Source organism: Coturnix japonica, chromosome 4 (assembly GCF_001577835.2).
Source record: "Coturnix japonica isolate 7356 chromosome 4, Coturnix japonica 2.1, whole genome shotgun sequence".
Taxonomy (NCBI): domain Eukaryota; kingdom Metazoa; phylum Chordata; class Aves; order Galliformes; family Phasianidae; genus Coturnix; species Coturnix japonica.
The window spans coordinates 33,582,410-33,726,588 of record NC_029519.1 but is presented as its reverse complement, the minus strand read 5'-3'; the positions used below and the strand labels follow the sequence as shown (position 1 = coordinate 33,726,588).

Below are 144,179 nucleotides of genomic sequence, written 5' to 3'. Positions count from 1 at the left end.
TGCCTAAAACACCTCCATTGATGGGGCAGTCACAGCTTCCCCAGGCAGCCTGTGCCAGTGCCTCACCACCCTCTGAGTAAAGATCTTCTTCCTTGCATCTACTTTATATCTACTCTCTTTCAGTTTCAATCTATTATCCTTTGTCTTGTTACTACACTCCCTGATATAACAGTCTCCCTCCAGCTTTCTAGTAAGCTCCCTTTAGGGGGGCCTAAACTGTACTCATTTCAGCAGGCACGAGCAATTTGTGCCAGAACTGAACAGATATAGAGATTTCTATAACTGCTATCACCCTCAACAAATTGATATCACAATAGCACCTCTCGTACCATAAAATTTTACATGTCATCTTCAGATGTCAGATATCAGCTTAAAAGCATGAATAGATAATAATATCCCATACACCCTGGATGGACATCCTAGCTTATAAAATACAAAAATTAGAAACTACAGCCAGTAGTTTCCATTGGGCAGCTTGCTCCCTCTGTGTTAACAGTGATTTCAACAACCAGCTTGTGAGTCTGCACCACTGACCTCTGTGAGTGAATCACTTTTTCCACTGGAAGACATTTTGTATATTACAAGTTGTGATGCAGTAGCTCCATTTAAAAACATCAGTATCAAGAGTATATTGAGAGGAAGCAACATACTACTTGATAGAAAGGATTTTCTTTTCTTTTTTTTTTTTTTTTTTAAGCCACAATGAGGAATAATTTGCAGTTTATGGGTAAGAACTTTCCAAAAATGAGATGTTCCAAACATTTCTCCAGCAACAAAAAAAAAAACACAAAAAAACAAAAAACCAAAAACATAGCATGCCAGCTCTGGTTGCTAAATTTCAGCTGGGTATAATTAGAAAAGCCTCACATGTGGGAACTCAGGAATTAAATTTGCTTAGCAAAAATGCAGCAATTCTGAAAACACTTCTTCTCTAAGAGGTTTTAAAGTTCCTCACTACCACAGTTGTTTATTTCCATCTTTATAAACTACAACAAACCATTTTTTTGTTCTAGGCTTGTCTTAACATCCTGTTACAAGAAAGGCTAATAGTCTCAGAGCCATTAATTGGGTCTTTGCAATCACATCTTTTGTTATGATCAGCTCATGCATAGAGTTTAACTAAAAGCATTTTCCGCCTTCATAAGTTCCTTGCTGAAAAATCAAGGTGTGCCTCTCCTGAGTACCATTCTTTACTCAATAAAGTTCATCTGACATCCACAGCAAACTACTGGCACTCAGCAAAAATTACAAGTGAACCGCTCATACCAGCACCAAATGAAAGCAGAACATTAGGACTACTTTGCATGCATTATGAATTTCTTATTTGCCAGACAAAGGCATAATTGATAATGCCAGTTAATGATATACGTATGTTTAAGTTTTTAATATGCCATTAGCAACAATGGCGGGTAAACTAAAAGCTAAATTTAACAATAGTAAGCAGCGCTGTCTTTTGAAATTAATTAAAAGACTTTAAATAGTTTTGGAGTTTTAATCATGAAACCGGAGTTCTCACTAGAATTGCCTGCCTGCCAAGAGAATCACAGAACCTTAACTACTGCTGTTTATGATTTCCATATTCCAATAATTTTTCTGTAATAAAACCACAAAACCACCAGACATTTATTCCTATTGGCTTTTCTAGAGTTCACAAATCCATCAAGCATCATCTTCAGGAAATACGTTGTTCCTCTTTGACATCATTAGCCCACTTTATGTTCTCTTCAACCTTTTAAGGAAGAAGAATTTGGGTACAGATGAATGCTTCTGCAAGTCACATTTCTTTGTCATTACAGTGTCAGTGCACCATATGTAATCTAGGAACTTCTTCAGGATAAGCCAGAAAGCAGATGTATATATTCTGCAGAGTGTGCCTCCTGTAGACCTAGTCCACACAATGCAAGTCTGCATAGTCCTTCCCTCATGTGTATTTCACATGGATAATCCTATATCATACACATGAAAACAAGACACAGAAACTTACCTAGGTAATTTGTTCCAGTTTGCAACCATGACCACTAAAAAATACAGCTGTATATCTCATCTGAATTCCTTTGACGAGCTTTGAGACACTAACTGCTGCTGTGTCTGTCTCTACATCAAAGACTTCTGCTCATCAACAGCTTAAACTTAACTTGGAAACTTCCTTTCTTTCTTAGAAAATCAAATCACTGATGGAACACTATGCCTTCCTGTAAAATGTTTTCCACTTCTAAGTTTATTATGATATTATTATCTCCTTCTGTGGAAACGTAAGTTTGCATTTGATGTTAATCTTCCCAGTTCTACAGAAGTTCTACAGGACCATTCTCTCCCTCCTCTTTCCTGATGCTGTTCCATACTTTTAAAAATTAGGAAATCCACCAGCCATTGTAGACTCACTGTGTAACACTATAATGTGATAGAAAGTACAACAGCGAAGTAGCAAAGTCTTCAGCTGCAGCAAACAAGGAGAAGCCCAAATGCAGTAACCATAAATGCAGAAATAAAGAGAGGAAAGGAGAGGGGAAAACCACAGGTACACAGGAATCACCAAAGCAAAATACCTTTGCTTCCACTGCCAACCCTTAAATGAGGCCTGGAAAGGGGTGTATCCTGGCTCCACCTCTTCTGGTCACTCAGGTTTATCACGTGCACCTGAGCTTCCCTGGGTTGGCCTTGCCTTCTCACCAGGTGCTCCATCACTGGTTCAAGTTGTGACTTAACATTTCTGCTACGCACTGCAAATTAAGTCTCAATACTTGTCTCACTACAAGGCCATAACACAGTTTAGCTTTCCCACTCTACTGAATTTTCATTTTATATTGGCCTTTTCACTGTTTGAAGCATTGCTTTTACAGAAAATAAATGACCAAATTCTTGTGCCACATGAAAACAAAGCAAAACAAAACAAAACAAAAAAAAGCAAGGCCATAAAGAAGGTATAAAATTTGCTGCTTATCCACTGAGGTTGGTAACTATTAGTTATGAAACACAAAAGCCTATGAAAGTCATTTTCTGAAGCAGTGATCCTATATTTTGTCATTACTCTTAGTAAATGAAGGAAGATCCAATTTAGTTACAGAAAGGTAAAAATGTAACCCAGAGCTGTGAATAAAATTACTAAATCTCATAGTTTTGTTTATTAGATCCACCACAAATGCTCATCTTTAAGTTATAATAAATTTATTTTGAAAGACAAAAGGCACATCCATTTCTCTTTCAAATCTCTCCAAGAGGTTCAATACAATAATATTGGTCAGCACAAAAGGAAACTACAGCAATAGTGTTTATTTTTTTTTAAACCCCAAACCCACCACACCCACCAGCCTTCAGTTCCTTTCCCTATAACTTTTAGCAGCAGGAACAGAATTTCTAACTTCTACTCTGTTCCATATTATGTTGCCTTGAGCAGGACAGGTGACCAGAAGACAAATTATACTTAGATTATCCATATTTTCAGAGGTCACATGTTTTGGAGTTGTTTCTTTCTTCTTCCTTCAAGTAACCTACAAGATTCCTGGCTATAAATTGTTCCTCCCAACAACCACATGCCATGATTTTGCTGGCTATTTTTATTCATTAATACCAGCTGCTTCACAGTGCCTGGAAGTAACAGAAAAAATATGTATATATGTTTTAGCCATATGGTAAAATCTGATGAAGGATGGCCTTTTATGTAGGATAATTCATAAGCCCACAGTAAAATTCAGTCTTATGCAAAACACAGGGCTAAAACTTGAACTTTAAAGGACCTGCATCAGTTTACGTTTCTGAGACAAACTCAGACACGTGAGTTTGCTCCCATGAAGTCAGCAGAGCAATATCTACTTTCCATCATGGTGGACTTTCCGATCAAGTGGTAAACAAGACTTACATTGACCTCTTGTACAGAGTTAGATTTTACCATTGTGCCTGAAGATAGCCAAGTATCATGCTGCAAACCAGAAGGTTCTTCCAACTCCCACTACTCATGATACACTTCAGTTCCAAAAATGCCACCATTGCAAAACAAGTAACGTTTTCTTTCAGATTTCCCATTTGCAGAGATTAACATATAAACAGAAGTTCAAAAGGGGTGAGATAGCTGCAAAAATTATGTATTTAAATGACATGCCCTAGTAGTATAACATAGCAAAACAAAATGAAGGACATTATGATCTAGTACTTAATAATGTACAGAAGTCTACTTCAGCAAATATTTTTTTCGATGCACATAAAAGGTTTCTTACCTCATAACCACAATAATCCTGAACACAGAATCATAGGACACACCAAAACAAAATAAACCAAAATAGAGAGGGAAGTGGGGTTCACAGAAGAGTAACAACAGGAAGTAGAAAAGAGCCACTTATGGATGTTAAGATCAGAATCTAAAGTAATTCCAGGAAACTATTTCTTTTTCCAGAGGTTAACAGACTACTGTAATGTGTTATCTTTCCAGGATGATCTGCCAATTCAGTAAATAGGTTATTTTTAATTTATTACATAGAAGAACAGGGCTTTTTTTCCTCCTCCCTCTGCTGTTTTTGTTCATGTTGTTTGCTTGCTTTAGACTATGTGTATTTGTGAATGTTCTTTCACATCAGTCTCTAGTATTTCCCCTCTCCCCACTTCCTCCAGGTATAAAGTACTTATTCCACTAATATAGCCAGTATATTCTCTATCATAAGAGAAATGGATACTCAAGACCTGCAAAGGACTGAACATTCATTTCTGCTGCAGCTAAATTAAAAAACTGTGAATAGAAAAATATATTTCTATCATCTGAAACACAACACCTTCAAGATTTACCACTGGCTCAAACAGAAAAATAATATGTAAATGTGAAACAAAATTGTATACAATTGGATGTTTAACTGTTGTTGAACTCCTTGGTGTTAAAGAGTAGAATTAATCTCTTAACATGACAACAAATTCAATTTCCCTAAGTGGTTATGGGGAACCATGTGGGTACTTTTCACTATGTTCTCCATGAACATCAAGATCATTCAAACCATGATTATTCTATGTATTACAAGAGAAAGAAATATAAGATCTTTAAAAGATCCTTTGTGAAAACCTGAACAGTAATAAAATCTAATAGCAGGGAGAATCTCATCATCTTTGGCTTAACAATAGTATTAACTACTCTTTCTTTGCTATTGTACATGTACACCATTATATCCAAACCATTGTCGTTGTATGTGCTCTGATAAGTATTGCAAGGCCACACTGAGCATGCTTCTCTGAGTAGGGAAAGTATTATGCTGAATGCTAAAAAACTTCCTTTATCTGCTATATGTTTACTTTGGAAATATTATTCATTGATACAAAACACAGCACACATTAAGAACAAGTTTTCCCAGCTTTAGGTACCCAGAGTTATGTATTTTTAAGGTTACATTAGCCAGCTAATACCTTATCATAGAGTCACTGAGAAAAAAAATCTTCCTCAGGGGGCAATTACAGGAAGGGTTCACACTCTGAATCACCACATGGAGAAACCAGAGCATGTCCTCTTGCTCTCTACTGATGGTATTAAGGTTTGGAAGGGTAACTTTTACAAGTAACACTGAGTGACCTGAAAGTGCTTAAAACAATATCCTGTATGCTGCGTTAATCTCAAAAAAGTCCTACATTCTGAGTCTGAAAACAACCCTATTTGTTCTTCATTGCTGATTTTCTTACTACTGGCTTTTGATACGGAAAGCTTGGCTGTGTGGCAGAAATGTCTTCCTAACCAGCAGCAGACAATCACACAAGATCTGAAAAATCATGTATTATATTTTGTGAGAGGCGAAGCACCTGTCCCCTGCACAAAATAACCAGGCAAACTAATAACTTACTAACTAGTATGGCAAACAGCTCATTTTTCCATATCAATACTAGCCTGCAATCCCAACAGGGATAATCATGTGGATTTGTCACTGAAGAAAACAGATGAATATCAGTGGAAACATATGTTGTGGTTAAGATACTTTCTCTGTTTTCACATCTCTTTATGGGTATATGCATGTATTTACAAACAAAAATACTTTAATCTCTCTCGAACGTGAATATTAGAAATACGCTTCCCAACTGTCACCTCATAACCAGATTTATTTTCTTTTGCAGTGTTTTTAAAAAGCTCCTTTGTACTTCACATAATCTGATATTTATTTACATTTAATCCTACAGTTACTTAGGCTTAGTACTAGAAATCTATAGAACTAATTCTGCAGGCCAGAAAGGACCAGTAAAAAAACCTAATCTGATTAGAAGTTAGGAAAAATCTCACCTAGTAACACAATATAATCCTATTGAGTCCACTTTTTGATCACCATCAGGCAACTTGTCCAGTGGACACATGCTAGCATTTCTGGTGCACATGCTCTGTGAATGAAAAAATCACCACAACATGAAAAGCAAATACAAATCTAGTTTGAATTTTTTTTTCATCTAAAAATAGCTGAAAACTTATGTTTGTTCTTGATGCTAATTCAACTATTTAAGCAACAAATAAAACCATTTATGGACAATGAAACAATAATCTTCTACGTATAAATCCAAACAATCCAAAAATAACAAAATGATACAAGTCAGAAGCAATCATTTCTTATGAGGAAGGATGAAAAGCTCAGTCTAACAGTAGAAAGATGAACATAATCTAATGTCCGTCAGCCTCTGGTCAAAAATAACTCCTTAACATGAAACAGTAGTCTATAAAACTCAGTGCCTCAGGAAAAAAGTAAATCAATATGCAAAAAAATATTGCTACAGACCTACATCAGGAGAAAATTAATCATCTAATTACTTATTTTCATTATGACAGAGAGCCTGGTGTTGTTACGCTAAATGTTGGCTTCCATAAGAAAGAAGTGAACTGAAGGACAACAAACCAAAATTCAGTGTCTAGGTATCTCTTTCTTAAAAAGAGAAAATACGCAGCAGAAGGGACCATGTTTCAGAAGTTTTACCCAGATAAATAAACTCCACAACTGTCTGCGTAAAAGAAAACTTAAATAAGCCTGTAATTAAATCCTATTCAGTTCCTGCTTTCTTATTTGGGCAAAAGATCAGAGCAAATGCAAATAAGTGTGTCACATATGAACAGCAGGACTAGCTGGTATTTAATTTTGAGGAAGAATATTACAGTCCTGCTTGTTCAGCAGAACTCTGTAAAGTAAAGACTTCTATTTTTCCACACGCTTTTAAGGGGAACATTCATTCTTACCAAGTAGGACAGAAGGAAAACAAAAAATCCCTCAACAACAACCACTTAATTTTTCAGGTAATATCACAATCAAGTCATTCTAATATGTTCTTACATATTAAGGCCCGTTTCGCGGCATCAGGAAAAGATCAAGGATTGACTCCTGAAGTAAAATTGCAATGTCCTTTTATTAAAATTTTATTTTAAATATATAAAATGACTTTGCCATGGATAGATTGACCTCAGAATTCAAGAGAGTATCTACCAGCACTGACTACTGTAGGAAAAAGGTCCAAGTGACTTCAAAGTCTACCAAAGCAAGAATGCACTAAGCTAGCTGTTCCCATAGCAGCCTGTTCTCACAGAAGCCCACATAGCATTCCGCACTGTACCTGTTAAGTTAATCCCAGAGCGTGGCAATAACAACTGTTATCCTATCGGAAATGACATCTAATTAGTTCATTCAACTGGCCCAACGAGATACTGTGAAGGAGCTCACAAACATATGCACACGTGATGGCTATCAATATGCAGGACTTAGCTTTTTGTTTTCACACCGGATTGGTACCAGACAAGAAAACTCCAAAACAAGAATTTTTCCACCTTCTGATTGCGCTATCCTGTTCTCCTAAAACTTAGAAGTGTATTTAAAACAAATGTAGCAACTCTTGGGTAACTGGAATTCAGTTTTAAGATAAGAAATGGTGATAATTCTTATAATAAACTTGACCTTGCAGTTTTCACATCATCAGTAATTCAGCAAAGGCCCCTGCTTAAGTTCAATAACAGTGAAAACAATTAATTCTGGTACCTTTTCCTGTGTTGAAGTTTTCGTGTTCCACCACCCCCCTACTCATTATATAATTAAAATGTTTTTATTTGAAAAACAGCAGGCTTCCTTTTTGCTCTTTACTTCTAATGAAGCCTGTAAAAAATATGACTTTTTTATTATTTCTCTGTTTGTGCATCAGTACTGTGGATATTGTTATAACAGCTCTGAGGACTTTTTCCAAATGAAGTGCTACCAGCTGCAGCTCTGCCCCACTGCAAACCAAGACTCTTTCCTAACTACCATGATTACTTTAAAATTTTACCTTGACATCCTGAAGAATCATGGCCTTTTTCAGACTAGGTTTAATCTCTTTGGTCCAGATTGCTTGCCATGGAAACAGCAGAGAAAGCAAAACACAGAACTAGGGAGATACCAGGTCAAAAGATGAAGTAAGTAACAAGAAAAGGGTAATTGTGAGCTCCTCACTTCAAGCAGTGGAACATTAGTACTCAACATGGTTTCTTCTTATGTCAAGAAGGTGTAACATTTTGTGTTCATAAAACTACTGTAGATAAACATTCCAGCATATAACACACTGGCATTTGCCTTGGCTCCACATCCATTGCACAAGAAAAGCAGTCCCCAGTTTCAGGGTCTCAGTTCCTCTTTCACTCCATTTCCTTCACTGTGTCTTCTAAGGTTCAATAGGTTTTTGGACTTGTCTTTGCTTTCACTGGGTTCTCCCCTGTGTCTGTAGTAGTATACAAACACCAAGTGCCAACATCTACCAGTTTTCTCCTAGGAGAGGAGCTCATGATTACTCTTTTCTTGTTTGAAACTTGCATTATCACATTTCAATAAGCAGGGTTCTACCATTTCCTATCAAAAAAGAGACAGTTTGTTCCAGCAATCACTCACAGACTTCAAAAGGGAGGAAAATTAGAGTATAAATTCTTAATGCAATTGGATTAATGCTTTCTTGAAAGACAGTGAGATCTTAATTCATTTGTTTTTCGAAAGGATTAAAGTTAAGCTGATATCTTCCAGAATTAGTTCCACAAAATCAATCTGGAAAGATACCTACTTCCTCAGCATTAGTTCCAAGATCCACAGGCACTAGTAGGATAATAATCAACCAAGAATGGTAAAGAGATTGAATTTTCTTTTTAGCAATTACATAGGTATGTGGAAAAACCTGAAATATAGAATCATAGATTTGAATCATAGAGTTGTTTCAAACTAAATACAGTGAAAAAAAGTCAACCAAGTTGATCTAAGATAAAAGGTAAGATTTCTTTCTTTGAAACCATCCAGTGTAGAATTGGACTAGATAGGCCAGTATTTGCAGTTCATTGCCAGTGTTCAACAAAACCTCAAACTGAAAATAACGTAGCTCTTTGAACATCAGAAAACACATTGTTCTTTGTGAAGACACATCTATAAGTATGAAAATGGAAAGATCTGAGTGGGGTTTTTTTAATTTAACACACTAAATGTGTGAAAAGGAATTTACTTTTATCTCTCCAGAAAACAAGTGACCAAAGAACCTTCATCTCCTTCTTTAAATCTTGCAGATGGAGCAGGCTGCTTTGAATTTCCATTTATATCTGAATAATCATTAAAGAAAAAGCAAAATATTATATTGAAAGAATTACATGTTACAATAGATTTTTATTTTTACTTTTCTAATTGTCAGTGTTTGAATAATACTGTCATGGGATCATCAATGATCAATTCATCACCTTTCCCTGAAATTATACTTTCTTATACTCTTCTCCAGCATAGGAAGTGTGTCAAAAGAAGTCATCACAGCAGGACAGACCAGAATGAAAAGCTTTTATAATAAAAGAAGTCAGCTATAGTTATTTAAATATTTCACAAAAATTGTGCACCCAATCTCTACATAAGATTGAGCTGTATAAAACTTTGTTACTTTTTGTTGTTATTGTTGTTTGTTTTCTAAACAGAGAGAAAACTAACGGTACCGTAGGTAAAATAGCCAAGACCACTTACAAAGGAAAACTTTAAACCTGTAACACTCTTAGCAAAGCTGTTTTGTTGTGGAACTCACAAGCATGCCTGTCAAAATACTAACTGAAAACAGTATAAATTGTGAAGTGTCATTCTGAGCGTTTCTAACTACCAAGTAAGGCAAAGAGATTTACAGCTTTCAGAAAGAAGCAGTATTATTCCTTGTAGAAATAAGGAACAAAGGAGCTATAAATAACTATCTCTAATGAAGAAGTGCCAATAGGATAGTTTGCATTTTGCATTGTACTTTTGATGTTGACAGCGATGGTATGTTTATTGTTTTGCTGTCACATAGCGTGACAAGAAATTTTTGCTCACGTAATTACAACACTGTTTTTTTCAGACTGTATCATAGCTTAAATATAAACTATAACTGTGGTAAGCTTTCTCCTAGTGGAAAGTTATGTTTAAACATAAGTGATCTTATCTCAAAATTGTCTGGGAAAACAAAAGCATCTAATGATCAAAAATGCTGCTTTTCACAGGCGGTAGAATACTGTGCACATCAGCTAGAAACAAGGCAGACCTCAATGAAAAATCATCATTCCTTTTCCATGGGCTGACTGCAGACTTCATCCTACAGCAGACAGCTCTTTTGAATCCAATGTACAAAGGTCAAGGAGTCTCTTCTGCTTCTCCTCAAAACTTTGAGAAAACTGTTGATGAAATAAAATTAATAGTACAAAAGCTGAAATGTTTTCTCTTTCTCTGAGTAGCACTCTTGAAATCACAGAAATGTTTTTAAGTTAGAGAAGTAGATTTGTCCTTCTGAGTGAAATGTCATGTTTTTTAATCAGTGCAACAATGCTGTCTAGAGAGTGTTAACACATGAATAATGCTTTCTCTCATCTGTCTCTTCACAGCTACTGTAATAAACTTAAGTATCAATCATTACAGAAATAATTGATTTAGTCCACAGAAATTTGGACAAAGGCCACCCGGGTAGAAAATGCTTATATTCTTCTTAAGAGGTGCAATTTAGAGTGATGAGTGTAGGACTCCACAGACAAAATAACTTTGCAGAGGATAAAAGAGATTCAGGCACTATTTCCATTCCACTGAAGATCAGGCTGAAAAGGATGTTTTTGTTGTTTTTTTTCCTCCTTTTATATACAGACAGGTAGCATTCTGACTGCAGCTATACTTCAAAGTGTTGCACAGTTGGATTTTAACATAAAGGTTGGGTGACAGTCCTTATACTGAATCCAAGGCTCTGTGAGTTTTATGATATATTAAAATCCCCACATTCTCCGTTTTAAGTTGCAGCTATTTATTGTCTAAGAATTCCAGATGTGGCTTTAAAGCACTGTTTCCTTGCTTTCAGGGCAGTTGCCTTCCCCCTTTCAGCTTCAAAATTATATCAAGATGAATTTTCTAGGGCAAAAAAATTCTGGAATTGTTGAAGGTATAACTCTGGTCCATGCACATACACACTCTCCCATAATGAAAAAAAGTGATTTTAATAAAAGACTAAATAATGAAAATGGATACAGGTAAAAAATTTCTAATATCAGAAGAACAGACAGAGATCTTGCAGGAGGCACAAAAAGAAAACTCCTCAATGGACACTTCAAAAGCCTGCTAAAAATCTACCACTATATTCATAGTCAAAAAGCTTTTCATGAAAGGAGAAAGCAAATAAAAATGAGGCCCTGCTACTCCAGCCCTCAGGCTTTCTTCAAGGTAAAAGAGTACAACCTAGCATTGACTTCCTTTAAATCACATGTTTAGCCAACACCTGCTTTGCTGCTGGCAGGAACTCCCATATCCAACAAAATGGACACTGAAAGCTTTAAAGTTACCCCTGGCAACCTGTCTTATATTATTAGAGCTAAATGTGAAGAAAGCCAAACTAACATCACTCTCTTTCATAGCAACTAAAGTAGGAGTTTTGGCACATAAGCTTCCAAGATCAATTAAGTAGAACAAAACATTAATTCTGCGCTCCAGTTGTATTAATTGTAACATTCAATTCAGCCAATTCATTCAGCCTGAATTACTTTGCGGGTGGTGCTGAAGGGTTCTGTGTCAGGTTTCAAGAATAGAACACCATTCCTACACGTTTCTTATTACTGTTCAGGCACCACAGTAAGTCACATTCCTGTAAATGAATAAGCACACATCCCTGCATAGAAACTGAATTTTCATTAACTATCTCATTTTTTCTTGTGAATTCTCCAACTTCAAGAGCAGCAATAGCTTTCCCTTTCCCTGCCTTTGGAGTTGGTGCTGTAAATTCAGTAAACTCATACTCAACTCATAGAAAAACTAATTTATAAACAGAGATCATAGAATCATCAAGGTTGGAGAAGACCTAAAAGATCATCCAGTCCAACCGTTGATGATGATGAGAGCTTCTTTCTGTGTTCCTACAATTCATAGCAGAAAAACTTAAAAGGTTCATAACCAGAGATGACAAGGCATACAGCGTGCGTAAAATGCAGAAAGGGACACACACATAACCATCTTCAAAGCTGTCAGCTTATACTGGGAAAGGGAATACACTGATTATATTATACTGATTAGCACTTTTAATCCAACAGGAAGGGAAAAGCATCTAGACTACTTTTAGAATTTTGCCTGGATTTCTGAAGTAGTTTTTATTCCTTCTGTAGCACACAAAGTTTAAACCTCTGCGTAATCCACATGTGAAACTTTCTGACATTAAGGATACATGAAATACAGAGGAGGTCCAAACTCAAGCTATATATAGTGCTGGCTGCATTGCTCATGTGAGCCCTGTTCCGTTCCCACCACCACTCCAAGCTATCCACTCACTCCTACTCCTGACTTCTACTTAATTATTCCAGATGCAGGAGCTTGGTATCTCCAAACTGTGTCTGGAAAAATATTGTGACCAGATCTGCATTTTCCCTTTTGTATGTCTAATGTATAACTGTGTCACTAGTGTTTAAAAACCCTACTGAATAAAATCAGATAAAATTCAGAACCCTCAGTATATATCCAGTATTTTTCTATCGAGACTGAGGAGTCTTACTTGAAAATTCACCCTGAATCAGTAATTATACGAGTCAAACACAGGCATGAAATGTCTCACATAGGAAAACAGAAGGGAACAGTCATCTTGGAACTATACAAACAGCACTGGATAACAGATAAATTACCCCGTGCAAGAGTAGCAAGTAAATAATCATTTGGGAGGTGGGAGGCAAGGGGAACATTTTTGTTAATCACTTCTAGGGTAGCCCTTTCCTGTGAAGTACTACTTTCACGCACAAGAGAAAAAGAAAAGTGGAAAAAAAATAGAATTCTATGGTGAAAATGTGCATGGTATGGAAAAAAAAGTTGAACAGAGCAAGTCCTACCCACATGGTGATTTGATGTTCTTGTCTTAGGAATGCCATGGCTGTTACCTTCAAGTTAGAATGAACATGAAGGCTTCATTAACACAAAGCACTGTAAGGAATGCTTTCCAGAAGCACTGTAAAAACAGAGCCTCAGCACTGTGCCAGTTGAGTATGAATAGTGGATCTGCTTGTTATCACTGTACTAAGCTGCTTATTCCTGCTTCTAAATTAATGTTAAAGGATGATTCAAATTCATGCTTACCATTCATGTTATTTTCCAGACTTTATATAATTTAAGTAGCACTTGTATCTACTTCTATATTATTTAACCAGTGCTTGCCATTCTGCTGAAATACACTATGATGGAAGTCATTTTTAATAAGAATCATACCTGGCAGCAAAAAGTCCAAACTCTAAATTTCAACAGCAAATCCCATTTTAGCAGCTCATAACTTTTGTTCATCTTTGTAGTTAAGCATGAAGTTTTGCACAAACACCTACCCAGAGAGGAAGCAACTTTTTCTTATGGATTGTGCACAATCTACATGCTGATGCGATCTAAAAAAATAATGAAAAAAAAATTTGAAGGCAAGTTTGAAGAAAACGTGTCTAGTGATTCTAAAACAGTAAGCTTTATGCTACCAAAGTGCAGTCTCAATAATCATCATGGTTTGCTGATAAACATGTCTCTTGTCTTTTCCCAGCTCTGTCTGACTTTCCTGCATCTTACAGAAACATAAATCTCCCTAAAAGTTACTATTTACATATTGTCAAGGAGACAGAAGAAGAAAAGTACTTGACCTAAAACTACTTTGAACAAGTAAATGAAGACTGTAATTAGTATTCATCCCACTCATTACACAGGTCCCTTCACCACAACCTCCCACAATCTCCCCCCAAAATTCTATATGAACATACACTTCATTTGGGTTCAGTAGCAGGCCAATTTCAAAGTTCTAAAAATGATTTTTTACTCCTTCCTGCTACACCCACCTTCTTCAGCTAAAGAACAGAGAGTTTCCATGAGGATATAAGAAGTTCCTGGTCAGTAGCTAAGAACAGTTAGACTGTTCCTCTGATTACCTAAAAACACTGGGAAAGATGCCATCAGATCAGTACTACTGTATACTTACTGTTGAGTATAACAGGAACAAAGACCAGTAAGTGAAATCCAATGGGATCAGACATTCCCCTACTGACATTTATCGCAACAAGTACACATTAAAATAAATATCTTAGTTTATTAAGAGAAAATTAAGTATTTTGTTTTATTCATTACTTCATCATCTTTACAGGTCCACAGTAGAAGAAAACTACTGGACAGAGCTCCAAGAACTCCAAAACTAAACAAAGAAAGCAAAAGAAGTTAATTATGCTGCATAAAGAACTCTGCTTTTTGATTACATGTACTGAAAAGTTAATGTTAAATGCCCTTGGATATGCTAATGAGAACAAGATAGAGTACACTTTAACAGCAGTTTTAAAACTTATTTACTTTTTTCATTTATAGAGCATCTATCCATAGTTAAGAGTCTAACTATTACATTTTCTCCTACAAACTACTAAAACCAGAAAATATCCAGCAGTTTAAATAATATGAAAAAAAGCTGCATCTATTTAACAGCTGCAGAACTCAGAGGAGAGAGGCAGTAAAATAATTAATTAAAAAAAAAAAGAGTTAAAAATCCCACTGTAAGAATATTAACTGTAATAAAAGAAAAGACATTAAAAACAGCAGCTAGTTAGGTGCCAGGACATAATAGAACCCATAAGGACAGGCAAAGAATGATGCTAAGTTAGAGAGAAAGAGTCTGTTTTCAGAGAAGAACTTCCTGACAGACACCACAACAAAGCAACATGAACGGTGACTGTGTGGTCCCCTTCTCGTAAATAAATCAGGCGTCAAAGGTTGATCTGGAGTTAATAAGAGGCCTAAGCCTTCTCCAAGGATTTGTAGTATTCTGTCAGCACAGTCCAAGCCTTAGGAGCCATGAAGCCTTCTGGTGGGTTTTGTCCTTCTCGAGCCAGCTTGCGCATGCGGGTCCCCGATATAAATTCGAAGTCTTCATGGCTGAGAGATGGGAGTGGGATTAAGGGGAGTGAGGGAGAGGAGCAGGTAGGAGGAAAAAAGAAAGTATTTTAAAAAGTAGTATGAGTTGTTCATATTTCTTCTGATTTTATTTTTTTTTATTTTTATTTTTTTTTAAGTCTTTCAATGAAATTTCCTCTTGGAAGTATAGTTATGGAAAGCAACTGCTCTTTCCAAACATTTGCGCATCAGTGACAGTACATCTTTAAAAATACATACCCTCTACAAATATACATTCTCTACAACAATCAGCTTAGCTAACTCCTGAGTTTAGCAGCTTAGTCCAACTGATCTCCTGCAGGTTGAACCAAATCTGTGCCTACATCTAGCTAGCCTGGCTTTCTCCCTGTGAAGAAACAAGGAAACTATATGCTGTTTGTAGGCTGTTATTTCATTGCTGGCAGAGGATCACTTCAATTCCACTAGAGAATGTGGAGGAACAACATGGCAGAAAATTGCTTGATGATAGATAGCTTGCAGACAATAGAGTCTACAGTTTCAAAATAAAATACTGGAGTTTTTGAATTTTTTCCTTATACTAAAGTTAGTGAGGTAGTGGCGTGGACTGCCCGGAGAGGTAGTGGATGCCCCATCCCTGGAAACAGCCAAGGTCAGGCTGGAGGGGCTCTAAGCACCTGATGGAGCTGTAGGTGTCCCTGTTCAGTGCAGGAAGTAGGACGACGGCCTTTAGGGGTCCCTTCCAACTCAAACAATTCTATGATTCTGTTGCAGCTGGGCAACATAGTATGCATGTACACGTATATATATATATATATATATATATATATATATATATATATTTACACATATATGGAAGTACACATGGTACATACAGATCCAAAAAAGAAAAAAAAAGCATAAAATTATGTGGAAGAATAATAAAAATGCCTTTTCCTTAAAAAAATAAATTAAAAAAAAATCAATTGGGCAGATAAAAACATTAACCCAGATGAGTACTGTTGATTATTGCTATTAACACAACAATCTAAATTAAAATCAACATCTCAGGTATGTGGTGATAAGTAGCAAAAGCTCCAGTCAAATTAAACATTACTCCTCATAGAAGTAAAAAAGCATAACTGAGACAACAATGCCAGAATTCTACCAAATGTTCCAAAGAAAAATGATTTATTCTTAAATTAAATATGGCAATTTTACTTACGCCATTTGCTCAATTTGCAACATGTAACCATTACGCACTCTTTACTTGTCTGTTTGAAATAAAAGCCAAGTATTGATCTCAGATGCACAAGCCTTAGACAGAAACAAGAGCCAAGTGTGTGCATCAGAGGGCAGAACTTGGCTTGAAGTGCTGAGCTATGCTCAGCAGGGTATGGAAGTTAGCAAGATGCAGAAAGCATTCCACAGTTCCCTTTCACAAAACCACTAGCCTCATAAATTTTTGATTTGGTTTGTGTGCATCCACACAGCAGCAATGCCATGAATGCTCTTATTACTTTCAGTTCAGGACTATGTGTTCTTGAAGTGCAAAGACAAGATAAAAAACCCTACTGTGTTTCAATTTCACCAAATATAAATGACAGAAAAATAAAAACCTTTCAGCTTATGTAAGCGTACGGAAGAGTTATGTCACTACTATTAAGAACACCTGCAAATGTTGTTCCTTGTTAGGGTGATGCCTAGCATTTACTAACGCTGCTTGAAGGTAACTTGATTGTTTTGAAGACAGCTATTTCTACAAAATACACACAGTGAAATACTAAGTCTGGATATTACTTTAGCAAAAACAAATTATTAAGTCAACTGGAATAGAAAGAGTAAAGCAAGTGCTGTAAGGACTTTCCACGTTTTCCACAATATCAAAGTCTGAGCATGAAAAACACATTAGCCGATTTATTGTAGAATGAGATTCAGCCTCCTCAATGCCCTACAAGTTTAGTAAGAAATAAAGCTGCCAAGAAATTTACATATACCACGTAAGTTTGCTTTAGTAAGACCCCCCTTCCTCCAGCTTCCTCCTTCATAGCTGTGCAAGCAGCAGTTCTAAAAATTAGAGAAAAAAGCATATACATGCAAAAAAAGAGAAAAAATCCAAAAAAAAAAAAGCCTTATAAAAAGGAAAGAAAAATCTGAGTAAGGATTTAAGAAACATAACAGGTTCAGCATAACAAAAAACAAATGATTAAAAAAAAAATATCAAGAAATGTTTCAAAAATGCTGTTCTAAAAAGCACAGAAGCACTAGGTGAGGCCTTATCAATGTCCCACAATTCTGTCACACCATCTTCTTTGAAAGCCTCCTAAATTAGTGATCACTAAACTGACTCATATGAGTCTTTAGTAATACATAACGTATAGTGAAATGGCTCAGTATTTTTTACCTTTTGTAAATTCCTTCATTAGTAATTTTGTTGTTTAAGTTTTCAGCTTAATCTCCACATTCATACCTGAAAGTCCTTCTATAACAGCTAAATACTCAGTGTCTCCCCTAATTGTGAAAACACAATTTCCAGAGTAACAGAAATTAATGTTTCTACTACACAGAAGCATGACTTCTTCACTCTGCTGTGACCTCAGAACAACTGCCATGTTCTACTCAGCTGGGAAACTTTCAGATGCAATTAATTCCTTGAGCAATTTGCAGGCTTCTTTTTCTCAGGTTCAGCCTTTTAACAGCTCTGCTTCTCCAGCTTCATATTCCCTGCTGAACAGGATCTGTCAGGAGGTGAAATCCAACCTTATAACCACTCTCAGATGGATTTCCACTGAACTTAAAGTTGTCTTGGCAGCATGAAACTGTGACTCACACCATAACTCCCGTCAGCATCAGAACACTGTCCTTACAGTGTTAGCCTTTGTTTAGTCAGACTCCAGGTAGGTCTTGGGAACACTCTGTCATGCTGAGTGAACCAGCTAGTATCAGATAGGTTCCAAACCTAGCTGGCTATGAACGAACACTGTGTGAGAGCAAAACATAACCAATGGGCTTAATATCAACATAAGGAAAGCAAATCCTTTACCTGACACACATTAAACTTCTTTTTGACTATAAGCACTTAAACCTTTTGAGCTGCTGTGATATGTATCCTAACATACCCTAAATGATGCACTAATGTCATGGTTTCACATAACTAAACCAAGGAGGACAATCAAAGAAGTCTATTTCAGCCTCTTTACTACCACTTTTAAAATCAGACATCACATCAAACAAGTCTGCAAACAGTACATACTTCATTGAAATAGCTAAGTACGATTTGACAGTATTAAAGCAGCTGTGACAACCACATTCTATAGTGTACTCCCAGGACTTTTAAAGATTAGAAGTCACAATCATCCCTGCTCTTCAGACACCCATGCTTCATTCACACTTCACAAAAAGCATGAACAGACTGCTCCAGTAGCCTTATTTATGGGTTCCTTTTAGCTGAAATGATCTCATTGGTTTTCTTCGGGAAGAAAAAAAGAAAAGCTGATTTTTTTCCAGACATTGTTGAGGATTTTTTTCCCGTTTTATTGATATATTTATTTTTTTGCTTATGCATGTGTGCTGGGTTTTCATTGTTAATTGCTAGACTAATTTCCTTCCTTAATTTTCTTTTTCCTCAGCAGCAAGCTGTGGCCACATTTTTAGGACTGATCTTCTGCAGAGAATTGGGAATCTCTGCTCACCCAAACAACTATTAAGCCACCAATACCAAATTACATCTGCCTGTGGTAACCGAGCAGCCTTTCTGGCCGAAGAAACATACTGACTTTTTTCTGAAAGGATTTCAGCATTTGGTGGTAATTTATGTTTTTTAGTTTAGTTGCTTTGGGGTTTGGGTTTTTTTTTTGTTTTCATTTGGGGTTTTTTTGTGATTTATTTATTTATTTATTTTTGACACTGGTTCTCAGATCAGAAATTCATTTGGAAGTTCCCCATTATAACATATATAACATATATAACAACAATTCCTTTTGTGTACTTCTCCAAATCATGTTTGGGCTGACTCAATTATTGATCCCCTTTCAGTTGTCTCTTCCAGAAGTGTTTGAACTTAGACTACTAAAGTGCAAGGAGTTTCTTCTAACTTCGTTTTTCATTCTTACAGAAGTTTCCATTTCAGAATGCTGTTGGTGGCCTTCTGACATCTGTTCCATTGATTTATTGACACTGTGCATGTCACACAATGTACAGAACAATGGCAAAAACGGCAAAGAAGTGACAGAACTTTAGCCTCTCATTTGCAGTTACCAGAGCACATGCCACATGTCACCCAAAGGAATTTCCTCGGCCACTGCTTAGCTGGAAAGCAGCGTGGCCCCATGGAACTGGTGAAAAGCAGGTACAGACTCTAGGGGAAGGCAGCAGGGCAGCACTTAACATTTCAAGGCATGAGTATAATTGCTCTTTCTTGCAGAACAAGAACTGTGAAATCAGAAAACCAAAGTCTCCCAGATCAGAATCTAGGATTTAAATATCTACAATGTCTTTCCAAAGTTGTATCATGATACATACCTGCTGTTGTAAAATTAGGAAGCCCTAGGGGCAGCAGCTAAGAGAGATACAGCTCAGTCTCAGGGAAACTCATGTAATACGTGCTTGACATAATCTTCCATACCTCTGTTAGTGTTACAAATCCTTGAACTGGCTATTGCCTGTGAAGCTTCCAAGCCTCAAGCAATTGAGTAAGATTCAACAGAAATCAAGTTATCCATTTCTAAAATAAGTCAGAGTAGTGCTTTTATGCAAACAAACTTCTTCCCACATTTTCAAGTTGTGTTCTTCATGAGTTAAGTAGTGTGCTCAGAAAAGACTTTCATGCACATCATTACTTTACTCCTGAGATCGTCCACCAGTGCTGACCCTCTCACACTTCCAGACAACTCTCTATTCCCTACCATCCTCCTTTCAGAGTTGAAACACCACTTGATCCAGGAATCTGACAGGTTTTTGGCATTACATAGACTAGCCTGAAATACAGCCAGCTGCACCCACCCAAGCTCTGTCTGTAGCCTACCACAGTGTTCTGTCTACAGTGAGCAGGAACAACTAGCTTTCTCTTCAGGGAGCCTGCATGCAGCTGCATTGCCATCTAGAGGATTGCTCTTGCTTGGATCAAGTAAGTTATGCTGTGAAACTGCACCCAAATCATCAGTGAAGTCAAGTTGCATTAGTGGTCTAAAAACGTCTCTAAAACTTGGCATATTTTTGCAATATTCATTTAATACTTCTTTTTCCTGGGGGAGTGAGGGCAGGAGAAGACAGCTGTTGTTCAGAATGTCTTAGAACTAAAATACAACTTACTGCTCAGAGTCATAGTAGTCCATGGACTTCTTTTTCTTATTATAAGCTGCAACCCTGAAGGGCACAATTTCCAGTGCTCGGAGGCCTGGGGCCATTGTCAACACTTTGGCACCATGGGTTGGTTCATACAGATCTTTCCCAGTAGCAGGGTGTGGCATCCCTGCAGGATCTCGCCCTACAATGTAGAAGTTAGCACCTGCAACCATCCGTGATCTGCAGTGCCACTGAACCTAGAACACAGACAAGGTGAAAAGTTAAAACTGTTAAAAATACAACCCTTAAAACATGAGCACATTGTGTTACTACCACTTTCCACCTCCCAGCCAAACTAATATTATTTCCACTACAGAGCCACACCCTGTCAATTATATGAATCACCAAACACACAGCTAAGACACACCATTCCCTGTTTCATTTGCACAGCAGGATGCTTTAAAAAAGACCTCACTGCAGAGTTTGGAATAGCATCTTCTGAGGATTTAGGTCCAGCCTAAAGCTGTCTCAACACTAAATTACTAATGGTTTAGTAAGAATTTTAAACTATGAAATGTCTTGTTTCTTACTTGGGAGACCAATGTACAGCTGCTCTTAGGAAAAAAAAAAAAAAACCCTACATCTTCCTACTGCAAATAATTTATATTTAAAAAAACCACGATCTCTCATGTGTTGTTCTAGCTTAGTTTTAGGTAAGGAGCTCTAGAAATGATAGTTCAAAAGAGAAATTATTATTTTAGTCATCTGTAAGTTCTATAGCTAATTGTTAGATAAGCATCAAGGAGGACAGTTTGCAATCAGTTTGAAGATTCCTATAAACCAGCACTCAAATAATGGAAATAAGAAGCAGCCATGAGTAATGAGGTTACTGGTATCAGTTTCCACCTTGACCACATCCAGATGCTACACCTGATGGATTCAACTGCTATTCAGACATCTGGGTGTTATGGATGCTGACAGATGCATTAACTACTTTAATATTTATGTCACAAGCACAGAATGGGCCAACCTCACAAAATGCCAACACACCGCAGCAGTGGGGTTTCCACAACTACCCTACCACAGTTTCAAAATTTAAGTTTCATGCTGTCATTTGGGTAACAGCAAACTCAGAATGGAGTTCTTAAATTATCCTGTTTGACTAACCTTAAGAAAATATACAGCAATGCAAATCATGTGTTTGACATACAAAATTAGCAGCTTGTCCATTCTCCATGCTACCTCTGAATTACTTTCTTACACAGATGAGCTCACTGCAGTCTGATACAGGATTTTTTCACATAACTGTTTATTTCTTTCAAAGTGGATATTAGGAAAGTTAAAAATGGAGGAAAAAAAAAACAAAAACAAAAAACAGAAAAACACCGAATTCACACTCATGAAACATATGCATCAAAATCCCACAAACTGAAAGGTGATATCCATCCTACTGATAACCACACTGACTCAACAGCAGCTTGTAAATAATGTGTGCTACAGAAATAAATCCGGTATGTATGCCTTTTAAGTGACCTAAAGAACATTATTAGAGGAAGAATCTCTTATTTCCTGGCTACAGATGTTGATGTCAGTTTGTATTCTGAAATCATTGGTAATGTATCAGGAAAAATTCTTACTCTCTTCAGAATAAAGTTCAGGGGTTTCATTTCTTCTTGTATGCTTGTGAGTATGAGATTGAAGTATAATGTTTCTGTTAATTATCACAAGAGTTCTATGGAGAATGCTGCAAGATTCCCTACAGTAACTCGATTACATACCTCATCTGGATCTGGATTACAGTTCTTCTGGTTTGGAAAGTAATGCAAGCTCTGTTTGACCAGTCAAACAATCACCAGAAAAATCTAAATGCCAACTATCTAATTTCTTCCCACCAAAGGTATCTCTCCTATCTATCTAAAAGCTATGACAGAGTTAACCAATTGAACATGGTCAGAATATGAACATCCTATGGCTCACAAAAGAAAAAAATAAAATAAAAAAATGTTATGAGGTGGAGAAATAATGTTGCCCAAATGAATTGCCGTCAAGCAAGACCGTTTGTTTTTCCAACTGCTTCCCACAACCTCTGAGCTTTAACCCAATTCCTGGCTTCTAAATAAAGTGTTCCCCAATAATTTTATATGGAAGCCTCAAAACAATTCTAAATTAAGCTTGCAATAAAAAATAAAAAAGCCTTTTCTTCTGAATTTGTCTAACTCTCTAACATACACACTTAATGTGTAATAGTTACAAACCTTAAGATACTTAACATTCAGGACAACTTCTTCATGTGCTAATTAATCTTTTGAAAGAAGTTGTAAAAAAGGAGGAAATATTAATTCACTATTACACCCTTAAAACTATAAGGAAAATGAGCACACAAAAACTATATTGTCTCCTTTCCATAAAAATCCTTCACTGTAGAGGTCTCTTCAAAGAATTTTCAATGATGATGGAGGGATCCTTTACAGTCTTTTTTAACAATGGAAATTAACTTTCTCTGTCCTCTAAAAAAATGCAACCCACAAGTGTCATGAATAACACAGAATATTTCAGTGCACTATTAAAGGGGTTTTGTTCTGTTTTTGTTGCCATTACCGTTGATTTGAACTCTTGACATACTTACCTCTGTTGGTCCTGCATACATCATGGGAGAAGGGAATATAGCCACCACTGTTGTTTCTGGATTCAAGACTCCTTCCTCCAGTACTGCAGCATGCTGTTTCATGCGCCACATGAGAGGAACATCATCCTCCTTTGTCCAGCCTCCAAGTGGGTGTAAGAGCAAAACCGGACGCCTGTATCCACGTTCCAAAAGCTGCTTATGAGTATCCTGCATTAAAAGTGCGTGCCCATTGTGCACTGGGTTGCGTAACTGGAATGCAAAGACAGCATCTATGGAGAGGGGGAAAAAAAGACAAAGGATAAGGAAGGCAACTTATTTAGTCAGGAGTTGTACAACCAGAGAAAAGTCTTCAAATGTTTCCTCTGAATTCCATTAAACAAGTGTAACAGTATCAGTCAATAAGCAAACCTAATAAAAAACATGCTAAAACATTAATCAACTTCCTTCATTTCTGAGATTTCAGTATAACTACTTTAGTTTCTCCAGCAGCAATAACCTCTTCTTCAGATTGTTCATCTGCATGAGCGTATAATATAGACATAAATTAAACTATAAGAGGAAAACAAACTATGCTACCTATCCAGTAACTAGCATTATCCTCAGGAGGTCAAAACTCAGTCCAATCCTGTTTAATATCCTTCATTAATGAGCTGGATAATAAGGCAGAGAGTACAGTCAATAAGCTTGCAGACAACACAAAACTGGGAAGAGCGACTAGTACGGCAGGAGAACTGTGCTGTCACTCAGAGGGACCTCAGCAGGCTGGAAAAATAGGCTTAAAGAAATCTCATGAAGTTAAACAACAAGATATGCAAAGCTCTGCCTCTGAACAACAGCTTGTACCAATCTGGAAAGCCACTCTGCAAAACAGGACCTGGGGGTCCGACTGGACACCAAGTTGAAAGTGAGTCAGCAGTGTGCTCTTATAGTAGCAGCACCCAACTGTACTCTAGGCTACATGAGGCAAAGTAGCAGCATGAGGGGGGTGATCCTTTTCTTCTTACTGCTCAGCAATAATGAGGCCACAGAGAGGTGGGTTCCTTGGCACAAAAGACACACGGACTGAAGAAACTCTCCTGCAAGCACAGGCTGAGAGAGCTAGGACTCTTCAGCTCAGACAAGAGTCAAGGGGGAATCTTATCAACATATATAAAAACCTGAGGGGAGGATGGAGAAAGACTCTTTTCAGTGGCACCCAGTGACAGGACAAAAAGCAGTGGAAGCAAACTGAAACAAAGGAGGATCCACCTGAACAGCAGGAAACACTTTTATTGTGAGGGTGAGAAAACACTGGCACAGGTTGCATGGGGAGACTGCTGATAATCTCTCCATATACTAAAAGCCATCTGGATGTGGTCATAAACAACCAGCTCTAGGTGGCTCTTCTTAAGTGTGGGGATGGATAAGGTGGCCTCCACAAGTCACTTACAACCTCAGCCATTCAGTGAAATCTAAATACTAAGTTTTTTTCAGGTATCAAGTGTATTTATCTGGGGAAGAGTTAAGACCAAGACTGGTATACCTCAAGCCTGAAGATCATGGTAATCCTGACAATACTGAAAAAAGTCAGGATCTCAAGACCAATCTCAGTTTGCAGTCTTCATGCATTTTTGCAGTCTGCATTCTCTTCCTTCACTCTTCAAGTGCTTTGTAGCTGTCTGCTAGTTGCTGGAATTAGCTCACTGTTTGTGATACATTCTACTAAATAACCAGTTACTTACATAGCTATCATAAGCTTTATTCCCCAGAAGCAGCATGTAACAGACTTAAGAACAGAAGAGTATAAAAGCTCAGCATTCAACCATACCTCTATAAATCTAGCCAAATCTGATGATTTTTAAATCATGTTCTACCACATTTTAACATTATCTTTCCTTGCATTAATAACGTGTCAAGCATGCATGGAAAGATGAAATTCAGAACCTTAGGGGTTACCAGCTTCTCCACTCATTTAGACAAGGCAGAGCCTGAACTTATAAAAATTTGTACCAGTAAAAGGCAAAGAACACCATTTTACAGAGCATTCAAAATTTATATCCCTGAAACAAGGCTTGTCCTTGCTGCAGGCATTTGGATAAATCTCTATGAAGAAACAAGAAGTTACTCACCAGCATTCATTTCCTTGAACTTCTGTCTTAGTTCAGCTGGAGTGAGACGGTACTGATCAAGTCCATCATTCCAATAAATACGATCAAGGACCTGTAGATCTCCACCTACAAGCCAGTTCCCTTGCTCCATAACCATCTAGGAGAAATAATGAAAATCAGCTTGTTCTGAGCATTCAGACCATTGCAAAAGGGACAAGATCTTTACAAAGAAGAGAGTTCCAGGTTAACTGTATTTGACAGTCTGAAGCCAAGTACCAATATTAAATAATACTAAAGTAAATTGCAGATTTCACATCTCACCTAGCAGGGAGGGGAAGATGTGAAAAAGATAATGAAAATGAGAAAACTCACCACTATGTAAACTCTGAGGCACCCAAAGATTTCTGACAATTTCAGAAGTTATTTTTTCAATCAAATGAAAATCTCAGATTCATCAGCTCAGAACACACTGAGGACACACCTTTCTCAACACTCTTAACTTGTATCTAGCAGATGGTCTTTCCAGATACATTCCTAACTGTATAGTTGGTGTTGTCTAACTTCATTCAGTAAAATATGTCATTACACATTAATAAGAAAAACGGGTAAGATGTGAAAAAGAAAACAAAAACAAAAAAACCCACCTTTTTCACATAGGTATAACTACTAGTCATACAGATACTTTTAGAACACAAAAAAGACTTTCTCTTTCAACATGGAATCATAATTTGAGTTTCATTTTATTTCTTTTTATCTGATTTTAAGTCACAGAGTAAACAAAAAGACACTATAGAGAGAAATGTGAAGAGTAATACACTGATGGCTCATCAGAACTATAATGTAACATTTACATCAGCTTTCAAAACCAAATGCAGTACTGCACTGAGTACGTCGTGATTAAAATATTTCAGTGTGACTTGCACATAAGGTCAAAATAGTAAAACATATTTAACACAACGGATGGGAAATAAGTCCTCAGAGAGTTAAATCATGACCTCTTCAGGAAGGGTGCCTGTTTCAAAAGAATTTAAACAAGGCAATTCTCATATGCTCCACAGGCAGTCGGAAAAGAACTTTTCTTTCCTTCACACTGCATGTTAAGGAGCTTTGATGATCCATCTGGGTCCACAGGGGAATGGATTTCCTAGGCACATGGTAGGGCAAAGTTCCCCCCTCTGCAGCACAGATTCTATATCCTAAACTCATTTCACGTGTTCATATTTTTATTGGGTTTTCACACCAAGGGCAGACTACTGAAGAGTTAACACTGAACAGAAGAGCACCTTTGTTCCCATTCAAATGTTTTAATTATTTCTCATAGAAGTTTTGTTCTCAAAATACACAAGTCACAGACACCAACTTCAACTAATCTGCATCTCCACAGACAGGACAATTTATCAGACTAGATCTTCAACTTCACACACATACCTTTATGTAAGGATGGTCCTTGCATGTCGTTCCCCACTGCCTCGCACAGCGTTCCTCCTTCCTATGCTCATAGAATTCTGGATTACGGAGAATGGCAACGCGGCGACCCTCATACACTAATGCAATTGCTGTACAACCATCCAGCCTTTCTTTGTCTTCCTGTGTAGCTGTTAGCACTATAGGCACTGAAAGATTAATGACTCCCCCTACAGAGTGAAAAAAGTCATTATCCATATCTGCTATGGTCCAGATATCAAATCTAACAAGTTACAGTCTAGGCTGTTGTATGATAATACAACAGGTAGTCCTAGCTTTTACAATAAGGACAACTTCATGATGTACTTTTGCATTAGAAACCAGTGGAGTACATACTGTAAATATCAAACAGTGGCTTAAAGTCTAGTAAGTACAGGCATTAATAAATAAATAAATAAATGAAAAGCGCAAAACTCTTAGTTGTTCCTCCAAGAGAAAAGTAATGGCCCCCTTGAAGTTAATGGGAGTTTTGCTATTGGTTGTAATTGAGGTGAGATAAAATACAGCTGACTTCCTCATTATTGGAGCAATGCTGTTTGTTTTTTTTTAAACCTTCTCTTAATCATATCAAATGTGTGATGGGAAGTTAAAAATGACAAACGTGACTGAAAAGGGTAACAGAAAAAAAAAGACAGTTAAAGATAAGTGGCAACTTTTTTCTGCCATTGGTTTCCAGAAAGAAAATAGTGACACAGAAGGAAACAGGACTCCTTACTATCCCTTTTATCATATAAACCATGCAAAAACACAAAAAGTTGATGTAAAACAATCATCATAGGAGAACAAATGAAATAACAGCAAATCACTATTTTAAACTTGATGATGTTATCCCTTAACTGTTTCAGCTGATGTTTGCTCTTAGCCTATTAGTAATGCAAAGTAAAATGTATTTGTTAAAGCAAGATAGTTATTAAGGCACAGTCATTCAATTGTATGTGGCAATCATAAATAGTCGAGCCCCCTTCTCAAGTTCTGGTTTTATACCCAAAAGAGCTAGAGGACTCAAGTCACTTTGTTGTCCCTTCCTTCATCAACATCAAAGAAACCTTTTTGCACTTCTAGCACTAAGCTAAGCAGTGACTAAATTTCAATTCTGAGTTTCTTCAACACAAATTAGAGATGTTGATTTCAATTTTAATATCTTCTCAAAACAGAAAGCATTTAAAAAAATTAAACTATAATTTGTACAGGCAAAAAGGTGTTTCAAACATAATGGTAGAAATAAAAGAATAAAAAACATAGTTTTTTACAAGTAGTATTTGTTCAGATTTACTAATGGGAGTATTTTACCATCAAGGAGACAGTCAAAGTGAAGGCACTGCAGGTATTCTCTCTCCCTCATAAAGCCATTCAGGGGTGTTGCCCAGCCTTCTGCCAACACTTGCACCCACTGCATATCCACCTTGTAAAGAAACGGAGAAATTGAGCAGATAAAAGGTGTTGCTCAATAACTGACATTAGGTGTTAATCATAACAGAACATGATTTACGCATAAAATGCAAGGAAGACTTCTCAGTGTTACAGTCTTAATCATAAAGAATTCCAAATCTCTGTAAGTAAAAGAATAACAACCTCAGTGCTTATAACTATTTTCCAGTTCTTACACTAGGACAAGCTTTATAGTATTAAAAACAAATAAGCTTTACTTGTAAACATTTGATGAAGTTTAACTTAGCAGAACTAAAGAGTTTCATTCATATTAATATGAAAGCAAGATAAACAAGAGCTTGAAAAAAAAAGTCAATAACACACGGAATAAACACAAAACAGGATTAGGGAGAGAGAAGACTGGTGGATCTGATCTTAGTGCAGATTAGTAAGGAGATTTTTATTGCAGAAAGTAGTGAGAAAATCCAGAATTAAAATTCAGGTAGGAAAGTATTTATTTTAGCTTCATCTAACAGGGAATTTCCCTCCTTGCCATTTAAACTGTCACACTGTGACTTAGTGTGTGGCCTTTATAATTTTTGTATGTGCACTACTAAGACTTTGTCAAGAGCCTTTGACAAGGGACAAAGTCCACTAACTCCACTTGTGCAAGTCTTAGTTTTATTACATCATTTAGTTTATTTTGAGACAAATAAAACACACGTTTTCTTCCCTAGCTGATGTTATATACTTCCTTGGTATCTAAAAAAACACTGGTTAGGAATGGAGGGGGAGAAGGCTAGCTTTGCTAGATGAGAAGCAGTTTAGAATGGGACCTTACAGAAACGCAATAACGGCACCTCAGCACTAGTGAGGCTGCACCTCAAGTACTGTGTCCAGTTTTGGGCCCCTTACTGCAAGAAAGACATTGAGGCCTTGGAACATGTTCAAAGGAGGACAACAAAGCTGGTGAGGGGTCTGGAGCACAGGACATATTAGGAGAGGCTGAAGGAGCTGGGAATGTTCAGCCTGGAGAAGAGGAGGCTCAGTGGAGACCTTATTGCTCTCTATAACTTCCTGAAGGGAGGTTGTAATGAGCTGGGGGTCAGCTTCTTCTCTCGTGTCATTAGTGATAAGACCAGAGGGAATGGTTTCAAGCTACGGCAGGGGAGACTCAAGCTGGACATTAGGAAGTATTACTTCTCAGAAAGGGTGGTCAGGCACTGGAATGGACTGCCTAGGGAGGTGGTAGAGACATCGACCTTGGGGTATTTAAGGAATAACTGGATGTTGTGTTGAGGGACATGATTTAGTAGGAGCTATTGGTAATATGTGGACAGTTGGACTGGATGATCTTTTAGGTCTTTTCCAACCTTGGTGATTCTGTAATTCTATGACTATAATAATTCATCTAGAAACAACCATGCACAGGATGCATGCAAAGAATGGTTTAGTCTATAGATAAGGGGGGAAAATTACCAAAATTTTAATCTCCAGGCTCAGGATAGCACTATCTGAAATTCCAGCCAATACTTATGAAGTTATTAGTCAATTGCTATCTCCAAAAATGACAAAAGAAAACAAATGCTATTATGTTCCTCAAGAAAAGGAGGACAAAGTGTGTCAAGTTACAATCTGTAACTAGTACAGGTGTTTCAACTAACACAGAGTTCTGCCTAACCACAGACTGTTTAGTCAGCTTCAGTAAGGAGATAAATGAACACACAGTACCTTGTTTATTTCCAAGGTTAAGAGAGACTCAGCATCACTTTTAGCCAACTTCAGTTTGTTTTCTGGCACATAAAGCTCTTTCACCTCATACGAGGCATCTACTGGTACGATGTCCTGTATAAAAGGAATAATCACAATTTCATGTTTGCACAGAATGCCTCTTGGACACTGAACATATAGTCAAGAAGTAAAATTCTACATCGTACTGCTCTCTAGTGAGAATATGTGCAGTAAGGAATTTTTATGAACTTTTTAAGAGCACTGGCTCAATATTTGTATATATTACCAGCAAAGCTGCTGGCATGAGTAGCAACAGTGAAACTTTCTGACAAGAAGTATTTAAAACCCCTATCGCTCTATCACTATAACATTTACTCAGTAAGTATTTAACTACTGAATTAAGTGCAGTTCTCGTGACCTATTAACGCTTATGTTAGCCATAGCAGAAAGAGTTTATATTTTTATTCATGCTAAAGAAGCAGAACATATATACGTAAAAGCTCAGCCTTTGAAATCTTGAGTAATCAAGTATACAACATACATTAACAGTGCTAATATGGAAGTAAAACTAAAATTGATTAATCTCTAAGTATAAACTGAATATTCTACATGACAGCTAGGGAAATAATATCAGTGTTCCAATTATAACCCAAACAACACAGAATATCACTGCTAAAAAAAAAGCATTTTTTCTCTGCAGCTTTTAAACAAGACATTCTCACTTCAAGATTATCTAAATCTTAAATTCCTTGTAAGAATAAGGACACAATTCCAAGGAAAAAAGGGGGAGAGAAAGGAAGGTCATCGTGACATTATAATAAAACTTCAAAGAGCCTCCTGACACAGGGTGGTATACAATGTCAAAACCCAGCCAAATGGCTCCAATGGTACTCAGTTCTGTGAAGTAATTCTATATGAGGTGGAAGGAGAGGCTCACCCATACAGCAAGGTATACACAGACCTGTAAGAGGAATATATTGGAAAAACAAAAATGACTCCTATATTTGCAGTCCTTAGTAAACAGGTGTGTCTGTAGAAACACAAAGTTTGCCCAAGAGTGTTAAAGCACTTAGTCAAACACTTATCTGATGTCAGGTATCGATCCCATGGAAAGTCAAAGGAAGTGGCATGATGAGAGACAAAATGACTGCAGTCATGAATGAAAAGAGCTGGTGAGACTAGCAAGCTGTTACACTATTTGTGTCTCCAAAGACAAATAAACTAGCACTTAGAAACTGTTGTGTTAGGAAAAGCTGAATCCATTACAATCAGACTTTGTTTGAGAAGTGATTTTATTAGATAGTAAATTAGGTAAAACCTGTCTTGTCTACTCTCTGTCTGAACAGAATATTTACAGCCCAAGAGAGTCATAACTGACTCTCCCACATCAGTAAGCTTGGAATCAAATAAAAGTGCTGCCTGCTGGTAAGAACAGCAGATTTTATAAACAAAGAGTAATGTCTGGGTACACATTATATGGCTTCACAGAATATTCTGCTCTGGACCCTGGTTCCTTACCACACTACAATGTTCTTATTTTACAAACCATCAAAAGCTTTAAATAAACACGCCTATTTTTCTCAAATCTTACCCTACTTTTAGTGTCCCACTAGTGGGCAAGACAACTGAAGCAACAAATGTTACAGAGTGTATTTTCTGTGACCAATCTTTCTGCCTCACAATGAGGATACAGGCAGCACGAAGGCAGCTCTAGATCCAGTGACAGTCAATAAATCTAGAATAGGAATTCAACCCTGCTTGTAAAACAGCTCAAGACCCACCACTATTATCTAAAGCATTAAGTAGAAAACTACAGTCATGGCTACACATGCATTTGTATTTCTACCTAAATAGAGAAAATAGTCAAAGACATCCTCACAATATTTTTAATCTAGGGTCATATATGTTTCAACTGGAACAGCAAAAGGGGCTGTATGGTTAGATCTGGGATTTTAATGTTTTGGTGGTTGCGGTTTTGTTTTGTTTTTTAATTTGGGTGTTGTTTTTTTTTGTTTCTGTTTCTTTGTTTTACAGTGAGCAACGCATTCTGGCATGCTAAGACATTAAATAGGAGCTAAGACACCAATATTCTGGCACACTAAGACATTAAATAGGAGCTAAATATCTAGAGGATTTACAGGATTAGTAAATCTAGACTCATCAGCAGACTAAAAATGGCATTTAAAGCAGTTGTTGTTTTTTTACTTAAAACATCAGCAGTCCTTAAACTGAATGAAATTTAGATAAATACTAGGCTAGTAGGCCATCTAGTGACCACTTTAACATGGTCACTGGCATCTTAGACCAAGGCAACAGTTCTTTACCCATACTAAAGCCCTTCTCAGTCTGTAGAAAAAAAAAATAGCCTTTAGGCAAGTTTCCTGAAGTTTCCTCCAGTAGACAGGCATTCACAAATGTCAGATGATTTATAAGACCAGCCATTCAGCAATGTATGTTCGTATTAATTGATGGGTGAGGCCACTAAATGGCTTACATAAAAAGAAAAAGCAGACAATTATTTGCTTAACTGCAATCACTGTTTCACACAATCATTGCTATCTGGAACATGCAAGGAGGTTTATCAGTATATTAAACACAAGAAAGAATGAAATGTGCAGTGACATTTACAATCGTACTACAGGGAACTAAGATTTCCTGTACCAACACCTGTTTTGTTCCCAGCTTACCTACTACATTTTCAGTCCACTTGAGCCACAGAAGGTCCCCTACCTTGCTGTGTTAAAAAGAGAAATTTCTGGCCCCAGTCATTCACTGCTATTTCTGTCCTGGCTATGCCTTTTACACATTTGTTTTGGTCCAAATAACCCATGTTTAGACTATATAGAACATCTTAACTAAGACAAAACATTTAGACTCCAAAACATTGAGGAAATACTCATATAAGCCAATCAGTCAGGAAATCTAACAAGATGATTACCATCCATGTGGAGTCTCTGAAGCTTAAAAAGATTGTGAATCAAAAATTGCCCCTCCCTCTTCCCAGAATATGGAATTTAGAAAATAAAGAAAGCAAAAGTCATTTAGCAGCAACAAAAATGGCACCATCACTGTATCTAATTACACAGTTCAACATAACTGAAGTTCGGGGTTTTTTTAGTAATAACTACAAAATTATACATGCTTTTTTCAAAGCAAAGAAAACATACTTTGAGCTACTGAAATCCATTTCAATAATATCACTCTGTACTATCAGTGGAAAATAGTAATAACCAAAGTACACCTACCCACATAGTAAGAAATCCATAACTTAAAATACAGAAGGTTGCACTTACTTCCCTAAGCATGAGAAGAAATCAATGTTTTATTGATGTGGGAATTACTAACATTGAATACTGAGGTGGGTGGGTATTTTTTAAGATATACTTGAAAGGTTAAGTCATTTTCTGCTCACTGTGGATTATGTATTTATCATTGTATGTAAATCTTCATTACAGCAGTATAAAACTACTAGTACAGCCTTGCATATTGTTTACACTGGGCACGTTTTTTTCCATTGCTTCTCACACTAAATAACTATTAGCCTTAGCACAGAATCATGGAAGGACCTCTGCAGGTCACCTAGTCCAGTTTCCTGCTCAAAACTAAATCAGTTATAAGGCTGCTCCGAAGCCTGGTCAACCAAGTTTTAAATATCTGCAAGGATAAAGTGTCCACAAACTCTTAGGGTAATTTGTTTTAATCACTTCCCTCGATCTGTTGTATTAGCAAGAGCATAGCCAAGTTTGCTCTTGGCCTTCTTTGCTGCAAGGGCAACTGGAAAAAAATTATTTTCACCATTAAAAAACATTTAAAATCCTCATTATTTGTCTTACAAAGACAGTAAACTCCCACTCAGTCATCTATTGCTGTAGGTATTTGGTTTTAACATCATGCTCAAAAAAGTAAGAAAGAAGTAGTGTTCATACAAATTTTCCACTGAAATAGTTTTGAAAGAAAATAAAAAACAAGGCTGCATGTAAAACAATTATTCAATACCCAGCCAGCAGATGACTACAATCAGCTGTGTCAAACACACTTTACTGACTGTATACCTTATAGTCAAATAATTGTGAATTGGGCTGAAGATGTGGAATGTCTGTCCTACTAAAATGTTACAGATACTAAAAATACTAATCTGCCATGTGTGTAGGTTTCTCAACAAATACTGAAAGATGGTTTTTGGCCTGTTGCAACTCAATTTCATAACCAAGATGATCACACGGAATATTCTTCATCACATTTTTGATAAATCAATAAATGAGCAACTAGATAAGACAGAGAACTTTGCTCCAGAAGGAATCACTACATTATAGTGATAGCTGTAATATAACTGGAGAAATGCAGAGAGAGAGAGATTGTACAGAACAGTAGAATCAATTTCTACATGTTTCCCAGGACCTGTTACTCTCCATTTCTACTTTGTTCTGAGCACACTTGCAAAGAACTGTGTGAATATAGTCAGGAAAGCAATGTTCCATATGGAGAACTTCCCTCCTGAAATACAAGTGTAATACCGAGTCTTAGAAAATAAAGTCCTTGAACTTAGATAAGAAGTCAATTCGTAGCTATAATTTGGGGGATGGGTGGTAAAAGGAAGAGCAAAGGCTTATACTCACAATAGATGGATTTAAATAGTATATAATCAGATTCCTAAAATTTGTGCTTTGCTTTTGCAGTATTTGCAGAGCTGCATTAAGTTTATGTCCCCAACAATGGGACTTTTGTACAAAAGTTCATAAAAGACACTTTTTTTCAGTATGTTGAAAGCTACAAACTAGAAATGCAATACTTTTTTTATATGCCTTTGCACTTCCTTAATAATAAAGGTGGCATTCCTGAGAGGTGACTTGTTGAGAAAATACTTCCCTGGTTAAATATTGAGCTGATTTCATTACTGCAAAATCCCAGCTTTGTTTAATGAGCTAGATCAGTTACAATTGTTGACAGGCAAAAACAAATGGAAACAATGAAATCTATACAGCCAAATATCTGCTTGCTTGACTCCACTGGACGGTATCAGCAGACTAGGAGCCAAATTTACCAACCTCAAAGTCACACACGCCTTTCTGACTGAAAAAAATAATAATAAAATAAATAATGGATTGGGCAAGGACTTATTTGTATAGTATTGAAAGCAGTTAGAAAAAAAAGGAAAATTTCACGACTCAGTTGTTTTAAGAGATAATCATTGGTAGTTCACATTCTAACTCTTTGAAAAGAACCTTGAAGTGTTTTACTCATTGCGTTTACATGTAAAGAAACCTATCCAAGTGCTCCTCAAAACTGATTTCTACCACACAGTAACTCTCCGGATTCAACAGCTGCTTATTAGTCCTCTGTGTGGTTACCTCCCTTTACTTCCATAAGGGAAGAATCACATCTCTGGTGAATACTGGATAAACTTGTTAGAGAACATTGCAAGTATTATGAGAAAGTTTTAAGAACTAAGTCATTCCATTTCCTATGAAATAAAAATATTCCAAATTCTCAATATTTATCTGCATATGTCCATCTGTCTAGCTCAGCACACACAGTCCAGCTGTTTCAGCTCTTAAAATTCCAGGATTACCAATACTGAGTGGACTTCTGAACTAAGCTTTTCTCAGCTACAGAAACAAAACAAACATCCCAGATTATATTTAATACTGCTTGTTTACAGGCCCTTTCCTGACTAATCACAGTGAATTGTTTAAAACCATAACCACTGCTTGTCCCAACTTCAAAAAACCCTACATTGTCAGGTTATCACAGGGTTATATGTGGCCTAAGAACAAGATGTGTCTGTTCAGCCATGCCTTGGTTTCAATGTCTTATTGAGGTAAGCAACCACCAAGACATGTTGCTATTCACGGCACCATTCTCTAAAAAGAAAATAAAATACTAAAATGTGCTTTAAGCAAAGGACAGAGCCAAGCCAACTGGGCCAGAAGCCAGCATTCAGCATTGTGTACCAAATGTACAAATGCAAGAGTCTGGGGATCACTATGTTAGCACACTGATTTCTAGAATTACAAAACGTACTCAAACGGTCTTCTGAACAGGAGGCTCAGGGCCTCTCACAGTCAGGAAGTGCCACCTCCTATATGTAGGACTCAGGCAGTTCTTTCCTTATTCCTCCAAAAAGTATTCAGATGTGCTCTAGGGTGCACGTCTAGCACTCTGTTGTGGCTTGTTGTCCTGCCAGATCTCCTGAGCAATCTTGATCAAGCACTGAACTGTTAACAGCGTTTTCTTGAAAATCTGGAAACAGGAACTAAATGTCTCCAAAACTGAACTGGCAACATTAGACTAAAATGAACTTAATGCTGTCTATACAATGAGGTCTTTTTGCCTTAGGGGAGTGTTACTCAAGCTACATATAGGCGATACCTTAAATGTCACAAACACTCACCTCACAAAAAACATGAGGAACAGTCTGCTGGAGCATCTAAATTAAAATCATGGTCTGAAGTATCATCCTTCTACCCACAACAAATAAGGATACAAGGAGACAAAGTAGTTCTACACAAATACTAGCAAACTTCATCCTATCAAGGTGACAGGAAGGCAAAGGGTCTGGCAAATCAAAGCAGACAACTGAATTTGCCATTACCTTAAGTTATTACCCTATTATCCTTCTATGATTCTCCTATGCTCCTATTTAAAAGTTACCATTCACCACTGGTTCCATGTTCTCCCTTACATTTTGCATTTATGGCAATGAATATAATTCTCTACTTCTCCAGAGCTTATTTCACTTGGTGATCACTGTTGTTGCAAGGCTTAGGACAGAAAAAGGGAACACCGCAGGATGATTTTAAAAGTTAGAATTTAAAACTGGAAGTCTACCTCAAAAATTCCATCTGCATTTTCCAGCATGTGCATTCAGACCTCACACTCTGAAAAAGTTACTAAGATACACCTGCATTGCTGCTCACCCTCTCTTGAAGAAGTTCCACAACTTGTTGTACACAATCATTCACATCACAGGAATCAGTTTTCAGCACGAGCTCTGGTGCTTCTGGTTTTTCATACTCGGAGTCGATCCCAGTAAAGCCTACAAAACAGGAGACAGAGATCTTAAATGATTTCTTCAAGAAGATGTCTGCATTTTAACACTATTCATGTAGCAGTGTCCTTGACACAAGCCAGAAAAGAGCACAAAGCTTTAAGTTTATTAAGAAAGGATCTCATAGGGAAATCAAACGCCTTTTTCTTTATTGAGCCATTTACTAATCCCTACCACGACTGCATCTAAATTTAGCTTTCTGCAGCAGGCAAATTGTATGTTTGCTGACATTCAATTTATATTGTGAATAAAAATCATAGCACAAAAGAACCGTGCACTTCAACACATTCATCAACTGTCTGTCATTACTAGTTGTGATTTCTTTTTTTTATTCTTTTTTAGGTTTTAGGGTCTTCTTAAAAAAAAAAAAAGTCTGATTTTCAACAAGTATTTATTTAAATTCACGCAAGCAATACCTTGAAGAATAGGGAATTCAATCATCTATTGTATTAGTTTGCAATTAACATACCCATTTTAAGGTAACTAGTTAGACCCTTATGGTTGTAAGGACTGTTTTCACAGACCATGTAAATGAACTCCATGATCCTCGAGGTCCCTTCCAACCCGGGTCATTCTGTGTGATTCTGTGATTCTGTGTGTGACTTGCAACACCTCTTAAAAATCTGCTTTGAAACAAGAGATTCTAACTAACCATGTATGAACAAGAAGCCAAAAAATAAAACATAAAAAATAAAAAATAAAGATCAGGTCCAGTGGCAAAGCAGTCTTTGAGTCTGAGGGACATAAAATCATATTCATGGGCATTAGTACAAAACCCTAACTGCAAAATAGAAGTTGTTTTCTTCAGATACATTCTCAGTGAAGAGTCTTTACAGAGAGATGGAGACTACACTTTACTTTTTGAAAGGAGAAGACAGTAATCCCTATTACTACCATTTTTTTATAGACTTAAGGAGGCAATCAGGCTCTTTTTTAACTAGTCAATGGACACAGAAAGAAGACAAACTAATCTTTAATTCTGAGAGTCTGTAAATGAAAACTTGGAGCAGATTATATGTTTTCTATGTGAGGATAGACATTTTTGCCCCGTTCTGTTTTTTGCATTTAATGCAGTCAGCTCTCCCAGCTAGAAATTGATCCCAGTTTCCTGCTCAATCCTATCCCCAGATCACCTGATTCTGCTTCACATTCACAGACTTCAGCACAGTCACTTACGTGTAGTCCAATCACAACATGTCACTTACATAAGAAGGATGAAACTATATCTAGGTTCACCTTTAATTTCTCCAGCTCTGGCTTTCTTATACAGTCCCTTAACATCTCTTTGTTCACAGACATGCAATGGAGCATCCACAAATACTTCAAAAAAAGGCAAGCTGGCCCCTTCATGAATTCGTCTAGCATTATTACGATCCTGAAAGAAAATGGGAAAAGAAATACCGAATGATTGCAACCATATAATATCTGTATTGCCTTTCTGCTTTTGAACTTCACTTTATATAACATTTACATAATTTTCTTTACCTGTTCCAGTGCCACAAGTTCCTGAGAGCTGTATCTACCTCACATAGCAAAGACAAAGCACATATTACCTGCAGCTCAAGTTAAGATCACCCTTCTCTCCAGGTCACCAGATTTCTGTACATTCACTTATCGGACAGACTGTACACTCCAAATACTCTATTTGCATGGCTTACTGATCATTGAAACTGGTGAATTTCATACATGGAGAATTCAATAAAATAACAAAACAAAACAACAACAACAACAAAAAAAATCCTTCCAAAAATCTATTAAAACCATATTTCATAATGTGAAAAAAATAGCCATATTAAGTCTTACTGCAGGATCTCAAGTTCCACAACTCATTATCAAAAGAACTGCTTGTTCTTCACTATGACCACAGAAATAACATCTTCTCATGCTATGTAGCTGAGCTACAGCCATTGGGTTGTTCTTCAAGACACTCTGCTTTCATGCATTCCACTTGTCTCTGCCATCCTGTTCTCATAAGTAACAAAAAATCTTCATAAAGCAGTGTGAACAAGGACTTAAGCTAATTTGCAACACTACCTATTGTCCTGTCGAACTCAAGAAGAACTAAGAGTAATCACATGCATTTTAATTAACTTGTTAAAATAGGGTTCACATCATCAATTCACTGAAGGAAGAGATGCTTTTAAAAAAAACAGTTAAACTGAGGATTTAAGTGATCAATAAAATATTGTAATTTTGGTCAATGTCTTGTAATATCTTTTGCTTTTATTCCTAATGCTAAATAATTCTGCCTAGGAAACTGAAGAACTGTTCCAGTTTTAGGAATAATCTAAATTTTTTAATGTTTTAGTTTAGTGCTAATGAATGGAGTCACTGTCTCTAGAAAGTAAAAATGTCATTTTAGAAGAAAAGAGGGAAGCATTTCATCCTGGCTAAGCTAAGTGAGAAGCTCTTAAAGCTCAAATTCTGAGTGACATTTTGCATTTTGCTTTCTTCACAATATCTAGAAGGTTTTCACATTTACCTGAGCATAAGGAGAGATGAAACTAGTGATGCACACCAAACCGGCATCTGCAAACAGTTTAGCAACCTCAGCAATCCGACGGACATTTTCTTCTCTGTCTTCTGGTGTGAAACCCAGATTCTTATTAAGGCCTTGGCGAATATTGTCACCATCCAAAGTATAGCATGGAATGCCATGGCATACTAAATACTCCTCCAGGGCCATGCTAACTGTGGTCTTCCCAGCACCAGATAGACCTAAAATATCAAATATCATTATGTGTCACAAGCACAGAAACAAATAAGGGCAAATTGCAATGCATGTACACTGCTGGTATGAAAAGCCCATTAAAGTGACAGCAACAATGCATGCTTTTGGCCATTGAAGATACTTACCCGCAATAAAAGCTTAATGGCTAATACAGACAACAGAATTTGGGAGAATAAGACACAAAGTTAAGCATGCTGCTTGAAAATAAGCGTTTGGCCTTGACAGCTTGACTATGCTAAAATAGCTCACCATATTCATTGCATCAACATGCAACGTCCATTAATAGGCAAAAGTTTACATTAAAGTGCTATTTCAACCCAGAAAGACAAGAAGAATATAAAGAAATCCTTACAGAAGTGACTGAGCTACATAAACTCTTAAAAAAAATTACATTATATATTTATTTATTTATACATAAATAAATAGGTGAAATGGGAATTAGGATGAGCTAGAATGGATTTTAAAAGTAAATAAATAAATCAGTCCAAGAACTAGAATTAAGCAAAGGACAAGGCTAAGTAAACTTAATGTTCCTAGAGCACCAAAACGATGGATTCTCAAGCTACTGTTCCAAAGCAACTTCTTGACAGTCGGCCTAAAAATAATAATACAATTGCATCAAGGGCTCGGATGCCACATTCAACTTTGGATGAAAGAAGGAGATAGAGCTAAACAGCTTTTCAGGAGAAAAATTAAAGCAAAACACAAAGAGCCTCAGAATTCCATAAATGTACCTGTTAACCAGACTGTGCATCCACGGAAACCACTTCTTGTTCCTACCACTTGGCCTCTCTTATTTCGGCTGACATGATGAGCTTGGTAGGTAACATTGGTTGCCCTCTGCATTCCCTGTAGAAATAATAGTTGATTAGATCTTTAACTTCTACAAAGGTAAGCTGGCACAGCATATTAACTCTTATTCAGAGGCACAAAGAAATGCTTAGAGACCTGCCAGTGGAAATAAAAACAATACTTAATCCATCTGCTGCAGTAATTCAAAGGATGAAAGGAAGTTACAGAAGTCACCCACAGAAAACCATGTACTTTGTGCTCCTTATCTGAAACCCGGGGTTACCAGGCTCATCAATTACTGTTTTCAAATGCGACTGGATTAAGAAAATTAACCAAAAAGGGATGAACTGCTGTATTTGAATCCTACACAAGTCATTTAAATCTAAGAAGAACAAGTGGATTCCTCTCACAGCAATTAAGTAAGGTTCCTGTCATAAACAGACAAACATTAGCTCACTTTTAACTCACAAAAATTCACATTTTCACTGCAAACTATGCATGCAATCCACCTTTCAGTTCAGCAGTCACATCTCTGAACCATGCTGCCTTTACCCAGATCTTAAGTCTCCAAAATTATGAGGGCTGCTCTGAAGGTAAAGCCTCCTATTTTACTATATTGTCCCAGGATGTCAGAGTTGGATGTTGGTGGTATGGCAGCAAAGGTTGAACCTTGCCACCAATGTTCCTTTACATGTTGTTGCTGTGCGACAGATGGCAGCTGAGGGGCAATCTGACAGAATGGTATCTGACATGGAAGTATGTATGAAGCAAAGGTGTGGATCTGAATCGTTCCATAGGGAAAAAATGGCATCCATTGACATTCATCACTTGCTGAATGTTTATGGAGACCAAACACTGGATGTGAGCACAGATAGGTGTTTCAGCAGCGGCAACACTCTTCATTGCTAGTGAAAACATATAGCTAATGGTGGTGACTAAGTTGAAAAATGGCGTTTTTGTAGCTGAGATTTGCTCTATCAATTAGTGCTATTGAGTTCCGTCTGTTGTAGCTTCCATGGAAATAAACAGGAGACCTTACTTTCAGACTGACCTACTGAGACAGTTACTGTATATTCTGAGTCTATATCCAACAATATTTCTGAATGATTTTTTAAAGAACTTATAAAGTTGATTTTCTGACAAAATTCTCTCATAACAAATCTGGCTGAAGACTTTCTTAAAACTACCTAGTTTTGCAATGAGCTGCTGCATCATCTTACACAAGATGACAATGTTGACAATGTTCACCTTTCTTAACGTAAGCCAAGGGAACAGGAAAATCAGCCTCAGCATTCCCTTGAGCTTTGCTGGTACCTGGTTACAAGAACTTTGTTCATATAAGATCGAGACCTTAGATAACCAGACCTGGTACAAACAACCTAATAAAGAGAAACAATAGCTTCAAGAAAGTGCTGAGAGTAGGACTATTTGCTCATGTAACGTTTTGACTTCTCTTGCTTACAAACATATTGCAAAACATTTGTGTTATCTTCTCTTCCATCGTTACATCAATGCTAGATGGAAAAGCTGACATTTAATGGAAATAAAATAAAATGCGGTAGGATATTAATCTATGGAGTACTAGCAGAGAGCTGTTCATAGTTTTAGAGCCATCACAAAACAGGGTTAACAGAAATACCGCACCTACTTATGACTTCAAGAAATACTGTTGCATCATTCTTTAGAACAGCTTTTCAAAATGTAGCTTATTATTAGAACGTAACAGGATTGTATTTATTTGAATGGTTGTATCTGTCCCTGCACAGCTGAGCTCATAGCTGACAAAGACAGAAACTCAGGGTAGGAACAGATGTTCAGATTTTTAAATAAAACATCTCTGTAACTCAGCAGTGACAGTCAGCACCTAAAATTAGAGGAAGACAATCCCTAAGAAACCATCACCTGCACAGGTTATAGCTGTGTAGAACAATATTCTATATGCCAATTGTGTTATCTTCAAACAAATTATCTCCTACCTGCAAAACTGTTTCACAGATAAAGTCAGTGCGATAAAGCCAACTAAAACCAAAAGTCAAAGTCAAAGCCTGACAAATCCTTTCCCTTTCTTCCCTTCCTGCACTATGCCAGTTAGTTTCTCCCATGAGTGCTGTCCCAGGCTCATATTTTCACATTAAAGATGAAAAAAGAATGAAGGAGAGTTAAAATAAAAAGTTCCATCATGCTTCAACAGCCATCTCTCAGCAAACCTGAACTTCTCACAAAGCAAGACCTTTGGGATAAGAAGCAAAGCTTCCAATGGCAAGTATAGATTTTCCAAGCTACAGCACCAACTCCAGACAGTCAGCTTCCAGAAGCTTGGACTAACTCCATTAAGAACACAGTGTGAATACCCTATACTAAAAATTTCCACAAGCTAATAACAGCAAACACATCCACCAACTTCTCCCCAGTCTTATCTTCAATGCCTTCCCCACTTCCCAACCACTCCAGACATTTTCTAGGTCATTTGCTTACTTGTTCACCACCCATCCCCTGTAAGACATTTTCTCCCACTAAGACTTACAGCAAAAAAAACTTACTTTTATCCTGATACCTGCTCGCTGAAACACATTTCACTACAGCAATGCTGCTGTAGTATGTACCTAAGCACCCCAGCACATCGTCACCCAATTAGCCAAACGCACGCGGCCCTGCCACCCACACAGACTAGACTGATACAAGGCTGCCTTTGTCAGGCGTCCTAATGCTGTGGTGGTTTCAAAAATCACTGTGACAGAAAGCAAGCAGAACATTCTAAAGCACTGCGGATATAAGCAACTCTGTGAAAACCAGATAACAAACAAGGAGTTTATCTTTTCTCGTCAGCTGCTGTGACCACCAGCAGCAGCTTATTCACCAGTGTTGAACCAGGTCGTTAGCTGGCAGAAGGAACTGATCAGAATGAAGTTCTAACAGAAGAAATGCCTCAGCCAGAAAGAAATGCTGGAGAAAATACTTGTTGCCTCATTTTGCAGGTAATTCCTAACACCTCCGGGCTTGAAGCTTTACTAAGGAAAGTGTTACACAAGTTTTCCAACCGAGCCAGCTGCAAATACTGACATAGTACTGTGTTGTGTGCAGCTTTCTAACTCTGAGCATGCTGTGCCTGGAGGTAGGCTTGGCAAGCCCATAAACGCACACAGGGGCTTACCCAGATGGAGGGGCATCCTGAAGAGCACCAGACGCCCAGATAAAGCCAGGACCACACAGCTCTGCCTGCTCTCCTAAGGGGTGCCGGTCCCATTGGGACATCAGAGGTTGCCATGACCTCACTCTCCGAGGAACAAACACAGCCAGAGGTGGCAGGAGATTTGAATATTTGCAGAGTGCGTGAATCAGGCTGTTTTTTTTTCGAGCAAATCGTATTGGATTTCAGGGAGTACTTCAGCTGAGGCCTTCTGATGAAAAAGGAAGAGGCGGAAGACTTCCTCTCCTTGCCTGCCACGTATCTTTTTGCCTTCGGTGACATTCAATGAACTCAGCAAACAGCTAATGTTAATTAGCTTCTTTCAATACAACCCCCCACAGGTTTGAGTAAATCCATCACAATTCTGCTCAGGACAAACTAAATGATGTTGTGTAACTTCAGAACATTCTTTGTCGCCTCCACCCAGCAAGGATTCATTTCACTCTTGGTAATACTCAATTTCAACTTTTCCTCACAGAAGCTGAAAGAATGGAATTTAGCCATTACTCTGTTACATAAACAAGTTGGAACCCGCACACAGCAGAGGAGGGCTGGAATGGCACAGCACCTACTGAACCGCTCACAGTACAAAAGCAGCTTCCCCATTTTTGGGGGGGACAGCAATAGTGCTTTTCTTATTCTTTTGGTAAGAAAGCTGAGGCCTGTTTTGTTCATAGCAAGCATCAACAGCAGCTCTGCAATGCTGCTACCATACCAAATAACTTTGGGACATTATCTCTTGTCCGCTTCAGCTCAGCATGCTTTGAAAATAATCATGCATCTATTTCCCCCCCTTTTTTTTTTCTTCTCTTACTTGCCTTGCATCACCAGAAGTATCAAATGTGCCCAGTGAAGGCCTGCAACGTGCCTGCTAAATAGCTTCATTCTGGTGTGCACTGTAAGCCAATATCCCCCCCTCCTTTTGGACAAGAATGAAGGCATTGGTTAAGTTTTTTCTAAGCCCTGTCTCGACAGTTTTCCACAGAACACCCAGCATACAAAGAACCTCAGTGCTGGCCACCCCAGCTGTGTGAATACCCACATTGTGCATCGCCTTCTTAACTCTGCCTTCTGCCACATCGCTGGAAGAGGATTGCTGGCAGAGAAATCGGCAGGGACGAAGCCCCCAGCCCTTCCCCGCAGGCAGCCCAGGCTCCCCGGGGCAGGACGGTGCACTCCGGAGGGGGACCGCGGCGATGCCGCCTAAGGGAGAGGAGCACGGCCGCCCTGGTAACGGTGCCGGCTAGCGAGCGGCTCTCTCCATCCCTCCCGCTGCGGGGCAGGGCAGCCAGCAGCCCGGCCGCCACATCACCTCGGAGCCTTGGCCCCGTCTCCCTTCTCTCCTCCGCACGCCCACCTGCCCGCCCGCTCACCCAGTTCGGCATCCTGTTGCTCAGCTTGGCTTTCTTGCACTGGCTCTCGGGCAGCTCCATGGCCGCGGGAGGACGGATAAAGGGAAGGAAGGAGGGCGAAGACGCGCGGTGCCCGCTGATGCTCGATGCGGACGGAGCTGCCGCCGCCGGGTGCCGTGCACAGGATAGCGCAGGGAGGAGCCTCGGTCCGGCGGGAGGGAGGAGGGAGAGGGAGGCAGGGAGGCGCGGTGGGACACGGCAGCCCGGCGTGCGCAGCGCCGTGACGCGCCCGAGGGGTGGAGGCGGCCGTGGGGCGCCGCCATTTCCGCTGCCGCCGCGTTGCACCGGGCGGAGCGCTCTTGGCTGCCCCCGGCGGTCGGCGGGGCACGCCCGGAACGGGGCTGCGACCCCGACACCGCCTCCTCGGCCCGGGGGGAGATGGGGCCGTGATGCAGGGTTAGGCTGGAGCAGCGCAGCAGCGGGCGCTGGTGGCGATGTGGCCCCTGCAAATACGACTTCCATTCACACCCTGCCTCAGCCAGGCTCCTCCATCGAATAAAGCCAAGAAATGGCTCTCGGCATGAATTTACAACCGTGATTCTTTGGATTCTTATTTCCTGAAGGGAAATGCTCTCACACACAGGTGCTAAGCTTATGGTGGAACTGATGCCATACTGGCATACTGCGTAAATATTGGCCCTTTTATATTAGTTCTAGAAATGAACTGCTTTAGCACTTAAGTGCTAAGGGTGAAAATGATACCATGGCGACCAACCCAAATTGTGTTTTCTGTACACACACATTAGCCCATTGACTGTAAGTTTTTTTTTTACTCTCTGACGTTTTAAACAGGAAATTAAAAGGCCGTACTGGTGGATGAATGTTTCCTGTGCTATGTTAAAAAGACATCCTTCCAAAAACCCTAATGCAAAGTAAATGACCTTCCTGAAATAAGGACAATAAATAGATAAATAAACAAAACACTGTCAGGTAATTTGAAGGACAGAATTATCACTGTGTAACCAAGACACACAGTGACTGAAGTTGATTATTACTTGAATAGTAAAGCTGCACTGATTGCTACCCTGAGAACTGTCCAACAGATGATCCCTTATTATGTAAGGACATGCTGACAGTGATGGAGAGGGGGCCTGGGTTTTAGTTAGTCAGATCTCTCACAATGCTCTCCCAAGAGTTGAAAGAAATCTATCATACTGCTGTAGAATAGCAAGTTGGGAGCTTCTCTGTTGAATCATACTGAAGGCAGGCTCGGTTAACTGCACATTGCACAACATTGTATTATGTGGCTTAAGAATAATTCTAAATCTTATTTGCTGTCCTAGAATCATAAGGACTGGAAAAAGACCTCTAAGATCATCTGATCCAACTGTCCACCTATAACCAATACTGCCCATTAAACCATGTCCCTAAGTACCACATCTACACATTTCTTGTACACTTCTAGGGACGATGACTTCAGTGAGCTACATGATTCCTTCCAAAAAATATTGTGAGAAAGCTAATGAATGGATCTTACATTAGTGAAATATGTAGATACAAATACCCATGATCAGAGAGATTATATAAACTTCAAGGTAATAAGCAAACCATTTATGAATAACTCCTAAAAAACTTTTTTGATTGCACTAATTTTATAAAATTATATATACTTGTGTATGTGCTATAGTAAAATCTAAACTATACAGTAAATCCACACATGGATTAGATAGAACAGGCAATCTATATTTACCTGCTTTACTGAGGCTCACACCACAAGCATAGGCTATGGGTCATCAGTTCTTGTCAACCACTTCAGTGAATGTTGATGTAAATAAAGTAGATGCGTAAGTCCAGTAAGTCCATCCAGAACTGCCTGTATGTTTTGCTTCTTTAACATCTTAACCACCTTAAGGTGCCTCCCCTAAACTGTTGAAGAGGAAGATAAGAACAACATTCTTTAAACATATGAAGTAAAGCAATGTTTGTTCATACAAAGTTTTGGAGAACGAACAAAACCTATGAATTCTATGTGATGTAACATGTAAGCTCCACACGGCTACTAAGGTATAAGTTTCAATTCCACTTCCCTGAAATCTTTCCCAGTGGATTGATTGAGATATGCAGACCAGGTGTTTTCTGGACTCCAAAAACAAATTCCTATGGGAGCATAATGAAATACAAATTAATAAACAATTGTCTCTGATGAATTGCTGTTATTTCTTTATCTGATTCCAGTCTGAGTTCATGGCTGCAGATGCTCTTGCAACTTCTCTACAACACTGTGCATCTGTGCCTTACTAAATGTTGTCTGGCAAGAAAACAAGGGGCAGAAATGATAATATGATCTAAAATCTTTGTCTAGTCTGAGACCCCAAACTGAAGAGACCACTCTGTCTCTGAAAGACCCACCAGGATTAAGTATTCCTGAGTTGACCGTGATGCTGAATATTTCTGCCAAACAGCTACTCTGTAAAATTAGCATAATAAGTTTGAACTAAATGTTCTTTTGAGAGCAACAAAATCAAACCATCCACCACTATTTGTGATTAATTTCAAAAAGGTAAATCGCTTAACAAAAGATACTTGTTTTTAGAATCTAGTAATTATGAGAATCCAGCACATAGAATAGTTAAAGAAACTGTGTTGGATTCTGATGTGAAAGCTGAGAAAAAGAGGCTTGAGCACATGGGAAGTTTTCGGCAAAGTATCATGGCACAACACCACAAAAGGGCTAAAAGAAGGACGGTCAGCACAGAGCACATTTTACATACAGAAATCATAGAATGACAGCTCACAGGGAAACCATTTAATTTCACATAGGGAGAATGCCACAAAGAATAACATCTCTACTGAACCAGCTTCTACATAGACAGTTACACAATGCAGTACAAATCAATCCTAAATGCATAGTAGAAGTCTTAATCTGCATTGCATTACCTATCAGATAACGCAGTGCCATAACACAGATATGTTACTATATACTTTTAGTCTTCAGAAAATTTGAGCTAGGTACTAATAACAGTAGGAAAAGGATGAGTTGTTTTGATTTTGGTTATATTCTGAAGAAATGCAGGAAAAATATGATTTATTTAGTCAAAATAAAAAAATATCAGATATGATACTTCAAATGCAGTGCTTCAGGAGGCAAACTTTCCCAAGATTTTAATGAGGGAACACAGCTAAATCAGTTTTAAAGTGTCCAAAATTAGGCAAGATTATTTTGAAGATATAATTGATATCTGGAAAGATTCCAGGTATCAGTAATATAAAAGGAATGTCTAAATTATTATATATTATAATGCCTTCTCTGTAGCCATCCAGTTCTGATGACATGTCCATGTAAACATGCAAGGATTCCAGTGTGCAGACCTTCTAGCAGAAGAAAAGATGACAGCCAAAAATTACTTTTAAATCGTTACCTGAGATTAATCAAATTAATGTGGGGATGCTCCCTTGTAATGCAGCTGATGTTTGTGGACAATACAAGTTCATCTAAGTACAGAACTCACAAACATAGGAAGTTCTTTATATACTTGAGTAAGATGGTAATATGCGAGATGTTTCCAACTCTCCATCTTCAGCAAAAACATTAAATAAATTCTTTGCCTGGACTCATAAAAGTTTCCAGCAGAACAATCCAGCTCAGCTTTTTCAAGAACACACAAAAAGATCAGCAGAAACAATAAACAAAATCCTCGGTGATGAGAATGCCATTTGCTTTCCAGAGTGCTGTTGAATGTTCAGCTGAGATTTCTTTTCATGTCCTACAATACAGAGGATTAGAGTTCTCTGTCCAATTATGTTACCAGTATGCCCTCTGCTGTGCTTGCTCTTTGGACAGATAAACTCACTCCATGTATAGAAAGAAGTGGTCAGCCTTTATCTGTTTTGGCTAGTGGTGAGAGATTATTATTGATGGCCAATGCCAGGTAATATCACAACATTAGAAGAATCTGAACAAAATGTCATGCATGATAACAGGACAGGCAGAGATGCTGTCCAACAGAAGGCCATCTCTGCCTGAGAAGTAGATGGGGAGGGGTATTGGCTTGCAAAGAGAGACAGCAAGAAGATGGGAACAACTAGTAGAATTCTAGCTTAAAATTCCTATAGAGATAGTAGCTCACTTGTTGAAGTCACATTTAATTTCACTTCACAAGTACAACAAGGAAGACTTCCAGGTGTAAAGCAAAAGCACATAATGCACAGGCTTGAAAAGTTAATGTGTATGCTCGGTATTTTGCAAAGAAAAAAAAAATCACACAGCTCCTCTAGAGAATGACCACTAGGGGTCATTCATTGAATAAGAAATATTTAAGGCAGTTGCTTTTCACTTCAGTGATTTTCTGCCTTGCAGTTCAACGTTTTTAATGACGAACTAAACAAAGAGAGTCAAATTTACAAGAAACTGAGTACTGGATTTTTAAGGCTAATTGTCTCTTGAAATGTCTATCCCTGTATTTTATACACCAAGTGACTGCTGACATTTTTCAGAAGCGCTGCTTAATTTGTCTGGAGCACAGGCATACAAAAGTGATAACTGAATAGTCAGCCTGTTGTGCACTTCTCCTCTTAGGTAAGTAGCAGCCCTAAAAATACTGGTCCTAATTCCAGTGTTCAAAGGTTTAAAAGTATTAATGTGTTTGGCAGGTTTGCATATTCCAAATTACATTGCTTTTTTTTGGTTTTTTTACTGTACTACATAGTTTCACACTGTTTTATCAGTAGATAAAAGGCCTACTATATTTGTTTTACTTAAGCATCAGGAGCAAGATTGACAAGTTCTACATAGAGTTTCTCTGATTAAATGAAACTAAAGACAGGACAATTAAAGATTTTTTTCCCCTCTGTTCCAGTTAAAATATTTCTTCAATATTAAGGGAAAAAAGTATGTGTGCAGAAAGTGCTTTTATATGGGAAAACAAACAAGCAAACAAACAAAACCTCATGACAATCCTGCAAATAAGCTAGACCTGTTTGGAACTCTACAATTAGGACTGAAACAAAAGAATGCAGGAGGACAGGAATGTGTTTAGCGAAGAAAACTGAGAGAAGAATAAACAGATCCAGCTCTTGTCAGGTGAGCAAAAAAAACCCCAAAGGCCAAGGAAGGATGAGCTCTTTTGAGCTATGAAATTCGTAGGAAACATGAGCTGGAAAACAAAGCAAACCTGAACTTACTGCTTGTTTTCTTAGGGCATACAAAGGACTTTCACTCTCATCAACAAGTCCAGGACATAACGTCCTTAGGAATGTTTTGCCAAATCAGTTTTGTTTTCCCTGTTGAAAGGGATGTTCCTCCCATCAGTAGATGGTTTTCATCTGAAGTAAAAATATTGCACATAGAAATCTGCAGAGTAAATTCTTATGTCTCTGTACTTCAGAGTTGCCTTCCCACCAGAGTTTTTCGTAACTGTTCTACCCCTTACCTGTTTGCCACTCACTGCATACATCATTTAACTTGATTTTTATCATTAGAATACAAACTTTTTTTTTTTATGAGAGAAGACCTTTTTCCACAAATATAATGTCGTTTCTTCCTCAGCCATTTCATTTACTGCAAATGGAAACTGAGCTATTAGAATGCTTTTCAATAATTTATTACTTACAACATACAAGTCTATCTCCTAAGTGTAAGTCATTTAGGAGCAAAATCTCCATCCTGAAAAGATTTTGGGGCTGTTAAATAGAGAACTGTATCTCAGTCATACTTACATGTTGGAAACAACTGTAACAGCCTCTTTGTCAGTGCAAAAATGGCACAGCTCCGGAATGTGACTGAACTGATTATTACCCTTGAAATTATTAATTTGAAAAAAAATTTAATAAAAGTTGTCTTTATCAGTTTGGGCAAGTACACAGACTTGCAATCTTTAAAGCATACTAAATGGAGGTAGCAAGTCCCAGGATAATTCATGCTCAAACACTGCAGCTACGGCTTTAAAAGACTGGAAAACATTCTGCATAAAAGTTTTATAGACACAAGTGTTGTACACAAGGACTCAAGTAGATCGGTGAATTGCCACAGAGCTTTGAAAGACACATTCATAGGAGTCACTGCTGAAAAAGTGCATTAAAGGCTTCCAGAAGAGCATGATCTGCTAGCTAGAAAGCAGGACAAGGATTGTGGAATGAATGCTAGCAGGGAAAAAAAAAAAAGACATTTTTACATTCTATCTCCATTATTTGTTGCTGAATATCAGATCTTCTGATGTAAACTTTGGAGAGAAGCCTGGAAGCATTAAAAGCACATAGATGTTAACCATCTCTGAAAAACAGAGCACTTCAAATGGGTCTGCAAAATTACTACTTGACTGTAAAGATTTTGTGTTTATCCTTCAGAGTTTCAGTTTCTTGTACTGTACCATATGAATAATCATTCTTTGTAGTGTTTGTTATCTCCTTAGTTTGAGGAAAATGCTTTGAAATGGAAGATATTTTATCCTAAATATTACTCTGTCATACATTAAAGTTTTTACTGTGATGGCATTTATTAGTATTGAATTACAAGATGCATTTCAGTGGAGAGCATCCAAGGGCCACGGCTAACAGAGGTTCAAAGCACACTACTAATCCAGTTCAAAAGGTGCTTAAAACCTAGCAATTCAAGTGAAGAGCATACAAAACCCTCTCATAATCCATATTTTCCTCAAACCACAGATTTTTCTAAGGGTTAAAAACAGAAATATTTGCCAGATGTGCAAGCTTGAAGCAGCTTCAACTGGAAGTCTTTGTTCAAAACATCTCTGAGCAGCTTCGAATTCATATTTTCTCAGCATAACCACCTGCATTACTAGCTAGGGCTATGTAAGAACCACTGCAGGCTGTTTTGGTGTTACTTCATATCCTGATTAAAAGTGCCAGCAGCAAGAGTTGGTTAGTTAACTGACAGCTAACTAGGTGTTAACACTTTTCTCACCTCTCAGCTTGACCTTATTGTGGCTGTGAGGAGAGCAATACAGAGAACAGCCTGTGAAGCGTTTGCACTCATATCTCTCACCATGACTTAAGCTGGAACAGATGATTAGTGCACATAATCAAATCAAAAGGAGCTGAAGGTTTTAGTCCCTCTTAAGAGGCTTCCAGCTCAGTAGCTTAAGGATCGATCTCTAGATGCTAGGGTAATCATTTATTTTCTTTTGCTCCCTTTAATGTTCAGATACCGTTATGCTGACAGACACACCAGCAAAACTAAAACTGGAGAACAACAGTGAAAGAACTCGCATTTAGTACATCAAGAAAAAAGTATTAAATACCAAATGCTTAAGCCTGAAAACTTCTATTTCAGTTTCATTGTCCACCTAGAACCAATGGGCATATATCCATCCTGCTTCTCTCCAAGTCATGAAATAAGAAACTCAGTTTTACCTTTATATAGAATCCAATCAAGTAACCTGGGTGACTGCTAAACACCGTTTATTCGCATAAACAGTATCTATGTAGAACACATTTATACTCATGAAGCAAATGTAAGGATTTGTATAGTCTGTCTGATTATGAGCTGTGTTTATTCTGAACTTCAAACTTTGATTCTAAGCCATGTGTCATTTCTTTACCTGCTTTTTGAAGCAGAGTTCTAACGGAAGCTGGCACAGGATCACAACATTTGACTATGATCTTTTGGACAAGGAGATACTCGTATGACAACATGTCCTTCCTAATCTGCAATGGGAGAAAAAGATGGAGTGTTTAAAGCACGTATCACCTGGTTAAAGAAGATGGGCAAAAAAAACAAAAACAAAATCTCACAGTGGAAAGGCTTAAAAGTAGAAAAAACTGATTTCTTTGGGCATTTTGACCAAAAGCAGAAAGATCAATTGCAGAAAGAAGTCCTTCACACTGAACAGATAGAATTTTTAAGTGAAGAGAAGAAGCACATTGTGCTTTTCCTACCAGTAAATTTGGTGCAATATAAGTAATGACAGATAATATTTTAGAGCTTTTTATCAACTTCCTAAGACTTCACTTTTACATCTATGTGTGCCCTGAAAACTAAAACACCCTCTATGTGAATCAAATTCCTCTTGAAAGTTGTTTAAACAAAGCAATCTGAAGAGTCAACAATAGGCATAGGTGTCAGTTTGTTGAACTGTACGTTCAGTTTCAAAAGGGAGCATTAGTTTGCACCTCACAGTACAAATGCGAGCACCTGCAGTCTCTTTGTACTACAGAATCTTAACACATCAGACTCAGTGGACTGCAAGCAAACAGCACAATCTGGTAAGAGTCCAAGGAGCAGACTGACCTGGTTTCAGCATTTACTCATTTATTACATTGTGTTTCATGACAGATGTGATTGCATTTTGTTTGGCATCTCTAAATCCTTATAAAGGTTGTATTTGCATGTGGCTCTAAAATCCACAGTTAGTGTTTAAAATACACGTTTAACATTAACATATTTAATGTTAACATATTTAACATTAACATATTAAAATACACTAACATGTTTAACACTTACATGTTAATTTACTGAAGAATTGAGTAAGTTTCAGCAGAATGCTTAATAGTTACTAGGTAAATTTTAGGAGATTTATTATTATGATAAATATTTTTTCATATTTATGGTATTACTCAGAGTTGGACTGAAAGACTGAAAAAAAAATTGGAGCCATGCAAGAACACTTCAACAGTATGCCTTTGTTCACAAGAAAACTGGGCTGCAGAATCATCTTTCAAGATGTTATGATAGAATGAAAAACAAAGCTCACAGTAACTTGAAAAAAATAAAGAGAACAGGAAGGACAAAGAAGCATAACGGAAGAAGATAAATAAGGTAGAAAACAAAGCAAGCTTTGAATCTGTAGAGTGAGGCATTCCTCTAGCATCACTGAATTCATATCCAAATTATCCTTTTGTATAAAGTCTCTCATTTCGATTTTCTGCTAGTGTAGAAATCAAAGCAGACGATCAAGATAAAATTACTTGAATTATAGTTATTTGTGAACAGAGTTATCTTTACAGTAAGATTGTTCTTCCTAAAAAACTGTAGAGAAAACATCATTTGCAATGTTTCCAGTGTTAACGTATTCACTGACAAATTATGGTAATTAATAAACTTTGTGGTTGTTTTGCATTGGGAAAAATGGTTACGTTTCATTTAGCTTAACACATCGAAACACGATCTATGTACCCATCTCACAGTGAGTCAACACAATGCTACCTAAATTCAATCTAATAAAAACAGAGGGGTAGCAACATGAGGCTTTAGTTGGTTAGGTCCTAAGTCAAGATACTCTGACCTCAATAATTCGTATAAATAACTATACTGAATACAATTAAGTAAGGTACATTTAAACTCCCTCTGTAGTAGCTGGTTAATGGAACAGATGGAAGAGCACAGTCTTGTTACTGCAACAAGGTTGTTTACTGCTTAAGGACTACTTTATTCATATTTCAACCATACAGGTTTCTTGGAGGGTAGTAGGAGAAGGTTGTCATGTAGTATTTTGTACAAAATGATAACCTGCAATGGTCACAAGAGGTGTCATGACAGGACATACAGCTATGTCTTGTTTACATACAATCTCATAAATCTCTAATTAACCCAAAATACAGTCCAGACAGAGATGGAAAAGGTTCGTTCTAACTGAATTATTTCAGTTCTGCTCGTTAAGTTTCTATTTGTTTTTTAGAGCAGCATTACTGTTTAGCTAAAGCACTTTGATTTAGGAATAGTATTTTCATAGCAAACTCATTTAACTTCATTTCAGCTCACATTGATTTTAGTCCATAGTTTGGTAAAGTTGTTACTTGACTTCATCCAGAACACGTTTTAAAAGCTGCGTATGAACAGCTGGCTCCCTGCTGCTGGGGTAGCTCCATGTGATCCTGAGCCTTTGTGTCTAGTACCTTTGTTCACGTTCAACTGACCCATATCATAAAATTACTTCATTTCTTGCTGCCATTCACATTCACCTTGCCTCACGTGCCTGGAACAGTCTCCATTCTCTTTGCATCCCAAGCATTTGTCTGTACTTGCAGTTTTAAAGCAGAGCTATAGTGACCTTTCCAAAGTGCGTGGAAAGAGAATTTAGCTGTAAAAGTGCTTGCTTCAGAGTGCATTTTTAGCACCTAGTTGTTCTCTACAGATTTTTTTTTTTTTCTGTTTTGGTTTTGCAGAGCTAAAAACAAATGAGGAGGGTTTTGTGGAAACTGTCATTATGGCGCTCCATGAAAATTGCACCAGATGAAAGCATAAAAGCAACTGTTGTGGGAAACCACATCAAGATCCAGCTTGCATTTATTTACACAGCAGCCTATTAAACTTTATTCTGATCTGGTATATGACAATGTTCTCCATAATCTTCCTGTGTAATCTCAAATTGTAAAAGTACAGCTGAATGTATCTTTTCTACCCCAGAGAACACATTTCATACATCTCTTGGAAAAATTCCCAGAAGGGTAAATAGGAAGGGATGGGCTAACATGACAAAAAGCAGAAGAGAAAGCCAAGATAAGCAACTTGCATCTTTGTCTTAAAATATATATATAAATCTTTTCAAGTGTATAGGAGATGTATAGATGCAGCTGAACTTTTGCATTCAACAAAACTACAAAACCAGGCATTTCTTCTCTATGGACGTCATGAGGCACAACATTCACTGCCAGTTCTTTCACACAGAATGATTTGTTTGACACATAGAACACAAACTTCTTGCAGGCTTTCCCACTTTCCCCTGAACTTGAAACAATGCAAGCTTTTCATGTTACTTGCTCAGAAAATTGTAGCTGAGATCCAGCATGTGGATTACCACCTTTCCATAAGATTTGCAGCTCAGAGAATAAAAAAAGCAGCCATCTGAAATGACATGCAATATATCTTCTGACTGATGGAAAATATGGGAGCATCCATCCCTATGCAGACACTTCTCCACATTTGGTACTTCTTAGAGTCTATATAATTTGGTAGGTTTGGATAATCTCTTTCACTCCTCAATTCAGCCTCACCCTTTTCATCTAAGGCCACAGTTACCAAACCATTAGCTCGAAAGGCTCTATTGTAGGACTAACAATTATAGCAATCCTTGTGATACACCAAGACAGTTCTCCCCTCAGAACCTGTAATCTCTCACTTCAGAGCTTACATTTAAAGCAGTGTGGTTTAAAAAAAACTTTGAAGGAAAATGCATTCTTTGGCACTAAAGAAACCCACAGGCTTCTGGTCCTTGTGATTAATCTATCTGATGCCCAGGAAAATAGATGCCTTCCTTTGCCTTAATAGGCATGTCCCTGAAATAGCAGGCATGGTAAACACTGACAACCTCTTTACATTTCAGGGCATTAACAAAAAATAAATCTCATCCAAGAGACATTGTTTTCAAAGATGTAGAACAAATTACTGTATCTCCTTGAATACTATTGTTTTTAAAAAAGGAAGGCATCAGAAGAGTTTTCTTGTCAGGATTCTGGCTTCATGAGAAACAGCTCTGAACTGTGGTCAAGGTTTTGTAGTATGGATGTCAAAGAGCAAGACAGACAACAATGGGAGACCCAGAGCTTAGTGGGAAATCTTAAGGCCTTCTATATTTCCAGTTGAATGGTGGAACTTCACACTCATGCCTTAAAGAAATGTTAACTTGATGTTCCTTCTTTACTAAGCAGAAATCTGATTTTTCTGGAATCATTACTGGGAATACTAAATGGCTTTGTTTATACAGGCTACTGCAAGGGAAAATCCAGTTCCTTTCTTGAGGAGCAGGAGTTCAGATTCCTTCTTGAAAGCTTTGATCCCTTTCTACAGTATGGGAGAAACAGTAAAATTATTTCATTCTGGAACTGTATTTTCAAAATAAAATTCAGATATCAAATCACAGTGACTTCTAATAAGAAAGAGAAACAGGCATTTCTGTTTGGATGTTCTGATTAACTCAAACGAGATAGTTATAGCAAGCCTCCTCCTTTTATTCCCTAGTTTAGATACAGCCCCTGTGGATTTACTGACCATTAGGCAGGCAGCCAAATGCTTTCCATTTATGTGCTTATTATCACTCATGGAGGGTAAACTTTCTACCATAACTGATTTTAAAGAACATTTCTTTTCCAAGTCCCTCTCAAAAAGGAAAAACATGCTTTAAATACAGTATAGGATTTTCAAAGTCAACCTTAAACCATTTATGCCTTCACCACTGGTAGAAAGTCTACCTTTAACCAAATCTGAAATGACTTTAAAAAAAATAAAGTACATGGCTTCTCCAGCTTTTCTAATCTAATTTGAAAGTTTATTCACTTAAAAAAAAAGTAACTAATTTAATAACAATAAAGTGAATCTCTTGGATCCTGGAGCACACACATGATACTTTGAGAAATATTGTGTACATGATGCATTTTTTTGCTATATTAGTGATCAGGATGGCTCACAGAAAGGTCTAATGAGTTCCAGAAAAAAAGGCAAGAAAGGGACAAAGAAAGCTTGACTGTGAGCAGTGGAGAGAAGACAGCAACACTGGAAAGGAGAAAAAGAGACAGAAGGAAGAAAAAGTCCATCATATGTATATAGTGTTATATTGGAGTAACACAGATTGTTTAATTGGAAGCTGAACCAGCTGAGCCATTACCATTCCTATTTTCTGTGCAGTTTAAGCATCTTCCATGTTTTCATGTAAATGCAAGGAAAAAAAACCACCAACATTAGGATTAGGAAACACATATGAGGAAGACAGCACAAGAAAGTGGCATTTTATGAGACCCTCGCTTTTCTCTGTGCTCCTCTGTCTCCCTGTCACTTACACTTATAAGTGAGCTGATCTTTCCTCATGCACTGCCTGGCTTAACTTGATGTGTAGTTGTTTCTTCAGGTAGCTCAGTTCTGCTTCAAATGGCACAGTACTCCTTACTGAGCATATTTTTGGAATTATATATCTACTTTAAATCCGTTACTATGCCTTAAATACTGAACTGAAAAGCAGAGGGCTGGTTAATAAAGCAAACAAGGCGAGTATTGGATCATATTACTCAATATCAACAAATGAATTATGGGTAGAGAAGAAAAAGTAATCAAGTAAACTACAAGCCTATTAAACAAACTTTAGTAGTCTGCAAGGTTTTAAAACACCCAACATACGAATTATTAATACACCATTGTAAATGTATATTTAAAAAGAAGTAATGGGTAAAGAAGTCCTTCATGGGAAGAATGCTGTATGAGGTCTACCTGGATACCTTTCTTCAGATAAGTGCAAAACAGCCCCTTTTTTCACCCTAGTTAAAAACAAACTCAGGAAACCAAATTTTGACGGACATTAAAACTATTTCATATATCAGCCTTTCAAAAATTAGCTGAAAATGAGAAAAAGACTACAGCATAAGAGAAAATGAGAATTCATGGCTAAGAAGAGAACTGGAATCAGATCAAAATTGCAGAGAAAAATGTAAATTTCCTGGTGTTGGACAGGCTGTATTATCTTAATTACCAGAGCAAGAATAAAAAGATTCAACATGTTGCATTGAAATGGGAAGTGTATGTTTGGAGCAAAGTTACCAGCTGAATTTTCTCGCATTAGTTTGGAGACTAAAAATAGTGGATAGTATCATAGCTAATTTTGGCACAGCGTAAGAGCGCTTATGACATTTTCCTGATGACAAAGTTTGGAGGCAGTGTCAAAGCAGAAAAGGCCTGGAATATCATAAAGGTCATTGAACTTCAGTTACAGAAAGGGGGGGTGAGGTTAAAAAGTACAAAGTCCGAGGTTGTACTCTTTGAAATTACTAACAGGAATTTCCTACTACCTGCTAAAGGTTTATGATTTAGAAAAGAGACTTAGAGAGAAGAGAAATCAGTATTTTCATCTACTGGAGCAAAATTATGTCCCCTCAGACAGAACTAGCTATGGAAAAAAAATGTCTCCCTACAGACAGGCAAGTGTTTAATCCATTACATAAGATTTTTATATGGCCTTTTCTGGAATAATGTCAAATAAACAACAATCCTGATGAGATTAAAAGAATTTATCTTAGTTAGATTACTATCCTTTTGTTATTTATTCACTTGAAATCTGAGGAAACGTGTATTACCACTCTCTGAATATACTGGAGATAAAGAAGGGAGAAAAAGATACCACGAAAAGGAAAGATAATTTAAGAACAACTCAGTTTAGCATAAGGTCACTGGCAAATATGGTCATAAAAATGTATTGTGGAAATCACAAAGATTTCCATGTGTCCAGGACACAAACTACTGCAGCAGCTTCCCTATAAGAGTATGGAGTACAGGAAAAAAAAAAAAGCACCCCCCCCTCCCCCCCAAACAAACAAACAAAAATTAAAATTTTTAAAAAAATTAAAAAAATAAAAACAAACACCACTTTAAAACTCATTTAAGGTGAACGTTCTATAAATTAACGAGTGGGGTTATATTATCTGTTAAGTTGCAGGAAAAAGCTGGACTTCATAGCCCGCAAAATCTTTTCTGATCCTGTGTTCTTTTCAGGGAAAAAAAAAAAAAAAAAGCGCAGGTAAAAAGGCAACAACAAGATTTCTGTCCAAATATAATGAAATAAAATGTAAATGATATGCAGCTGTGATCTGACCACCAGGACCTAGGTTAGCAGGCAATAAACTGCGCTTTCTTACTTGAAATTCTGGAAAACTTTACTATCCTGTTTCTTTTACAGCATACCCAGCTGCTCTTATAACTACTTTTGGGACATTTCCAAAGCAGTTATGGGAGGTCGATCTGTGTCCTTCTGTCTGAGCAGTTCTACTTTCATTTCCATTACAGCAAACAAGGAATTGTTTTCACTATACTAACAATTCAGAGCCAGGACCTCTTCTGGTAAAGCTCTCGTATACCACCCATGAAAACAATTTACTCCCCAGGGATAGTACCTTAATAGAAACAGTTTTCAAGTTTCAGTGTGTTTTTGACAGAATGGAAAGGAGTTCTTGAATTTTATGTACCTACAACATAGATATATCCAGATGGGGAGTCCTCAGTACAATAGAGACACTGTCTTATTGGAACACATGCAGAGGAAGGCCACAAAAATGGCCCAATGGATGGGACATCTTGCTGAGAGAGCTGGGGCTGTGCAGCCTAAAGAAGAGAAGGCTCTGAGGAGACCTGAGAATGGCCTCTAAGTAACTAAATGGGGGCTGTAAGAAGGAAGGGGACAGACTCTTTAGCAGCATCTGCTAGGGCAGGACAAGGGGAAATGGTTCATATTAAAAGAGGGTTGATTTAGCTTGGACACAGAGTAGACATTTTTTACACTAAGGGTGGTGAGGCACTGTCACAGGTTGCCCAGGAAGGCAGTGGATGCTCCATCCCTGGAGACAGCCAAGGTCAAACTGGAGGGGCTCTGGGCACCTGATGGAGCTGTAGTTGTCCCAGTTCTTTGCAGGGGCTTGGACCAGATGGCCTTTAGTCATTCCTTCCAACAAACAGTTCTGTAATAGCTTTCTACAGCTGCGCAAACCTGGAGGTTCTGTTTGCCATAAAGTTCAGCTGGTTTTGCCAACACAAGCGGTTGATCTAATAAAAACCCCTTCTCATTAAAACTTTGCCTTAAGCATCTTGTAAGCAACAGGGGAAAGCCAAAACTTAAAAGCTCTTCTTGGACCACATTGTTTATGATGAAAACAGTTTATAAAAGTCTAAATAAAGTAACTGATGGACAGCTCGATCACTCCCAGTCTCAGGCTCTGTGTTTTGGTGCCCTCGTTCAGTAACAACTGACTTCCACAGCTGCACTGCCCCCAAGGCAACCAGTAACTATGCTCATTCCCCTGGAAGATCTGTAGAGCAGCTCCCTCAGACCACCTTTTCTTCTGTCTCCACAGCACAGGCAAGCCTGGAGTGTGCTGAATTCACGTAGCTCAGTACCTGTACCAGGTTACAGCCTGCTGCTGCAGTTCTGACATGGTAGCTCTTGCCTTCAGGGGCTCCAGGCCATTACTGTACTTTTTGGGGTGCCTGCCACTCAACCCTGGCTTCCATTCCAGAACAGACACCTTTTGTCACAGGGCCTTGGTGCTCCCACAGACAGAGCAACTTGGTGGTACTGCTGGCTCTGCCAAGTCAGGAAATGCAAAAGGTAGTGGGTATCATGGGACCTCACAGAGGAAAGCTCTCAGAGACCCCAGGAGGCCCCTTGGCCCTACAAAAATGAGCAATTTTATCCATGACTCCCCGTTGCAAATTCTGCAGCTTGTGCTTTTCCACAGAGACATTTGCTCTAAGTCACAGCTTGTAAACTCTTCGGGTGGTCTCCTAAGGCAGCCAAGCACACAGGCTGTGCTTTTATTTTAAGGAGAAATGGGAAAACCATTTGATTACAAAGGATGCTCATGTAGGCCTCTTTAATTTTGATGTCTTCCCGCTTTAAGGTATAAATATAGCTGAAGATTACAAAGGGCTCTAAAGTAAATACCAAAAGACAACATTTACAATTTTCCACACAGCTACACCCTAAACCAATAATATAAGGGAATCTGTCCAAAACTTTGAAGTGTTATTATAGTTTGTGACATGGCAAAACACTGGAGTTTCTATGTATTTATTTAGCCAGCTACCACTCCCTCAACAAGCTTTTACATCTGTTTATTTGCTACACCGAAATACACGAGGTTCAGAGTTACAGTATTTTCAAGGTGTTTGTATCACAAACTCACGTTCACAATGTCTCCTTAGCTTTTACTTACGTGATAAAAATAAAGATCTGTTTTCAATCTATTTTGAGAAGGAAAGGAAACCTTTGATACGATCAGTCTATTTTCTCCTTAGTAGCTTCCTTCCCACTGAATCTTTTTCTCATGGTTCTACCAATAAATTTTTCTAAAGAATATTTTTTGCATTGGATCCTATTAAATAAACAAAAGAAGATAGATTAGTGTTGTTGTTTGTGACCATTTGGCAGCACATAGTAAGCATCAGTTGGTACAAATGATGTAATTTAACTGAATGATATAATAAAGCAATTGCAATTAGGCTGACTTTTTTTATTTAAATCGTCCACCATTTGAATTACAGTAACTCATGCGCCTTCTAAAATCAGATTCAGTAACTGAATTATTTCAGAAGACCAAGTTTTATGGTTTGTTTTGTTTTAGTGTTGGTTGATTGGTTTTGATTTGTTTAGATTAGGAATTTGTCAGACTATATTATTATGTGCTTTAATCTCCTTCCAAAATGACTTTCACCTGCAGTTCTCTGTAATGTTCATACCCAAGGCAAAAGTGCACTCTCCCTTCATGTAGACGCACTGCACTGCAATTTCTTTGAATAGCACTACCAGCAGAATTAGCAGAAGTTAGATCCCAGGTCTTTCCATGTGTAGTTTGGAGTACTGAAGTTTGTGAAAACACCGTAATGGACCTCAGTATCTCAGTCAGGTGCAGACAAAAAGATCAGAACGTTTATTTCTCAGAAACAAATGCTAAACTTTTCAGTGGGATTTAAGTTGATATTTACCATATACTGCAGCTTCTCTTTGCTACAGTTATAAGAAAGCCATTAAGTTTATGCAAGAAAGCTCAAACATAATCCACTAAAGTCATGTGCAGTTTGGTTTCTAAGGTTTTTATGGAAAGTTAAAAGAAAACATTTGGATAAAACATTGAATTGCAATGTTGGGTTCTTGGAATGAGAACAAAAATATTTTGCTATTAAACAAAAATATTTTAATTACACTAGAAACCACACAGAGTTTGTGATGCCTGCTCAAACCCCTGCTTCTACAGAAATGCATTAAGAATACATTTCAAGTATTCCTATCAGATGGGTGCTACGTACTGGACAGAATTCTTAGCACATATAATTCTACAGTACTACATAGTAATTGCATCCCAGTCTTATTAGAAGCATATAGAAGTTCCTCAGTAGAGTACTATCCACATAAAAATTAGTCAGAATCCTAGAGCTATATGGATGGCTGTGCATGAGCAGGTGTTTGTTCCAAGCACCTCCATATACTGATGGATTACTGGAGAAGTAAATTATATTTTCCAGGAACATGCAACAAGTATTTTTGAAACTCAATATTTATAGGCAAGCCAACCTGAAATCCAGTGTTTCTACAATACAGAGTTGCAGTTGCAAAGAGCACACCATTTATTTCTTCTGTAACTTTAAACAAGTATGGAGCAATGCTAAATCATAAGGCCAACTGCAATTATTAAAGCAATTTACTGAAACTACCCAAGGACATAAATGCAGGTATACGGAATGTACTGTAGCTTTTATTATACCCGTAAGTGTTCTCACTCTTAAATATTCTTTGCTCTAAGGTTCAAAGGTAGAGATGGTAATAACTTTCCAGTAATTTTTCTTAGCTAACTCAATGAATTAAGTGCAATACTGGCTTGATAGATTTATAGCATGTTGCTAATACAGAATATCAATTAATTGCCTAGAACCATTGAAGAACATTTGAACTATAAACTACAACAGTGAAGGTGAAAGGAAGAGAACACAAAACAGAAAAAAAAGCTTCAAAAGTAAAAAGAAAAAAAAAAACAAAAAAAAAAAACCAAAACAAAAACACCCCTGTTATTTCATATCATACATAATATGCAGACTTCCCAGAGAAATGGCAGACTTTCCTTCTCTGAAGACATTCAAGCCTTATCTGGATGTCTACCCATGAGACCTGCTGTAGGGAACCTGCTTATCAGGGGAGTGAACTTGACGATATCTTGAGAACCCTCCCAATCCATACAGCTCATTGATTTTCTGTAATGAGACAGAAAGCACAACAATGACAGCAAAACAACCTACAGGCTACAGTAAGCAAGGACTTGCTCAAATACAACAGCCATGTAAATAAGGAAATGAAGCTGCTTACCTTCAAAAGGCCCCAGGCACACAGAAACCTCCAACAAAATAATCTTGCTTCTACTGCCAACCCTTAAATGAGGTCCAGGAAGGGGTGGATCCTGTCTCCAACCCTTCTGGTCACTCAGGTACATTGAATGCACGTGAGCTCCCTTGGGTTGGCCCTGCCTTCCCACCAGGTGCTCCATCACTGCTTCAAGCCGTGACTTGGCATTTCTACTATGGCTTTGAATGTTCATGGATAGTTACTCAAAGAAGGTGGCTTTTAAAAATATTTCCTGTTTTACATAATAGCAGAAGGGGGTGTAGCCTTTTAAGGGCCTCATTTAAAGGTTGACTGCCATGGGGCAAGGGTGTCTTTCTGTAGTTTGCTCCCTTTGGAGTTTTCTCCTGTGAGCCTAGGGCATGAGTGAACATTTTGTTTATCTCTGATTATCATTTTTTACTACAATAGTATTTCTAACTATACAACCTATACTATCCTAACAGAACTACTCTACTAACTGCACTTTTGTTGATTATACATACAGGATGTGTATGCAAGAACTGCACAACTTCAAGAATATTTAAAAGAGATGTTTTTGTTGGCTCTTCTAAAAGCATTGCTGACAGTAATCCTGATCATAGATTCCCTCTTGATACTAAAAATGTTGTGACTTCTACAGATTAGGTGGAAGAAAACTGACTACATTTGAAGTGAGAATTTGTTTATTACTGTTCACTAATTTCAGGGTCACATTATTTTATTTTCAATCTTTATCTCATTGCATCTTTTAGGACATGGAAAATAATCTACTAAGTTGTTCTCTAGAGAATTTAGTTCTTTAATAAAGTGATCCATTTCATTTAATTTTATCAGAACTTACATTAGAATTAAGATGGCTATCTAATCTATCTCTGTGACTGTGAGGAAGAGAAGATAAATGATCTATCAAAGTTGCTTTTGGTGGATGTGCTTATTTTCTGTCTTTTTTAATTGGTTAAAGAAAGTCTTTGTGATACACAATGAGTACTGAAGCCTTAAAAAAAAAAACAACAAGTCAGTCAAAACAGATTTCATCTTTGTCTACATCTCTTAACAATTTCGAAGCACGGCTTTAAAAATAACTTAATATTTAGGAGTTATCTGCTTGAATGTGTATTTATATTTTAATAGAAATAAATATGACCTATGTTAACATTAAGAGGAGTTTATACTGAAGAGCCTGTGGAATCAGACAAGGCAAGGGAAAGTTGCAATAGGGTATTTAAGACAAATTATAAATGATAACTATTTGAATAACGTTAATCTATTTCTATTTTATAAAATTGAGTGGTTTAAATACAAAGCAAATTAGATGGCTTGGGACAACTGAAAAACAATGGGTTTTGTATTGTATTTTGTAAGACTTATTTTATTGGTATCCTCCCTTTTTACATGTCTTTCTGGACATGCTTCACTGAAGTGAAGGGTGAATAAATATATCTAGGCTTGATTCAGAGCGGGTACAAATTTCAGCAAACTGAAAATCAGTCTAAACCAAACTTCTTTTTTCAGAATACAGTCATTTACCAATTCAGTAGTACATCTTTACTTGTAGTAACATGATCTGTGATGTGTTAAATGCAAGAAAGGCTATTCTAGAGCTGGAGCAGTACTTAACAATAAAGTTTAAAAACAAAAACAACAAACTGAAACCAAGCAGCTTTTACTTGAAGATACAAGTTCCATATGGTTGCTCATAACATAAATCAACATCTTGGAATGCCTTAAGTATTTCCTGAGGAGTTAATGTTGTTAAGGCATCTCAAGAAACACTTCTAAATCCAGCTGGTTTTATATTCTTTAGCATGTAATCACTTCATAGTCATCATAGAGTAATTGTGCTTTACATATAATGCATTTTTCTTGTTGATATATGTAGCCTATTACCTCGATATTTTATATGTTGTGATAAGGAAACAAAAAAAAGTGATGGTCACTCAATGATAGCTGAAGCCATAGATGTAGATTTGTAAAGTTATTTCTCTAGTGTTTTAAATAGCAACAAGAGCTACATTCAAATGAACTAGCTCAGCTACTGAAAGTAGCGTAGCTATGGCAGCATGCAGTTCAGTGTCAGCTGTAAGATGTGCCTGTGAAAGTAAGTAAATATTTGGACAACTTGTTGGCAGAGTTCTAGTGCTGCAACAGTACCCAGCCAGCACATGTGGCACTCAGAAAGAGCTGGGCCTAAGAGCATTGCTGTACCTACCAGCCGCTCAGTGCTACAGAGTGGGCCCAGGAGCAATCATGAACTGGCAAAGAAAAGGAAATGAAAACTCTACTCTGCTTATAAGTGTGTGTGTTGTAATCTCTTAATCAAAACTGTAAGACTAGAACAGTTGCTTCTGCCCAGCTTTGAGCTGTTACTTTTCCAAGTACACCAGTATGATCATTATCAGCACATCCAAAGAACACTACTGCTTCCTCTCTATATGTTTTCTATAAATGTTTAAATGTTCATTTAATTATTCAGATGGTCATTTTACAAACTTTATTTTAGTTTCAGTACTGCCAGACTGAGGAGCCCAAGCAGAGGAGCCTAAGCCGTTCCTCTAGAAATCTGCAAACCTGGATCATTTCACAGAGTTGCTTTATAGTGCAGCCCCAGTTCAGGGCAACGTACTTATGACCAGTGTGTGCTAGTCTCAAACATCTAGGGTTGCTCATTTAATGTCTACATGAGTTTGTTTTCTGCCTTGGAAGAGTGTAAGCAGGCTAACACTGTGGGGGCAAACAGATATCCCACTGAAGTGCATTCCGAGGCCTGTCACTTAAGCTGACTTTGCACCAGTGCCTTAATATTCAGTGTCTGAGGGTAGTTTTAACATGGTGATTCATGTATTATTAGCAACTAAATGATTGTTAGAAACTGCTCTTGCTAAGCCAGCTGACTTTACAGCTCTGCTGCCCTTAAAACTGATTTCAGGAAAGCTTTTTTTTTTTTTTTCTCCTAGCATCTAATTTGTTTTAGATATGAATAATTTACCAGCTTTTTTTATGATGCACCACAAAGGATCAATACAGATATAAAACATACTCTCTACTGTATGTGCCAGCTATTGCAAAATTCCATGCTGTTCTTTCCACAGAACAAATTTCAAATATATGCACCAATTCAATACAAATTGTTTTCTTTATATCATAGGAGCTATGCATTAATTCAATAGTTAATAGTATTACTTAGCTTTCTTTTATCTTACTCCTAATTAGCAAGTCAGATATCCCCGTTACTTTCAGTGCTGAGCATAGGCAACAGTAATAGCCATTCTTTTCTCAGTGTTCATTTGCTGGAATTTTCTGCTGGGGAAAAATAAGTCAAACTGAAATAAGGACCAGTGTTCATAGTTAGAACCTGTGTTTCCGAAACAGGGGTAGTATCAACCATTAGTGCTTGATACATATTTTATCATATTTATGCTTTTAGGTACTTACTACGCACAGACACTAGGAAATGCTGTTATTTAGATGGCCTATACTCATTTGGCTCTGAGGTTTCTGTCAGACAAAGGTATAGAAATGCATTTGCCTAAGAACATCTAAGTTCTTCAAAATCCATACTGTTACAGCTAGGCTTCAGAAATCAATATGGATATGACTGATGATGGTTTGCACTGTCCAGAATGACTTAGATCTGATTATAAGGTTCCACATTTAACAATTGAGTTATGAGCAATTTACATAACAGGACTGAAGGGAACCCAGAGCATAGCAATGCTTCATTTTATAACCTGAGCATTCAATTGGCACTAGTATCTATCTGGAATTTAGTTGGCTAAACACCAAAAGTGGACAGGAACCAGAGAAAGTGGTTAGTTACTGTATAGAACAACAACTGAAAGTGCATCTAAGCCATGAATGCCGGGTATATTATACATTTTTTCCTCAAATATGTATAAGCAGAGTTTGCCACCCACTGACACAAGATACTGTCATAGCCAAGATTTGCCTGGTTCTAAAAATAGCATAAAATATACAGATTTTAAGCTTCCTTTAGTTTGGAGAAAATAAATATTTAGAAGTTACGTTTATTTAATTTATAATCAAAACAAAATTTTGCCAAACTTCCAAGTCTGGCAGGTTTTACTTGTTCTTTATTTACAAACTTTTTTCAGTGATGAAGCTTTTGTCCTCAGGGTAATCGGTTTGGATAATGTCCAACACGTGGCTCTCTGGAACATAATACAAAACCTTTGTAGGTCTGACCACTGTTGTAATATGCATCTACACTTTCATTTGACCCTGTCAGCTCTCAGTGTTTTAAATCATATTTCTCTACTTCCTCTGCTCCTCAGAGATTTTCTTGTGCATTTTGTATTCTGTATTAAAACTAATGTTAGCCACCTACCCTTCTGGGGTTGTATACATCTGTATAATATTGGAATGAGTCACATCCTCCTATACAAGGTCCTAAAACTGTTACAGTCTATTGATGTGTTTAACTCGTAATCTTTCCTTTAAAATTTAAAAATATCCTTCAGTTTTACCTCTTCTCATTCCCACTGTATTTAGCAGAAGGAAATTTCAAAACAAAACAGCCTCACTTCTGTTCACCATGGATACTTTAGTTTCATTTGTAATGTTGGCAGAAAAGTGCAGGGCTTTGAAAAGGATTAGTTCCTTTTCAGTGCTAGGAGCTCAGAGGTACCAGAAGCTGTGTACATAGCAGCAGTGAAGGCAGGCCACCTCTGGCAATTCCAGTTCTTATCCCTGGGTTGGATTACACATGATTTTGAAATGCCTCACTAACCAAGCACGTACCACAGAAATTCCCATTGGGAATTCCTATTCTAAAGGCAAAGTAGAAAGTGTGTCTTCTCAGGTACTGTGCCAAAATAAAGACTCCTACTTCTTTTTTTAAACACAAAATACCATAAGATTAGAAAAGACTTCAGTTAATACTGCTGCAGTCTGATAGATCTTTAAGAAGCTCTTTATATTTCACTTGAGCTATTAAAAAATGTATAAAATATCTCCTACTGCTGCAGCATGTTAAATCATATGAACCCTTTTAATTGGCTTTGCCATCCTGGGAGAAAACTTGACGAAGCCCCACAGGTCTTATTAATGATCACAATTATAATATATAGAATAACTGTTAAAACTATACAATTTTAAAAGTTAAATTGACTTTCTCAACATGTACTACCTGTGTGCAAATTATAAACTAATTGCACACAACTTTGCACGTACTTGTTTCTTTTATTTTCCATAGAGTCATAGAATTGCTCAGGTAAGAGAAGACCATAAAGATCAAATCCAACCACAACCTAACCATACTGCCCTAACTTTAACAACCCTCTGTTAAATCATGACCCTGAGCGCTACATCCAAATGGATCCCTAGGGAGCCTATTCCAGTGCTTCGCTACCCTTTCTGTAAAGAAGTTTTTCCTGATATCCAACCTAAACTTACCCAGGTGCAACTTGAGGCCGTTTCCCTTCATCCTGTCACCAATGAGAAGAGACCAGCCCCACTCTCACTGTAAGCACCTTTCAGATATTGGAAGAGAGCAACAAGGTCTCCCCTCAGCCTCCTCTTCCCCAGACTGAACAGTCCCAGCTCCTTCTGTCTCTCCCCATAGGGCATATTCACCAAGCCCCTCACAAGCCTTGTTGCCCTTCTTTGGATCTGTTCCAACACCTCAATATTTGTTCTGTACTGAGATGCCCAAAACTGAACACAGTACTTGAGGTGAGGCCTCACCAGTGCTGAGTACGGGGCAGGATGGCTTCCATAGTCCTGCTCACCACACCATTCCTGATACAAGCAATGATGCCATTGGCCTTCTAGGGCACCTGGGCACACTGCTGGCTCATATTCAGCCGACCGTCCACCAGTACACCAAGGTCCCTTTCCATCAGGCAGCTTTCCAGCCACACCTCCCCAGGCCTGTAGGGTTGCCTGCCTGGGGTTGTTGTGATCAAAATGCAAGACCCGACACTTGGCTCTACTGAAATTCACATGATTTACCTTGGCCCATTGATCCAGTTGATTCCATGTACTTTGTTCTGTTGTTTGATGTGTGACCACTTCAGCAAACTGTGGAATTCAGACAAAGAGTTTCATCTTTGATAAGAAAGCATAACAGTTATAAAATATCAAAAATGTCCACTGGATGTGTTTTCTCAGCTTTAATTACCTGACAGTATTTTTTATATTATTGAACAGAACTTTGAGATCAAAAGTGATAAATATTCCTGCAGAGATATTTAGAAGATAGAAATGTCAGATAGATAAAAACAAAAAAGAAAAATGTCCCTGTTAGGTGATTGAGCTCTAAAACTTCTTGACCAAAAAAATGAGGGAGACTATGTCATTAGAGTTACCCAAAACTTGGCTGGACACCCCTAAGCAACCTGACAGAGCTTTGAATTTTGCTCTGTTTCAACAAAGGGTTGAACTGCATGATCTCCAGGGGTGCCTCCAGCATAAGCTTTGTTGTGATTTACAGTTATCTGTTCATGTCCTAAATTACCTTATATTTCAATCCCAGGAAGAGATGAAGATACTGTAGGCAACAATTTATAATAGGAATCGAATGCTCAGTATAAATTTATGTTTTTGTTTCCACATGTACTATTTTAAAACTTAGTTCCCAGACAAACTTGTTTCAAATACACTTTTTAATATGTTTATAGGCTGACCTGCTCTGTATTAACTCTGAGAAAGGCATTCATCATGGATAGCTTGACCCAGAGTTAATTTTAGAGGTGCTAGGAAATGCTGCTGTTATAAAGCCTCTTTTCCTGTTTATGGTAAGAACAGATATTCTCTTCTCCCTATACTTACTATCTTGCCAAAACCAGGGGTCATTAGCAAGGTAAATCTCTGCTTTTTTAGTGTCAATAAAATTTAAGGAAACACGCAGAACACCTCTACAATATATATATATATACTAATAGAAACTCATGGAATATTTAAATAGTGAATGAAATAATGTTTTAGTCTACATTTTTTTCATTACTACTACTGAAGTTATTTGTATTTAGAAGAAGGAATATCAAGATAACTTACTTTTTTTCCAAACTGTACGCAATTAACTATTGAAACATGAAGAGGTCCTCACAGTTTATCTTGCACAGATAATTTCTGTGAAAAGATAAAGGTGACCACAAATAAGATAGAATGATGTATAAGTATACATCCATTAGTGCTTTGAATATAAAGCTAGCTGCCTATTTAGCAAACAGTCATGCAAAACCCTGGGAAGTCAAGAAATATATATGGACAACATTAACTTTTCAGCCAACCTCAGTAATAACAGTGCAGACATACAGTCAGGTTTACATTTTTATGTGAGGATCTCAAAATTACTTGAAAAAAAAAGGAATGGGGAGAAAAATAAGGACTTATTGAATATATGTAGATATTATGTGTAGGCTTAAATACAATCCTAAACCCTCAAAACCTTTGATGGAGAAGGCTGATCTCAGGTCCCTTATAAATAGATTGACAAAAAACACTCCAAAAATACAGTTAGAAGCAACTTCTAACTGTGTGGAGCTGAAAATAGAACTCCAGTATTCTATTTAAAAACTTCAAGATAAACACTAGATTTACAGTGTTCCCAATAGACCATACAGTAGGGTTTTTTTTGTTGTTGGTGGTGGTTTATTTTTTTGGTTGGTTATTTTTTAAAGTTCTTTTGGCAGGCTAATGATGTTTAGCATTACACTGTTGGTTTTTATGACCTTCTTTCCTTCTGTAGCATTCTTGGAGCAGCGTTATAATGTGGTCATGTTAAAAGGATTTTTCCATTACCTTCTGATTCTGAAGTTGTTTCTCATGTTTTGTCTTCCATAGTGACCTGCCTCACATCTTTGCAAGCACACATGCTGCCACTCCCCCTGACAATACTAAGATATAATCAAATAAGTATTTATTCTCATAATTATTATAATATTTTAATAATAATTACTATAAGATTTATTCTAGGTATCCTGTATTTTTCTAAATTAAGCCTGGATGCATATGGAGAAAAAAATACTGAATATGATGTTACAAATAATCAATTGCTTACAATAACCAACTGAATATCCATTACATGTTAACCTTTCAAGCAGGACTGAACACATGAAAAACTAAAAAAAACTTTCTTTAACGCTTAAAGTCTAAATACCTGTATGTTATGTGAAAAGAGTATGATTTTGATTCAGGGAAACATGTCAAAATGCTGCTTATTCTTACTGATTACATTTAAGTAGTTACTTACCATGCATATAATTGTCAGGCCATTAGATGCCAATGCTTCCTCATAGGAGTTACTCAGTTATTTCTGAGTGAGAAAGGAGTAAAAACCTAATACGCTTTATCTCTCTTCATAATATGAGAGGAATCCAAGAATCGTCATATTTCTGGTTCTAATATACTTCCTTCTTCAAAGCCAATCATCCTGTAAATGTTTTATACTTTCATATGTTTTATGCCTATAATTGAACTGGCATAATGCCAATTCAGCTCAGAGCATACTTTGTCAGTATTGATCGTATTCATTCTAGATACAAAAGTCGTATCAGCTTCAGCCTGTAGAATGCTCTTCCATTGCCATCATACCTTCTACGGCCTTTCCTGGTGTGTGCAGCCCTGGAAACATTTGCAACTCCTTGTGATTAATTCATAAAAGAAGAAGAATCTTCCCTCTTAACAATGAAAAAATCCCAAAGGTCTGCCTACATATAAATTTGCAGTATCAAAATCAAGGTTATGCCATGGTGTTTTCCATTGAGATATAGAATACTGTCAGCCTCCTCACCTCTACTATGATCTGCCACTCTTGAGGTAATTTACTATTCATCTTTGTCTCACCAGACGATAGGAAGAACCCATCTCCTTGTGTTATGAGTCACCCTTTCTGCATTCTCCTCCAAATTAATTAAAAAATATTAATCAAAGGAAAAGACACATTAGAACATATTTTAACTACAGCAAATGTACATTTGGCAGGACATAACACTTCCCAGATCCCTTTACTTTGGCTTCATACCCATCATAAACCATCTAGTCACATCTGTGTGATGATACATACAAACTGGCATAGAGACTCGTCAGGAAGTGTTTTTTCAGTCTAAAACGTCATCCATCTATCAGCTGTTTCTCAACTCGGGTCTTTGTGCCAAATTTCTTGGGCATGAGTTTCCATAAGTAGAATGAGGGCATTTTACTGCTATGTAAGGGAGCTCAGAATTACTTCTGGTACATTTCAAATGCAGTGGAACAAAGGCTTTCATGCATTTTTTTCAACAAGTTCATGCTAATACACAGAATATCAAAAGAAGTGTGTCATATTTGAAATTCAGGCTGATCCATGAGTCAACCGTCTTTCACTTGTTCATATCTCCATGCTTCATGACTTATTCACTCTCTTGAAGGATATCTGTCAAAATGTCTTCAGCCACCACTTTGCTTTCAGATTTGATTCTCCAGCCCTGCCCAATACAATGGAGAGATTTCATTTGAGATTATTTGTAGATCTTTCAGTATTTTTAAATTATCAGAGGAATAGGTTTGGGCTTGTGTTAAGGCATTACATGTTTGAGGAGCATCACACTACACAAAAAGAAACCTGCACTAAGAGCAGCAATTTTTTTTTTATTCAATGTGTAACTAGATTTAGCCTAATTTGTTGGCTGTTGGTCCTTTTCATTTAAAAGTTTTTTAAAAAGCAGCTCTAGTTGTGCTAGTCAGAAAGAAAATAACGAACGAGTACTATGAGTAATAGACAAGCCACTGGAATCAGTAAGTAGTACAAATTTACTCTGCCACTTCTGAAGCTTCTTGCATTGCCTGCTATCAGAGCTAGGGCAGCAGATTGGACATGAGGTTAACCTAGTATTCTATTTTTCACTGTATGTTCCATTCTGAATTTACACTCAGGTGACAAAAGCAGTCATATTTTTTAAGTAGGCCAATTGTCCTTCATGCAATTATGTCAGCTGCTTAGGTTTAAAATTAATTGTATCAAAAAAAGTCTTCAAACTAATAGAATCCTAAAATGTAAGACAATGAGATAAAAACTACACCACATAGATGCCTCAGTGAGGTGTGGTAAAGCTTAGTGCTTTTGGATTGCTCATTCGCCTTCAAGTCTTACTTCTTTCTCATTCAGTTTTTCCTCCTTTCCCAGATTAATAAGATAAAACTCTCCTTCATAGAAAAGGCACATACAGAGAAACAAAAAGAGACTATCTAGCAACTTCTGTGTTCAGCTACTGCTAGTTTGAATTTATTTAACTGCTTTTAGTGTTGTATTACCAAGGTGGAAAGAAAGAAAACACTGTAGAGTTTTTGTTTAAGAGGATAGTTGCTAGCAGTGAAATCTTTAGCAGAACTATTCTGCTTCAGAGAGGCCTGCTGCTTCTGCAAAAATAGATAAATAAATAAAAATCCTTAAGCTTAGGAGAAATCAATTGAAATCCTTAGAAGAAATAAAAGGAGATGTGCACAGTAAAGACAGGGTCGGAGAGGTTAGACAGGAAAACCATTCTGAAGTCTGGTGAGATGATAAAGTAAGTAAGACTGAGTATAAAGAAAATGGGATAATTGTACTGACTGTTGACTAAGTGGCAATTGTTACAGCTATGCTATCTTCTTTTAGTTTTCATGCATTTAATGTCATATCCAGAATTTCTAATGATGTTATTGAAGAGCATTAATAAGCCATTTCAGCTGCCTGGCATCTTCTGATATAGTAGTTGTTTCCTTAAATGTCACCTCTTTTCCTAAAGAGATTGAGAATATTTCCTGTGGTTCTGCTTGACACAGTTTCCTAGAAACATCCTGATCTTCTGACTTGCAAATACAGAAGACAAACTAGAGCTGTTTATCACTGATACAGTTTTGCTTGTATACCTTTTGTCAAGTATCTGTGCTCATACTGCTTCTTCCAAAGACTTGTTTCATACGAGCAAAGCCTTTATTCCAATGATACTGTGTACAGAAAGAGCTCTGAATCATAGAATGGTTTGGATTAAGGGTATCTTACAGACCATCCAGCCCTACCCTGTGCCATGGGCTGGATGCCCCCCACCAGCTCAAGCTGCCCAGGGCCCATCCAACCTTGGACACCTCCAGGGATGGGGCACCCACAGCTCTGGGCAGCTGTGCCAGCACCTCACTGCCCTCTGAGTAAAGAAGTTCCTCTGCACATCTAACCTAAATCTCCTATGCAGTGATTTGGTACTCACTTATTTTTAGATAGACAATCAATTTTTGGCTTCATTAATATGGAGACCGTTAAACATTTCTCTTATTTCACAGCTTCTAAAGCACTTTAGATAGTCCAAACACTAAAAGCATTCCCAAAGCCAAACAAACAGCACTCCCACCCAATACAAGAGGAAAATAACAAACAAAAAATATGGGAGTATCCAAAGGAAAAAAAAAATAAAGCAGCATGACTTTGTGCTACAGCTTTTCCTGGTTTTGTAACTGAAATGCGGAGAAGGAAACACAAAGGTTTTGTTGTTTGCTTTTCCCAGTTCTTGCTTTGCTTCCAAGAAGATCACTGTCACCCTAAATCAGAGTTTCAATTTCCTGCGTGCTTTAGTATGGAATGTAAGTTCAAGCAAAGCTTCAGCATTTAATTTACCCCCAAAATTACACGGGGATGTTGTCAGTAACGTACAAACTCCTGAAAACCCTAGTAAAACCGCAGCACTTCTGCTCCGTTAATTATGGTAACGACAAGAGCCAGCACAGCTGATCTTTGAGGCACACAAACCACACGAAGCACTGAGCGCAACCAACCGCCCGTGGGACGCTTTGCAGGGTCCAACCCCAACCCGACCCCTCCCGGAACCCGCCCAGCACCTGCGGGCGGAGCACAGCACCCCCCCCGCCCTCCACGACCCTGCCCACCCCGGCCCACCCCGCCCCGCTGCCGGCTCGGCGGGCGCCTGCCGCCTCCTTTGAAAGCCGGGCCGGGCAGCGGGGTAGTTGGGCTGTAGCATGAGGCCGCAGGTGAGCTCGGGGTGTGTTGTTTGCTCTGCTTTGGGGCGCAGAAGTTAATCGGAGTTCTCAAAGTTTGTGNGCCTGCCGCCTCCTTTGAAAGCCGGGCCGGGCAGGGGGGGGGGGGGGGGGGTCTTTCCTAAGAGGCCTTAGGGCTTTGGGGCACGTTAAGTTGGCTTTGCTCAGTTGCGCAGAAGTTAATCGGAGTTCTCAAAGTTTGTGCGCTTAGTGGAGTTTACCTTAATAACCTGTTGTTTTTCAATGGGTGATAGTGTACTTTCATTTGGGTTCTGCTTCCACCGGCTTGCTGGGGGAGGATTGCTACTAGAGAGGCTGAAAGTGTAGCTGCTGGTTACTTCTTAGGGTGCAGGCTGTGATAGCAGGGCAGGGTTGTATACTTCTGAGCTGTTGTTCTTGGGAAGCAGCAATGGGAAAACTTCTCTTACAGCCCTTGTAGCTTATCTGCTTCTTTGGTTGCCTGTCAAAAATCAGTGATACTATTAATGGTGAACCTCTAAGGCAAGGTATGTTTTGTTGGTGGTGGCGTTTTTCCTCTTGTGTGTTCTAAAGCCCTTGGTAATAAGGAATTAATGAACTGATTAAACAAAACCTCCCTAGAGACTGAGAACTCATCTCCTCTCTGAAAAGTGGCACTTCTCAAAGCTTGAAAACTTACCTTGTGAAGTGCTGTTCAGTGCTCTGAGCGTGTGCTGTTGAAGAATCTCCTTGTGAGTTGATCTCTTATGTGTGTTTGGCTTTATTTCATAATTGATTGGGAGTAATAACTATGGAGTTGCCTCATCTGTTTCAGGGCACGAGTCTCAGCTCACACCTTGCTAGGTAGGAGGCTGTTGTGAGAATCTGGAATGCAGTGTCAGGCCTGTGTAGAAGCAGTGTGCAGAATTACCCTCATTTATGCGCTACTTGAAGAAAAATGAACGTGACCTATAAGGGATCCTATGGGGGGACATTATGGGACAATCATGTGGAACAGCTGTATGTTTCAGTCTGCCCTCAATGCAGCTGTCATAAAGGCTACAAGTACATGTGAACTTAGAACATGTATACGTTCATACCACTCACTAGTTCTGAAACTTAGGGAAGAACTGTGTAACTCTTTAGTATGTCTGTCTTGTGCGTAGATGTCTGCTGTAGCTTAGGTATGCAAGTAGGCTTTCTCTTTTCATGCTGGTGTTTACTCTTTCTATAAACTGTAAGGTTAGCTTGAACCAGAAATTCCTATATGGCTCTTACTCCTGCCCTGCCCTTTGATCTCCCTCCTGCAGGCCCAGCTCTATCCCACGGCCCTGAGCAGGATTCTGGTGGTAGCTGCCTTTGAAAACTGCCTGGGTGTCTCTTTAGAAATAGAACTTTAATGCACAGGCTGGCTGTGCTCTTTTATAGAATGACCGTTTCCAATAATACCCCTGCTGATCTCATGAGAAGGATAAATAAATAAACAGTAATGAAAAAGATGCTGGATTTGTTCCAAATGAAATAGAACAGTGATTTTTCTTCTCAAATCTCTCCCCCTCTCTCCATCTTGTACTTGGGTTGGGGCAGGAGGGGATGCGATCTGTATCTCCATCTCCTCGTGCAACTTTTTTTATGAGTACGGTTTCCCTCATAAAACTGTTCCATCGTTCTGAAAGATTGTTCTCTTCCTCCTTATTTCCATTCTGAAAATAACCATTTTGAAGGTAATCTTGATCATTATTTGATAGTAATGAGGGGTGTGCTGCTAAGTCCCCTGCTGAGTTCTGTGACTTCACAGACACGTCCCTTGCAGAGCAGCAGGCCTTGAGAGTAACACTCCTGCAATCCAGTAGGTGCTGATGCCAGGCTCCCCTTCCTGGGTGCACCCCTCATGGCTGAGCTGTGCAGCACTCAGCTGCTCAGCCCCAGGGATGGGCTGGGTGCCTTTCACAGGGTTAGTGGTGTTCCCTTTCCTGCTCTCAGGTGCGGTGTTTCAAAGAATAATGTTCTCAACTAAGGCAAGGACGGCATTTCATGTATGTCTATATTTATTCTGAATGACGGCCAGTAACCTTTCCCTTTTTTTCCTTCTGACCTTTGTTTTTAAAGGGTGTTTTGGAATTTAATAAGGAAGGATCAGAGGAGGGCAGGAAGAACCCTCTGTCTAGAATTTGCTTGATGCCGTTGCCTGTAGGAAAACAAAACACATCTAACTTACCCAATGACTGTAGCTTGTACTCTGCTACTCAGTTACTCGTTGTACAGCATCTTCAGTTAAAACCCGCCTCTTAAAAGACGCATGCAACTAAGTATGCAGTTAAGCTTTGGCACGTGTCTTTGTAAGGGCTTGGGAGCAGCCCCCCAGTCCCTGTGCAGCTTCTGGTGTTCCTTTAGGTCCGGATAATGGATGCATTGCCCATGAAGTGGGCAATAGGGAAGCGGGTGGTGGAGCAGGTGGTTAAGGAGGATCACTGTGATGTACAGGATTCTTTGGTTTGCTGCCACAGGTGTACGTGTGTCTGTCTAGCAATGGAACAGCAGCGCTCTGCTTATGTTGCTTTTCTCATAACATGCCACTCACATTTGGCCTGCAGAAGGGAATGCCTAAAATCCAGCTGTCCTATGCATCCCAGTGCAGCTGTGTCCAGCTGGCGTTCCCCTGCCCGGCTGTAATAAAGCAGCACGCTCGTTCCCTGAGGGTTTAATGGGCAGCAGCTCCGGGCGCTGCCAGGTGTGGCCGTGCCTCGGTGCAGGCCGTGCCCGCCGGGTCACCGCTGCCTGCGGGGCAGGTGTATTGCGGCCAACGCCAGTTTCGGTGTTGGCGAGCCGCCCGCTTTCCCCGCCCCTATTGATCACATGCCTGCCGGGCTGGAAGGCTCCCAACAGAATGATGCGGAATGTTTTTTTTTTCCCTTGCTATTTTTTTTGGAGGGATGGGGGGTTGCTTGTAACGCCAGCGTGGCCAAACGGGGGCTTCCCACGTCACTCTGCCTTCAGCAGGTCGGTTGCCGGGAGCCGAAGTTCGGGCCGATCCTTTCCTCGGTGGGCTCCGCGTTCCCTGCGGCTGTGCCGGGCCCGCCCGTCCCCTCCCGGCGGGGCGGTGGGGGATCGCGCGCGCGCAGAGGCGGCGCCGTCCCCGGCAGCACCGTTAGCGCGGGGGCCGGGCGGCAGCCGCGCCGGTTTTTCCGGCCCGCGTCGCGGTGAGTCACCGCTCGGCGATGGGGCGGGCGGGGGCGGCCGTGCGGGAGCCCCAGTGATGTCAGGGGCGAACGGCGAGCATGAGGCCGACGGTAACGGCCGCGGCAACGGCCGCTGCGCGCTGCCTCGAAGCCGCCTCCGACCGCGGCCGAGCGCCGCCTCCCTGACGCCCTCGGCGCCGGGGCCGAGAAGCCGAAAGAGAAGGCGGAGGGGCGGCGAACTTTTCCCGCTGCCCGCTGTGGGAGTGTCCGGCCGCTGGCGGAGCCCCGAGGTTCGCGGCCGCCTCCGGAGGGGGAAGTGCCCGCAGCGCCGCTCCGGTGAGTTGGGAGCGGCACAGGTGGAGCGGCGCGTTGTGCCGCAGCGGGGAGAGCCGCTCCGACACGGTGCTGGCGGCGCATCGGAGAGACGCTGTCGGTGTGTTGTGCCCAAGAGGCCCTTGGCTGCAGGGAGAGCACACGCCGGGGCTGATCGTGGAGGTACGTATGCGGGCGGCGCGCCCGGCTTAACGCCCAAACCGAGTGCGTGAGGTGGGCAGCGTGTGCCCGCCCCATAGGACTGAGGGCTTGGGAATGAATGCTTGATTCCAGCTCTGCGAGGTCAGGGGTTGGTGTCGGTTCGTAGCGGTGTGAAGATACGCGGCTGTAGGCTGCACGATGTGGCTCCACCGAAGCCAGGCTTCAACTTGATGAAGTGTAGCTAAACTTTACCATGTCACCCAGGCAAGAAGTACTTTTCCACCCGCGCTGCGTGGCTCCTGCCTTGGTCTCGGCTCATAATCTGTGTGAAAAGTAGTTCATCTCCTGGCCGGGCTTAAGTAAACAAATCCTAGAATACAATGTGGACGAGCTGTTGTTCTGTTCAGACTGTTTCCGTTTATTTGCTTTTTCTTTTGTAAAGGACGCCTTTTCAATGGTAGATCTCTCTCCTTGAGCTGTTAAGCTTTGTATGAGCCAACAGCTGGTAACTACACAGGTGAATGTCTGATTATTGTACACAGTTCAATTTATGCTTCTTTCTGAGAGCCGAGGGCTTATGGGAGTGTTGCTGGGCTTTATTCTAAGGTGTATTTATTAATTAGTTTGCAGAAAGCCTGAATTATTTAGTGTTTAACACAGTTTATGTCTATTATTGGAGTAGGTAGTTTTATTTAGTTACTTTTTTAATGAAGCTTAACTTTGCTGATTGGGGACTTGTTTTATCGGAGTGATCAATGCAATTACCTACATCTTTTTTTCTTTCGGCATCGGACTTATATTGATTTTCAGTAGGGAAAGGTGTAATCAAAATGTGATTTCAAAGAACACGCTTGTCTCAGTCCTTCCGAAGAGTTTGTTCACGTATAGTGTGAGTAACGTTTAGTCCCAAGAATCATTTGGGGAAAGTTAAAGTAAAGGGAGGAAGCAAGTTGAGTAGAATTGTGAGGTGATGACAGTAGTTTGTAGATAGAGCTTCTTAATGAGATTGGACCGTCCTTGAAGTGAACTCAAACAGAAATCAATAGAAAAATGAGAATTTGAGGCGGGCAGAAATTGATTTATTTATATATTTATTTTCCTTTTACTCTCAGACTGGTAATGTGAATCCAGAGTAACTTTATGTACCTCTGTATTTTAAAGAGTGAGCTATGGCTGGCATGTTGATGGGCATCTATTTCCTGGATGGTGAAAGCACCTTGTGTTTAATGGTGTAAGATAGGAAAGTAGTGGTCTGGCTCTAGCAATCCCGTTTTCATGAGCTACTTTCCATATGAATTTAAAACTTGCTCTTCTAAGGAGACAGGAGAAGTATAGAGTTATGTATGTAGTGCTATAAAAGGCTTCCTTCTTCCATATCGATTTAAAGAAAAAACCCACAAAGCTCCTCTCCCTGTCTCTAGGAGAAATAATGACAGAAGTATTTTGCCATCTCTGTGTTAGTATATTCGATAGATGTATAAAAACTGACATTGTACTGATTTTTATCTTGAAGGATTAGTTAAAAAAATAAAATCGAAACAAATGACGGACTTTAAAAACAAGTAGTTCTTCTGTTTGCAAGGATGAGATGTTGAAGAAGGCTTTAAAATAAATGCTTCCTCATAGAAAACAACTTTGAGAATGCAACTATTTGTAACAATTTGGATTTGTTTTCTGATTTTGATGGGCTATTGACCTACAATGGTCTTTGATACTATTTGTGGGGGGTGGACAATACAGATGCTGTTAGGTTTTATTTAGTATGGGTATGGTATTGCAGTAGTCTCAACAGATGCTGGGAAGATTAATGCAACACTAGATCTACTGTGCCCAGAAATGTGTCTGCTGTGGGAGGATGGAAGGTTTGTACCATGGACACCACTGTCCCAGAAGATGCTGTGGGACACTGAGCTTGTCAGGCATCAAGACACTGCTGTCTTAGTAGATGCTGAAGGTCTTAAGGCCTACCAACGGGAAAGGTTTATCTAATAGAGGTAGCTTTATTTTGTGTAGTCTACACCTGTTCAAGAGACATCCCTTAAATGTATTGAACCCTACTTTTGAGTAAGGCTCTGAAACCTTAATTACTCAGGTGACTCCTGCGACAGGCTGCTTGTTTCGCTGCTTCTTTCCCCGGAATAGCTGTTACATGAGGATGTGTAATACAGAGAGTAAAGTACTTCCGATGAATACAAGTGGTTTTGGAAGTCTGCTGTGTAGTTATTGAATTCTGATAGACAAAACCCCTTTCTAAGACCAAATCAGGTTTAGGAGAACTCATTGTCCTCTCGGTAACATATGCTGTACCTTTAACAAAAGGGAATTGCTGCGCCTTCAGGGCATGCTAATGGTACCCAGGCTAAGCTTCCTGCCTTACTGTGCTTTGACCCTTCCAAAATGTGTGATGTCAATTATAAGTCTGCAGTCTGGCATAAAAATATCTACTTTTAATCTACTCTATGAATGAGGAAATTAAGTCATTTGTCAGAGGTTCTGAACTGGTGAGTTAATCATTGAAAATACAGCGGTTCTTAATAAAACACTGGGTTTAAATCTAAAAGGAGGAAGTTCTGGAAAACTCAATTGAATTCATGAAATTTAGATGCATGTTACAGTTAAAATAAAATAAATGTACTCAGTACTTAACTATGATTGTCCACATAAAATACTGTTTCCCACGTGTATAAGTACAGATAAGAGCATCCTGTTCACTTGCAGGCATCTGGGTAAAAAGCAGATCTGCTTTCATTCGGATTATGTAGGTTAGTTTGCCATAATGTCTGTTTCAAGGACATCCCACTAATTCTTCATAGACTCGGTGAACAGAAACTTGCTCGCTTCTATCAGCAAACCTGTGATACTTCCAGAGGGTGAGTTTTGCTGGCACACAACCAGTGTCTTAATAGCACTTGCTTTTAGAGTTAACCTTTAGCTGCTCCCTCCTGTAGCATTGTCTCCTTTTTTCTCTGTGTACTGGGATTTCCTTAAGGCTGAATCTCTTACTGTGATCCTAGGCAACACAGTGAGCTTTACACTAAGCAGTGTGGTGTTTGCACATCCGTGGTTATTGATGCAAAGTGTACTAGTGTTGTTAGCCTGTTCCTCGTTGAGAAAAGATGCTGAGACTCTTGGGTGCAGCGCTGAGTGTTGCATGGAAGCTGCATCCATGTAACAGATTGAAACGGAACAACTCCTACAGAGCAATTACAGACACTTGGCTAAGAATGGCTGAACTTAAAATGGGTTCATTCAAAATTAATTTTGATTTAGCAGTAATAAGTCCAGAATTTGTAAATGAAATGTGTAGACTTGAATTTGTAGTCTTCCGTAGCCTTAACAGGGCACAGGACTGTCTGGCCTCCAGCTAGTCTCTGCAGAGACCTGTTTAGAACACAGAAGGGGGGGATGGTTTTAAACTGAGGCAGAGGAGATTTAGGTTGGACATTAGGAGGAAGTTTTTCACCCAGAGGGTGATGACACACTGGCACAGGTTGCCCAAGGGGGTTGTGGATGCCCCATCCCTGGAGGCATTCAAGGCTAGGCTGGATATGGCTCTGGGCAGCCTGGTCTGGTGGTTGAAACTAGATGATTTTTGAGGTCCTTTTCAAACCAGGCCAGCCTATGATTCTACGGTCTTTTAAAATTTAGCTTAAAGCCTTTGGCAAAAGGCAATGCTTTTTTTTGTGTTACTGAAGTGCTATTACAAGTGTCTTGGCATGTTACCTCCTCATTATTTCTTTCCTAGAGCACCTGCATCCATGGAAATCCTTTATTAAGAAGTCATCTGCTTTTACTGTTTATATTCTGGTTCAAGTAAGCTGGTTTTTTCACTTTGTATTTTTAGTGTTTTCTCTTTCCATGCTGAGCCTCTTGGATCTTAAACTGTTGAGGAGAGCTGACTAACTTCTCACGGTTAGTTACGTGAAATGTACATAACAGCAGCAAAATATTTACTTGTGCACACACCCAGGTTCATGCTGGTGTGTGCTGACGTGCTGGGTGAATGGCTAGTGGAGCAGTTCAGATTCTCCGTGTTTGAGGAACAAAACTTAGTGAAGAGAAAACAATGGGCGCGCCTTAGTTTTTAATTGCCTTCCATATGGAGGCCGTGATACATTGTATGCCTGGTTGATATTTCTACTAAATTTCTGCAGTAATTACTGCTCATCTGATTCCTGTCCTTCCCCCACATCAACCTTGTAAATGGGAAATGGCGCTTGCTGTTTGTAGATGCTTTATAAGGGTGCCAAGTACCACTGCCCATGTCTCAGTTTGAGGCTGAACACAGGCTGTATTGAAGCAAACTGTTCCCATCGCTGCCGCTGCCTCAAAAGGACATTTAAAAAGCTGGAATGCTGTGTTACTGTCTTAGCGCTGCTGAGAACATGCTTAATGTCGTATTGTAGGATTCTGTCATCTGATCCTCTGCCAGTTATTCTGGTTTAAGTTTGTGTATTGTAATTTCAATATAAAAATAAGCCTTTAAGCTGAAGGTTTGGCAACTGAAGGAACTCAGGCTGTTTAGTCTGGGGAAAAGGAGGCTGAGGGGAGAACTTATTGCTGTCTTTCATTACCTGAAAGTCTCAACAATGAGAGCAGGGCTGGTCTCTTCTCATTGGTGACAGGATGAGGGGAAATGGACTCAAATTGCACCTGGGTAAGTTTAGGTTGGACGTCAGGGAAAACTTCTTTACAGAAAGGGCTGTTAAGCACTGGAATGGGCTCCCCAAGGTGGTGGTTTAGTCACCATCCCTGGATGTGTTTAAAAACCGTTTGGATGCTGTGCTCAGGGACATGATTTAGAAGAGGGGTGTTAAAAATTAGGGTAGTATGGTTAGTTTGTGTTGGACTTGATGATCTTAAGGTCTTTTCCAACCTTAGAAATTCTATGATTCTGTGATTTTTAGATGCATCCTTTTTTTCCCTTTATTTCAGTGTTGAGAGAAATTAACAACAACTTCAGAGCAGTTTGTACTTCTAGTAACCAATTTACTACAGGTGTGTATTGAAGCTATTAATGTCTAAGAGTGCCACGTGTAGCTGAGGAGTTTACATGTTACTTTTAGTTCCTGTGTTTTAGGACACTGGCAAAATTCCTACCTGTTCTCTTACAGATTAGTATTATGAAAATAAGGATGCTGTGTTTGAGTTTTGTTTTTTTTTCTGTTTTTCCAGAAATGTTAACTTTCATGATGAAATTCAGTGTTGAGAGGAAGGGCTGTGCCACTCTATTTGGCTATGAAGCAAGGTACATTAACAACATTGGTTCTTCTAATGTGCTCTAATAGCAAATCTAGGCATGGACAGGAAGAGAGCTTACTGATGTGTGCTTCTGTATCCTGCGTTTGCAGGCGTTTCTTCTAAAATTCATCATCTGAGCAGTGTTTACCAAATAATTGAATGCTTCACATGCTGTGATACTAAATGAAATGCACCCTCAGCCGAGGACAGCTCTTTCAGTGGTAACCATGGTTGTTAGCTTCAGCTGTGCAGTTCCTAAAATATGACTAATTTATCCTTATGTGTGCAAGTAGACATAGTAATGATGACTAGTCATATCTCTTTAGTGTGGAACTGGTCAGTGTAAAGTAAAGATAAAATAACATCTGCAGTAGAAGCCCAAGCAACTTGCATTGACTTCTAAAAGTTAGAAAGATAAATGAGATGCACCTTGGCTAACCAGCCACAGGGCAAGGCAGTGTGCATGTCAAATGCCAAAGCTAAACTAGTTGAAGAAGTTTTCATCTCTATTGACAGTTTAACATTGTTAGAATGAGAAGTGTAATTTTTCATTGGTACATAAAGTTGCTTTAAAAAAATTATTTGACAGATCATAGTCAGCTTTTTGCTTTCCAATGTATGCTGCATTTTAGTCACTACATCATCAGAGGAAGATAAGTAGCTGTCTGACTTGGTTTCACTCTGCAGGATAAATGCTTCTACAATTCTTCAATTTTGTTTTTTGTTTGTTTTTGTTTTCAAATAGGGCTTAGTTTATTTTAAACTTTGTCTTAAGCATCTTTGATTTTGGACTCTTTGATTCTCTTCCAGTCACATGGCACTGACCAGTCAAACGAAGTGAAGTTGGGACATAGACAGGAGATTTTGAGGGTGAGGGTTGAGGGCATGTGGTGGAGAGAGGACACGCTCTGCTCTGCCTTGTTGTGTTAAGGACAAACTCTAAAACATTTTTTTCCTTAGCCACAACTTTTTGAAGCATGTGTGCATTTCTTATTGTCTCTCTGTCCTGTAATGTAATCAGTGTTTAGCACTACAAGCCTTCCTACAACATGCTTAAAGCAGTGCAGTTCATTAAAAATTGGACTGTTTAATATGCAAAGAAAGTTGTTGCTTATGGAGGCCTGTATTTTGTAAATATTAGGACATTAGCAAGAGAAATGCTGTAATTAGAGTTCACAGAATTTGCTCAAATAGCTACATCTTGATTAATCTTTAACATCATTATGAAAATGCATAATGCCATTTTAATGAGTTTTATTACTCAGCAAATGTTAGAGTACCATTACGCAGCTTGTAGTTTGGTCACTTGTTGCTAAAAACAAAACATACAGAAAGTCTATTTATGTATCTGTAGCAATATTCTGTAGTGTTTTCAGTTAGAAGCTCAAATGTTGAGGCGTGGTGAAAACCCGAGTTCTTGCTGGAGGATATCTCAAAATGTGTGCATAAAGTATGTGCTGTTCTGGTGTCTGAACACGCTCAGATTGTACAGTGAATTCTGACCGTGAGCCCTTGGGGTGACTGCCTTGATTGATTCCTTGTGGAATAAGGGCTCGGTTTGTGTGAACGTGGTGCTTGTGCTTCTGTCTCATAAGAAAACAAGTGAATAGGTCTTGATTTTATCTGAACCAGTTTCATAAATCTTACTGACAGACATGGGAAAGCTTTGAGATGCAGAGAGCTTTCTCTGAATAGTTCTGTTTCAGAGTAGGGCAGTCAGTTACTCAGTTTGAACTGTTTCATTGTTGAAGATGGTATGGCTTTCTTGAGCATGTGCTTTAGTATAACCAAGGAATGTAGGATGAAATGCTGGTTGTTTTGGAAGCTGTCTTTGCCTCTAAAGATGAGGCACTTCTATGCTTATGATCAGCATATCTAAGTCTACTTCAAAAATTAAGGCTGCTCACAATGTGCATTGTTCTGAAGGGAAGGAAATCAGTTTTTCTCAGTGGCTAGATGTGATTTTTCAGGCTTGAATATTAACACTGGTTGTGTCCTTTAGTGTTCTTTGTCTTGAATGGGATGCTGAAAGATGGGAATTCACCTGGGCAGTTTTAAGAAGGGATAGTCCATCTGCTGTAGAACATAACTGCTGATTTCTGGAGGACTTAAATACAAAAGTCTTTGTGTGTTGTGCCAGTACAGCAGTTTGCATTCCTTGTGATATGAAGATGTTTTCAGATGGCTTCTTTGAAGTTTTTTGAGCGTGTGCACGCTATTAAAAGAGCTTCTAGTTATTCTTAAAGGCATCCAACAGAAAAAGTTTTCTGACTTGAAAGTCAAAACACCAGGAAGAAATAAAAATAGATTGATGACTCTGGGCCTTTGAATAAACTTAATTCCATTAATTAAAAAAAAACAAATCCCAAAGTCTTACCCATAAGTAATTTGTGATCAACTGTCTTTATATGGAAATAGAAATGTATTTCATGCAATTCAAAGTTAATGTTGGCCTGAGGCACGAATTCAAGTTGCATGGCCCAGGCATCCTGAAGGAACTCACTTCAGTTATTATTGTTGCTTTGAGGGAGCAACGTAATCTAGGGTGGAATTTATTAGTAATGCAGCATCAGTTCTGCTTCTAGTTAAGTAAAAGATGCCCTTGTGGATGACAGCTTGTATGACGAGTCCTGAAGAATCTCATGCTTGTATCTTGTCTTGATAAAAGCAATTTTAAGAGCTCACATGAGCTGTGATTAGTGTAGAATGCTTTAGGCTGTTTTCTTAGGCTACTCCAGTTGCTGCTGGTGTATTAAAACAGATCTGAGATATAAGGGTAGCAGTTTAATGTGCATGGGTCTCTTCCTAATTTGCATTAGAGCTTTTGTTTCATTTGCAATACCATAGTTGCCAACATGAAGATATTTTGTCCATCGTGCACTGTAGTAGATAATGGGAGCACTGAAGATGAAATTGAAAATCTGGCAACAACTTCAAATGGTGACTGTCAGTTCAAGTTGGCTCAGCCCAAGCCTGTAAGAAACTCCCTTCGTGCCCTTTGCCATCTTGTAGAATCAATCACTCAGGTTGGAAAAGACTTTAAAGATCATTGAATCCAACCATGACCTAACAATACTACTTTAACTAACAACCCTTTGCTAAATCATGTCCGTACACTCTGTGGAATAGGTGTGAATTCTGAAGGTTGTGTTGGCTCCTTGGTGCCTGGGTGCGCAGGTCTAACTTTGGGCAAGCTGTTATCCTATGTAAGGAGAGTAATGAAGAGCAGAAGCATGCAATGGCTTTGGCTGAAAAATGACCACTCAACAGCACTCTCTAGAGCAACTGATTTCAGTAGAGGCTTGTTTCTGCAAGCCCTTTTAAAGGCTCCTGCCTTGTAAGGCACACACCAATACAAGAGGTCTGGATTGATCTAGTGCTTTGTTCACAGGATATTCTGAAATAGAAGCCATTACAGTGTCTAGCCTTTAGTTCTTCTCTAGACAGTAATTCTCTCTTATTATGCTGATTTGTCCTGAGGTGATAAGGTTGGTCCCAAGCTAGTACTTGAACTGTCCTTGCTGATGAATGGGAATCTTCTGCCATAACTGGGGATTTTGTGGAAGACTCATGCAGGAGCACACTAGAAATACCAATATATTCATATTTCACATGTTTCTTCCTTCCTGAGAAGACATAAGTTGGTAGCCCAGAATAATAATTGTTTTTTTTTCCCATACACTTATCTCGCTCAAGTTCTGCTTTCTCTTTAAGTGATTCAATTAGATCAGTTTGAACACTTAGCTGTTCCTCTTGTGGCTGATTATGCAGGTGAGATTCAGCACTAATTTCCTGTATGCCATGGTTACTTAGCATGCCTGTGCAATGTTGCTTGTCTTGATGAGTCTGTGAGTCTGGATATGACCCACAGTTTTGTCAGCTGCAGACCTGCATGCTGTGCTGTGGGTGGCTTTTTTGGACTGGGGGGAGGGAGTGAGGGGAGAGCTGTTTACAGCTAACCATTGTTGTGTTGTAGTTGCTGTGTCTGTCCTGGTGTGGAGTAGAATGCTTTAGAACGCTTTTTTGAATCACCCCATCCCCCTTCACCCTGCTATTTTTCTTTGGCTGGACATGGCAGTATTTATTGTGGTCAGTAAGATGAATATCAAAAGCAGACTTGAGTTCCAGCTTGTTTTCTACTATAGAAATAATATTTTGGCTCACAGCTTAGTAATGATAGTTGTGTTACTGGCGGAGTCTTTAAACAACAACAAAAAGGAAAATGAACAGCATACAGTTGTATATGCAGTGCAACCAATGCAAGCTCGACTTAGCAGATGTTTTGGCAACTTGTATTTACATCTCGCATCCGTACCTTTTTAGTGTGCTTGCTCATTTACTTTCCTTGGTAAAAGCTTTGGTGATAAGGAAGAGATTCCTTTGAGTGTAACAGGTTGGTAATGAAGTAGAAGTGGCTACCTGAGGTGCAGGATGGATTGTTTGTTTGAAAAAGACTCAGCGTAGATTAACTTTGTTTCCATTACCCCACACTTTACCTACTGGTTGGATAAGATCAATGTGACCTGATGATTATGTTATTAATAGTTTAATTTTTAGCCCTTTTGCCATGGTCTTTGTCCATGAGTGATACAAATATTACAAAGGAATTGCCTGGTCACCTACATAGGAGAATCCAATGGTGGCTTTCTCAGGGGCAATGCAGAAGACTGGTACTCAGCTGTTTTCTTGCAGGAGCAAGGTTAAGATGTGGTGGATTTAGTAAATGGTAATTCAAGCATAAGCATCATTGACTTGTTTTTTTAATTGTTTCTAACGGCTTTAAGCAGTAACCTTCTCAGTCTTTCTACGTATACAGTAAACTGAAGTATGGAATACAAGCCTCAAGAGTAGCTAGACACAGATTTCATTACTGCAGTGATATTCAGTGCTGGCTTATGAAATGCCAGATAGAAAAAGCTCCTTATCAAAGGCTGCAGTTTAGCAGGGAATAACAGGGAGAAGCTTGTGTTATTCTGGAGGTGTCTAATCACTTAGGCAAATAATAGCTCTGGGAGACGCAATAAAAACATGTTAGTAGTATTCTCAGCACCTGTTCCTCCCACTGTTAGGTGCCTCAAATGGAAATAGCAAACTGGTACAAGGTTTCAGAAAGCATTTCAGTGATGCCTGCATTACTTCCTCCTGCTGGCCCCACCGTTAGCATCCACTAGAAATTGTATGTAACAATGCTATCCGGTGTTGTGGGGAGATGCCATGACAGCCAGAGGAACAGACAGTTCTAAGGAAATGCGTGTTCTGTTCATGAATCTGTGGGGGGAAAAAAAAACAACAAAATGAAGAAGGAAGCGTTGAAGTGCATAATACTTAAGTGTTGTATTCCATGACTAACTCAATACTAAAAGGAAATAATTTTTTTTCTTGTCAGCATAATGTGGAAAGTATTTTCTTCTATTAATAGAAAATCTTGAGCTAATGGAACAGTTGAACGAGTTTGAGGAAGACCATGGGATTGCATTGGAAATCTGGGATCACAATGACTTTATTTAAACTGCACAGTGTTTAAACTTGATGAGTAGCATTTTGCTGGGTGGGGAGGCAGTTACATATAGGAACCTTGATATAATTACAGTTATGACAAACTGAAAAATAACTGTCAAGATCCTGTGCTGGTGTGCTGATCTCCATGAACATCTGTGTGTATTGATCATGGCATTCATTATTCAGTAGCCTGAACATATCTGGCTTTATTTCTGAAAGGTCATGGCAAGAAAAGCTGTGAACAAAAAAATCAGAACATGTGATGGTGGGGAAACCAACATTTGATGTGTCAACTGTGGTGCCTCAGCCTATGAGCAAACAGCTTGAAAAAGAGCTGTGACTTCCCTTCTCAGTTCTACAGGGGGTGTTGGTCGAAGTGCTGGAGCCTCAGGCTGTCAATGGCAGGTGAGGTGGTGGCAAGATGAGAAGTTGGGGGAGGAGACCGAAATGGGGAGCAGGTCATGTTTCATCAGCAGTTTCAGGCAGTCTGTGTGTTTACTGTCAGTGACAGGGGATATTTTGCGTACGTCATCCTTTCAGCTCATGCTTGTGAAGTTTTCTGCGCAGCTGGGTCAGCGCTGATCAAGCTGAAAGCTATTTAAGATTTGGGAGGGGGAGAGGTGTTCAGACTACTTGGTGACTCCCTCCTGATCTGTTTGACAGCGTGTGGTCTGGTAGAGTATCATTGGTGTGGGGTTAGACATCAGTCAGGATGCATGCTCAGGATAGCCTCAGGGTAGGGAAGGAAAATCAAAGGAGAGAGAATGTATTTGAAAAGGGTGTTTTTCATTGCTTGAGTCTTTGAACACACGAGTGCTGCTCCAGTGCAGAGATCTGTGGCTTGTTATGTGGGGCGTGAAACTAATGTGATGTTTTTGTAATGTGGAACTTGTGGTAGAGAGATAATCAGTTCTCAATGTGCCTTGTGCAAGCGACTGAGTTAACATCTCAAGCACTCAACAAGATAAGAAGATGTTGCCATCGACTGCAGGAGCATCAGTGAGAGATTGAGGTGTTGTGGTTACCAGATGAGGGACAATTAGCACCTTTCTGGGGCTAACTCAGGGAGGGAAGAGCACAAGAGTAGCTCCCCATTCCCCTGTTCTGGAAGATCCTAGAATGACAAACAAAACATGTGCAGCCTGGAAGGTCCCAGAGCATGTAGGAATCAGCCTGTAAAAGGCACAAACAGAAGGAGCTGTGTGCCTCACCACCGGAGGACACAGACCTCTGTTTGGCTTTGTTTCTGGGTAGCATCGTTTAGAATTGCCATCTTACTTGTTTCTGGACATAAATTCTCTTATTTAGCAGTCGTTGCTATGCTTCTGTTTGGGAGTAACATGGGGGGGGGGGGGAAGGATGGGGGAACTTAACAGGTGTTATGATTAATAATTGCCTAAATACTTCTAGGATGTGTCACCAATAAATCTACTGGAAATGTGTGGCATCCTTTCTAACTGCCTGCTGACCAATAAGCTGTACCGGAGTTGCCAAAGCACACATGAGTCAGTGCTATTCCTCACCTCTGTGCTGATGGTGGTGACTAACCTCCCTGTGTGACTTTCATTGTGAGGCACAACCTTTGCCCTCTGGAACTGGGTGGAGGATTTTAGAGAACATCGAAGCATTGCTGCCTCCTGTGCTGCTCCCTGCTGATAATCTGCACGGCTTTCCCTTGATCTATAGAGGGTGTGGGTTGTCAGGGGTGCTGCTAAGCTGCTTAACAAGTCTCTTACCCTGTTGTTTTGAGAAGTGTCTTTGGATAGTGATTTCTGATCTATGTCTGGAAGCTACAGCAAAACAAAAATGATTAGCACAGTAAAGACTCAGACAGCAAACTACGTGTGTGAAAGCCTGATCCTCAGTTGCCTTTTGGCACCTTTCTAAGTTATTTTTGCCTGGTAAGACTGGCTGGCAGTACTATAAACACTGTTTATAGAATGTTTATTGTATTATTTTTTTTTTCAATGTGTACAACCCCAGTGTTTCTTTGCAATGTTATAAAATATGCTATAATTAGTATTCTTTTTTGCCTCTACTCAAAGACAGGTGATTGGGAGCTTAAGTAACATTTCAGCTTAGTAAATTTAATGTCTGTAAGTGCTTATTAAGGAGCTTGATCAGTGGAAATGATCTTTTGGAGTCTGGGGACCAAATAGGTGAAGACTTTGAAGACAACTTGAAATGATAAAGGCAAACAGGAGGAGCTCCAAGATAATATACAGGTGGATGTTGGGTTCCTTGAAATACGTAGTTCACTTCTGCAATTACTACTACTTTTGCAATATTGCTGGTTGAAAAGCTCTGTTCCTTGTTGAAGGTAGATGTCCAGGTTTAGAAAATATTGAATTGGCTTAAAAAAAACCCCTTGTTCCTAAAACCTGGGTGTATCTGTTGTAGGAATTTTGTTTATACCTCGAGGTAACTTGACTGGCTTTATGCAAGTCTTTGTCATGATTTCTGCCCCAGATCCCTTCCCACACCCATGAACACTCAATACTTTAGAGTAGTTTTTTAACTCCTGTTTTTCTTCTTTCCAAGCCCTGAATATTTGCCAGCAAATCATGTCTGAGCATTGCTGCCCAATACTGAAGAAATCTAAAGCCCATTCCTAACAGTTTGTGGGCACCTTCTATCACTTGATATAAAGGCATTGCAGGTTTCACAAAAGTATGTAAATGTAAGGGCAACACAGAAGCTCCACGCCTTGTGAACTGTAGGGGCATAAATAAGGATCTGTTTGTGTTGGTTTTGGTTTTCTTCTTTGGCTTTCTGTCTTTGGCTGAGAAGCTTCCGTGCATTTGAAGAATTGCTTTCACAGCCTGAAGGAGAGGATGATTATTCTTACATCTATCACTTCTCTGGGTAGTCAGCTTGGCAGCAAGGAAGTACAAGCTTCAGACAAGGCTAGTGCTTTTGTTTTGTTGGTTTTTTTTTTAATTGATAAAATAAACGTTATTTGAAAATACAAGGGAAATAGATTGAAAATCCCTGTAAGGGAAAGAAAGCCTTCAAGTTCCTGCTGATAAATGATGTGGTATGTAGAAATTTTATTCTAAGCTCACAGTATGCTTTCAGCTTGAAATAATTTTGATGAGACATCAGAAATGGTAGATCAATATGCCTTGCAATCCTCTACAAGTACCAGAAAGGAACACTGCTTTGTCCTCTAAGCTATAGGTATATCAGCTTTTAATAAGTTAATATAAAAACCTGAATGTCACTCTCCTTCTATGTTGCTAGGTTATTGTTTGTTCATTCAGATTTTCTTTGGCCTTTAAGACTGAATTGTTTACAGTTCTGAAGCATACAACATCTGGACATCTCTGCTACTGGATCACTTATAAACTAAAATCTTCTGAAAGTTCTTAATATTTGCATTGGAGTAAAGATGCATACATTACAAAAAGAGTTCAGATTTTGAAGTGTCTATGAGCCCATGAATGGAGCAGTATCCAAACTCTTGACTCTTAGTCTTGATTATGATGCTGTTCTGTGAAAGTCCATGAACATAAAAATTGGGGCTCTTGTCCATCCACTGCATTATTAAGAGAAGGCTTCTTTTCATTTCAGTGTGTTCTCATTGAAGTATGATTATTCAGGAATAGAAAAAGCAGTTTGGGAGAAGAAAAAGCCAGTGGTACATTTTATGGAATGGAATTAGGTGCTTTCTAAGGCCACGGGTATTTTACAATGGATTTTGAAGAAACTCTTGAGCTTTGCATCTCTCTAAATCTTTTTACTTCTGATTGGAGGTGAAAAATCTCATTTGGTGGAGAAATGGGAAACAAAACATCCTCTGCACAGCATTGTGTAGAATCAAGTGCAAGGTAGAGCAAGCTCCTAAGTGGGAGAAAAGATGAGAATAAACCACAAGTGTGACATAAATAGAAATGTTTTTATCAGCATCATCTTTTCTAGTGTAATGTTGATTTCAGTGTCAGATGACAAGAGTGCTAAGAGTGTTTTCAAAAACACGAAGACCAACAGAAAATGGGGTGGATTGTAGTCTATAGTATTGTTCCTTGAGTCTCATTGCATACCGTAGCATCATGCTTAGCTGCTTCCAGTGCTGAAAGCTGCTTCAAGAAGTTAAACTTGAAAGAGGATACAAATCAGAACCTTTACTTGTTTGACAATGGGTTTGAGATATTTTGAGGTTGCCTTTATCTTCCCTATCAGTTAAGTGGAACAGATGGTTCTTTGTAAAAATTCCTCAGGCCTATTTCAAAATGCATGTAATTCACTAGCAAAGATTATTTGAGTAATAGTCAAGAGAGGAAGCAGAATGGTATTGCAAGTGTGTGTGTTGTAGCTCAGCCCTTGCTTCTGTGTGAGAACTTCTTGAACGTCCCACTACCATTTCTGTCAGAGAATCTTGGTGCACCACAAGCATTAGGAGAAATTGCAAGACAAGTTGAATGATAAGCATCTGAGTGCTACATGCTTGTGCAGCTGTGGGAAGAGCAGGGAGTACTGTGTGACTACAGCGTACAGCTGGGCACAGAGTAGCCAGTGGAGATGCCGCTTGACTCTTTCCATAGTGTACTAAGGAGGTGCCTTGAAATAACTGTTTTCTTATTTGATTCAGGAAGTGCTTTCATTGCTAAGAACTTGGTAATTTAGCTGTTAAGCTGACTTCCTCTGTTGTGGGATAACTTCTTGCATGAAGCTGTGAAGCTAGTTTTTTAGTTCTGTAACTTTTCATTCCCTTTTTGGCACGCAGAATTTGAGATGTATGTTCTTTAATTGATCTTCAGTGATCAAAAGGAATGTGACTTTGTGCAGAGTGGTTTGTTTGCAGTGATTTAGTGATCTTTGAAACAGTTAGGAGATAGAGGTTAAATGTTAGGAAACCAAAAGGGTGACTTCTCACTGATGAAGCACCCGTAAGTGATGTTTCATTTATGGATGTTTTTACATTAAAACTCTTGACAGGAAAACCTGGAACTGTGTGGCTTCATTTGTTAAAAAGCTTTGCTTTTGTATTTTGAGGGTTAAAATTGCTGTGTTGGTGTGTGTGGGGAGAATATACTTCTTCCCATGTTTGTTGTATGTCTTTGGGTTAGTACAATTAATAGGAATGTGTGATCATGTTTTCAGGTTGTGAGCATACAGTACTGCTGGGAAACATACATTTTTTTGAGTATCAGGAAGCAACAGTCAGCTTGTAGGATTTCTTAAATGAAGAGGCTTAAGCTGTTCCTCTTCTGTCTATAGAATACATTTTTCTATTAATGCAGCGTACTTCTTTTATTTGTAAGAACAGTGAGAGCCTGGGAGAATCCTGAGCTCTGCTTATTGAGATAAGAGTACATGGGTTTTATGCTTCTTCTGAAGCAGAGGAAAACAATTTTTCTCTTCTTCCCTTATCCATTCTATGGGAACTTGAGGCAAATCATTGTTTAGACTGAGGTGCTTACAGAAGTCCTGAACTGTGGATCAGAATGTTCCCATGTATACATCACAGTATTTTTACTTAGCGAAATTCCAGAACTGAACTGAAATAATTCCTGTTGGGACGGAGCGTATAAAAGCTCATTTTCTGTTGCAGATTTTTCAGGTGTTAGCCATCAGAACTGGAGCACCATTTCAAAGCTATTTAATTAAAGGGTAGTTATGTAGGAGGTGAGCATAAAAAAGCCTGCTATATAGCAGCTTAGCTTGACGTAGGCTTTGCTTTTGAAATCAAATCATGTTAAAATGGAGAAAACAGACTGATAAACTTGAAATAAGCATTGAGTAGGCTGTTTTTTTTTTTTCCCTTGACTACTCCAACTGGGCTTTCTATTTTCATTGCAACTAATAAACACTGATTAATGTGAGCAGACAATACTTTGCTTGATCCAAATAGACGTGCAGTGAGTGAATTTTGTAGATAATTGATCAAATATGGCAGTGCGCTTCTGTTTTCTTTCTCACCATCAGAACTAAGATTTACTGATCTATAAGGGTAAGCCAAGGTGTAATATAGAGTGAATCTATAATCAAACATGAGGAATTTTTGTACAAAATGCTTTTGAGTAATAAAATTAAATATTACAATATTATAACATTCCATTTGCAATAGGCAAATATATATAAAAACATTTTTAAGGTTTGTTCACCATCATGTTCATTGTTCTGAAGGTTCTCAATAAGTTTGCTTTGTTTTTTTGTTTTTTTTTGCAGGTAGTAGAACTATAGGGGAAAAAGGACTTGTCTCCACAACTTGCTTTACACTATCTTTTGGCACAATGGACACTTTTTAAGAGTTTCGCCGGTAATCAAAACTCATCCAGGAACACGAACGTTGGACTTCAAGGAGCAAGAGACTTTAAGGAGCTCCTCGGAATCAATTGCTTATAAAAACCTGGTTTAACCCTACAGCTTGGGAATGAATACTATCGAGACCGCAAAACTTGAAGACCATATGGAGGGTCAAAACAATGACACTGCTAATGGATACACGCGACCTACTCTCTCAGTCAGTGAGGAGAACAAAAATGGCAGTAACAAACCAAAAAGCTTGTCCAACGGCTTGCGAAAAACGGCAAAGAAATATCCTGATTACATCCAGATTGCTATGCCTGCTGAATCTAGGAACAAATTTCCTCTGGAATGGTGGAAAACTGGCATTGCCTTTGTCTATGCTCTCTTCAACTTGATTTTAACAACTGTCATGATCACTGTGGTCCATGAGAGAGTACCTCCAAAAGAGCGGAGCCCTCCCTTACCTGACAAATTTTTTGATTATATTGATCGTGTGACATGGGCTTTTTCTGTATCAGAAATAAATGGGATGATACTAGTTGGATTGTGGATATTCCAGTGGTTATTTCTTAGATATAAGTAAGTAGCTGTTTCCATCTTCTGTATACTTCCAAAACATTGGTTTCTCTCATTTGATTTGGGTAGAAGAAATCTATGGCAGAATCTGTAGCAATACTTCAAAATACAGTTGGCAGAAAAATGACAAAGGGATGACTTAATTAGAAAATATTTCAGTGTTCATGCTTGATACAGAGACATGGATGTCTCCTGTTTGTTTGTAGTGTTTTAAGATTGGAATTTGACACTTACATATACTTATTTACTTTGGAATTGAGTTTTCTAGACTGTGATTATTGAAACGATGTTATGTAAACAGAGAAAATCATGGTGATAGTTTTTGAATCTGAGGAGAAAGCTGTTATTTCCTACAGATAACCTGGAAGCTTTTTCCGTTGTTGCTTAAGCTATGGATATTATAAACATATATTTAACTATAAAATATGGGATGAAAAAAGAGGGTCACTGAGTCAAAGAAAATGGTACCTGATAGCATACCTAAGTAAGTTAGATAGGTATAAGTAGGACCCCTGTGGCATTTGTTGTATCTGAATATAACAAAAATCAAGACAGAAACTGAAGAAGACTTCTTAGTATTTGATATTTAGAGAACTGTGTGGCAAGGAGCAGGAGATAGAGCTGCTCTGTAATTCTAGTGACTTAACTAATAAAGCTATAGCGTTGTAACTGTTACACAATATGTATATGTGTGTACATATGTGTGTGACCTTTGAATTTAATCTTTTTTTTCCCCCTTTGCTTTCAGATCAATTGTGGGACGCAGGTTTTTTTTTATAATAGGGACTTTGTATCTGTACCGCTGCATTACTATGTATGTTACCACCTTACCTGTACCTGGAATGCATTTTCAGTGTGCGCCAAAGGTAGGAGCCTTTACCTATTAATTCTTATCTTAATCTTTACCTGAGTCCTTATGGCTCAGTAGAGCAAATGCTAAAGCAAATATGTTAATTCCTTGGTGTAGGGTCTCATCAGTCTTGAGGTATAGCATCATGCCTGTTCAGTTTTATTATTTCCAACTGAAGTAACTTTTCAGAGTTATCCTAAGGTTGCTAGGTGATACTGAGTTGCTTAACTTTTGTATAATTGCAGTCAGTTCTATAAGAACAAAAACAAAATAAAAACCAAACCTGATCTAAATCTGAATAAGTACTGAGGTAGTTACTTCATAAGTAATTCTAAACTTAGTAAATTGAAAATTGTTTGAGAGTGGAGGGTGGAACTGGGAAATGGGGAGGAATGAAGATATGTATGTCACTTTCTTCCTAACTCCTCATATGGTTGGGGAAGGTGTTTATTCAGGGTACTTACTGTATCATAACTTTTCTTGTATTCTTTTTCTGGTGGTCTAGTTGAATGGAGATTCTCAGGCAAAGGTGCAGAGGATCCTGCGACTGATATCTGGTGGTGGTCTGTCCATAACTGGATCTCACATCTTGTGTGGAGACTTCCTGTTCAGTGGTCACACTGTAGTACTAACACTGATCTACCTGTTCATCAAAGAGTGTAAGTTGTGGTGTATTTAAATACACTCTTGTTGTTTGCATCTGTTGTGCTAAAAAGCACATGATGAAAGAGCATGTGAAACTGCTGCCTTCTGGAAGTTGCCAGCCAACTGTACACAGACTGTACATTTACACGTGTGAAACAAAACTGTGACTTTGCAGAGTAAAAATGGAACACAAGTGTAATAGAGCAGTGTGGGCTTTAAGGGCTTAATGTAACTAAGACATTTGACTTCTAACATTATAAAAAGGGAATTTTAAATAAATTTTTTTTTTGAAGCATTTCATTGTTCATTGATAGGTTATTCAAATTTTGGCTCAAAACACTGAAGTGAAATATGCAAGGTAACCTTACTGAAGGCTGGCTGCTATGCCATAGGTTTGAAGGGATTTTTGTAGCTTGATTTCATAGTCACTGCAGATTTGTACTGCATCCAGAAGCAGTGTTCTTTAAGTGTACAATAGGTTAATTACATCAAGCAATGGAAAGCTGGAGGTTTTTTGCTCCTTGGATGTCTTCTGCTAGAGTCTCTTCCTCATGCCTTTCAAGTTGATAAGAGCTTGGTGAGCACATAGGAAATATAATTGGGGTTACGACTTCCCCTTTTTGTTGTTTAGTATTGTGAGACACTGGGACTGTGAAGAATTATCTTTGCTGCACACACAGCATTGATTCCAGTTCTAGAGAACTGAGCACCTACTTCTGAATCTGATCTATGGTAAGCTGTACTTCTGTCCTAGGAACTTGACTGCTTATAAATGCAGTACTGAAGAGTTTCCTCTTCAGTTTATATATTACAAGTTGGAATCTTTTCTTACTGTCATGTTCTGACCTATGCAAATGTTAGGTTGGATGATAGTAATGTGTAATTTCAACTGAAATACGATTAGCCAGCATCAGTTGGAAGTCCTTACTTTATCAAAATACTGAGGGAGAGACATCGCAGTGCTATGCTTTAAAAAGGCATAAATTAAGAAAAATACCCCGAAATGCCAGTTCTAACATTGTAATCTTGTAATCTTTGGATTCAAGATGGTTTTTAAACAGTAGTTTAAGATAAGAATAATCAAATTAATCAATTAGGCCCTCAAGTGACTGTTACTGGATGAATGGCATATGTCACTCATAAAAATATCAGAACAGTATTGGTAAAATAGCCTAAGCATTGATTTGTTCTTTACTTTGTTTTGTGGATGAAGTTGGAGCTGCCTGCTGTTCAGATGTGCTTTAGTATAAGGAGGAATGCAGGTGACACACTGTTTAGGGGCACAGTGTAATTGTTAGCTTTTATCGTAACAGGCTGGAAGAACAGTATCATATAAATCTTTGTAATGACCTCCCTGACTGCTGCCTAATTGCTAAGGATATGTTCCTATGTAGTTGTGCTCTATAACTTATATGCTGTACATGAGAGATGCAAAGCTTTCCTTATTTGTTTCCTGCATAATTAGGAAAACATCTGCTGAGCAAGGTCTTGAGAAACAGGAGTGCTCTGAACTACATTTTGCTTACTGCATTCGTTTAGATTGTGTATTCTTTTGACGTGGTACATGTCAGCAGAAGATGCATTAAGTTTTTATTTCTGGTTCAGTTTGGGACTTTTTTTTCTCTATCCTCTTCCTTTCATCCTTCACTGCTTCCTTTTTTTTTCTTACGTCACTAAGTTTAGCTTTGTAATATTTAGAGGGATTTGAGAACTTATTTTGGCATATGCATTAAGGCCAAATTCCTTCTGTAATCACTATTTCGCACAGGACTATCAAAGTGCTACTGGATAGGTTTCAGATCAGTAACTAGTTTGCTAGTATTGTGTTAAATCATAGGCTGACCGTTGGACCATGAGGGAAGGGTTGACCAGGCTCCTACTGTGAGTGAAATAGGGCTTGTTGACCTCTCAGAAGTTATGAATGGTCATTGTGACACTCAGGATATTTTCCAATGGGGTGAGAAGAGGGTGGGGAGTTCAGCCACTGAAGTAGCTTAAATGCATTTAGAAGAATGAATGCTTTTACTCTCACCTCTTATGCTTTCATTAAAAATTAGCTTTGCATACTGTGCTTCTCTATACAGTGTATCACTTCAGAGTAGATATCTCAGTAAAGAAGCTAAAACTAGGAATTAAAGGGTGTATTTTTTCTTTCCCTGCTTAATCTGTGATCTCTGCACAATTTACATTGATTCTGTATATTTGACTTGAATGTATGTTACTTGATGTACAGAGGACAGAAACAGGACCGGAGATTCAAAGTAGGCAAACAAAATAAGTGTTTTTCTAGGATATGTGGGAAAGAGAGCTGAAGCCAACTAGAGATCAAGTGATAGTTCATCTATTCATCACCCATCTGTATTCTATGCTTTACTATTCAATGGTCTTTAATCATCTTTTCTCATTTATTTTTTTTTTTTTTTCAGTTTACCCACTGAATTGCTATAGTAATACATATGTTTGGTTTTGTTTTCCCTTCACCTCCCTGTCATTACAGATTCACCACGTCATTTCTGGTGGTATCACTTAATCTGCTGGCTGATGAGTGCTGCTGGCATAATTTGTATCCTTGTTGCTCATGAACATTACACTGTAGATGTCATCATTGCTTACTACATCACTACACGACTCTTCTGGTGGTACCACTCAATGGCTAATGAAAAGGTGAGTGACAAATATGTTTAGAATCAATGTATGGCATGGATTTGTTAGTTCTTTCCTGAGGCCAAAATGAGTTCTTAACTTTGAAGTAAAAATAGAGGGCCTGTATTGAAGTTTGAAGAAATTGGGCAAGGAGTTTGATTTTTACTGTGATTTAAGCAAGTGTTTCATGCTCTATGATATTCTTTTTGAACTCTGTTAGTTTTTAAAAAGCGTTCTTGATATTTTGACATAATGAAATCCCAAGAACAAAATGGTTTTTGTTATTGCTGTTGTGGATGTGCAAAACAGCTCTTGATCATCTAAGCTTATGATAAATATTTCTTACCAACCTAAAATAGGTAGACCATGCATAAATTCCCATAGCAGTTCTACTGTAAGTGTCACTAGAAGGTATGTTTCAACAACTTTTTCAAGTAGGAAGGTAGAATATTAGTTCTGAAGCCCTTTTAACCTAGTTTTAAAACTATTAGTCATCAGTGAAAGCATGACATGCTTGAAAGGACGCTCATTCAAAAAAGACTTGGGTGCTTTGTCTCCCTAAACTACATAGCATTAGAGTATCCCTTTGTGCTAAAGATGCTTAGTTTGCAGTACACGCTTGTATTATGATGCATAACTTACCTGAGTATTCACTATTTTTTTTTTTTTCTGGAATAAATACAATGTATTCACACACAATGTCTTTGCAGTTATGTACTCTAAAGTAGATTTCTTTCGTTGCTGTTATAGACTGCTGTAATCAGTTAAACTTATTGTCTCTCTGTCCTTTTCTTCCTTTCCTGCTTCTGCCCATACAGACTCTAAAGGTTTCCTCGCAGACGAATTTTCTCTCTCGAGCTTGGTGGTATCCGATATTTTATTTCTTTGAGAAGAACGTTCAAGGTTCTGTTCCTTGCAGCTTCTCCTGGCCAATATCTTGGCCTCCCAGCTGCTTCAAATCTTCGTGCAAAAAGTATTCACGGGTTCAGAAAACGGGAGAAGACAATGAAAAATCTACCTGAAGAAAAGGAAAGCATCTGCTCTGTTTTTTTTACCAAAATATTAATGCTGTAACCAAAGTTCTCAAGAGGACTATATTGTAACTGAGGAGGTGGACCAAACGTCTGTGCAAATTGATTGGAAATAAATTGTAAACAAATATATTGCCATTTCATAATATTTTCCTGTGATCGCGCTGTGCAGCGTGATGTGCAATAGAATGCACCGCTGATGGGATTTTTCCTTAAAGAAAATGGAGCAGGACTTTCATTTACTAATGAGATAGAGGTGCCAAAGACCTTATTAACACTTTCACTGCTAACTATCACTCATCCACAGAAGCACCTGAAAATCTCATCCTTAAAGTTCTGGACTGTAAGGGCCAAAACATGCTAAAATATGGAAGCATGATATCCGTGTATTGAAGTAAACAAAAAAACACAGTTTATGGGAAATGGTTTGTTGCGTTACCCTTGCTAATGAAGGTAAGAGCTTAGTGTGACTAGTACAGCTGGAAGTAAGTCCTGACTTTTTTACATTCTGTGGGTATGACTATCTTATGACCCCAAAATACTGCTACCACTATTCCATATATTCTACGATGTACCGATTTTTACATTTTTATTAGCATTTTATATTTAAACTGTTGTGCTACCTGATGACTTTGCAAATTAGGAATAGCTGCTAACATCAGAACTCAAGGAGCCTAGAACTTTATTTTTTAAAAAGGGCACAGTTTCAAAGTCTAAATCTTTAACTGCAGTTTGGCCTTGTGTATATAGCTATACAGTGACTGCTGGTGTATGTATATGCATACGCACACAGAAGCACATGCTGATGTGTAGGTAGACATGTAAACAAAGCTACTTAAGTGAAAAAGAATGGTCATACTGTTCTTAATTCAGGCAAAAGTCCCATTGATTCACCTTCTTGAGAGACAGGATCTGGAATGGGGCTGTATTTAAAATAGACTTTTAATTTTATTAGCTATTTCCTGTTGAAACTATGTAGCAAGTTTGCTGGGGAGCCATGGTTCTGCATTTAATTTGGTTTTTGTACCTTTTGACACATTTTTGTGATTTAATTAAAAAAAACCCCAAGTTAAATGCCTACAACAGAAGCATTTCTTCAATTATTATATGAAACCATTTGGGATTGCATTTCACTGTGGTATAACTCTTAAGTGCAAATTCTTCTCTTTTTTCCCTACTGATTTTAGTTGTTAGAATGGCTATATACACACATTGCCTGAGAATGTAAGAAACTACCAGTGTAAACATGTAACAGAAATGCCAGTTAGCAACTACCTGATTCTTGTTGCTTTTCTTTGCTTTGTATTGGTGAGAAAGCAAACTAGAAAGCTAACGTACCATCTTTAGCAATTCATTTCTGCAATCAATTCATTTTTTTTCCCCAAGTCTTCAATTTAAGCCTGATAGCAGAGCAAAAACTGCATTAAGAGTTGAAGTTACACTAGTATAAAGGAAATGGTGTTTATTTTACAAATGTCTTGAATTGAGTGGCAGGTGTGAACATAGTTTATGGAAATTTGTTTTTATGATAGTGCAGTTAAAGTATTAAAATGCAATACAGATTATTCAAAATATATATTTTGTTTTAGTTAAGGGGATCAGTATCTGTTGTACATAAAAATGTTAATGTTCTTCTCAAATTTTTGTGCATTATCAAAGTACAATACAATAAAAAAAATATATGTTCCTTACAATACATCCTTGGTAAGAACTTAGCTAAGAAAGAAATTCTGCTCTTGTTTGTTTGTTTTATTATAAATAAGCTGCTCAAAATTTTCAAATATGCCCCGGGAATCTGTGTGTATAGACATGGCTGTGTATTTGCTTGATCCTGGCAGAACTTGAGTAACTAAAAAGCCGGTATCGAAACACTTCCATGGAAGTACAATTAGAAGTGAATTGGTTCAATGAGAGTCTATCGATTTAACAAGATGGTGTTATGTCAGTGTAACTTCACAGAGCATGACATTTTTTGAATCTGGATAATGGCTTTGATATCTTCAATATGTTCATCTTAAAGACAGTTCTAGTAATGCTCCTAGAAATCATGAATGGATTTCACTGTTGTTACCTGTGCCTTGAAAATAACATGATGTAAAGCATTCCAGTAAGGAGCTTAAGCAGTGGTATTCATCTGGTGGCTGAATAATAAACACTTTGATGGCATAGATAACTAATTGTCTGCATAGCCACTACTGTGTCTCAGCAGGATTTCTGTCATCTATCTGCCAACTAGGATTTCTTCATGGAGGATTAGGTAGGTTTTCCTGTTGCTATGAGGGAAAATGTGGAAGAAGAAATATGGAACAAAATGAGGTTTTGCTTCTGTTTGTGTGAGCTTTTCATTCTGCTGCTGAATTTGATAGAGATTTCTGTTGTAATGCAGAAGAATAGTAGACGACAACCCTATCTCAAAATACTTGATTCCTGTTCTAGCTTGGTTTCACCATAGGTGCTTAACTTTACTGCACTGATTCAAATGCCTCAAAAGGGTGCGTGCTTACTTTACATTTAAAAAAAGAATTCCTCTACTATCTTTGTAGCTTTAAATTGTTCTTGCAAACATGGTGCAGATGTGCTTGAAGACTTTTTATGCCTATGTATGTATGGCGATGAAGTAGGGTAACTAATTACTTATACAATAGTACTTACAGCTGTAGTAGTCTATCCAATACAGAACAGCTGGTAAATAAAAATTATTCTAAGAACTTGGAGATCATGATATAGATTCTGTGAAGCAGAAAATATGGTTTCATCCTAGGAGGGAAAAGGGGAAAAGATTGCAGTGAGTGAAAGCAGAAGAATATTTGGATTATCTTGATGTACCAGATGCTTCACTATAAGCCTATTTGGGCTGTGAAGGCCCACTGTTTTTTGTTATGTCATTGTATCTTTCCTGGAGTTATGATGATCTCTTACAGATGTCATGAGCTGCAGCTGTACTGTGAGTAAATAAAACGTTCCTTCTCTCTGCTGAAGAGCATCTACATGTTGAACGCTGTAGGCGCTTAAAACAACAACAAAAAAAAAAAGCTACAGTTGTGTATCTGTCACGTCAGTATGATCAGAATGCTGTTGGGTGCTCTGCATTTACGAATCAGACTTCCAGGAATGTTTAACTTGAAACCAGGATTTCCTAAATACCAAACTGGGATTTAAGAGGGTAACTTCAGCATTTAAAGAAATGAGCTATGTGATGGTGCTGCAGATGCTTCTTTCCAAGAAAACGTGCCAGCCAGAAGTGGCAAACACACTTGAAAATGCTGTAAACTATTTCTATGCGTTTAGCGCTCCCATGTGGACATAAATGTTAATCCTTGTTAGTCATTCTCTGTTGCTGTTTTCTTGGGAAGGTAGCTGCAGATGGGCTAGTAACAAAAAGCTCTGCTAAACATTGCTATGAACTTCAGCATTGGATTTCTTTCTTCCTCCCCAGCCCCACTATTTTTTATTTTTTTTTTAAGAGGGGAGGGGAAAACTTTAAAGTGTTGGTAACCTTCATATAATTGAGAAACAAGCTCTATTAATGAAGATGGAACTAGAAGGTATCTTAGGACATGAGAGGGGAATTTTCTTAAGAGGGTTTGCGATAATCTGATTATCTGTTTCTTAAATCTGAATCTGTTTAAACTTTCACTCATCCTTAGTGTCTGGCTAGACAGTTTATCCTGCAAAAGCCCAGTACCAGACCAAATCCCTTGTCTCATTTTAGTAGACATGAAGTATGATTTATAATTCTGACATCAGATTCATTCATTACAGTGCAAGATGAAGTCTTCCGCTTCAGGTTGAGGGAAGGTTTCTTTAAGCTTTTACTTACCAGAACTATCTTAAAGATTCAGAAGGTATAATCTTAAATACTTGCTGAGTGTATTAGATACGTGATCAAATTTTTGGAACTGGTTTTCACTACTGGTTGACTTCACAGGCATTGAGCTCCATTCTTTATTTTCTTTAATGTTTTGAACTTGGCTAGGAGTCTTTACAGATATGCAACACTAAAATGATCTGTAAGAGTGAATATTTCTTGTTCTAGACTGGGTGCTAAAACTAGTGTGACTGAAGTTCAGTTTTTGGAGAGGGGGAAGAAAGAAGAATCTTGAAGAAAATTACTTCTGTTGACCACTATTCCAAGTGACTGTCACTGCTTTAGAGTACATAAATATCTCTGTGTGCCACTGAAGTAATTTTGCTTGTATGTTAAGCTCTTCCTGTTCCTTTATGGTGGCTGAGAATCCACAGCACTGGATGCAGAACACAGAGGTTTCTCTTTCTTCTGGGAGGATAGACTAGGTTGTACCTGCATAGTAGGCTCAGCCATCTTTGCTTGTTCTTTTGGGACCCTTTCAGTCTGAGGCCTCAGCATGGAAGGCAACAATAGCTAGAAAGCATAATAGAACTTAAAAAGAGAAAACTTAAGAAAAGGACTGAAAAGGGGAACCACTGTAAAGACAGTTCTTATTCAACATTATATCTGAGCTGGTGTTACTTCAAGCATTGGAGTTGCACTAGAAATGAATATGTATGTTTGGGAATTTTCTGTGTTAGGGGATAGTGGGATTGCTGATAATATTAAGGGGAATTTTATTTCCTTGCTTACTTGTAACTGCACCGGTGAATTTTGTGTGTATGGATCTTAAGCAGGATTTTGAAATTTCAGCACCTCTTCTACCTTGGATAATATGTCAGGGCTCCTTTTGTGAAAGCTGGTTTTGCATTCTAATTTTTCATAGATTGTTGCTGTTCAAAGTGGTGCTTATGTGTAGCTTAAGCTGCCTTGTCTTTCTTGCATCTGTCTTTCTTCTCTTGCCTCTGTTGCTTTCTAAACAACTTGATGCTGAGTACCATTATTAACGTTGAAGAAAGCTCCATAATTACCAATAAAGCCAAAAGATACTCTTGTCAGACACATACTTGCACTACTTAAAATTACTTTCAGGTACAAAATCTAACATCCTGGGGAATGCTTGTTCACTTGCATTGAGAAATTTTTGCTCTTTGAATATTTTATGTTCATTTTTAGTTTTTGTTCTGACTTAAGATAGCACGTTTGGAGTATGATAAAGATGAGGTCTGGTTGTTTTGTTGAGGTCAGGGTTGCAGCCAGAAGCCTGAAAGCAAAAGAGGAAATAATGTTCTGATGTCTGCAGTTCTCACTGTTTCCATGTGACTTGGAGGAGAACTCTAGAGACTTGGGCAGGACATTCCTTTCAACTGCAATGTGGTTTTCATTCTCATCAACCAGCAGCTTTTCTGGCATTGTTTTTTCCTAGGTTGAATTCCTAGCCTTGAATGTTAATTGGTGCTATGCATCCACCCTGGGGAAAAACTGCCAGGAAAGCTGTTGCCTGCTGAGTAGCTGAAGATGGTAAAACCAGGAGTGTTGTGGTTTGTGCATGCTATGGAGCTAATGTATGGCTGTTTTCTTTTTTTCCTTCCAGTTTTGAGGTCCAGTTCTGCAATCACTGTACAGCATAACATTTCTTTAACAAGTGGTACTACTTTAGGCCTCTTGTGCTGTAGTTTTTACTGATAGTTTTCAGCTGGACCTCCTTTTCTTGTGAATTATTCACAATTAGCAAGAATTGGCTCTTAAACTGGAAAACATTGAGAACATTATGATGCTTCCTAGCATGTCAATTTTTGGTTAAGCAGATGACAACTCAGTGTTGTTGTTTGCTGTATGCTGTGAGATACCGGTATTGTGATTTGTAAGACATTGCAATCTATGTTCACTGTATGTTTAAAAAACAAAACGCACTGGCTGTACTTAAAGCAATAATGTAAGCATCTTAAAGCTTATATCATGAAAGGTGCTATCTGTCATGATCACTTGCACTGCTGACCATGGATCTAGTAAAGAAAATGTTAAAGAAAATTGTCCTAATGTCAAAGAAGCTTTGTCCTATGTGGTTTGCTCACTTGGCACATAGAAGTTGAAACTTCTTATGGTCGATGTATGTACTATACAAATGAAATTCTTCGGGCTACTGACATGACCACATTCATCTTTCAAAAAAAATACCCAAACCAGAAACAATGTCCATCTATGGTGCTAATAATCTCCAAAAATATCAAGAGCTGGTATTCTCTTATCACCCATGAACACTAAGCAGAGCTGTTTTGACGCCTTTTTCAATAAAGCAATTTCTCTATATTTTAAGCTTGTTCTAAATGCTTTTTTATAAAAATACGACCCTTTTCTATTTATTTTGTATAAAACCTACAAAATATAATTGTAAATATTTTAAATGTGTGAAGAGGGTAGGAGTGTGTAGGGTGGAGGCCAGTCTGAGATTGGATTTTCACAAGTGCTTAGGACAGCTCACCTTTTGAAACTTGATGTGAGATGTAAAGGATGTTAGATAGGTTTCAGGCGTAGATTTAGTGTCAGGCTTCATCAGCTTTGTTGAAACCTTGAGGACAGAAAATTGTATGAGGAATTGCTGATCTCTATGGTAGATGCACCTTCTGCTGGAAGTTTTGAGAAATAAGCTTGTGAAGGAAGATGCCCGTGTAGCCATATCTAATAAGCAGAGGTGAAATTTGAAAGCAGAATTTTGATGTGATTATTAAGGCAGTTTGTAGTAGGATGTAATGAGTCAATGTGAAAGCCTTAATTAAGATGATTGAGATTATGGAAGATAAGTTCTTATTGGTTTACAGCTTCATAAGCAAACTTAAGATGAGAAATTCCTTGTGCCTTCTCTAGCAGTTTTTTTTCCCCCCTCTTTAGTTATGGTTTTATGTTGCATATAATAGAGGGTAATGCACTTCCTAATCATTCTAAATAGAGTCTTCAGGCAGCATTATCTACATTTTCTCTCCAAGATAAATGAAAACCTATAGCTCTTGTTAAAGGCTCCCTTTTGATTGACAGTTGTGAAAGTGCTGATGCCTTTAAGATTAGGCTATAGTATAGTTCCCAGCTTTGAAATAAGTATGATCCAATAGTGAGAAAGTATGAAGTCTTGCATCTCTGCATGCTTGAAAGTGCAGATGGGGTGTCATGTATAGGTGTGTGAGTGAGCAGTCTGTATAGACAAATGTGCCACCTTCTCTGTTCTAAGGTTGCACCTTTTTTATACTGAAGGAGTTCTTCCAAACCATTTACTTTTGTTACTTCAATAAACAGACTTCTCAAAGACTTGTTTTACAGAACTTCTCTTGTCTATGCAAAGACTATTCCAGGACTAGTTTGTTTCTGCTTTTAATTAAACTAACCATCCAGTTAGAGAGGGATAACCTAGTGACAGTAGTCTGTATTGTGTCTCACTGCTCTCAGAGCTTGCTTTAATAGCAAGAGATTTGGAAGAGCCAGAGAGAATGAAATCACCTATAACAGCTCTAATCCATGGTGCAATATAGCTTTCCTGTAATAACTAGTTGCCTCAGACAAAACTATCTTTTTTAAAGAGTGCAATATAAGTAGAAATACTAGCAGAAATAAATGACTGCATGCAGAAATGAAGCTTTTTGTGAGCACGTGGCAGGTTCTGGCTAGTGGGTGACTGCGGATTTTGTGTTAGCATCTGCTGTGAGTGATGGAACTATGATTGTCAGTGTGCTAAATGCTACTCGGAGAACCTCTAAGCATTTTCCATATGCTTTTAACAAAGTGGGTTGTTTTTGGTTGGTTGGTTAGGGGTTTTTTTTGTTTGTTTGTTTTTGTGGTTTTTTTTTTTTTTTTTTCAAACTAAGTGCCTGTGGAAATAAAGAGCTTAAAAGTTGCCTACAAACTGAAACACACAGAAACACAGCCTGTTGCTGAGGAAAGTGATTGCTAACAACTACATAGAATGACCAATCAATGGTCTAAGTGTTGTGATAGGATTCACAGGCTGACAAAATTTGAGAGAAATATTATATTGCTTTGAAGAGTTTATTCTCTTTAACTTTCCAGTTCTTTTGCTTGGGCATTAATACTGTAATTTGGTTATCTTTAAAGAAATGTGAATCGATTTGAACTTTCTTTGTGAAGTATTTCTTGGAGCAGACTGAGGAATGGACTTTCCAAAAGAGGTGAAGTAAATGGAATGTGGCTTTTATTACCTTGTAGTAGGACTGGGGCGGAATAGTTTCCAAGGAAAGCAGAATTACTTTCTCCAGTCACTTGTCAAACAGGCTTAGAAGGAGGTGAGGCTAGATTGCTTCTATGTGGGGGGGAAACTAATGTCTTTTAAGATGTGCTAAATAGCTTGACTATATATTGACAGACTGCAGAACATAAAACTTCCCTTGAGACTCGGATTTTCTTTTGTTCAGATTATTTTTCATATTCTCGTGCTGTTTTTTGCTAATAGGTGCCTCTTTTGTGAACACTGTAATTGAACCTCTGAATTTCTGCCAAATATGGACAAAGTCAATCTGCATTCTGTTCTGCTTTAAGGTGATTTAAATGGGATCTTAGTTTCTGCTTTGTTTCAGCAGTAGTAAAAGATCCACTTTCTGTTTATATAAGATGAAAGAGGTTGCATACTGTTGCCTTAATTGCTTGGCGAAAAACAGACCTTGACCAGTGGAAGCTTTACGTGTGTCTAAAATTCCTGTAACTTCTGTACACTTAACTTGCAATAAAACCTTTTCACTGTAGCCCAGCTATTGTTCTATGTGCTGCTTGTCCTTCTCTCTCCTTAACCATTTGACTGCTTAAAAGCAACAATTTGATGGTAAGCACCTATTCCTTTAATTCTGTGTGTGTGTTGTTGATGAGACTTGCTTGCAAACCTTGAAAGAAGAGCCTTTAAACGAGGGCCTGTTACATTTAGTGCTGCAGCACCTGCTTGAAGGAGCAGGCAGTAGCCTCGTGTCGCACCTAAGGGTTACGTCTGAGGCTGCTGGTGCTGAGCTGTGTTTCGGAGGGGAGTTCCTAAAGTCAGGTTCGTTATAAAGGGATGTAGGTATTTACCAAGAGCAGCTCACAGCTGCCACTGGCTCTTTCTCCGTGATTGCGGCTGTAGCTGCCCACGCCCGGCGGCGTCCGGGTAGGGGGTGGGGGGGTCAGCCCGCCTCAGGCCTCGCCTCCCGCCCGCCTCCCGCGGCCCGCCCGCCCCCGCCATCTTAATCCGCTACGCGCCGGGAGGGGGCGGCGAGGGGTGAGAGCTGCCACCTGAGAGGATGGCGGCGGACGGCGAGTGGCTTCTGCGGGCCCCCACCGCCACCGAGCTGCTGCTGGCGGCCGTGTGCTGGCTGGGCTGCTACTGGATGCTGCGGCCGAGGGCGCCGCCGGGGCTGCCGCCGGGCCCCGCTCCGTGGCCGCTGGTGGGCAACTGCGCCTTCGCCCTGCTGCCGCCGCCGCTGCTCCGGAGGTGGGTGCTGGAGGTGTGGGGCCGCGGTCCAGGCTCCCCCGTCTTCTCCCCCCACGTCTTCCTCACCGGCCTCACCAAGATGTACGGCAGCATCTTCCGGCTCTTCGTGGGCAGCCGGCCCTTCATCGTTCTCAACACCTTCGGGGCGGTGCGGGAGGCGCTGGTGCAGAAGGCGGAGGTGTTCAGCGACCGCCCCTCCGTCCCCATCGTCCTCTTGATCACCCACAACAAGGGTAAGGGCCCGGGCTGGGCTGGGGGGATCCGAGCGTAGCGGCTGCGGGCGGAACGAGCCGAGGCAGCGAGGGGAGAGGCGCTTCCTCACGGCTCCAACCGAGGTCCGCTAGCAGCCCCATAAGCACGGCTTGGGAGAGGGCAAGAGCAGCGTTAGCTGTGCTGTAAACAAACACACACGGCAGCGGTGGGAGGGATGCAGCTCTCCCCATACAGCACTGCAGTGGGGTCCTGTCGCTTGGCAATTAGTTCCATCTGGAAGGTAGCTGCAGCTGTGCTTGGGAATAGGGAGGTATGTGAGCTGAGGTTTGTCTGTAAAACGGTCCGAATTACACAGAATGGCAGCGGTTGGAAGGGACCTCAGGAGATCACTGAGTCCAGCCCCCTGCTAAAACAGACTCCCTGCAATAGGTCACACAGGTAGGCATCCAGATGGGTATTGAATGTCTCCATAGAAGGAGACTCCACAGCCTCTCTGGTGCTCTGTCACTCTTATCGTAAAGAAGTTCTTCCAAATTGTTACGTGTCACTTGACATTAGTTGTCACAAGGAGGTGAATTCCCCCCTGGTGTTGTAAAGTGAACTACAGGTGTAGCGTACAGTGCTCAGAAGGGAGTAGGGGAATGTGTTACGGACTGCAGGGGCTGCCCAGCCCAGCACAGGGAGCTTCTCTGAAGGCTGCTGGAAGTTGCAGGTGCCTTCGCCGGACTGAGTATTAACACATAGCAGAGTACTTGACCTGCACTATACAGGGTTACATTACTGACAAGGCAACAGCTGCAGGTACAGTGAGCTTCAATGGATATTAAGGATCATCAAGTTCCAACCAGCTGCTGCCATCAGGGTTGCCCGTCACCAGATCCAGCTGCCCAGAGCCCCCATCCAACCTGGCCTTGAACACCTCTAGGATTGGGGCAGCTGCAGCTTCTCTGGGCCTTCTCCAGACTGAACAAGCCCAACTCCTTCAGCCTTTCTTTGTAAGAGAGGTGCTTCTCCCCTATGAACATCTTCATGACTCATCTTCCAGCAGCTCTATGTCTTTCTCATGCTGGGGACCACAGGGCTGGAAGTACTACTCCAAATGGGGCCTCATGAGAGCAGAGAAGATGCCGTCACCTCCCTCACCCTGCTGGTCTTGCTGCTTTTGATGTACTTCAGGATACAGTTTGCTTTCTGGACTGCAGAAATATATTTTAAACTTTACTGTTACTCTGTATGAGTATAATGTGAAAGGGAGGAGTGCTTATCTCAGCTGAGTTATGTAGGATGCAAATAAATTATTGTGTGTGGAGGAGAGCAAGCAGAAGCATCCCAAATGGCAAATAATTGCATTTCAACAGCTGCATAGCAAAACAGGGAGAGTCTATAGAGACTGTCAGCCCTTGTAGTCCTGCCTCGGCTGCTTCTAGACACGGACACGGGGCAAGGCAAAAGCTGAATGTTCTATGTCATGAATCTTGTTTGTCAGTGCTGCCAGTATTACAGCAACACTAAACCAAACAGTGAGAAATTAAGGGGGTGGGGAAATAACCTTGGGCAGAAGTTGCTGTATTTGAACTTTTCATGTAAAAAGGGAGTTTTTGTTTGCTTGTCTTTGTGTTTGTTGCTTCATTTATTGTATTGGAAGGGGTTTTAATTCTCAGCAGTTGGCTGCTCTTCCACTGTTGTTCCCTGCCAGGGAGACAGTTGGCATTTTAAGTTATCCCTGTTACTCTTACCCTTTTCTTTCTCTGTAATCTGTTTTGCTCCTATGTTACACTTTTCCAATCTGCAAATCAGTTCTTGATGTTCTGCAATAGTGAGAGGTTTCAGGGCGTCAGGAGTGCTGTGCAGCCTCTATGCATGACTGCTGGAAAGGTTTGTTGCCTTGATTAGGAGAGACTTTGTTACATCCGAGATAATCAGTCAGTTTTCTTCTGTGAGGTTACCTGGATCCTGAAACTAATTTTCCCAGTGTCAGAAAGAAGAGGTTGTGTTTGTGCTGTCCATTTTAAGGACACTTCTTGTGGGAGAGAAATAAAGTGTTGCTTTGTTACAAGATATCCACAGGTCTGCACACACAGCAGCCCCTAACCCTGACAACTCAGTTTATTGGTTATTGGCCAAATGCAGCCCCTCAATAAGCCTCTTATTTCACCCACCCTTGTGTCTCCTTGATGGCAGCAGCACTAATAAGAAATGTTGCTTTAAGAAAAAGAGGATCTGAAAAGTTTTGGTTCTGTTTTAAAAGTGCTGGAGAATAGATAATGGTTTTGTACAGCGAAGGTGAAGCTCAGCTGATGACCGGCTTGTACTGACTCATCATAATGTTCTTCCTTGTTTATTGGGGCTATGTACACAGAGTCTTAAGAGAAATGTAGGTGATGTTTAATATAGAAAAACGGTGCATCTTTCTATTGCCTATTTTTTGTGACCTCTTCCATTTAAACTTAGCACTGAGATTTGCATTTGGTAGAATAGACGCTGCTGTTATAAAGTCACTTTTTATTTCCAGGCAGAATTGACTATATTAGGAGAATGAGGGCAGCACTGGCCTTTGTTTTAATGACTTTAAACACTCTCAGGTTAACTGTGGAGTATTAGAAAGAGTTCATTTAGGTTGTGCAGCAGAGATGTTTCTGTTTGTAAGTGTGCAATATTTATATGAAGCTGATGAACAGAACTGTATTTCATAGTGATATTATCTTGCAGAGCATTTGCCTAGAGGCACTGAAATGTAGAGAGGCAAGTCAGGCTGTTGCCACATGGCTCTGAATCCATCTTCACTTTCTGTGTTTGCAGCATGTGTGTCCTTTGTAGGTAAAAACAATACTTGTAGTAGAACTATGTACACACACAAATGGAGAGAAAATAGAACAGAAAAAGAAAGAATTGGTATTTTAATATCACATATTGCATCATGCTCAAAGAATTTGTATCTTTGTATCTCAGGGTGCTGAAATTCTTCCTCCTCTAGCTCCAAACCCAATGCTTGGAATAGTTGCTGTGTATCTTTTCCCCTTCTTTTGACTTACGGCTTTCAGGCCTGCCTAACTGCTTCCCCTCTTTCCACTTGAAAACAGAACAGCTTTGTTTCAGACTGTTCTTTTCCCTTCCAGGTGTTATTTTTGCACCTTATGGCCCTGTGTGGAAGCAGCAGAGGAAATTCTCTCTTGCGACACTGCGGCATTTTGGAGTAGGAAGACATAGCTTGGAGCCCAAGATCATTGAGGAGCTGAAGTTCATAAAGGAAGAAATGCTGAAGCATGGGAAGGATTCATTTAATCCCTTTCCGATTATTCGCAATGCAGTGTCTAATGTTATCTGCTCCATGGCCTTTGGCAGGCGTTTCAATTATGAAGACGTTGAGTTCAAGACGATGCTGAAGAACATGGCCCGTGCACTGGAGCTAAGTGTGAACAGCTCTATGATCCTGGTCAACATCTGCCCTTGGCTGTACTACCTTCCCTTTGGGCCTTTCAGGGAGCTTAGAAAAACAGAATTAGATATTACTGCTTTTCTAAAGCAAATAATTGCACAGCACAGGGATACACTGGATGCAGCAAATCCCAGGGACTTCATTGATATGTATTTCCTCCATGCAGAAGAAGAGAAGAACAACAAGGAAAGCAGTTTTAATGAAGACTACCTATTTTTTATCATTGGAGACCTGTTCATTGCAGGCACAGACACTACTTCCAACACGATATTGTGGTGCCTGCTCTACATGTCCCTCTACCCAGAAGTACAAGGTAAGACTATTCTTGGTGTTCTGTAAACTCCGCTTGGATTTTCAGAATTGAAAGCAAACAGAAACACTATTGAAGTCATTAGGGGTGCTGCTGCATGTCTATGATATCTATGTGCAATTTGAGAAGCTGGTATGTAATGAAACATCTTTTTCTATCCTACCCTACTACGATGATCTTTATGTTGGTGCTGCATGTTAACTATCTCAGCTGTCCTTTATGCTGCATCTGTGCATTGCTTCTGTTTTGGGACTACTTTATTTTTTGCAAGTAACTCAAGGGAACCTTGGCATAGTGGTTTGGTATTACAAGAATTACAGTTCATTTTGATTAAATATTTTTTATACTTGGTCTTGCTACATGTCATTGCAAAGGCAACATTTTTCTTTTAACCTATTTGTCAAATATAATTTGTTGAACTTATATAAAATAAAGCAACTGATTTATTAACTTATTAGCAGCGTCTCATGAAGTCCTGCACAGCAAATTCACTCCACTAAAGTAATTGCCAGATATATGCAGACTGAAACCTCATCAGGGTGACGGATTCCACTTGGTTAATTCTGCTTCAGTTCTTAATATTGAACCACTTCCCCTTTGCCCAGGCTTCTTCATAACCTGGAATGAAGAGTAAAACTCAAGTTATCGAAGAACAATTTAAACCAGGAATACTTTTATAAAGTACCTGAAATTTTGAAGTTATCGTGTACTGCAGCTGCTTTACAAATTAGCCAATAGATGCTTGTTTACAGTACCTAACTCTGCAGTGAAATCTTTAAATAGGTCAAGATCATAGTTTATTGTACAAAGTCAACACAAGTTGTTGGGCAAAGATTGCAAAATAGGGTGCCATTTCAGTGTATACAAGATAGAGTTCACAGAGGACGAATTGCCTGGGCTCCTTTTGTTTTTTATGGTTGTGTGTTATCACTGCTTGACTTGATAGGCAGTTACAAGAATTAGATATGTTGTACATTACACAAGTGAGAGCTGGACCGGTTTTGTGTGCTGTGTTTGTTTGTGTGTTTGAATCCCCCTTCCCTCTTGTCTGCTAATGAATATGTGATCATTATTCTTCTCTTTTCTTCAGTTTTCTACCACTTGTACTACCTTTCTACAATTGCCTTTCTCCTTATGCCATGGCTGTTGTTAAACAATAGGTTTAATTAAGCTCAGTACCCTAGAGTGGATACATAGCTAGCAGCATTTTGGCTGCTCGCTGTGTAATTGCACATATCTTCACAAACTCCTAAGAAGTGTTGTTCATGATAAAACAATGGTATGACATTTGGCATGGAGCAATCTCCTTAATCTTCCTTTCTTTCCCTCTGTTACTGTGAACTTGCATACCTGAATGAAAGGCTATGATGTGCCAGAAAAAATATAAATAAGAATGAAACAAGTAGCAAAATCCACAGACGAGGTACCCACGGGCCACACTATTAACAGATCCATTACTGTTAAGCTATTTCTCGTCGTGTTCTTTATATGAGAATTTGTTTTCCCAGCAAACCCAGTAGGTGGCAGCAAGCCTTCACTCATCACTACCCCTATGATATTTCTGAATGCCCCTGTCTGAAAACAGAATCAATGAGAATCTTGGACCAGTGTTAGGAAATCTTGGAAAAGGCAAGCAGGTGTCAAGGGTAAAAAAAGAAAATGGGCTTATTTTTTAATGAAAAGTTGATTTTGATATCTTTTTCTCTCTCAGGATTTTCTACTGCTCTCTAGCCAGATTCTGAGTTACCTGGAATAAAAGCAGCATCATTCAGTCCAAGGGCAAAACAAATCTTGTGTCCTTGAAACTTCTCTTAATCAACTTCCTTGTGTGCTGAGCCTTTAGTGAGATGACAGGAGGAGCAAGTATTTGGAGATTCACTGTTTTTCATGAGAGTGGAGATGAGCTCAGTTACTTCTGTTTTTTTCCTGTGGGGAAGGAACACCTGCTGCTTTCCTGGGTAAATGAGAAGTACCTGAGTTTAGGTTCTGTGAGTAGAAAGTGGGAAACAGCAAAACAAGAGCTGCATGGCTGTAATGCCTGCAGTAACAGCACCAGAATTCCTGCTCTGGAATGATGTACACAGAGCAACCATATTTAAAGCTTTCCCTTCTCTTCATCACCTTTTCCAGTTCTGAAAACACTTTTTAGCCACCAGCTGGGCCATACAGTCTATGTTGTCTTCTTCCTTTTCTTTTTCTTTTTTTCTTTCCTTTTATTTTTAAGGCAGGCCAGGCTCTTAATGTTTTGACTATTCAAGCTACTGTATAGTTAAACTGTTAACTAAGGTTACAACTACATTTGGAACTGAAACAGAACTTTTCCTGTGCTTAGCCACCATAGCAGCACAGTCAGTGACTGTCCTCTCTGTAGCTTTACTCCAAACATTTGTCAAGATTGTCCTTGGTTGGTTTCTTCATTGTTGAGACTGTTCTGTAGGCTTATGCTGCCACAGTTATTTTGGCTAGAAGATCTCGTATTGTCATAATTTTTGACAAATTTATGTAAACACTGAAGCACAGATAAGTGAAATTGAGGTGATGCCTTCTCATATATTGTACTTCTTACACAGAGAAAGTTCATGCAGAAATTGAAGCAGTTCTAGGACGTGACAAAGTTCCCTCTCTTACCCACAAGGCTCAAATGCCCTTCACAGAGGCAACCATTATGGAAGTGCAGAGGATGACTGCAGTTGTTCCTCTTTCTATCCCACGAATGGCTTCAGAAACTGCTGGTAAGCATTTTTAGAGACTTAATACAAAGAGTTTCTTTTGTAGATGAAAATCTGATGGGACATCTGGTGAGAGTTTACAGAGACCTCATTTGTCTATTAAAACTTGTAGCTCAAGTACGAAAAATGCGATTTACATAGAGAGTGACTGAGCTTGAGATATTCACTAAGGTAAGCAGCATGTCTGACCTGATGTCCCAAATGCCTCTCTAATTTAGAGAGATGTCTTTTCTGGGTGTCATTTTATGTTGCCTGATGTGATTTATAGTAGTTGGAAGCCATGTCTACCTTTGTACTTGGAGTTGGTTTTGGCCATCTGACACAGAGGTCTGAAAAACTTACTTATAAGTAACTGATTTGCTAAAACTTAACAGGCAAATACAATGCAAATAATAATAATAAATATATTTCCTGTAGTCCTTTTGTTGTCTGTAGGTTTTCATAAACATAGCTGAGAACTGGTTTAAGTCAGTGAGAGGTAGCAGTACTTGGCTTTCAAATCCAGTTCTGAATTGATTTGATTTTTGGATGTTTTGGCTTGCAGGACAATAAGGTGCAACACTCTTAAATGAGACTAGTTGCTCGAAAACCCTTTAGTGATTACACATCAAAACACATGCCTCTTCCCTACCTCCATCATCTCTGCACAGAGGTTCTGTAACAGCAGAGAACTGGGAGGAAACTAGGTTATAGCATTTCCATTCAGCAGAATGCATTCATTTCTAATGACTGCTGCTGTGGTATTGGCATGCTGAAGGAGGCTTTGGAGAAGAGTAACGTGACTGAGGCTTCTCAGCTGTCTTTTCCCTGCAGGGAGCTATTGCCGTAACTTGGTTTCTTTCCAGCTGCTCTGGCCTGTGTCTGAGCCAGCCAGGCTAGCAGAGGTCACCTTTGCTTCAACTGCCTGCTACATTTGCAACACATAGCTACAGATCCATATTGTTTTTTGTGATGTTTTCTTTTTTTTAGTAAGTCTCCTGTTTTTACTTCTAGCAGCTTATCAGATTCTCTGTCTTTCTGCTTTCTTTTTGTTCGCAGTGCTGCAGGGATATACTATTCCAAAGGGCAGCGTGATCGTGCCCAACTTGTGGTCGGTACACAGAGATCCTAATATTTGGGAGAACCCCGATGACTTTCAACCAACAAGATTTCTGGATGAAAATGGCCAGATAATTAAGAAAGAGGCATTCATTCCTTTTGGAATGGGTAAGATACCCACATATTGTTTTATCAAGTGTAGGGCCTAAGAGACACGAGATATAAAAGGACTCGCAGGACTTGTTTTATCATCGTATTTGGTGCCTTGCAAAGTGGGTTCTTAAAAGCTGCAAATGCCATGCAGAAATGATGAATCCTGCTTTGATAATACTTTTCTTATGGATGTAAGTACTGTTAATATCAAGCAGTAAAGCTGAGGAAAACTCAGACTCAAATACCAGAGACCAAAGCTTTGGAAGTCCGTAACTTACCCATAGCTAGAGCAATTCTGCATTCGGAGTGCACTGTCATAGGAATTGCATGTGTGTTAACAAATGAATCAACAGCATAAAAAACACTAATAAGTCTCTTTCTGACTATTCTTTAGGTAAACGTGTGTGCATGGGAGAGCAGTTGGCAAAAATGGAGCTGTTCTTAATTTTTGCAAGCCTAATGCAGAGCTTTACCTTTTTGTACCCTGAAAATGCTACAAAGCCATCTATGGAGGGAAGGTTTGGTCTAACTTTAGCTCCCTGTCCATTCAGAATAATAGCTTTGAAGAGATGATAAAACATCACAAATAATGGAAGAAATGCTGCACTTTTAAAACCCAGCTTTATTTTCTTTCCAGCTTACTTTGTTACTTTCTTTCCAGAAAAAATACAGTAACTGCACAGGCTTTCATACCAATGAGAAAGACCCATTTGCAATTCTGGATAGAGAATTATTATTATTGTTTTTTGTCAGCTGTTGCATTCCACAAATGAACTGAAAATAGAGTTTGTAATTTGATATTAAAACTTGCTGGGCTTAACTCCTCTGTTTGTTAAGCTAGCGCTGCTTGCTTGTCAAATGTTAATTATGGGAGAATGGGCCAAAACCATCTGTTAATACTGTAGTGAATCTGAATTGTTATTTTGGTGAAAGCAATATGTGAACTTTTATCATACGACTGAAGGGCTTCATCTTATAGAAGAATTAATGGATAGGAGAGTGTTGTTAGTGTTTTCTGTGCAATGAAACATTACAAACATAATGGAGTTCAAGTAATGCACTTTATTGAAGGAACTAAATGATACTTCTTTAACCTTGAAGCATTCTGTCTGGTGAGTAACTTACAGGTGGAGACTGGATCGAATCAGTCTCTATTCCTGGATCTGGATGTCCTTGACTATCAGAGCTTCCTGTAAACATGCAGGTACCAGCTCTAAAAAAACCATGCCAGGCTCATTTGGAGGCCTAGTGAATTGCTGCATATGCTAAGTTCTTAACTTGGGGATACAAAAGGAATGCACAGCCTCTGAATACAGATAATTTATTTCTAAATATAAAAGACAGCTAATTTCTCTAGCATAAAGCAGAACTCTGGTGCCAAGCAGGTATCCAATACTGTACACCTATGATAACAGTTCCCTGTGTTGCCTGTATCACAAGTGATGGTCTGTCCTCTGGCTGCGGCCTGGATGAGACCACCAGCCTGTTCATCAGGAAGACGTCTGCATGGATAATCTGGAAGCTATGGCTTGCACTAAGGTTCTTCCTTACAGGCAGTATGGATGCTACTGCCACTACCTTTTTGGCTCTGAAAACTGGAATCTTACATCAAACACACGCCAACATTGTACTGCAGATGTAGGCCTTAAAAGTTTAGGCACAGAAATTAGGTATCTGACATACCTGAGGTCTGGCTGTAGAGGCTGCTTCTTTGTTATCTTCTATATGGTGTAAAAAGATCTGTAGTCCACATAACATTAGTGTATCAGAACCTTACTGTTTCCTCATGTATAATTTTAGTGCTGTTTACCACTGTCAAACTGAGCATCGAGGAAGCCTGTTCTCAGGTATTTCAGAATGGGGCGCTCAGTCTCACTGCCTTTTATTTAAAAGGATTTCAAATGTCTGATGTTTGAGGGATGTGCAACTGTTAACCTGTACATAAATGTTCTTGGCCATCCTTCAATCTCTTTATAGACTTTTTGATCTAGCAGGGTTTTATATTCGATTAAATAAATACACGTGTACTCTTTTAAGGAATTTTTTCCCCCTTATTGGAGGTCTAGAAAATACCAGTCATCCTCCAGATGTTAAGTTCACTGGACTGGAAGGTGAAATAAACTGTAAAGTGAAATGGGGAATTCTGTAGAAGAAATTAAACCTATATTGTAAAGGAAAATATAGTTCTTAAGCTCTAAATTCTCTCTATTCTTGTCTTTGATTTTAAATCAAATCTTTAAAAGCCAAATAGTGCCTGGCAAGGACTGCAGGATACTTTGCATTTCAATTAAGGTTTTTTGCTAGCTGTTTTAAATTACATTGGTTGCTCGTGTACCCCACCACTGTTGTGAGACCTTCCAGTTTTTATTAAGGCTAGCTTATGACTTTATAGTTGCTGTGCTATTATTGTTATTATTTTGTATGGAATTTTTGAAAACCCCATCGCACAAGCAATTGTGTTTGGTACCAGTGCTAACAAACTTGCAGTCAAAGCCAACTGCATTGGATTAATAAGCATTTATTTATTTAGCTTTATGTTTTCCACTGAACAATGTACAGTTGGGATTTTTATCTGGAAGTCCTTAAAATGGCATATGCTTAATTGCAGAGCTGAATTAAGTGCTGATAATGTTTATCTATCTGTCAAAATGCCTCTTTAAGCAATATAATGATGTTGATGTGCAACTGATGATTTATGTATCTGTCCTTTTAATCTTGAGGACATATTTGAAAAGCACTTTATTATTGTTGGTTTTTTTTCTTTACTGATTCCAAAGAAGACTCAATTCACATCACCACGTCGTAGTATGTGGAATTACATGGATTTGTGTTCATCTCGCCTGCTGAGCTGAGTGTGAAATGTCACCTTTAAAAGTCGTCCTCCTACAAATAGTACTTTGGGAGCGCAGTTCCTTGGCAATACCTATAATCAAACACCCACAGCGTAACAAGCTGCAAACCCTGATATGATGCTGCAACCACGTCAACATCCGCCAGAATGCGAGATGATGTTGGAAATAACAACAAAGACTTGCCTTTCATTGCTTTCAGACGCACTGAGTTTATGTAGAACACTATGATAGTTAACTAAACTATAGCAAGGACGTATTAGCGGTTCAAACCTGTGTTGCCATCTGTGGTAAACTGTAAGTAAAGTGGTAGCAGATTTGGTTTATACTGTAAATGCATCCATCCCCTCCTATTATTATTTTTCCAGAGGACAAAGCATCTCAAATGCCTTACTGAAAAAAAAATGTATGTTTGTATAAGCAAACAGCTATTTCTGAATGCAGAAAATGTCTTAGTTTCTGAAAATGACTTCAGAATTTGCTTCAGTATAATTTTATGTTTAATAAAATCATTCTTAAGTAAGTGACAGCTTCGCGCAGTCATTTAAATGGATTCTGTTTGTTGGCTAAGCTTGTGATATTTCATGTTGTACTTTTCTGAGTGAGATGAAGAGTCAAAGGGGTAGGGGAGGGGAAAACTAGAATTGGTAAAATATATCAAGTGTGTTGTGAGCAAGTAATAGAATATGCTTCTTTATTCTCACATTGCAGCTTTAACAACCCTGTTACTTGGAAAGAATAAAAGGAGAAGAATGCATATGGGGAAGGTAAAGGGAAGAAGCTGCTGTGAGGAGACACACAGTGTGAAAACCAAGGTGGAAAAGGAGCAGAGCAGCGAGCAGAGCTGAGGGGTTGTTTTGTGTAGAGAAGGCAGAGAGACAAGGGGGTGCCACATGCAGAGCTGGGTGGGCCATAACTGGAGCACTTATAGGGAGCAATATAGTGGGTGTAAGCCCAGCTGTGTGAGAGCTCAGTGCAGAGTGACTGCTTTAAGCCTGGACTTAATGGTGCAAGGTAGCCCCAAGGTAGCCCTCCTGCCTCATCTGCAGGTGGATGAGGCTCAGCGTGAGTATTTTCAGTGCAAAGTGCACAGACAGGAGAATACTTTGGCTCTTGTGTTATGAGAAAACAAGTTGCTTAATGTTTACCCCAAAGCTGGCTCAAGGAATACATGCTACCATTGCAGTGCTGTCAGCTGCTGCCGGCTCACCACAAGTGTTCACTATTCTGGTGTACAGAGGAACTAAATGGAAAACGATGGCAGCCTGTATCTGATAGGATTCAGTCAGTAGCGTTTATGAAGGAACGACTCAAGGGTTGACGCGTAAGGCCAGGTTGGATGGGGCTCCTGGGCCCACTGTAGCTTAAAGTAAGAGGCGCTGCAGTGCTCCTGGCTTGGAGACGCCGGAGCAGCGGGCACAGCTTGAGGGAAGGAGGACATCCAAAGGGCAAGTGCGAGCTGAGCCCGACGTTCTTCCTACTCCCGTCCCCCCCTCGGGCCTCTCAGCACACGGACACACGTGTATCCCGGCACAGGGCGCTTCAGGCCCGGGAGGCCTCTCCCCGGGGCGGAGCGCGGCCCTCGCCCCGCCCGGCCCCGCCGCCGAAGGGCCCCTGGCTCCGCGCCGCGCTCCTTCGCCATTGCCATGGCCTTCGCCACCCGCCCCTTCGTGCGCGCGGCCTCCTCCGCCACCGCCGCCGCTACGGCGGCTGCCAAGAAGCTGATCGTCAAGCACGTCACGGTCATCGGCGGCGGCCTCATGGGCGCCGGCATCGCCCAGGTGAGCGCGGTGGGGCGGCGCCGCCATGGAGGCCGTAGCTCGAGCTACCGCAGCGGGAGCGGCCTCCTCGGCCTAAGGCTGTGCGGGGTCGGAGGGACGGCGGCCGCTGCTATAGCGCTGCCGGCTCTCGACTTCCAAAGAGGCAGGAAGGACCGAGGTCGGTGTTTTAGGTTGTTGAGATGCTGGTTCTTATGACAAAACACGGGGTGCTTATAAGCTGGAAAGTATGTGATAACATTTGGAAAACACGGGGCTGCAAAAGAAATTTCTGCCTTGCCAGTTATGTTATTGTTGGTCCTTTAAATAGCTTGCGGTGCTTAAGATGAGCATCAGGCCCTCTGTCATGTGCAGCGTTATCAAGTGGTTAATATTTACAGAGGACTTACTTTCCCGGTGTTTAATCGCTGGCCTTTTGCTCTCAAGTTCATCTTTAACCTGAGAGCTGTGTGACCGAGCAGTGCTGCCAGAGATGGGAGGTGCGGACGTTACCTCGTGTACAGGAGGATCCCCGTGTCTGAGCTGCCAGGGTGCTCCCCAGCAGCAGCATGAGCATCTGGCAGCCCTTATGTCTGCCCCTCTCCCCAGGTGGAACCCAGCAAGGAGATGAGAGTTCATAAACTGCAGTTCTTTCTGTTACTGGCTTAGAGAATTTCCTTCTCAAAAGGGTTGGTTTATTTTTGTGGCAGATGTCTAGAAATCAGTAAGTTGTGGGCGACCATTTTTCTGGACTTTGATACTAGGACTCGAGGCTTCCACTGAAGGAACCTTCAAAGAGTGACTATGGGTCATATAATCACTGAATCAATTGGTATAAGCTGAGAGGTGTTAAGGATAGAGCACAGCCCTGCTGAAAAGGACCTGGAGGTACTGGTGGATGGCAGCTGGATATGAGCCAGCAGTGTGCCCTCTGAGCCCAGAAAGTCAGCCATGCCCTGGGCTGCATCAACAGAAGCATGGCCAGCAGGTCAGGGAGGTGATCCTGCCCCTCTGCTCTGCGCTGTGAGACCTCACCTGGAGCACTGCATCCAGATGGGGAGTCCTTGGTGCAGGAAGAATGTGGACCTGTTAGTGTATATCCAGAAGAGGGTCTAAAAATGACCCAAGGGATAGAACGCCTCCCTGCAAGCACAGGAAGAAAATTGTTCTCTTGTCTGAGGAGCACACACACTATGCAAGGGTTGTAATTCAGTAGGGAAAGAGCCTTAATTTGCATATACTGTTGGACTGCATTCTAGAGAATCAAGAGAAACATGTGGTGCTTGTTAGTAACAGAAGTTGCAGTCTTCTGTTAAAGACCAAGGACTGTTTTGCTGACCACATGCCTCTGATTCAGTCTAAACTTATCTCAAAACAGGTGTGATTGCAACAGAGAGAGGTCGCTCCTGTGCCCCATTAATGAAGATTTTCTTCCTATTTAGAACACTTAAGAAATTGTGTCTTTCTCCTCCTGTCAAGAGAAACTAACCCATGTTATGGCTGAAAGCCAGGAGTTCATAATTTCTTGTTCTGCCATATGAAGAGCACTTTAGTGGGAGAAAAGCACTAATTGACTCCCTCACACTGTTATTTCATCCATAGTATTTGTTAAGCTCATTGAATAGAGGAGAGAATATGTGTGTTTGAATTAGTGTGACCTCTCGCTGTTTTTCTTCTTTCATATAAACACACACATGGTAAGAATGAACAGGGAAAAGGGTTGTCTTCATTTTTCAATAGTTCCTTCCCATCTGGCCAGCTATGTGCTGGAATAACTGTAAATGGGTAATCACCAAAGCATTTCTAGAGTGTGCTTGGTAATGAGCAGGTTATAATGGATTTAATGGAATAACTGTCTTGAAGAGTTCTTAAGATAAAGAAACTGATGGATGAAAGAATGTCCAGCCGCACAGACTGACACCCGCAGCTTCTACTCCGGCTGTAGTGCTTCAGGCTGCTGACTGGCAGTTTTCTGTTGTGCTGGATTAGTGAGCAATGTCAGATGAGAATGGTGATGTGCTTTTCTTCTGGAGATTGATCTTTTTCCTTTCAACCAGCCTTGTTGGAGTGGGTCTTGTGTCTGCCGCCAAGTGCACGTCTGCAGACAGCTCAGGGAAACAAATGACTTTCTTGCCTGGAGTTGTTTTAGTCCTTTCTCTCCTGCCCCCAACATTTGCAGGGTTTTGTTTTCTAGTAAAGCATGTAGTTCTTCATTCAATGTCTTGTAGCTCTCTTTTGCTTAATTCCGTTCAGTTGGCTGCCCCAAGACAAATCAATACAATTGTTTATGATCTTGATGTTGAATCTTCTTCTAATTTTCAGGTTGCGGCAGCCAGCGGTCACACTGTGGTGTTAGTAGACCAGTCAGATGAAATCCTTAAGAAATCTACAAAAGGAATTGAAGAGAGTTTGAAGAGAGTGACTAAGAAGAAGTTTGCGGATAAGCCTGAGGTTGGCGGCTTTTTATTTCTTCTGCTGGGAAAACATTGGAGAATAAAACTGCTCTATGGAAGTTCTAATGCTGTTTCCAGTTACGCCTTACAGAGCATACTAATATACTGGCTTACATATACTTACATACATAATTCTATACTGGTATTTACAGTTACCGGCATGAGCAGTGCAGAAAGGCAAGGAAAGTGAAAAAGAGCTTGTTTGCTTGAGTACAGCAGGCAAATTACAGTAATTACAGGATAACCAGAGCAATATATTTTATTGTACATAATTATGGGGGATCTTTTAATCCAGAAGAAAACTTTGTATGGTAAATATATGACATTATGTTGTAGCATACAGATGCAACTTCACTTGTATGATGTTTCTGCCGCCCATTCACAGTCTTGAGAATTCTTTATGTCCATCCTTGCGGTGGCTGTCAGTGATTGGCAGCTTTGATAGTCAGAAGATAAAATCCTCTCCTTCCTCCCCACCTCATTCTCAGTGGAACTCTATAGCAGAGTGCAGGCCGTTTCACTTGAATGAACTTGCACGTACCATAGGAAAGAACTGTGAAACCAGGTCATTACTTTACAGAATGGAAACAGTGCAGAGGTTTGAAATGGGAGAAGTTTCTTCTGTGACGGACAAGTCCAGGTTCTCTCAGAAAGCACTGATGGACCTGTCAGTTGTTCACATAGACCTGAAGCTGAAAGTCGGACTGCAGCAAGTAGTCTACCTGTTATTAATGCTTTTGAGGTTCTCCTGTTTACCCCAATGTAGATTTGATTATCTAAGAAAACTTTGTGTCAGTGAAAGCATTATATCTCTACATGCTCAGAACTTTCTGATTGATTTGGAAATCTAGCAGCTTGAAGTTCTGAGGGCTTCAGAGCACATATGGGGGTTTTCTTGTAAAAAGAAATGAAATAATTATTGCATGTTCTTGGAATGTTTTAGGCTGGTGCTGAGTTTGTTGAGAAGACTTTAAAGAACCTTACAACAAGCACAGATGCAGTAGCGGTCGTTCACAGCACAGATCTGGTGATTGAAGCCATTGTGGAGAACCAGGAAATTAAAAATGAACTCTTCAAGAGGCTGGATAAGTTCGCTCCAGAGTAAGTGCAGTTTTTTTTCTGTTTTCATTTGAAACTTTGTTTTTTCTTTAATGTGTTTTATTTTTCTTGCACCATTTATTCTGCATCTTCTGTATTAATCCTCTTAACTCTGCATCAGACACAATGTATGTGATGCTTGTTCTGCTAAGTTCGTACATTACAAACTCTTTCAGGTGTATTCATCTGCTTTATTTACTTGTTGCATTGCCTATTTGACGTGCTTTGTGGTGTGATTAGACACAAGATTTGTCTGTCTACTCAACAGGCCTGCTTTTTCCAAGTGGAGATGTACAACTGTAGAATAAGCTTGTTCTGGTATGGATAAGTTATAGTCAGTATGCTTGTTCCTGTATTTAAATAGGGAAGTGGAATGAAATATTTATTTTTAGTGTGCCTGGCATGAGCAGATTTTAAGAGGTTTCAGCCTCTTAACTGTAAGTTGCAGTCAGTTTAAGCAATACACGTTTACTTTGTATTGCAGGAGTTTTGAAATAGTTTATTGCCAGTTATTATCTCTTATCTTGCATTCACTGGATTACTTAAAGTCTTTGGAATTTTCCTTGACCTATATTGGATGACAGTTGGAAAGTTACTGTTCAGTTGGATACAAGACCTGAAATCCTGCTAAGCTGAGTTTGCAATCTCAGGAGCCTGATCCTTGTAATGGATGACTCAGAATCACAACGCCTTGCCTGCTCACAGGTTGGAGTCCTAACTAGAACAGCTAAAGCTGGGAGTATTGGCTAAAAGGTACCTTAGGTTGTCTAACCACAGGACTAAGCTTGTTTTGGCTTGTGTATAATGTCAACAGAGCAAAGATGTTATCGTTAGTTGACTTCTGCCTAGGGAGGTTTTCAAGCTGCGTAACACAGTGTTCAAAATCACCTGGCATTTCTGAAAGGAATGAGTGATCACATACACAAAACAACATTGCACTGAGGACAGGCTGACTTGCTCTTGGACTTAGTCTGACAGGCAAGGAAAAGTAAGTAGCTGCCTTTGGCAACTGCCACGATACCTTGTTATGACTAAGTTGTCCATATTATAACACAGACCATTATTTGCCTGCGTTTTTCTCTGTATTCAACAGAGAAAGTTAGTGAGCAAATTAAAGTAAGTTAAATAGCAAACTATCTAGAACCCACTAGCAGGCAGAAGTCAGCACGAGGATTTGATGCCTCATTTAATGATATTGGGGAAACTTTAGCTCTTTGTACTCAGAGTGGTTTATAAACATTGCTGTCTTGCAACATCGAATTTTACGTTACAGAGCATTAAAGGATATGGGGACAATGAAAGTGTGACTCTTCAGAGTTAGGAAAAGGGACACTGACATTAGACAAGAAATCTTATTTAAAAGGAAAACTCGGGATAGCGTTAAATGTATGGATGTAAAGGCTGAAGGAAAGGGAAGTGGATGGTGAGGAGTGTGAGCTGCAGTGCAGAAAGTCTAGATGGAAATGAAGCGGGCTGCTAAAACAGTGAAACGTAGTTGCCAAGTGTTTAAAAATAGTAGCTGTTAGATACAATTTGAATGTTATTTTGTGAGTAGCATAGAAAGTTGTGAATTATGTGAATGATATGAGGAAGGGCAGCAATGTCTTGTCAGTGTTTTTCTGTGTTTTGAAAGAGGAGGTGGACTTTGCTTGTCCCACGTGGCACTGTGATGGGAGGGAAGGCTCTCCCTGTCAGCACAGGTGCTGTACTGCCTTTGCTACACTGGTTTCTGGAATTACTACTTGAGCTAACTCAGTGTTGCACCAGCTTAGTGGGGATCTTGTGGCTGATCCATAATGAAGGCAAGACTTGTTTAAAGATTGCTTTGAGTCTGGGGAGAAGTTTTGTAACGTTGAGATCTTGGGCACTGACTTCATTTTGAACTGTGTGTATTATGATTGTGGAAGGCCAGGCTTCTGAAAGAGGTAGGACTTAGTATAGGGTTAACAGGTAACTGACTGAAATATAAGGGACTGTGAGTTATAGTTGATCAGACAAGATCACGCCTTTGGGATATAAGCTATATGATGCTTTGCATCTTTCATCTTTTGTGCTTTGTCCTGGATTTATTTCCTCAGCTACAGTGTCACGTGTTTCTCTCATGTATATTTGTGCTACAGTGACCTCTCAAATCAGGATGAACACAAAACAGAAGCATTGCATTAGAAACAAGCGCAACCAAACAAGCTGCTTTCCTCTTCCTTTTTTTTTTCCCTTGAGAAGAGCTATAATTCTTCTGAAAGAGGATCTGTAAAGGCAGGGGAGTTAGAAAGGTATTCCTTAGTGAGAGAAGTTTTATTTAGTGGTTACGTGTGTGGAGAGTGAATTTCTAATAAGTTTTCAGAGCAAATGCAATGAGTAGGGGGTGTCAGGCAGGCCCAGAAAACACAGGCCCATAATCCAAGGTATTTGTTGTCTGGATAACTGTCCAGATAATACTGTGAGTGCCCTTTATTGGTCTCAGATTATCAGTAAACACATCTTGAAAGCATCCTGCTCTGTACTCTCAACAGTGCTTTGCAGAAGTGTTTGCTTTTTCATAAGTACTCCAAGAGTAATCTGCCACCTGGTACAACGCTGTGTGGTTATCATCATCAGAATGGGTCATTAAGTGTTGCAAGTTTCGCTGGAATGATGTTTCTTTGGTGTTTGACTTTGTACTTGATTTCTTTCTGTGACCCACTAGATGGCACTAAGCAAACGCACGCTGATGGCTGAAAAAATACCAAGAAAGCTTTGCAAGTATTGCTGCTTTCATAGACCTTTAGATTCTCCCATCACCCGAACCATAGATAATGTAATCTATGTAACAGAGACATGCAAATTCTGCTTTATACCTCGTTAAAATCAATTGATTGGTCAGAGCAGCAAAGTGTAAGTAAAATGCCCTTTACAGCATAAATGTAATGTTTTATTTCCCATGGTTTTATGTTATGTGAGAATCTTCCTTCATATATAAAGGAATGCAGTATTCAACACGCTCTCCCAGGAGTCAGAAACTCACACAGCTCATCCAGTGGTTTATTTCATCATTGCTTAATTTATAGTGCAGACAAGGAAAGCAATACTCTGCAGAGGTATTTCTGAGAGTTCCAGTGTATGGTTGGTTAGCCAGTGGATGTCTATTGATGTGTAATGCACCGATCTCCTACTGTCAGAAAGATAGCTGTCAGGTTTACAATCCATGTGTTTCTTTTTTTCCAGGCATACAATATTTGCAAGCAACACTTCATCCTTGCAGATCACACAGTTGGCTAACTCAACCACCAGGCAGGACCGATTTGGTGGCCTCCATTTCTTCAACCCTGTGCCTATGATGAAGCTTGTGGAGGTAAGAGTCTGAAAACAACTTATTAACAACCACTGTTGTGAAGTAATGCATTTGTTTTCACTGAGAATTGAGTTAGATGAAAGGGTAGATCACAGTTTGCAGCTCCTCTGATGCGGAACGAGCTACCTCTACTGATAAGACGGTGGTGCAGTCTCTGTCAAGGAACAAATTGAACGAACTGAGGTAACTCCTGTCTCAAGGCTCCACAGTTATCAATGAACTACCAGCAGATATGCCCTTTCAACCACGCAGACTGGCTGATTAGTAAGAACTATTGGCAGCTTGAAGAAAATCATCTACTGACTGACAGAGCAATTGATTATTAACAGTATGGGCTTGATCCAAAACGATCTGCAGATGAACATCACTGCCTTGTGACTTCTGAAACAAAGTCAGTCATGTTTATTCAGTGTTCCAGATGATTTGCCTGGAAGGACTGAAGTTAGTTAACATTATAGTGTTTCGCAACCTGCAAGGAACCCTGAAGAATTGCTTTCAGGTAGCTCTTCATTTTCCTAAGTATCCAAACTTGGGCTGCATCTTGTAATATTTAAAGTCAGAGCAGAATAATAGATAATTGGATATAAGAATATGAGCTTCGAAAGTGCAAGTCTCATTGCAGTATAACTGTTGAAAAATACTGAAGATATCTGTCAACATGGCTGAAAAAAAAACAAAACAGAGCAACCTTTGTAAGACTGTTGCAGTCAGTCTTAGTAATGTTTTTGTCACCTGAGTTATGAATGCTCTAGCCCAATGTCACTCCACTTGTTAAATCATTTGCATTGGGTGCAGGATGGGATATTCCCAAAGGATAGTCCCTTTTACTTTTCATACTGGCTGAGTGGGAAAACATGTAAAGTGCTAAATCTATCTTAAAAATAGATCTGTGTTTGTTACGTGTATATCCACTGAATTTGGTTGTTTTTTTAATAATTTTGTGTGTGTGTGTGAAATTCTATAGTAGTGTTCTGAAATTGAGTTTAATCATTGCTGTACTGCTCATAAATGTGTTTATGCTCTCTCTTCCTGTCCAGGTCATCAAGACTCCAATGACTAGCCAGAAGACATATGAGTCACTTATGGATTTCAGTAAAGCAGTAGGAAAAAGTCCTGTCAGTTGTAAGGTGAGTGCAGTTTGGATTCCACAAAGTTCAGAAGATTTGTTCTTGAAAACCTGATTTTAAGGCAGTGGTTTTGAGTTGGTTATAAGCGCACATTAGAATTTCCAGGCTTCTATCTGTCCAGATTCTCTTCCCCATTAAAGAAAATGAAGAAAATTCCCATGTTGATCTCAGATTCCTCAGATTGGAGAGGTAGCGGCACAAGTATCAGAGTTTACACATTTGATTTTTCTTTTCCAGTCCTGCAGAAGCCTGGGCTGGAAAGCTTTAGCAGGAACTCATCTTTATCTGTGTTTTGATTTTGTTTAAAGCTTGCATTAAATAAGTGATGTATGAGTTTGCTATCTTCATCTGACAGAATGTACCTTACCGTTAAATTGGTAGCATTGCTGTTTGCTACTGAAGTGATCCTAATCTTCGAAAGTGTGCTTTAGCAGTGAGCAGCGCAGTAGAAGTCTGCTGTTTAACTGGGAATTCTAGTAGTGAACAGCACAAGAAAAATACTAGTAGGGAAGAACCTCTTTTATCTTTACATGAAATTGTATCAGCAGAATTTTATTGAGGAAAAAGGCATTTTCCAATGAACCACATTAAGAGTAATGAATTGGCCTCATAGTAATCTTAATTGCTCTCAAGCATGATAAAATGTTTACGTGCCACACATAGATGGTGAAACTCATTGTTTGTGTTTTAATAGCAAGTAGATAAATATGATGTACTGTACATTTTAGAGCATACCAGAAGTTGATGATTTAAAATTTGTCTTCATACTGTTATTTGTCTTGTATCATTTGAATTTAGTGCTGGTAAAGAACGTTTATTTAGGATCTTTTTTTCTTTAATTTTCTTAGGATACTCCAGGTTTTATTGTAAACCGTCTCTTGGTGCCATACATGATGGAAGCTGTTCGGCTTTTTGAGAGAGGTACTTCTTGGTTTGTTGACTTCAGAGAATGTTGACACATGATGCTGCCAAGTGTTATATTCCCAATGTAAAACATTGGGATTCCCTCCAAACATTCACACCTTAAAGACTGGCAGTGCAGTAGGGTACAGCAAGAATCAAACAATCTGTGCATCCAAATAGATCTGAGCTACCATTTGAAATGCTGAAGTGCACAGAGTTGGAATATGGGAAATTTCTGCTAGTGTGAAATAGTTCTGGTTTGGAAAGGTGAGCTTAGTACTGTTATAAAGATACTCTCTGCTGGCTGATCAGGTACCCACCTCTCCTGAGAGGAGAATGGGATTCCCAAGAAGCCATTATGAAAATGCCTGAAAATCTCATGGTGGGAGGACCTTTAGGAAAGGCCTCCAAAGGTTCTGTTCATTGGGCTTGTGAAATAAAACACCGACATTCAGGTAGGACAAGTAGTATAATATTCAGTATCACATAACAGTACTGTCATACAAGTGATTTGGGCTTAACCATTGCTCTGTAAAACCTCCTGTTCCTTTCCTGTGTCCTTTTTTAAGCATAGCTTCTTTAGGACCTTCTATTTTATTGTTGGTCACTTTGACACCAATACTGAGGGTAGGTGGAAGTAACCAGAAATCCCTAAAGAGCCACTAAATTTTCAAAGCATTGATAATTGTTTTGGAAAGAAAAACAAGCCAATAGTGTGAGCGGATAGAGGAAATTTTGGAGTCTAATTGCTTTTATTTCAGGTGTTCTGCTCATAGCAGCATGCTGCTTAGTGATGTCATTTGAAACATTTTGTTTTTGAAAACACCACTTTTTATAGATGAAAGCACTGCATTATCAGGATTCCACCAAATACGCTTTAAATATTAAAAATCTGTTTTATATCATACAGAAGGAATGGCTTGATCTCCAGAAGAAAAAATGAAAGCCAACACTACTTGTTTATCCATCAACAGATAGATAATTACATCTCAAACAGAGAAAAGAGCAAATTTTAGTGACTTGAAAGGCAAAGACGTGAATGCAAGGGGACATTATGCTTTTAGAAAAAGTCACAGTTTTAAGCAGTGTGTGGGTGTTTTAATGTGTGTAAGAGGGGTGCCTTTGTTGAGAGATGTGTATTGTTACATGTATTTCAGGAGACAATAGAGCTTTAATTAAGATGTAGAAGAAAACAGTCACTGAAGTTGTATGTTAAAATCGACTGCTAGTGGGAACCGCAGTGAAACTGAGTAGTGCCTATCAGCTAATTTGACTGTATCCCTGACCTCAGTAGCTGCTGTCTAGAGCAGCTGGGTATGTCCTGTGATAGGCATTGCCTTCTGACTGTAGTACACAGTAAGGGTAGCTCTGTCCTGTATGTGATCTAAAAAGTGCTGCTGATATTGTCAAGTTGAAACATTCAGTTGCCTCAAAACAAAACTCTTTTCATTTTTCATAATGACTGATTCTTCTTTCAGTCTTTCAGGTAGGCTGAGCAAAACAGCCTTGGCTACTTCAAAAATCTATATTGAAATGCAAGGGAAAGATAAGAAAATGGACAGCAGGTCTGCAGGCGGTTTGTTGTTGTTTTTTGTGGTGGTGTTTTGTTGTTTTGTTTTGGCTTTTTTGGTGAGAGATTCATCTTTATCCTTCAGCAAGGACTTCTGTGTGTGCAGTTTTTGCAGTTCTGAAACGTGCAGAGATTTCAGTGAAGAGCTGCACCAGTGTGAAATAACGCCTTGTTAATTATTTATAAGTGGTGCCAAGAAGATGCAGAGTCTTCTCTGTTCATCAAACTGTCAATCTTTTCTCTAGGAGATGCATCAAAGGAAGATATTGATGTTGCTATGAAGCTCGGGGCTGGCTATCCCATGGGTCCATTTGAACTGCTGGACTACGTTGGGTTGGATACCAGTAAATACATTATAGATGGTACTGCATACTTATTTTCTTTTTTTTTTCCCCTCTTTAGAAAACTTGTAGATGAATGCTGTGATGAAAATCTGACTCCTAACTAGCTTGAACTGCATGCTTATGACACAGTTTTTGAACCACTGAGGAGAAAACAATGAGGATTCTGCTTAAAATGCTGTAGGAGTACAGCGTTTGTACTGTATGCTTGTACAGCGTCTTACTGATGGGGATATAACAAGGGCTTGCTTTGCTGACTGCATCAAGTTCCTGTGGAAAATGTTAGTGATGTCAGTGGAACTTTATATGATGAAAGAAGAGTCATTGGGAAGAGAAGTGTGTAGTAGGGGTGTAAGACTTCTCACAGAGAGCAACAAAACTTGAGACTCTTCAGTCTTTCTCTACCAGCCACTATGTTGTTCTCAGTCATTAGGGCACACAGAAAATACTTGAAAAAATATGGTTGTACCATCTCCCTTTCATCTCAGCTGGTAAGTGGAGAATGTGTGTGTGATAGCAAATGAGTGGTGTAAATATTCTCCAGGCAGAAATGTCGCTTTCAAAGTAACGTTGTCAATGAAATCACTTCTGCTTTTAGCAAGCAGTGCCAAGTGGTGTTATTTTGCTCAAGCTGACCGTGTCTCTCACAGATAGAAATGAATCTTGGAATCTTCAGTCATGAGATTATAGGGTGCTGTGAGCAGATCTCTCCTACAAAGTGCGGGGTTTGCTCATAATTATGGCAACTTGCCTGGTTTATGAAGCTGTATTGAAGGGTCTTGGGGAGTCTAGAGTAAGTTTCAAACCTTCTTCAGTTTGCTAACCTCTTATCACTTTTCTAAAGAGATGGAGAATAATACTGCTTTTGTATATAAACAGGAATATTTCATATTCATCCACTTCTTTTCTCCCACCAGGATGGCACGCACTAGAGCCCAACAATCCTCTTTTTCAACCCAGCCCGCTCCTGGATAAACTGGTAGAAGAAAAGAAGTTGGGTAAGAAGACTGGAGAAGGATTTTACAAGTACAAATGAACTTAAAACCTCGAGAGGTGTTAAACTATCTCTGTATGCTATTCAGCATTGCAATACTACAGGTGAATTGTTTAAACCTTCCCGAAGGTGCGTTTAGAGCATAACTCACCTCTGAATGGAGTGATTGCACTAGATAACTATCTCTCTGCTGACAGCTTGATTTGGTAGATTATTTTTTTCTCATAATTCTGAAAAGCTTTATATGTACAGTGCCTTCATGCAGATACTGATTGTTCAGGTGCAGGAGAGAATGACAAGTGAATTTATGTATTTGAAGACATCGTGATAATGGGAAAAATTAAAAAAAAATACCAACACTTTCTTAAAAATAAAATTTGCAACAATTCTGTATTGATTGCCATGGTTTGTGGTTGATGTATTCGGTCGTAGTCCACTGGGTGGCAGTCTCTTTTCACTCTGGTAAATGTGGTGGAAAGGCAGCGAGCTGTTTCGTTAGGGTTTTCCTTAATTGTAATGTTAACGTGCAGGTTTAAATTACAGTGCCTTGAACAAATTTGCCTCTTTGAGTGCCATATTTTTTTAAATAATCCTATGCTGGCAGGATGTCGACATACACAGGAGGGTCCCAGTGACAGTGTTTAAAAGCAGAACTCATGGTTTGTGTTGGGATTTTCTGATGCTTACGGACCTATCACGTATATAAGCACATACATACACAAAAAATCTGAAAGGGGCATTTGTAAGCTTGGATTGCTATTCCAGAAGAAGCTTCTTTTTCTCTATAGCAAACAGGCCATTTGGAAGTACTTAGCTGTTGGATGGGGATAGTTTATTCTGTCTATGTGAAGTACTATGCCAGGATAAGCAGAGACTAAACGAAGGATCAAAACTTCAAATACTTTCCCTTAAATCTAGATCAGAACACTTAATGATAATTGAACAACTGAGGCCATTGAAATCAAGGTAAGCCTTTTGTTTTGCTCCTCAGCGAGGAGGTACGGAATATGTAGAAGTCTCTTGTTGGGTTAAATCAATGAAGTACTGTTGAATTTGTCAGAAATAGAATGTTAAGTAATCACTCCTGATTTGCAGATGAATTTCTGCATCTTAGACAGTCTAAAGATGTCTATGAGGCTTAAAGAGTAGGTAACAAAATGAAGAAATTGACTGTCTCTGTTTCCGTCCATGAATAATGTTTCATAGCCCTTGCTATGACAGTGTAGAAGTACATGAGCTGCCTTCCATTGTGTTTAGTGTTGACTGTTGAGGGAGGACTTCCTGCCTGGTTGGTACGTTACACTAAAGCATGGTGCATTAGCCCTTCTCTCAGCTCTTCATGAATTTTTATTAGTAGGGGAAAAACAGATTGTGGGGGGGAAAAAAGAGGAATAAGAAGAGAAGGAAATGAGGGTACTTGGTTTCCCACATTGCCTGCTTTTAAAACCTTAAGTCTTCAGTATCATTTTTGTCAGCAGACCTCACAGAGAGCATTTGCCCCACTTCCATCAAAGCCTTGAGATGTGCGCTTGGCACAACTTGGAAGCAGCTTGACAGTCAACAGCTGAGGAGTCAGACATGAGTCCAGCTACTGCAGCTGGGAAGATAGCTCCAGATTCAGCATCTGGGTCATGTCAGCTGCCAAATGTGCTCTATCTATGGTCATCCTCACTGCTGACACGGCTGGGGAGAAAACAAGAGTGCAGCAAACTTTACAGAGTGAAAGCAAAATCTTAATTGGAATGGAGGAGAATGTTCTGGATGAGGGACATGCAGAATTTGGGGTGCAAGAGGCAGCAATAAAGTTTCATGGAAAGAAGAATTAAGTGTAGTTTAGAAGTTAACATTTGGCTGTGGTCTAACAAATGAAGCACTCTGCATTAAAGGCACTGGGCATAATGTATGTGGGACAGCAGCAACAGATGCCTGTTTGCTGAGTGCAGAAGTCCTGAGTTCTTAACTGAGTCTGTGTTTGCAAAAATTATTGAGCTCCTTCTATTGCTGTAAAAGATGAATTTTCTGAGATAATATGGATAACAACTTGCTGTATGGAACAGGTGCATGGAAGCTTTCTAGCTTGCGTGGATCACAGTAAAAAGTAGATGTTGTTGTTTCCTCCTTCCTCTGCTGAGGAGACTTGTGGGACATCAGCTGGGTGAAAATCTGGTTGATAAAACAGCGTTGTCCATGAACCTGATATATATTAATTGTCTCTTGATGTAGTTTATTCTCTGGAAATGAGTAGCTGCCTTGAATTGAAAAGCATAGCTCTGTCCACATGGGAGTTCTGCAAACCTATGTCTTATTCAACACAGTAGGAAGTGTTGACTTAGCAGCTATAGGAAGCAGCATGGACAGGTATCCTTTCCCTTTAAGACTTATAGGTCCTTTCCAACCTTGTGATTCTATGAAGATGAGTTAGGATCTTTTTTCCCCAGACCATCTAACACATTAGATTTGAACTGACAATACAAATGTTCTTCCAAAACCAGTTGTTATAAATGACTGACTATTGATAAGACTGAAGTTAACTCCGGCACCTTGCAGTGCATCTTCAACTCTGCTAGAGGTCCAGTACCACTAGCCTAATGCTCCAAGGGTGAGTGTGGCATCTGCCAAACATGGTTGTGGCTTCAAATTGAGATTCAGAGTTGTTTGTTTGTTTGTTTTCTTAATGTCCTCTTTGGTTATTTTTTCTTCTCCCAGTGTTTGTTCTGTGGTTAATGCTCTTTTCATGCTTTCAGATACCTCTGAAACATCGGGGTTTGTCAGTCTATCTTTTCTGTAGATATAAATTGCTAAGGGTTGATCAGTCTGGAGAAGGACCAGCCAAAATCTTTCTATTTCAAGCTAAGCGTAGAGAGATGTGATTATCAGGTTAAAGCTGTACTTGCAATTAGAAAGAGAAGAGGATTTCAAAAACAGATGTTTCAAGTGTGCCTGGCCAAACAGTAATCCTGGTGAGAAAAGGTCTTGTCTGTTCTCAGCTGAGCCATTCTCTGGTCAGTAGAGCCTGCAAATGAGTTAGGTGTAAGCTGACTCAATGGAATGCATTCCCGTGCTCAGAAGAGTAGGTGCCAGTGGATCTAGGTATTAGCAAATGTTCTGTTGTGTTACTTAGGAACTGCAGTGCAACGTTGGGGTCTGAGATCCCCCTGGGCACTGTTGTTTCAGCGTGTGCCACGCAGTAGCGTGAAGGTGATGGGACCGTGCTGTTCCTTGGAATAAATGAGCAGATGAGCAGCCACGGGAAAGGACGTGATGTTTCTGCTGTTGTTTTGGGAAAGCACTTTGGACTTTTTATTATTTGAAGAATAATTATTCTCCTTGCAAAGAGATTCAAGAGCTTGTATTAAACTCCAGGTGCTTGCTACAGTTTGCAACCACGTGAATGAGGAGGAAACTGATCTGAACGATGTTTCTTTCTCCGTAACTTTTTGGAAGGTTCGAGAGCAGTGGCAAAAAGCAGATGCTGTGGATACTTTTGAGAGCTGCACCTTTTCTGTTGCATCTCTTCAGAAGCTTTTCCTGCTATCACAGGCAGAGGGAAGCAGCATTTAGTCTTCTGCTGAATTCCAGTAGCAAGGGGTTACATAGGGCTGCGATCTGGTAGCTTTAAAGATGTTTGTAGAAAGATCTCTATTTAATTTGATATTCTTATCAAAAGTTCATGATAAAACTGCATGTAACACTGTCTTATCCGTTCTATTGTCCGGTGCTGTGCTGAGTTCTAATTGAAACACGCGATATCGCAGAACAGCATGTGATGGGGTCTGGGGTTGTTACTGGTACTGTATTAATCAGATTGAGGTTTGTGTGCCCATAGAGCAGCTTTGCACTTGTTCAATTTACATTTCTCTTTTGTTCCCTTAATGTTTTTCTATTTTATTTTCTCTATATTGCAAATCACTCACAGCGGTGCATTCTTTGCTTAGAGAGCAGTTGTGAAGCTGTTGAGCAGGCTGGATTTTTCTACTTTCTTTCGGGATGGGAAGTATGTAAAACACCAAACTTAATTCTTAAAGGAGCCGTTTCTTTTGCTGAGTGATGGTGTGAAGCATCAAAATGGGGCATGGTGGCAGGTTTTGTTTCCAGTCTTGGGTCAGATGCTTTAGTTTGGCCAGGGCACAGGAGGATATTTTAGCACAAGGTTTTTACTTGGTGGGCACTTAAGAACTTGTGGCTTATTTTGGCTGCTTTAAGCTGCCAGATTATAGGATTTTTTTTCCGAGCCTGTTGTTCGTTTCTGCTTTGTTTGGTGCATCTCTGCCCTGCCTGGTAACAGCTTCTGCTATTCCAGTCCCATTTCTCTGCCAACAACCACTTCTGGGGTGGTTTTCTGTAAATGCAGAAGCCCTTACGGTATTTGCTAGTAAAAGAATGCAGAATTTTTGTTGTTAGTAACCTAAACCCCCCATTTAGAGTCCTGGCTTTGGCAGCAAAACTCTTGTGGATTAACCACTTTCACCAGCAAGAGGCTTTCTCATGAGCTCTGGAAAGAAGTGTGTGCTTGGCGGTAGGTCTATAGAGAACAGCTGGAATTTGCATGTGGTGAATTAGCACCAAATATCCACCTCCACCCCCAACCCTACTTATATATATATATTTAAGTATATATATATTCTTTACACTCATTTTGTTTGAGACCTGCTGTTTAGGATCCTACAAAGCTGTAAACATAAACAGGTGTAAGATAGACTGCATTTATATTTCATAGACCTTTTTAATTGTTGGTTTTCTCTAAAGAGTTTGTAAAAGATGAGGTGTTTCAGACAGGTATTTCTCTGATGGCAGCAGGACCGATGGGTTCCTTTCAGCTCTGTTTTCTTTGCAGTTCAGGGTGAGATTCCTGAGTAGCGCAAGTTGAGCACACAAGTAATGTTCAGAGTGCCTAAAAAAAGCTGGTTTGAGGGCAGTGTGCAGATGCAATAGGCTACAGGGCAGTCAGAGCTTCATAGAGAGAGCGGATTTGCATGAGGCTGTGGATTCAAGGAGCTAGTCAGTTAAATTCTCTTTTAAAACTGAGAATATGAGATGGGTGAAAAGAAGCTGTTAATTGCACTTGAGTAGTTTTCCTGATACCATCTTTTTTCTTTTTTTCTTTCTTTAGCATTAATTGGAAGCGAGGAGGAAATGTTTCTCCTTCTTACAGACTTTGCTTTTTATTTTTGGCTAAAGCTAAAAGCTATTGTTGACTCTAAACTGGCAAATCTATGAACTGAAGCCAGTATTGTTAACTTGGAGCTAAATTTGTAAGGATGTTTGATTGTCTTAGAAGAAAAAATTTGCCTTAAGACCAGAGTAATACTCACAAGGTCATTTGCACAGGTTTAGAGCTGAAAAAACTGTGTGGCTTATTGGTATGTGGCATTTAAAGTTATGTGTTGGTGGGAGGGAAGAATAGTGTTAAAGAGTGCTGAATATGTCAAAGGATTATACAGTTGGTACAGCCTTCACCTGCAGGCACGATGCTTTCTGGCAAAGGAGAGAGCTTTCCTGCAGTGGCAGCTAATGTTACAAGGAGGAAACTTTCCAAAAAGACTGTGATTTTTATGGTGTTTTTTAGGGAATAAACTATTGCAACGATGGGTGAGGCTAGGCGTAGCCATGGCTGGTATCAGTTTGACTTAGAACTTCAAGTCATGCATAAATAGTGTGCACCAAGCTCAGTTTACAACTGATTTACATCGAAGTTATGGATTTGCTTCAGATTCACTAGAACTGAATTGTCATTCTAAATGAATGCAGAGCTCATACAGCATGTTGTCCTGCTAGAGCTATAGCAGTCAGTGCTAAGGTTTGCTTGCCCATGGAACTGCCTGGCTTTTGACTAATATTTCATGATATTATAATATAATATTATAATATTTGGCAGGGAAGAGGAGACCTTTCTCTGTGCACCTCTCTGTATGCACCCCACTTTCAACGTTCTGTATTTGTTCCTATCTGCACTTTAGGATTATAGAATCGCCAAGGTTGGAAAAGACCTAAAAGATCATCCAGTCCAACCGTTCACCTATTACCAATAGCTCCTTTACATAGCTATATATAGTTGTATCGGATCCTTGTATCTGTAAGCTAAGGAAGTAGCATCCCTAGAATGCATCTAAGGAGTCCTTTTCTTAAACTGACTTGAGAGGAAAGTGGTATTTTTGCCCATTCTGTCTTCAGATGGTTTTTATTTACAATCCGGGCTGGATGAAGATACAGAGTATGTGTTAGACCTGTGCTAGATTTTAAGTTCATCCTTTTATGCTCATAGCAAACACAGCATCAAGTCACTGGAAAAGACAGACCGCTTCCCATCGTGAGAGAGCTGTGAATGAGGAAACTTACGTCAAGGTAGCAAAAGAAACAGCTATACTTTAAGGATCTAGTCCATCTCAGGCTTTAAAACTCGGTCTAAGCCAAGCGGTGTAGCTCCTGCTGTGCTCTGGTGTCTTCTGTTGCCTCTCTTGTGTCTTGACCACCACTTCATGCTCAGTAGTTACGCAGAAGGGGAGGCTGTCTGACCTGGTGGTCCCCTTGTGAGCACAGGAAGCAAACTGTAGTAACATTACTGAGGGGCATTGCTTAGACTCTGCAGTGTCCCTCATTTTCTGCCTGTCTTGCTCTAGTGTAATTAACCGCTCTGTAGATCAGAGCGGGAGGCCACCAGAAAACGGAATGGTTGCTTCAAAGCCTTGTGCACTGCAGTGGTTTCAGAGAAGTAGGGATGATTGATGCTCTGGGTTCATGCAGCTCTGTGAAATGATCGGATCCTTAAGCTCCCACATTTGCTGCAAATTCAGCTGCCCACCAAGGTGTGACTCGTGCCATTAACTAACTTACTGCCTTTTCTCTTTGTTAATCCTACGACAGCAGATAATTCCTCTAGAGCTGGAAAGTCCCTGTAAGTCTGATTGGTGAATCTCCATCTCTTGCTGTATAAGGAACCAAAGTTAGCCTGGGGACATCGTTCTTTTATATAACAGAAAGGAAATGGCTCTTGTCCAGATGATCTAGAAGCCTGAGGAGCCAGATTATCCGGTGGTGCTGGCCCCATTAGCCATAAACAGTTCTGTCTCAACTGCCTGGTTGTGTGTCTTTGCCCTTCTGTTTTGTTCAGTGAGAGGGGAGGATGTGTGCTGCCTACCTTCTGTGCTTGTGAATGGGAATACCTGTGTGGAACTGCCTTTGGTGCCTGCCAGATGTTCAGTGCATGGGACAGAGTATGGGGGAGAGGGTGGCTTGGCCACTGACTCAAGTCACAGAGGGTTCTCCAGGACAGCGTGCTTAGCTTGTTTCAGGTGCTTTCATGCAAGCTTTGCATATTAGTTCACCTTTTCCATGGTTGCTATTATGTGAAAGGTCTCTTTGATCTGTGAATGAGTCCAACACATGGTGCTCGCTCATCCAATGTTAACAGCAGAGATGTTATTTTTAGCTCCTGAATTCTTTTCTCCTTCACTGCCAGAGCTGAAGGACCTTTCAACCTCAAGACAGGCAACTGTTGACTACGTAGTGTATTTGGGACAGCTCGCCTCTTACAGCTGGCATCTCTGTTGGGAACATCTTGTTTTATTTCATTGCAAAATGAGTACGTGGCTTTTTAAATACCCCCCTCCCCAAAATGAAGTCGTTCCAATAACTAAATGAAGTAGTTGTGTTTTAAAGAGAACTGTTATCTTTGAAACATGCAATTTACAGAACTCGCTGCACTTATTCCTGATTTAGAACAACTCCAGCACTGAAGCACTTGCTTTTCTTCCCCCTTAAACAAACAAGCAAATCTCAAAAAGTGAACAAGCAAACCCCAAACTGACAACCAGTTTTCCAGCAAAAGCTGAATGAACAACAAGAATGGAAATAGAGCCATCTCTTGTGATACTGCTGTATGGAGCTGCTGTTCTCCCAGCCTTTTCTCCTGCCACCTGGGAGCATTCCCTTGCTGGGTCATTTCTTTAAAGTAATCTCTGGTTGCTACAAATAAATATCACAGAGACTAACATGCTGGCCACACTGGTACAATTGGGTTTGTGTGAGGTGCCTGCTGGTTTAAAAGGAAGCTGTCATGTAATATTTTCAACCATGATATTTCTTCTTCTTGTGCTGGCCAGAGAGGCTGTGGATGCCACATCCCTGGAGGTGCTCAAGGTCAGGTTGGATGGGGCCCTGGGCAGCCTGGTCTTGTATTAAATGGGGAGGTTGGTGGCTCTGCCTGTGGCAGGGGGTTGGAGATTTGTGGTCCTTCAGGTCCCTTCCAACCTGGGCCATTCTGTGAGATAGAGGGAGCAACCACAGGAGCCTGGTATTTCTAGTCGGACCAATTCTAGCTGTGAAGCAGAAGGTAGCAGTGGCTGTACCAATTCCTTTCTCCTGGATCAAAATGAGATTCCTGCTCTCCACACAGACAAATAAAAGCATTTCCTACAGGGGGACAGTGAGCCAAAAGCCTGCAGTCTGAGCAGTGACTGCACATTCACAGGCTTGCATCTACTTTCTAGGGATTCATCTCTTTCAGG

General features: G+C 39.3%; 4 protein-coding genes across 6 annotated transcripts; 3 read left to right on the top strand and 1 right to left on the bottom strand.

The window, feature by feature from the left end:
* Positions 1-14,485: 14,485 nt before the first annotated feature.
* Positions 14,486-45,190, bottom strand: PAPSS1 (3'-phosphoadenosine 5'-phosphosulfate synthase 1). Its single transcript, XM_015861361.2, has 12 exons — positions 44,981-45,190; positions 40,363-40,477; positions 39,380-39,615; positions 38,134-38,272; positions 36,767-36,885; positions 29,850-29,963; positions 28,041-28,152; positions 26,715-26,920; positions 25,308-25,443; positions 23,200-23,468; positions 20,601-20,830; positions 14,486-15,335 (listed from the first exon to the last, which is right to left on the bottom strand). Exons 1-12 carry the CDS (start codon positions 45,038-45,040, stop codon positions 15,197-15,199), a joined length of 1,875 nt encoding a protein of 624 aa, XP_015716847.1. The 5' UTR covers positions 45,041-45,190; the 3' UTR covers positions 14,486-15,196.
* A 30,429-nt stretch (positions 45,191-75,619) lies between these two features.
* On the top strand, positions 75,620-110,657 carry SGMS2 (sphingomyelin synthase 2). Of its 3 annotated transcripts, none has more exons than XM_015861357.2 (6): positions 75,620-75,711; positions 96,240-96,899; positions 97,645-97,762; positions 98,252-98,405; positions 100,889-101,055; positions 101,853-110,657. In XM_015861357.2, the coding sequence occupies exons 2-6, from the start codon at positions 96,445-96,447 to the stop codon at positions 102,054-102,056; spliced, it is 1,098 nt and encodes a 365-aa protein (XP_015716843.1). In that variant the 5' UTR covers positions 75,620-75,711; positions 96,240-96,444; the 3' UTR covers positions 102,057-110,657. The 3 variants fall into 3 exon arrangements, with proteins under 3 accessions (XP_015716843.1, XP_032300484.1, XP_015716842.1); XM_032444593.1 differs by lacking the exon at positions 75,620-75,711 and adding an exon at positions 77,503-77,524; XM_015861356.2 differs by lacking the exon at positions 75,620-75,711 and adding an exon at positions 79,151-79,349 and having other exon boundaries at positions 101,853-108,228.
* Positions 110,658-111,140: 483 nt separating this feature from the next.
* On the top strand, positions 111,141-122,625 carry LOC107313257 (cytochrome P450 2U1). Its single transcript, XM_015861355.2, has 5 exons — positions 111,141-111,606; positions 114,703-115,335; positions 117,903-118,064; positions 119,100-119,267; positions 119,647-122,625. Exons 1-5 carry the CDS (start codon positions 111,183-111,185, stop codon positions 119,823-119,825), a joined length of 1,566 nt encoding a protein of 521 aa, XP_015716841.1. The 5' UTR covers positions 111,141-111,182; the 3' UTR covers positions 119,826-122,625.
* A 1,079-nt stretch (positions 122,626-123,704) lies between these two features.
* Positions 123,705-136,072, top strand: HADH (hydroxyacyl-CoA dehydrogenase). The gene is made up of 8 exons (XM_015861358.1): positions 123,705-123,882; positions 126,181-126,309; positions 127,255-127,412; positions 130,614-130,740; positions 131,778-131,867; positions 132,716-132,788; positions 134,586-134,702; positions 135,599-136,072. Exons 1-8 carry the CDS (start codon positions 123,748-123,750, stop codon positions 135,715-135,717), a joined length of 948 nt encoding a protein of 315 aa, XP_015716844.1. The 5' UTR covers positions 123,705-123,747; the 3' UTR covers positions 135,718-136,072.
* Positions 136,073-144,179: the final 8,107 nt, after the last annotated feature.

Excerpts from the sequence above, each read along its gene's own strand:
- PAPSS1 (XM_015861361.2), bottom strand. The coding sequence starts at position 45,040 with ATGGAGCTGCCCGAGAGCCAGTGCAAGAAAGCCAAGCTGAGCAACAGG. Across the intron at positions 20,831-23,199 it reads TGTATGCAGGACCAACAGAG|GTTCAGTGGCACTGCAGATC; the intron begins GTAAGTATGTCA and ends TCTGTGTTCTAG. Across the intron at positions 15,336-20,600 it reads GACTACTATGACTCTGAGCA|CCATGAAGACTTCGAATTTA; the intron begins GTAAGTTGTATT and ends CCCATCTCTCAG.
- SGMS2 (XM_015861357.2), top strand. The coding sequence starts at position 96,445 with ATGAATACTATCGAGACCGCAAAACTTGAAGACCATATGGAGGGTCAA. Across the intron at positions 97,763-98,251 it reads ATTTTCAGTGTGCGCCAAAG|TTGAATGGAGATTCTCAGGC; the intron begins GTAGGAGCCTTT and ends CTGGTGGTCTAG. Across the intron at positions 101,056-101,852 it reads ACTCAATGGCTAATGAAAAG|ACTCTAAAGGTTTCCTCGCA; the intron begins GTGAGTGACAAA and ends CTGCCCATACAG.
- LOC107313257 (XM_015861355.2), top strand. The coding sequence starts at position 111,183 with ATGGCGGCGGACGGCGAGTGGCTTCTGCGGGCCCCCACCGCCACCGAG. Across the intron at positions 111,607-114,702 it reads CTTGATCACCCACAACAAGG|GTGTTATTTTTGCACCTTAT; the intron begins GTAAGGGCCCGG and ends TTTCCCTTCCAG. Across the intron at positions 115,336-117,902 it reads CCTCTACCCAGAAGTACAAG|AGAAAGTTCATGCAGAAATT; the intron begins GTAAGACTATTC and ends CTTCTTACACAG.
- HADH (XM_015861358.1), top strand. The coding sequence starts at position 123,748 with ATGGCCTTCGCCACCCGCCCCTTCGTGCGCGCGGCCTCCTCCGCCACC. Across the intron at positions 130,741-131,777 it reads CTATGATGAAGCTTGTGGAG|GTCATCAAGACTCCAATGAC; the intron begins GTAAGAGTCTGA and ends CTTCCTGTCCAG. Across the intron at positions 131,868-132,715 it reads AAAGTCCTGTCAGTTGTAAG|GATACTCCAGGTTTTATTGT; the intron begins GTGAGTGCAGTT and ends TAATTTTCTTAG.